The sequence below is a fragment of the Adiantum capillus-veneris genome, chromosome 28, assembly GCF_014529385.1.
Source record: "Adiantum capillus-veneris isolate H3 chromosome 28, ASM1452938v2, whole genome shotgun sequence".
Lineage (NCBI taxonomy): Eukaryota > Viridiplantae > Streptophyta > Polypodiopsida > Polypodiales > Pteridaceae > Adiantum > Adiantum capillus-veneris.
The window spans coordinates 78,988,755-79,132,933 of NC_140958.1; the positions used below are offsets into that span (position 1 = coordinate 78,988,755).

General features: G+C 43.5%; 1 protein-coding gene across 3 annotated transcripts; it reads left to right on the forward strand.

Moving 5' to 3' along the window:
• Positions 1-20,767: 20,767 nt before the first annotated feature.
• On the forward strand, positions 20,768-98,898 carry LOC147420741 (protein EI24 homolog). Of its 3 annotated transcripts, none has more exons than XM_086504156.1 (12): positions 20,768-20,836; positions 81,060-81,125; positions 81,225-81,344; positions 86,282-86,334; positions 86,401-86,529; positions 86,637-86,653; positions 86,771-86,922; positions 87,117-87,202; positions 87,288-87,370; positions 98,059-98,135; positions 98,237-98,346; positions 98,432-98,898. In XM_086504156.1, the coding sequence occupies exons 5-12, from the start codon at positions 86,480-86,482 to the stop codon at positions 98,517-98,519; spliced, it is 663 nt and encodes a 220-aa protein (XP_086360282.1). In that variant the 5' UTR covers positions 20,768-20,836; positions 81,060-81,125; positions 81,225-81,344; positions 86,282-86,334; positions 86,401-86,479; the 3' UTR covers positions 98,520-98,898. The 3 variants fall into 3 exon arrangements, with proteins under 3 accessions (XP_086360282.1, XP_086360281.1, XP_086360283.1); XM_086504155.1 differs by having other exon boundaries at positions 86,453-86,529; XM_086504157.1 differs by lacking the exons at positions 20,768-20,836; positions 81,060-81,125; positions 81,225-81,344; positions 86,771-86,922 and adding an exon at positions 85,513-85,614 and having other exon boundaries at positions 86,637-86,700.
• The last annotated feature ends 45,281 nt before the right edge of the window (positions 98,899-144,179 follow it).

Consider the following 144,179-nt stretch of genomic DNA (forward strand, 5'->3'; position numbering starts at 1 on the left):
AATGATCTTGAAGCATGTGAAAAGGCTAGAACTCACCCCACGCAAGCAAGGGCGGTGATGGGGGGTATACACCACACACACACACACACACACACACACACACACACACACACACACTCATTCATTTTGTGGATTCATTATCACTTGGTGAAAGTTGAAGAACTCCACCTCTTCTCCAAGCTTGTGAGAAGTAAGAGCCTACCCCAATAGTCTTGGCTATGGAATGCAAATCCAACCAAGAGCCATGCTTCAATGCTTAAGCTTGCCATCTTCTCCATATTCATTACTATGCTATTATGTATGCTAGCAAGAAGAGTGATGATAAGTGAGGAACTATTTCTTTCTCCTATGGAATGTTTCTTCTTTCTCTTCCTTATCCTCATTCCCCACTAGCTCTCTCCACCTTCGAAGGTGTTTGAGGCCTTGGGACTGAGGCTTGGGATAGTTAAATCTTTCTACAAAGTTTATGTTATGATTTTGATGCATGAAGCTTTCCATCTTCATTGCATCACCTAGGTCACAAGGAACACAAAGATTGTAATGTACCAAGTCTCTCTTGATGGGAGAAACTATAATACAAATGCCTATTGGAGGGGGGACCGGCTCCGTATGAATCCGGTCCTCAACTATTGTCATGTTCTCTAAACTCTCTCTCTTGCAAAAGTATTGTTCATGCCAAGTTAACTAAGTACCATGTTTATGTTGCTACCATCAATTAAGTTCACCCACTATGCTCACAAAGTAATCTCACAAAAGTGCTTTATCTAATTTCCTAATTCTGCTACTCTCAAAGTTTGGCCATTTCCATTACAAGTACTGTGGTAGCTCGTTGGTTACTGCTTTTGGAAGCTTCATACGTCTGTCAATCCGATTAGAGGTAGTTCCCGCCTTCTACATTCCTCCTCTCCTTTCTTGAAATTTTGTATATACCAAATTTTCAAATGATGATTCCCAAAGTGTTTCCTAACTGCATCAATAACAGTTTCAATAACAATTCCCAGTTGCTTGTTATTCCTCTTGTATTTGGGTAGCCAGCTCTCCTATGTTAGCATAGGACTCCAAAGGTGCCTGTTGCTGTGCCGCCATTGGATTGACTTTGTCTTGCAAAAGGCCAGTGGTCGAACACCAATTAACTCAGCTAGTGTCTATCTAGTGAACCCTATTCCTATCAGGTGCCTTTTTTCTCTTGGATGGTGCCTGGGATGCCTCAAAGGTAGTGGTCCAGTATTCCTCTTCTAAATCACGTTAACAGTGCTTCTTGCTCCACTTGGTCCTTCCTCTCAGTTGTCATTTCAATTTCATAAGGTGTCATAGCATCAGAGTTCTTGGTGTTAGCATTGTACAAAGTGCGTTTGCTTCTTGTCAGGTGATTTCTAGCCAATTTGTGACAATAGGAAGCAAAATACATCCATCCCTGAGGCAATGGCTGGTTGCACTTGATGCGATCTTCAAACAAAATCTCAACCATTTCTCTGAATTGAGGTTTAGAGCTTGCCTTACTAGCCAGTTCCTTCTCTGGAATTTTGCATGCCTCAATTGTCAGTTGCAACAATTGGTTAGTGATTTGAATAAGCCTTTTCATTTGAATTTTCCATTGACCCATTAACAATTGAAATCTGCAAAGTTCATGCAGTAATTCACTGGCCATAATCTTCTGCAGTGCATCTTGCAATATTTTATTCCATGCTAGCCATTCCATAGTCACTTCTTCATACCAAGTCCTGAGCCCATTTTCTATCTCAAGATACATTTGTTGGTCCGTTGGCTCAGTGTGAGGTGGAAAGAGAGCTTGAAAGAAGTGAGGTAACTCGACTTCTTTGGCTAGAATGGCATACGGTAATGCTAGAGAATCAGGGATAAACTCTAGAAAATTCAGCACCGTCTAATTTTCTTGATGCATCATTATTCGTGTAAGCCTGACCAGGTGAAACAGACTCTTCAGATGTGTTTCTTGTTCTCTTAGAGTCATTTGGGTTTAGGTTCCTCTGCTATTGTCTTCATTGTGCTCTAACAAGTCCTTGACCTTGATATCCAAAACACCTCTCGCACTTTGCATTTGTACGAGCATCTCCTTTAGTTGCTACCTGATTTCAGGCATGCACGCATAGGTTTGTTACCCAGTAGCATTTCCACTTGAAGCCCAAGTGACTTGAGGTTTGTTGTGGTCAAGTCTGTAGCACTTGGATACACTATCCTTTCATTGATGGTAAGGTCCTATTTTGGAATTCTTTCTACGACTTGGATGCATGCAAGATGTGCAGGCAACTGACAAACTGTCTGGTCATGGTAGCTGGCCGACTTCCAATCTACAACCATTCGTCTTGCTCCCACATAGAGAATAAAAAATCTTTCCACTAAATCGTTGTCCCCAAAAATTTCTCAATCTGAAGATTTTTGGCTCTCCATAGACTCTCATTCCGTGCTAGCAACTCAATCGAGTGATTGTGGTCAGATTCAGAGTCGGTGATTAGCAAAATTGCTTTTCCTTTATTCTGACTTGACCTACCTGGTCTTCCTGTCCTTCAGTCTGCTGAGGTGGAATTTGATTATTTCCAGCTGGTGATTCATGGTGTTTAGTTGGCTGACCTGAAGTCGGATCTGGAAGTGTATTCTCAGTTGTTGAACCCCCAGCAGTGGTGTTGTTGATCCCGATCCTAATCTTTATCCTCCTCCTCATCTTCCCATAATCCTCATCGTTATACTGCTAAGTGTCAATATACTCAATGATGGCTTCATTAACCAGCGTTGTGTTGTTAAGTCCTTCTTTTTCTCTGAGCTCTACTTGGATTGTCTCAATGAAGGTCTCAAGATCAGACACATTAAGGTTTAGGTCCCCATTCTTATCCACAATCTGTACTAAGTTGTGGTAGATGTATTTCTGGGATATAGCGTCTTTTTTCGCTGAATAAATCCCTGTAATCTAAACTCTTAGCCTCCAAAAGCATCCGATAATGATCATCATCTCTCATAGCATCTTCTCTTGACTCTTGCATTATCCAATTTTCCTGGAGAAGTTTTTGAATCTTCTTTTCTAGTCCTTTCTTCTCTGGCTTGTGTTACTGGTCATGTATCTGCATGGCTAGATTTTGGCTGACCAGCTGGTCTTTTCCTCCCGTAGCTTTTTCAGTTCCTCTTGGGCCTGCAGAAGTTCTTCTTGAATTTATGTAGCACTGGAGGTAGTGGTTTGAGCCTCCATCATTTCACCAATGGAGTTCACTATTGTGTTCCAACCAAACTAAATAGTTGTTGCATACCCTTGAGTAATGACATTTGGATTTGTTTGATTTGTTTCATAGGTTGTCACTGGAAATGGATATGTTCAAACAGCTCTATCTGGTTTCTTTATCACCAGCCGTCCCTTAAGAGGTGTTATCTGCAACCTCTGTAGTCGGTCCAACTTCACCATTGCTAGATTATTGGTTTCTGGTACAGAGCCATTACCGAATTCCTGGTTGGTTGCTTCATTTTGGGATGGTATGCAATGGTTTGTCTATCATATGGAATGGTTGGTCTGCATGTTTTTTCTTTCCTTGCATGCCCTGCTGAGTATGGGTATCAATGATAGTTGATTTCTAAGTTCTGGCTTTGAACCCTTGATCGGTTTCCAGAGTTCTGGGCTTCTTAGTAGCAGAGCTTGTAGCTCTGTCACTAGGAGGGCGTTTTTCCCCAACTAGCTCCTTGCCCTTGCCTTTCTCATCACAGGGCTTTGCTAGACTTTCCTTTTGCTATGAATCAGCGCTCTGTGAGTCAACCTTACCTGAACCAATTTGATCCTCTATTTCCTCATTAGATGAATCCACATTGATTTTGTTTGCTCTAGAAACAGAAACCCTCCCCCAAATTGTGTGAATAGTAATATGTACAGCATGTAAGCTTGCCCAGTAGACAAACTGTAGACATACCAAGCCTTAAATATACTCTTGGATTTGGCCTTGGCAGTCTACTGAATGACATTGCTATACAAAAATTGTGTGATATTTATATTGGATTCTGAATTTAGAATCTTGGCTAACATCGCAAATAGCTTTTCTGACAAATACGCGGGGTTATTTTTCAAGTTGATGGTCTCATCGATGAACCTATACACTACAAGCTGCTACTGGGATACCCTAAGCACTATCTTTTTGCTTCTTTTGGGTGTGATCATATTCTTTCAAATACTGGCTGACGTCCTTAGTCATTGCTGGTGTAACCTTCTGAACATTGGGGAGTTTGAAAATATGTGCCAGCTCTCTAGCAGTCAACTCAAGCTTGCGACCATGAATGACTACATTAATCTTTTTTGTTTTGTATGTAGCGAGTACCTGTTGTGTGATTTGCCCATCAAAGAGAAGTGTTGCAGCTTCCACTATGACTTCTAAGATCCATAGTTTGAGCAGAGCCAACCAGTCGTTGAAGGAGTAGTGAGTTGTATTGGGGATGGTGATAGTTGAAGGTGTTTGGCTATGCAGTGAAAAAGCAAGTATCTGTGGATGTTGAAGCGTTCTCTATAGGTTGAGAAGCAATTGGCACTAAGGGTTGCAAGTAAACTGTAGATGGGAAAACCCATCACATAGTTATATGTATCCTTGACATAAATGCTCCACTAGCTGCCCGCCCTTGATCTTTGTGCTCTGCTTGTGGCGTGTCAAACATGCATTGGCTTGTCCAATTAATCATTACTAGGGAGATTTGTTTGGGACTTGGTTCATTTCCCACTTGCGACTGGTCGGCCTATAAATAGTTCAGTTGTCTCTAACTAAGTTGATCGGATGACTAAACTTTGCATTGATACTAAAACTACTGAATCCGGTTGTACTATCAAAATTGGTATTGGTGCTGACTCACCTATTGGTTGCATAACTGAGTTGACGTAGGAAAAGTCCAGTAGTTCCCCTTCTGGTTCTAGTTCTGGTTCTAGTTCTGGCCCTGGTTCAGCTGGAACCTCTTCTATTCTGGAATAATGTAGCTTAATCTTGGCCCCATTGTATACTCCAGGTACCAATAGACTCGACAAATATTTGAGTCTCACTGTTCCATTTGAGAATATCCAATCAACCTCATAGGGTCCCGACCACTCTATTTTTAGGTTCATTTTCTTTGGTCCCAGTTCAGATTGGTAGAGCAAAACTAAGTCACCTCTCTAGAACTCTCTAACCTTGATTCTATTGTCATGCCAATTCTTCCTTCTCTGTTGCACCACTTCTTGTTCCAATATAGCCCTTTGTTGTATCTCATCTAGATGTAGTAGATCCTCTAATTGTTGCTTTAGGTTCTGATTAAAATCCATCTCGTATTCAACTACCAGTCGTAATCTTGGAATTACAAATTCCATGGGTACTGCTACTTTTGTTCCATAAACCAGTTTAAATGGATTCATTCCCGTAGTGACTCTGTAAGCATTTTGGTAGGCCCATAATGTTGTCTGAAGTTTGGCGTCCCACTGGTGTGGCTCCTTTTGAACAATCTTCATAAGAATGGTTTTGATGGTTTTATTACTACTTTCAGCTTGGCCATTACATCTAGGATAATATGGCGTTGACTTCATGTGTTTGACTGAAAACATCTCCATGAGAATTTCCATCGTATCATTGATGAAATGGGTGCCTTGGTCTGACACTATTTCAATAGGACAGCCATATCTACACATGATATTCTCATAGATAAATGAAGCAGTAGACCTAGCAGTATTATATGGAAGAGCTTTAGCCTCCACCCATTTGCTGACATAGCATGTAGCCATGATGATGTACTTGTTCTTTTTGGGAGTTACCTTCTTGAATGGTCCCATGAAGTCAAGTCCCCATTTCATAAAAACTCCCAGTGGTAGAATTGGAGTCAGTGGTGTCATGTCATATGTTGTAGGTCTACCCATCCTTTGGCATATATCACATGTTTTACAAAAAGTTCTGACATCTGCCATCATGGATTGCCACCATAATCTAGCTTGAAGGATTTTCTTATATGTGATGTCAGTTGATAAATGACCGCCTACATCACCATTATGTGCCTCAGTGATAACCTGCATAACATGCATTCGTCCTTTTAATGGTGAAGTGCACGAGCGAGAGCGTGTGTGTGCGTGTGCAGCGATGGAAAAGAGAGGAGAAGAGGAGACCTTGTGTTTGCAGGGGCTGAAACTCACTCTCTGCATGTGAGCCCCCTTATTCTATTATGTACATAATGAATAAGTATAGTGGGCGGGCACCTGGCCTAACTGGCCACATGGGGCTTTACCCCAACAACCTCCCACATAAAGGCCAATGTGGTCGTGAGAGAGAAAAGAAAACCGTACAAAACCTGTACAAGGCCATCACAAGTATGACCTCAGTCAAACGCCCACTGGCTCACTGAATCTGTGTGCATCCAGCTCTAATTGTAGAGGAAGTATAGAGCGATCGACACCATACTCCTCACCAAAGCCGCACACATCCTGCAGGTATCTCACCATACGCTGCAAAGTACCCCTATGCTCAAGGCCAACGTCAGTTGTTGTACGACTAACTGCTCCCACTGCAAATGCACCTACTGCAAATGCAATCTCGGGTCTCGAGATGAGTATCTCGTACATGAGACTCCCGAATGCTGATGCAATCCTAGCAATATCTGCCAATCTGACCATCTCAGTCAAATCTGGCTCAGAACTCCACTCATGGAAATCACCCTGACACCCGAACTCCGATCCTTGGAATCCATCCTCGTGTCCATCTCATGTCACATGCGCACCAAGAGCATTTGTCTGTCCTGAACCCTGTGTGGTAAGAGCAATGTCTAGCTCTAACTCACATACATCAGCCTCTGGCCTAAGCATATCCATGAATGACTGAATCACGGCTGAATCCTCAGCACTCAATCCATCCATATCCAACATCGTATCCACGAATGACATGCCCTGTTGCACAACTATCCGCACAACTGGCTCAACATGCTCACAAACTGGAGCATCATGCAACCTATCCGCAAAGGAGACATGCCTCATCTCTCTGCATGGCTGCGTACTCACGAAAACTGTGTCGTCTCGCACATGACGTACTCGCATCGCATGAATCATGCCAACACTAGCACCTCTAGCTATGACTAGCTGTCCACGATGCAATCGGAAACTGTGCTCATCCAGCACTACCTGGCATCCACTGTCTCGTAAGTGACTTACAGAGATCAAGCTTTGTGTCAAACCTGGCACATGGTGTACATCTCGCAACACATATGATGCACCACTCGGCAATGATAGTCTGACATCTCCTGCACCAACTATGTCATGCACTGAACCATCAGCTAGACACACACGTCCAAGCATACCACTAGCATATGTGCTAAACCACTCACGACTTGGCGTGACGTGAAACCTAGCACATCTAGTATCCAATGCGAAGGTAATGTGTCGTCAACAACCGACATAAGAAAGTCAAGAGTAAACATGGAAGCAAAGTCGACATCTCCGTCATGCGTAGCCACATACACTACATCTACTCCCACATCATCCAAAGTGATAGCATCCCTCTTGTGTTGTCTCCTGTGTTGTCTCATCCGTCGAAAACAACGCCTACATACATGCCCTGTACGACCACAATGCCAACACACAACATCTCTATGTCTGCAAGATCGTCCTTTGATTGTAGGCGTCTCTCTAGACTCATTTGTGCCAAAAGCATTGCACAATCTTTGCCATAACTCTCTAGTTGTACATGCATCCAACCCAATGTGATAGACAGACTCACCAAGGTGTAACATGATCATCGAATGTGCAAGCTCATCCAAGTCCTCCAACTCATCGTCAGTCATAGACTCTGGCCTAGCATCCATGCCCTGTAGTGGCAACACTTGGCCCAACTGAGTCAATGCATCATGCATACCTGCTTTCCAATGCTCAAAGTTTGAACCATCAAACTTTGTATGGAAAAGCACAAACCCTGACAATGATGTACACGCCAAATCCATGGCGATAACATGTGACAAGACCAAGCACAAATCGATCAACTGACAATAGCCAAAGCCTGGCTAACTCATACACCAAGTATTGTCAAAATACAACATAAGCTGTCTAAGAGAAGTATCAGCAAATATGGCGATCAATGTAACGAAACAAAGTGACCAAAACCGCTCAAATGATGCCAAAACACCCGCTCTAATCCAAGAGCACTATGTGGTAATCGATGAAACTATCATCAACAATCTCCCTCCTGAAGAGATTACCACATGTATGTCAAATGACATAATCCGGTGAGCAAACACTCTCACAATGCGATGCCAAAACACTATGGCAAGGTAACCACTGAGTGCCAAATGCAATCAAAACACGACTGCTAACCATGCGCATAAACAAATAAACTCGCAAGAAAATTCCGGCAGAGTTTCGGCAGTATTTGGCTATCTAACCATAATAACCATACATGCCATAAACATGCTCAAAACCATGAGAAAATCATACGCAAAATCCGCACTCAAGTATACATGAGCTACCCCAAAGTCTCAGCTCCGTAAACTTGGAAAACAATCCTGTAATCCGAAACACAAAGTGCATCAACCGCACTCTTCAAGCGAAGCATACACTAACATAAACTTGGATGCAAACCAACCAAAATATGACAAAAATTGATGCTCAAAATAGCTGAAAATTAGCCCACATATGCCATTGTAAGGCGAAGAATACCATCCGCCGACAAGTGCACATCATGTGCATCCACATGGCAATATAAGCGAGCATCAAGCATGTACCAAATGTGTATCAAAGAGCATCCAAATGAGCTGAAAATTCAGCTCACAATCATGCTAAAAATGCTTGCAAAACTCTCTGCAAATCTATGCACCACACTTTTCGTAATCTCTCAATCGCATAAGTCAATGCATATAACCTGTGATGAAACCACTTTCGAACTGAGAGTCCACAAGAATGCATACATCCACGAACTGTTCTCAATGTGTGCGCATAAATGTGTTGAAAATATCAACGCACACTCTCTTCACTAAGAGCAAAACATCAATGCGCAAAACAAGAGAATGACCAAGCTCAATCAGAGCTCTCCGAATGTAGCAAATCACCACAATATGCATACATAATCTTCAACTTTTCGAATACCCTACAGCCTGTCAGCTCATATCTTCCAAACCGCTCATAATTTGCAGAAACTTCCTTCTGCAAAGTTGTAGACCACGTGAAAATGGTTGGGCCATGAGGGAACGGACCTGAAATGTGTTGTTTATACAAGTCAAAACAGATCTGTAAAAATCTGCACCTGTGTACCCCAGACGTGCAGGTAGTCTGAGTGACATATATCAAAATTGGTGAAGATTTTGAGAAAACTTTCTTCTGCAAAGTTAAAGAGGACAAAAAAACCGGTCAGGAGTTGAGGGAATCGCCTTGAATGAAAACGTTTTGGTAGGCCAAAATAGATGTGCAAAAACGTGCTGCAGTTTTTGCTGCTTCTTTGTTTGCTTCCCCGCTGAGCTCCAATGGTGCTCCCAATCCCTGAGCTCTGATACCAGTTGAAGTGGGCGAGGGAGAGCGTGTGTGTGCATGTGCAGCGATGGAGAAGAGAAGAGAAGAGAAGAGGAGACCTTGTGTTTGCAGGGGCTGAAACTCACTCTCTACATGTGAGCCCCCTTATTCTATTATGTACATAATGAATAAGTATAGTGGGCGGGCACTTGGCCTAACCGGCCACATGGGGATTTACCCCAACAAATGGCACACATCATTGAAGTAGATCATCAGTTCCAAATCTATAAAGGTCTCCAGCAATAATGATGAACTTCAGACTTTGAATAATAAGTGCATTTTTCTTATTTTGAGACCAATCTTCTGGGAATTTGCCTACCTGAGGGAAATCATACACTTCTTGCCATTCGAAATCTGGCTCTTTCTCAACTGCGCTCTGTAATAATTCAACATCTATTGGTTCATCTCATAAAGGATAATTTCGAATAGCCTTCAATGCTTCTAGAAAGAAAAACAGCGTCGCAATGTGATTTCCCCGCTTGTGGAAGATCTGGAATTCAAATTCCATTAGGAACATCATCCACTTGATTAGCCTTCCTTGTATGATCACTTTATTAATAAAAAAGGCATAATGATCAACATAAAAGTGAAATAACTTCCCCATTAGATAATTTTTGAATTTGGTTGCACTGAACACCTTTCCTAGTGCCTCCCTCTCTGTTGTTGAATATCCTTGTTCTGTTGAACTAAATATGTGACTGGCTAAGTAAAATGGGTATTCTATCTTCCCATCAGGCTAAGCCAGTATAGCCCCCATTGCCATTCCTGAAGCGTCAACATGTACATGAAATAATATATCCCAGTTGGGTTGGCAAAGGACTAACTTCTTGCTGATCGCATCTTTCAAGCATTTGAAACTGTGTTCACATTCTTCAGTCCAGATGTATTTATTCCCTTTCTTTGTGAGCTCCTATAGGGGTAATGCTTTGGTTGCAAGCATATGAACAAATCTTTGATAAAAATTAATGTACTCTAAGAATGAATTCAATTCAAGCTGGGTTGGTGCCCCGGCTTGGTGAATACTCTTAATATTATCCCCATCCATCTCAATACCATTTCTTGAGACAATCTGTCCCAGTAACTAACCCTTTCGGACCTTAAAAATAGACTTGAATGGATTTAAACATATCCTCTTCTCCTCGCACCTCTCGAAGACCATTTCCAAAAACATTATGTGCATTTCTTCAGTGGAAAAGACAGTAAAGTCATCCACAAAGATGGCCAAAACTTTATGCAGAAACTCATTGAAGATACCCACCATACACCACTGAAAGGTTTTGGGAGCATTACAAAGTCCAAATGGAATTACCAAATACATAAATTTTGCTCCCCATCCTGTGACAAATTGTTAGGGGATTGACTGAACGGGCGCCCACCTAGCCGGACACTTAGCCAGACACCACATTTGTACTCTATTAGTTTTTTGAACTAGTGTAGTAATACTCTGTGTAAATCTTGATTCTAAAGTAGCAAGTGTATTCCCTAAGTTGCAATGCTATTATCATATCGTAAAGGTCCATGTGAACCGTCCACTTGCCATTTAGAATGCCCTAGGTATAAAGGTCAATAACTTCAATGTGAAAGGAGGTTTATCTTTAGAAGAAGAAAGAGCTTTGAAAATGTACGCTCGAGCTACTAAGCTGCTCCAATTTGTAATCAACTTTCCTAACGATTGGGTAATCAATTTTCAATTTAGAAACTTTCATTATGTTCCTCTTTCTTTGCTCTTTATTTAAGTGTAAGCATTGTCAGTTTTGTCGCGACTACGCTTCTAAGAGCCTTAATTCCAAATTTGAGTGCTTAAATCACTATTTCTAGTTGCTTTGACCATAGGAGAGTGTTCTTAGACCATAGGGCGACCTTTCTGGCATGTTTTGTTGCAATTTTTTGGACCTTTTTCATGATGGATCGTGATTTTGGTACCTTGTCGGATTGCGACCAGACTTGGTAGGATAGTACCCCTAGGTATCCTAGACCTCTTCCCAAAGTTTTGTTGCATTTCAAGTCCGTTCGAGTGCCGAAATGGTGTGATGACCTAAGGACATAGGCATATTTCCCTGATCATTGAGTGTTAGTTTGCTTGTTGAGTTGGTGTGTTTGCTTGTTAAGGTTCACTTCTTGAGATTGACAACCTCAAAGAGTCTCCGTGCCCCATCCAAGTCACTTCTGTGAGTATTGACATTATGTTAGTGCCCGATAGCTATGCTACGGATTTCCGTCACGACGACCTACTAACATTGGTGTCGTTGATGGGGCTTAGATGGTGAGCGACCTAGTGCATATTAAAAACGTTCTTTTTGAGAGTTTTGTCTTCCATGTTATTTACACTTTAGCAGTGAAGCAACTAGACACGGGGTTTAGTGCTTGGTAGAGTCTAGAAGTCAAGGACTTGCTAGATCTATTCTCAAACGGTAAAGAGGGTTGTGAGGGGGATAGCCAAAAGCATTTCATTCTTTGTTTTTTTCTATGCTTTCAGAGTGTTGTTCCTTTTTTTGTTTTGACTTTATTTTGTATCGTTTTTTTTTTTTGTTGGAATTAGGGTTGCAGGGAAACACACACAACTTGGAAAAGACAAAAGAAGCTCAAGGCACACAACAAAGAGTGTACTACTTAGTGTGCAATGGAAAGATAGATAGCCCTAGAATGATGGGCGTATATACAATGCATAGGGAAAAAAACCTCCTAGTGAGGGAAAAAATGCCGCGGTGGTCTTAAATGTGTTCACACACATCACTACCACATGTATATGGTAACAAATCCCCCCTGGAGTGATGCGGTGAACAAGAGCTGGCACATGCGAAAAGGAAAGTGCCATGCCCTGAGGACATGATCAATCCACAAAGGGGAGTAGGCCCAAAGCTTTGCAAAAATCTTTGAACTTCTCGCGAGACAATGCCTTTGTGAAAAGATTTGCAAGGTTGTCCTGTGTTGGCACATAAGCCACGATGATCTCTCCTGCTAAGAGCCTCTCCCTGATATAGTGGTAATGCACCTCAATGTGCTTTGTCCGAGCATGGAAAATTGGTTTCCTTGCCACTACTAATGCACTCTGACAGTCAGTGTAGATAGTGTTGGCAGTGCCTTGTCCAACACCCAAATCATCCATAAGGTGTCTGAGCCATACACACTCAACCGTAGCTGTGAAGATTTCCCTGTACTATGCCTCACAAGTAGAAGTGGCCACATTAGGTTTCTTCTTGCTCAACCATGATATACATGAACTTCCAAGCATGAAACAAAAACCACTTGTGGACACTTGCTTGTCAAAACACTTACTTGTGGACACTTGCTTGTCAAAACAACCTGCCCAATTTGAGTCTGAAAATGCACGTAAGTCTGGTGACAATGATCCCCCCTTGGGATAAAACAAGCCAATATGCAAAGTGCCACTCAAGTAGTGAAAAATCCTCTTGATTGCCTGCCAATGCTTAGACCCTTGGCTATGCATAAGTTTGCTGACCTATGAGACTGCAAACTGAATATCCGGCCTCGTGTTGCATACATAAATGAGGCAGCCAACAATAGTTTGATAAAGAGTGACATCATTAGGATCGGTAGCATCATGTAGACTCAATTTCAAACATGTTTCCATGGGAGTGGCAATAGGTTTGCAATCCTCAAGTCCAAACTTACATAGTAACGTCTCTATGTAGCTTTTTTGACACAAGGCAATACCACCATCACACTGCTTAAAATGTATGCCCAAGTAATGATGTGACAGCCCCAAATCTTTTCACCTTGAATGTAGCATTTAAATCAAACTTAAAATCAGTAATATGTGCCTCATTGGGACCAGTGAATCAACAAATCATCCATGTAAAGAACAACAATGAGAAGTACATCGCCCTCACGCTTGACATACAATGTGCTTTTTGTTGGATTGCTATGAAAGCCTCGTTTGACCAAATGAGTGTCAGCTTTCTCATACCAAGCACGAGGATATTGCTTCAACCCATACAAAGCCTTCTTACATCTCACACTTTGTCCTCTTGTCGTTTCTTGACAAAACCACAAGGTTGCATTACATAGACTTCCTAAAAAATGTCACCATTCAAGAAAGTAGTAACAATGTCTGACTGATGTACATCCCAACCAAAATGAGCTGCCAATAGACATAGAAAATGAACAGTAGTCATACAACAAGTGGGAGAAAAGGTTTCTTCATAATCTATGCCTTTCTGTTGCACGTAGTCTTTTGCAACAAGTGAAGCCTTATGGCGATCAACCTCACCATCCGGCTTGCATTTCAACTTGTAAACCCACTTTGTATTAATGGCCTTTTTGCCAAGAGGCAAATCACATTAAGTCCATGCATTTTCTATAAGTGCGTCATATTCTTATTGCATGGCAGCCATCCCATTTTTTAAATTTTGTGCTTCATCAAAAGATAGAGGTTCCTCAACATCATGTAAGCTCGACACATCCAAAGCATAACAATCTGGTGCATAAGATGCATGGCGAGAGCCTGAGTGCGACTAGAAAAAGGTGCATCCAATTTACTGTCATGCAATGTATGCACCAGCCATTTTGGCATACCTCTAGCCTGCTCATTTTTAGCCCTTTCCTCATCAAGTACATCATGTACATCTGCATCAGTGATAGGTGATTTGTAACATTTTCAAAAAACCCCATAGGCTGTACATTTGCCTCGTTGGAATTTACATTCAAACTTCCACCACTGAAAAGAGGCAACAAAGTGTCATAAATGTCCTGTTAGCTTACATTACTGTCTCTAGTACATGACAGCAAGGATTGAACTAAATTTTCCACAAACACAACATCTTGTGAAACCAGAATACGTTTTGTTTGTGGATGATACAACTTGTAACCTTTGCTTTCAACACTATAACCAACAAAAATACATTTGACAGCCTTATCATCCAGTTTTTTGCGCTATGTTTGTGGCACCAAAGCATATGCCAAACAACCAAAAACATGCGTGTGCTCAATAGAAGGCTTTCTATCATGACATGCTTCATATGGAGTAATAGACTGCAAAGCTTTCGTAGGACACTCTTTTAGTACATAAGTGGAACACATGATGGCCTCAAGCCAAAAAGAATGCGACAAAGCTTGACTTTTGACCATACATCGTGCCATTTTTGTAAGTGACCTGTTTTTCCTCTCAGCAACACCATTTTGATGAGGCATATAAGGCACTACATTGGTGTTTTATCCCATGACTATTCAAAAATGCATGAAATTCATGAGACATATACTCCCCCCCTCTATCAAAACGGAGAGTGCCCATAGTACATTTCGAGACATTTTCAGCCATAGCTAGAATTTGTTTAAAACACATGAAAACTTCGGACTTAGCTTTAAGTGAAAATACCCATACATGCTTGGAGTTATCATCAATGAAAGTCACGAAGTAAAGGTAAGTGCCCAAGGATGGAGTTTGCATGGGCCCACAAACATCACTATGCACAAGTTGCAACGTGCATGTGGCCCTAACTGAACCATCCTTTGGAAACTTAGAATGCTACATCTTACCCAAAATACTACCTTCACAAACGTGTTTGACGGGTGCTTCAAGAGGCGGCAAAGAAGCATTATATTATATTTCTGCAAATGCAGCAAACTGGCAAAGTTTAGATGCAACAATTTCATTACCAATTTTATCACCAAATTTTTTTGCAACTGTACATCTCTCATCCACAAATTTAACTATGAGACCAAGTCTAGCAAATGCAGATACAGACAAAAGGTTATTTTTTATTCCAAGTGCATACAATGCATCAACAAGTGTGAAAGAACTACCATTTGCAGTAGTAAGCACAATCTTTTTAACTCCCTGAACCGGATAGGAGGCATTGTTGGCGTAAGTAATTGAAATCCCATGAGGAACAGACTCAAGAGAGGTGAACAAATCACGATGTGAGGTAATGTGCTTTGTAGCACCACTATCAAAATACCACTCATGTTAATTTGCAACAACTGACATACATGCATCATGGACAATAGGATCATAAGTGCCCTCTACACTAAATGCCCATTCTGCATCAACATCAGCATCACAATCTCTTTTGACAGAAGACTCTACAATTCCTGCACTTGTATTGGATCCTGTAGTGGACCCAACCTCTTTCTTCTTAGCCTCTTTTTCCTTCAATTTCGGACACTTCTTGATCAACTGATCATTAGCTTTACAATAATGACAACGCATATTCTTTTTTCCCTTATCAACATAATTGCCAGACGAAATGCTGCCAGCAAAAGTATTAGGAACAGAAGTTTTGCCACTCGTAGCAAAACCGTAAGAAGTGATTACATTGTTGTTCCCACCTTTTTTTTTAGCAGCAATTAAAGCCTGTTCAACTGCACACTGTCTAGTCCTTTTTTTTTTTGGAAAGTGACTCTTGCAACATCAATGTGCACAATGCATCAAACTTGACAGCTTCAGGATTTCCTTGGGCCATGAGTCTCCAAGTACTAGCAAAAGTCTGGTATGAGTCTGGCAAGGCATCAAGAACAATCTGTACAAGGGAAATGTCTGAAATGACTTCACCTAAAAAAATAAGTTGCTCATTGATATCCTTGACACCAATAAGGAAAGTGTCCATATCATCTTCCTCATGCATAATCTTCGATTCCAGTTCTTTAGCAGCAAAGCAATTTTAGCCTCATTGCGGCTTGCATAAAGACCAGCCAGAGTATCCCAAGCCTGTTTTGCAAATTTCAATGAACAAATGTGAGGAGTAATGGTGTGCTTCATAGACAATGCAATCAACACATGAGCGTGCACATCCTTTACATCCCAACAAGCTTGTTCTGTCGTAGGCAAAACAACTCTAACAACAGGAATCCTTGCAGCAAGACCAGCAACATCCTTGACATCACCTACATCCTCAGGACGTACATCAATGCCCTACACAATATTCTAGCCGCCATTTGACACAAGAACATGTTGCATCATGTAAACCCACATAAGGTAATTGTCCCCATCCAATCTATCCTCAGCAACAAACATCTTGAACAGATCTGTGTTGTTGTCAGCCATGGTAAATGTTGCATTTGATGTGAAAACTGCCCAAAAAGAGGAGAAACAAAGCGGGAACAACACGTTCTATATACACAAACCACAAAAGACTGTAAACGACCTGCTATGCAAAAAACGGCACTGACAAAAAATTTGCACAAAATGACGAAATAGCCTGTGCAGTACTGCTTGTAGTGGAAACGAAGGCCGAAATGAGCCCAAATCAAAAATCTAAGCAAACTGAGCTCAATGAGCCCTCTCAAAATTATTATCGACCTGCGAATGCTCGCCAAAGCTCACAAAAATTGTAGAAAGTGAGCAAGCGTGTGTTGGAGCTACTGATGACTAAGCCTGGGACGACGTGACCTGCTCTGATACCAATTGTTGGAATTAGGGCTGCAATGAAACACGCACAGCTTGGGGAAGACGAAGGAAGCTCAAGGCACACAACAGAGAGTGTATTACTTAGTGTGCAATGGAAAGATAGATAGCCCTAGAATGATGGGTGTTTATACAATGCACGGGGGGGAATAACCTCCTAGTTAGGGAAAAAATGCCCCGGCGGTCCTATGTCTGTTCACACACATCACTACCACATGTATATGGTAGCATTTGTTTCATGTTTCATTTTGGTATTTAGGAGTAGGTTAAATAACAACTACCACCATCAAATTTGGGCTAAAAGATTGAGGGAAAAAAGGGTCAAAATCATATTTTGGCCGAAATGATCGTAACTCTGAAATTCTAAAAATTTGATGGTAGAGACCTCAAAAGTGATCCAAATTTAAACATTTGTGGATCAAGGGCATTGGCATACTCTCTAGAAGCAATCTGGAAAGTTTGGTCTGATTCTGTGGAGGAAAATGGATCATGATCCATGTACCTCAGAGACCAATTTTGCAAAAAATTGAGCAGTGACATTGTGCATCAATGGGATATTGCTTTGATCAAATATTCATGGAGGCTAGAATCCTCTCAATCTTCTTCGTATCATACTTTTTACACGTCTCTTCTAGTCTTAGTGCTTTCGTCCATGTCCTGGTGTTATCTGTCTTTATCTGAATCTTCTACTAGAGCCTTGAATCATGAATGTTTGGTTTGCATAGTCATGTACAACCCCAACAGAAAGCTGGTTTTGAACTTTTCCTTCCTCGCCATTATTTGCATGGCTTGGACAACTGTATGATCTACCATCCTTATTTCGAATGGAGCTTGCTTCATTTCAGTTATTCCTAGCTTTTGTCGAAAATGCTCACCAAGAATGTTCATCCCCGCTCCTCTATTTAGAATGACACCAGATAATGGTTCCCATTGTTGTCTGAGCTTATACTCTATCTAGATCACTAGAACTTCATCATCTCTGATGATTGCCAAATCCACTGTTCTGGCCTTTGCTTCAACTTTTCTCTTTTGTCTGATAAATTTAGCCGCCTCAGGTAATGTGCGTCGGATGTCATCTAATTCCACTGTTAATTTTTTATTCTTTTACAAACCTTGACATATTTCATCTTGCTCATTGTCCAAGCTCCCACTGTCTGAACCATAAGAATTCTCCTCTTGAGAATCTTCACAGTTCCATTTCACTGGTTTGCTTGTAGTTGTTGGTTGGCTCTGTGATGAATCCACCTGATTCTTCCCTAGGCCAGTGTTTCTAGCCTCAACCAAGTTTGCTCTAACTTGCCTTGTTTCTTCTACCAGCCTCTGTACTACAACAATCACAGACTCATGAAGTCTATCTGTTGCTTTCTCTCTTGTCTTGGTTCTGAAGATGAGGTGGTATTTTGTGAATGGTTCAAGCAGCTTCTGAACTTCCTAGTCATTTTGGCAACTTTCTTGACAAGTTCTCAGTGATTTTCGGTGCAAGCTCCCTTTGTTCATGCCATTCATCTACAATCTTTTATTTACCCTTAGCCTTCCACACCTCCTCTGTTGTTCCCACTTCTTGGCCTCAACAGTTTGAATGTCGTCTTCAGTAGGGATCTCTTCAATCACTACTCCCTTGCTTCTGGTGACCACTCTTACTGGTACTGGCTCTAACGGTTTCTGGTCGGCTACCCCTGGCTTCGGTGTATCTGGACACTGAGCTACAAAGTGGCCATACTTGCCACAACCAGAGCAGTTCACGTTCCTCTTAGAGAAGTCTCCTCTGTCTCTACCCCTGTCAGTTTCATTCTGGTAGCATCCCCTGCCGCTCTAGTGCTTGTACTGGTCATTTTCTCTAGACTCTTTTGGCCCCATCAGCCTTGGGTGCTTCTGGATTGGTAAGTGCAATCATTTACGGGTCCTTTCCCTATTTAAAATGATGAATCCTAATCCCGCAATTGTTCCAGACGTGACCAAAGGCCTTGCAATATGTGCATTGGGAACACTCATTCGACATGTGGTCCTTTGATCTGCATGTAGAGCACCAGATTTTTTTTCTTGGACATTTCTTCAAAATTTTTTGGGTCCAAGACCCTTTATTAGCTTTGCTTTTGTCATCAGGCTCGCTTTCAAAAGATCTGGATGTGAAAGTGGATTCAGAACTCCCTTCAATAGAGGATTCATCATCATTGGACTGTCTTCTCATGTACCCCTTCTCCTTCCGCATGCTGCTTGAATTTCAGCGCTCTTTGTACTACGTCAATGAATTTTTTTATCGGCGCTGGCACCTCTTGCTCCCTCAACTTCTTACTCTTAAAGCCATTCAACAATCAAGCTCTCATCCTTTTCTCTAAGGGCGGTTCTTGCAGTTGTCTATTCAATTCTTTTATTTTCTCCACATAACTTCTGACCGACAATTTTCCCTGGTTGATCTTATCAACCTCACAGAGAATATCTTCATCCCTCGTATTGTCTGAGTATTCCAACTTAAAGGCTTTAATTAGTTTGTGATATCATCAAAGTCGGCACTCTAGGTAATGGTAGTACCATTTTCTAGCTGTATCCTTCTGTGGTTGAGGAAAATAATCCCCCCATTCATCTTCATCAATATCTTTTAGTTATGCATACTGCTCAAAGGCTTGTATGTGTACATCGGGGTCATCCTTTTTTCCTGCTTTGAATATTGGAAAGGAAATTTTCAGGTCAGTGGAATGTTCCTTGCTTTTGAGGGTGGTTCTGTGTACTGGCTTCCTGTCACGTGACTTTCTCTTGTCATAGTGATCAATATCAGCCTCACAGTTCTCTCTCTCTGTCTCTGTGACCGTATCTTCTATTGTCTTCTTGGTTTCCTTGTGTAATGAGCGATGAGTTTTTTGACTCCTGTCACTCTCATCAGTTTGCTTTTGACTTTGTGATCTATGCGACCTATTTCTCCTTGCAACCCTTTCAGCCCTCTGACTCCTGGAATGACTGGAATGTTGTGAATCCCTTAATTTGTCAGCAGTGCCCCCTCTTGGAGCCACCTCACTTTCATTCCTAGGGTGTGGATCAGTTTCAGAACCTACTTCAGTCTCCTCTGGAATTGGGCTAACCCTCTCTTGGTTTTCCATAAAGCGAGTTGCTGATCGTCGACCTCTTGTGCTCGTTCTAGGTGGCATTGTGGACATACAATAGCTCTAATACCGATTGGGAGGTAGTTTGCATGTCCTAGAGCAACTTAGCTCAAACCATCGTGATCGCCAAAATGGATGAGCTGGATATGTTCAGACAACTATTCTAGGTTGGTACTTAGAACTAAAGATGTCAGACTCAAATAGTACTTCAGACTAAGACTTCAGAATGTTGGACTGAAAAGACAGAATATTGGAATAGAAAACACGAGATACTGTAATTGAGACTGGAACTGAGATTGCATTCAAAATATCATATACAACTGATAAGTCTCTGTTGGCTTTGGAATTACAGAAAGAGAGAGATCGAGAGCGCAACAAATGATTACAAGGTGATTCAAAGAGTACAAGTGGCTAAGAATCTAAGCGTCTTAAGGATTCTAGAAAGTTAGAAGTTGTACAAAATGAGTAACGGGTCCTATTTAGAGGCCATTGAACTGGTGTCTAACTGACTGTACACTGTCAGTTATTACTGTGGTAACTCGCTAGTTATTGCTTTTGGAAGCTTCATACATCCGTTAATCCTGCTAGAGGCCTTCTACACTCAGTACCATCAGCTAGTACAATGACTTGTAGACAATAGAAAAATGAAAAAAATGCTCATGAGTAGCATCTTTGTTATTAATGAAAATGTAACACATGGTTATATTCTTTTTTTTCCTCTAAAGAGCGACTCTCTCTCTCTCTCTCTCTCTCTCGCGCGCGCGGTATTCATATCCTCTCTCTCTCTCTCTCTCTCTCTCTCTCTCTCATCGACATATTGTCCACGAGTGTTGAAGCGGCCATCAGGCGTTGGAGTACTTTGTCGAGGAAGCTATCCGACGTCACATTTTTCAGGGTGAAACAGTAAGTCACTTTATGTTTGATAACGGTCAATCTCAGAAAGTTTGATTTTAGGAAAAATTACCAAGAAATATCCCTTTAATTTGTGAAAATTCTCAAAATACCCTTCAAATTTCGAAAATTCCCAAAATACCCTTGTATTTATTTTGGTTGGAATGTTGGAAGATTTTTTAATCTTTATTCCTTTTTGATAATTGAGATCCGCTTTTGAATTCCTAGCATTTAATTTGCCACAAATTATCTAGCAAAAATAGGCAATTATTCTAAAAATAATGAAGCAATTCATCTCCAAAGCCTACTTGAATTCTAGTTTGAGCATCTTGCATGATAGACAATCAGTCTTCTAATGAAAAACTATGAATTTTTTTATTTTGAAGGGTCATTTTGGGAATTTTTGAAATCCACTCTAGGAAAGTCTTTAAAGCTTGAGGGATCTTTGCTCTTTATCCTAGTTGGTGTAAGTTTGCACTTTGTCTATAGTGTTTAGGTCGGGTTCCTCTATGGAGTTAGGGAATATAAAACCATACATTAATGGGAAATAAATACAAGAAAAACTTTGTCTTGGTTTTCTGACCGAACTGACAGCTATTGCTTTCTAGGAGCTATTGCATTGCTTTTGTTGATATGTATGTCAACTGTGATGCGCTTACAAAATTTCTTGGTGGTTAGTAGATGGCGCGTGCAACTGTGGCCTTTGGCAAGCATAAGCACGTGGTCCTTTTAAGCAAGGGAAGGGAAGCTGGCAAAGGAACAGTGATGCAGTCTCTACCCCACAAAAATCTTCATGTAAGAGACTTGCCTAGAGGCACATTAGGGATCGTCGTCAAATTAGCTTCAACCCCGGGTCTGGCATTGCCACATGTATCACCGATCGATGATGAGGTGTGCACGTTAGGTGCAGCGGTGGGCATTGTTGTGGTCCGACCGATAAAAGATTTGGTAAGTCTTAGTTCTACTGGAGACTTTTCTATACGATCTCATTAACAGACACTGTTCTGTGTTCAGGCAAAAGAACAAGGGGGAAAACCGTCAGGAGCAAAAGGTTCAGCATTATCGCTCTACGAGCCATCGGCGAAGTCTCACGAGGCTCTAAAAAACTAGACATTTCAGGACCTCCTACAAAGGGCATTGGAGCAGAGGTAAGCATAGTTGCTTAATAACAAATAATGATAACAATTGTTGCGATTGTTTACAAATACAACGGTTCCAGAAAAAAAGTGCAGAACAAAAAGCGAAGTTGTTGAAAGCAAACGAGTAACCCGAGCAACAAAAGATGATGACTGTAAGGTGCAGCGGAAGTGAATGTTGAACTTTGCTCAAGATGAGTGCTCCAAAATGTCCTCAAGGGTTCCTTTTACTTACGGAAGGGAGAGCCTTCCGTTCTTTTAGTGAGAGAGTGCAAATGATTACAACAAAAGTGAATGACATTGTGAATGAAGGTGCTGAGACTCAGAGAGAGAGAGAGAAGAATACGACACCAGAATGTTGTCAAACCCTCCTCCAAGGGCCCCCCTCTCTATGGCGAGAGAGGTCTACGCTATTGATTGCACAAATCTGGTACAATGGTCTAGATGCAATGGACTTGTCTACGATGTCTACGACAATGATGACGACGACGAGACGGGCTAAAATGTGAAAAGGCTAGGGACTGAAATCTGAAAATCTGCTATTTGTTGAATTTTGACACTATGTCGGCGAGGACGGCGATGTCGACGACGCAATGACGATGCGCTAAAAACATAGATGCTGAAATATGTGAATAGCGAGCTGAAACTGTAAACACTGGCCGATCTGACTGTGCGGCGAGGATTTGCTGCGGGTAGGTGAGATATGCGAGGTTTGGGGCTGTACTTGCGGAGTGTAAATGCTAAAAATAGAAAACGCTGATGCTAGGGCTGATTCTGTCGCCGGGAATCTGCAAAATGCTGATGTTGGTCTGCAAGTTGCAAAAACGCCAGGCTGATCTGTGAATTTGCAAAACGCTAGGTACTCTGTTGCAAAAACGCCAAGGCTGATCTGCTGCAGAAAACGCTCGGTGGTCTTGGTGGCTGAAAAACGCTAGGTAATCCTGCCGGTCTTGCTGAGAAGGTGCACTGCCAGATACTTGTTCTCTGCTGCCTCTTCTGCCAGAAAGTGCTAGCGCTAGCTTTCTTATATAGTAACTTATAAAAAATGACCTACCCAGTTTCCCAACAAAGTCACTTATTAATAATAAGTGAAAAATGGCTAAAATAGGGAAAATGGGTTCTGTGCACTGTAAAATGCTTATGATGGCTACTGACTGTAATGGTGATGATCATGCTGTGTGCAACCAGAGGATATGCAACTACTCTTAAGTGTCTGGACATGCACGGCCTGCGCATAAGCTCACAAAGGTCATAGTAACAAGGGACGCCCTTTTACGGGCTTTTCGTCTCCACTTTTCTGTCCCCGCTTGCCGTCCTGTCCTCTTTTTTACACTAAAAATTCATTTGAGCCCCGTCCCCCGTCCCCCGTTTCCCGTCCCGGAATGCGTCCCTTGTGACTATGACAAATGTGCCAAGACACTTTCTAAGCTGATCTGAACCCTAGAACTGAAGGAGCTTGTCCACATGCACATAGGGTTAGATGTGCACCCCTCCTTTTTAAAGTGAGGTATTGGTACCGAACTGTATGGTGTCGAGGGAGATCGCTAACAATGTTTGGAACCCTGGGAAGGACTCTTCACCGGCCCACTCTGATGCATGGGTCGTGCGATACTTGAACTTCATGAAGGTCCGCAATGCTTGCTTCTTTGGGCCACGCCGAAAGCGACATAAAGAGATCTGTGGCTGCTTCAATGCTCCAACTTTGGCTATGGACGTAGGTCCACCCTCATCAAGAATCTCCGAGGAGGAAAGTTCCTGAAACCATTTCCAACATAAAATCATAATCATACCCATTCCATGTAGAGTGACTGGAAAAATACTAGTCTTCCTAAAAGATTGTGCATGCAATGCAGATGAACAAAGTGACGGAGTGCCAAGCCGTTCACCAAACACACGCAAAAAATGGGGTCAAAACTTGATTTTCTGCTCTAAATCTGTCAACTGTGGCAAATCACAATGAAAATGCCGCTGCTTGATGGACAATCTTTCTTGTGCTCTTTCTGAGACTGTGTCATACCAAGGAAGAGACATGGAATGTGAATTCCTTGAATGCAAACATTTTGTATTTTCTAGAGTCATCCTCATACATCCGTGCTCATCCATGAGTGAATCATGTGCATTGTACAATACGACATGCCTATGAAAAGGGAACACGTAAAGAGTGTGACGAAAATACAAGAAACCGTCGAGAATGAAACACTCGAACAATGCGTGCTGACTAATCATGTGAACACATGAGTGGGTTCTTTGGACCTCGACTCGAGAGCAAAGATCGTGAGGTTAGCTTTACGAGAAAAACCATTATCTAAACCATCATCCTTGTGAACAATCACATCTTTATCATTCAAAACATGTGTGTCTGCTTTGAAGAAGAAAAGACTGAGAGAGTCTCCTTCTCCTTTTTCTTTTCAAGCTTCGCCTGCACATTAGAAATGAGAGGTGAAGAATGAAGAACTTCCTCCCGACGAACGACAATGGGAGAGTTATTTGGCATTGAAAGTGAGAGTATTGTCTGCCCAATCAATGAGAGGGATATGTCACGAAACCATCGAATGCCTAGAATCATATCACATCCTGAAAGAGGAGACGCTACAAATTTTCTATGGAAGGACGCTTACTGAACAATGAATAACACATCAAGGCACTCTCGTGTAATGAGAGAGTCCATACCGGGAGCGAAGCCCGACACCTCAAGAGGAGATGTCTTGTTAACCTCCAAGCGGGCTCTTCCGACAAGAAAGTCACCAATCACATCATGCATACTACCAGAATCAAACAAGACCACCATGTGTTGACCATTCACATGGCCATAACACTTCATGAGAGACTCATCATTGAGAGGATCATGAGAAACTTGGGACACACTAGTGTTCTTATTTATGGCATTAACAGAGGATGTGGGCTCTTTAGATTCGTTAGATTCATTCTTAGGACATGTCTTCTTAATGTGACCCTTGATGTGACATTGATAACATCGACCTTCCTTAGAATAAATGACTTGTTCTTTTGCCGTGATGTATCCTCCTATGATTCCTTGTGCAACTTTTTCATCTGGTGCGAGCTTAGGTTTAGCAAGTGTGTTAGCTTTACCCTTAGATTCATTGTGAGTGTGCTTTTTCGAAGGATTAGAGGAAGATTGGCTAGAAGAGTTACCGTTCTTACCGTTCTTACCATTCTTACCGTTCTGAGGAGTCTGAGAGGTACTTTGAGAAGACTCGTTCTTCTTAGGCTTTCCCTTATTGTGCTTCATCTCCTGTGTGAGAGCAATCGCTACTGCCTTGTTGAGATCGACGGGGTCGAAGACTTCTACATCAAACTTGATATAATCGTCCAACCCAAAAAGAAATGCCTCTTTGCGCTCATCATCCGATTTGCGTAATTGTGTGCCGAGCTGCAAAACACAATTAGAGAAAGACATAACTGGCATACCATTTTGCTTGAGACTGCGCCGATTGTCTTTCAACCGCGCTAGGTACTGAGGTGGTATAAACCGCGCCTTGAGCTTGTCTTGGAAGTCGGCCCAATTGAAGGAAAAGGCACGCCTTCCTCGGCTTCCTCTAGGTGCGTGGTCAACTGTGCCTCTTGCCATGCGTGGTACCAATTAATGGCATCACCGGCAAGGTACATGGCTGCCGTCAAAACTTTGCTATTCCCTGTCTTCTTAGTTGTCGCAAAATAAGCTTTAAATTGATGCAACCAAGAATGAATAACACTAGCATCCATCTTACCGTCATACTTACTGAACGTCAACTTCTCAGTGACGGGGTTGTTGGAGTCCAAATCTTTACTTGTGCTACTTGATGAACTATCAACATCTTTGGCCGGCTCGGGCTTCGAGGTGAGTACCTGTAGGACGAACTCTTGCGTGCGTTGGTCTCTATGCGCCTCACGCTCTAACTCCAAGGCCGCTCGTCTTTCTTCGTCCGCCAAGCGTGCTTGCTCACGCTCACGCTCCCAGGCTACCCTTCTGTCTTCGGCCGCCAAGCGCGCTTGCTCGTGCTCACTCTTCAAGGATAACCGTCTTTCTTCGCGCTCGCGATCCAATTCTGCCTTTCTTTCCTCGGCCGCCAAGCGCGCTTGATCACGCTCGCGATCCAAGGTCGCCTTTCTTTCCTCGGCCGCCAAGCGTGCTTGCTCACGCTCGCAATCCAAGATTGCCTTTTTTTCCTCGGCCGCCAAGCGCGCTTGCTCACGCTCGGGAGCCCAAGGTTGCCTTTCTGTCTTCGCGCTCGCGCTCCAAGGTGGCGCGCTGCGCTTCTTGTTGTAACATCATGTCCATCATCGTCTTGACCAAAGCTTCCATAGGATTTGGTGCAACTTACCCTTGTCATAGATAGGGAGGGGGGAGGGTCGGAAAAACCTCCCGGTGGGGAAAATTCTTCTTCACCACCTCCATGCTCATCACTTTTACGCAAAGTATCCATTCCGCTTTGGCTGATGACCATACACAGAGTTCTTGCTACTTAAGTCCACGAGGAACTTGGGTTCTTGAGGTTCTTGGTTCTTGAGTTTTCGAGTTCTTGAGGTTCTCGAGGTCTTTCTTTAGCTTGCAATCTGTGCTAGAGAAGGCTTTTCTCTTACCCAAGCTCTACTCTTTCCTGCGGGCTCACCCCTTGGTGGCCTTACGCTCACACCAAGGTTTCTTTTTTCCACCTCACGTCAATTGGCCGGCCGCTAAGTGCACGGTCCGCTCTCAATGAGTGAAAAGAGGAAAAAGGGGAGATTGGACAAGCCCTCCTTTCTTGGGTTACTTGTCACTCTTCAAAAACACGATTAGGAATCGACACGCCCAAGTGGACTTGGGTTACGTGCGACCGCAACAAGCAAAAAATTTTGTGGTTCTTTTCTTGAGTTATATAGAACACTGCCAAATCTTTGATACCAATGTAAGGTGCAGCGGAAGTGAATGTTGAACTTTGCTCAAGATGAGTGCTCCGAACTGTGTTCAAGGGTTCCTTTTACTTACGGAAGGGAGAGCATTCCGTTTCTTTTGTGAGAGAGTGCTAATGATCACAACAAAGTGAATGAAGGTGCTGAGACTGAGAGAGAGAGAGAAGAGAATACGACACCAGAATGTTGTCAAACCCTCCTCCAAGGGCCCCCCTCTCTATCGTGAGAGAGGTCTATGCTATTGATTGCGCAAATCTGGTACAACGGTCTAGATGCAATGGACTTGCCGACGATGTCGATGACAATGATGACGGCGACGAGACGGGAAAACGCTAGGGGCTGAAATTGCTATCTACACACTATGTCGGCGAGGATGGCGACGCAATGACGATGCGCTGAAAACGCAAATGCTGTAATCTGTGAATAGCGGGCTGAAATTGAAAACGTTGGCTGATCTGACCGTGCGGTGAGGATCTGTTGTGGGTAGGTGAGATCTGCAAGATTTGGGGCTGTACTTGCGGAGTCTAAATGCTGAAAATAGAAAACACTGACGCTAGGGCTGATTTTGTCACCGGGAATTTGCAAAACGCTTATGTTGGTCTGCAAGTTGCAAAAACGCCAGGCTGATCTTGTATCTGCAAAAACGCTAGGCTGATCTGTGAATGTGCAAAACGCTAGGTACTTGCTGCAAAAACGCCAAGGCTGATCTGCTGCAGAAAACGCTGGGTGGTCTTGGTGGCTGAAATCTGAAAACGTTCAAGGGTTCTTTTTACTTACGGAAGGGAGAGCCTTCCGTTCCTTTAGTGAGAGATTGCAAATAATCACAATAAAGTGAAAGACACTGTGAATGAAGGTGCTGATAGAGAGAGAGAGAGAGAGAGAGAGAGAGAGAGAGAGAGAGAGAGAGAGAGAAGAATACAACACCAGAATGTTGTCAAACCTTTCTCCAAGGGCCCCCCTCTCTATGGCAAGAGAGGTCTATGCTATTGATTGCACAAATTTGGTACAATGGTCTAGATGCAATGGACTTGCCGACGATGTCGACGACAATGATGACAGCGACGAGTCGGGCTGAAATCTGAAAACGCTAGGGGCTGAAATCTGAAAATCTGCTGAATTCTGACACTATGTCGGCGAGGACGTGATGGCGACGACGCGATGACGATGCGCTGAAAACGTAGATGCTGAAATCTGCGAATAGCGGATTGAAACTGAAAACGCTGGCTGATCTGACCGTGCGGCGAGGATCTGCTGCTGCTGCAGGTGGGTGAGATCTGTGAGGTTTGGGGTTGTACAAAATGCTGATGCTAGTGCTGATTCTATCGCCGGGAATTTCCAAAACGCTGATGTTGGTCTGCAAGTTGCAAAAACGCCAGGTTGATCTTGTATCTGCAAAAACTCTAGGCTGATCTGTGAATTTGCAAAACGCTAGGTACTCTGCTGCAAAAACGCCAAGGCTGATCTGCTGCAGAAAATGTTGGGTGGTCTTGGTGGCTGAAAAACGCTAGGTAATCCTGCCGGTCTTGCTGAGAAGGTGCACTGCTGGATACTTGGTCTCTGCTGCCTCTTCTGCCAGAAAGTGCTAGCACTAGCTTTCTTATATAGTAACTTATAAAAAATGCCCTACCCAGTTTCTCAACAAAGTCACTTATTAATAATAAGTGAAAAATGGCTAAAATAGGGAAAATGGGTTTTGTGCACTGTAAAATGCTTATGATGGCTACTGACTGTAATGCTGATGATCATGCTATGTGCAACCAGAGGATATGCAACTACTCTAAGTGCTTGGACATGCACGGCCTGCGCACAGGCTCGCAAAGGTGCTAGAACACTTCCTAAGCGCACAGGCTCGCAAAGGTGCTAGAACACTTCCTAAGCTGACCTCAACCCTAGACCTGAAGTAGCTTGTCCACATGCACATAGGGTTATATTTGCATTTGACAACGACCCTAGCTGGGAGCCACCAAAGAAAAAGGGCAAAACTGTTACGAAGAAGGTTGCAACTAGCACAAAACAAGAAGTCCACCCTACGAAAGAAAAAGTAGAGAAGCCGGTGAAGGCTATTGGCAAGGAAAAATCCCATTCTAAGCTACCGGCAACATCGAAGAGGGAAGTCCCTGATCCAACTACTCGAGTGAAGATGATGGGGAAGGAGAGGACACAGGGGATGAAGATGGTGGACTCTTCAATATTACAGAGAAGCCCAGTTGAAATGGTATTTACTTGATGACACATTGCATTGCCTAGAGGTTGTTATTTTTGTAGAAGTAGAATGCTCATCTGACACTCACAAAACAATCTACATTAAGATCTTCTTTTCTGTCATTGCTATGTAGATCACTCGCAAGGTAGCGTTGCCACCGGTGCCATTATGCTGTTTGTTACCTCATCCAGCTGTACGACTAGTGATTGATCGAGTCAACAATCTAGCGTTAGAATTCTCTTTAAATTGGGTATGTTCCACATCGTGCTAGGTTCATGCTTTCCCTAAATACCCCATACTTAGACCCAGTGGAAGTAAGTGACGATATTAAGAGAATGTGGGTGGAGCTAAACGAGGAATTCGAAAAACAATTACAAAAGTTAGGGTGGAGAGACGTGCAAGGCAAGATGTTGTACACATGGGATAAAAGTCACCTTCTCAAGGCATGGAACGCGAAAATCGATACAGGTGCACCATATTGTTTCGCTCAATGTTACGTGGAGAAGAAAAATTGTTCGTTGATATTAGTGGATCTTTGTGGCAGCGCATAGAGACAACCCTAAGTACCATTGGTGTCTGGAGACGTGCATGGTCAAGGTCACTAAGGAGAATGAAGGAGAAGTTCCCACTGTCGTGGCACGTTTGAATCGATAAGCGCAACTATATTAGAGAAATTTCGAGCAACAAAATAACCACTTTGGAGATTTCTTTTGGTGAATGTTTTTTTCGGCACAGGAACGAAAAAGGTTATGTAAAGACATCCTTCATAAACATGTTGTGTATGGTGAGAGCAAGGGGCATGGCTAGTATGGACACATTACTTAAGGGTTTGGAAGACGAGGTGCCCGGGTGGTTGCAGCGAGAACTAGATGCCGAAATCAGTAGGTGTGGAGGGCCACGTAGGCGTTGGTACAAGGTTCCTCTAATCGTGCTATCTCAACTTCTATATGCGGTGAGTTGCATTGGTTACCTCTACCTTTAGTATCAACATGAAGTAGATCTAATAACTAATAAACCAATTTCATGATGTAGACGAAGTACAAAAAGGCGTTGCAATCTGTGCTAAACAAGCGCAACGAGCTTACAATGGAGGAGTTCAACACCCAATACGGCACCACATTCTATACGGCTGGTGGTGGGCCTTTTTCGACCCTAACTTCGGAGACCCGATCGTTGCGGCGCAGGGGACTCTAATGTTTAACTTTGCACAGACAGGCCATCATGGCTGTCACATCACATTGGAGTTTCAATGTGAGGTGCCCCTTGATTAGGAGCTAGATGTACATTGGCAGCCTGTTAGAGTGGTGGGCTCTTTAGAGAGGCGCTCCTATGTTGACCTTATTTTCACTACAGAGAGGAGGTACGGCTTTGAAGATTGTGAATATGGCAGGGAAAGCCTCTAGTTGATCTGGACTGGGATCCTAGAGAGTGATAGTGGCACTTTTTGGAGGCTGATGGGACCCTCTTCCGTTTTTCAAGTGATCTGTCTCTCTTGGAAGGAGGCTTATGTAACAAACTTGGACCCCCCAAGTCAAGATTCTACCGCGACACAGCAGAGATTCACTTCAAAACAGTTCACAAAAGACGACACAGCGCGGCATAGTTCCGTGCCAAGAGTTATTGGCCCCAAAGACTGGCACCCCTTTTGGTATTTCTTTTTATATTAATCTGTGTGCTAAGTACAAGAGCGGGGTGCTCACTCTTAGTCTTTGCATCCAGATGCCCAAAGAAGTGAGCACCTGAGGCTTATTTATTTTTACAAGGGATGCCCAAAAGTAGAGCCCCAAAAGCATTAAGCTTAAAAGCTTCTCACTCAAAAGCAAAGAGCCCAAAAGTAGCCAGCGCGATCTGCCGAAATCTGTACAACAGTGCCATGTCAGCACTGTCAGTGCAAATCACGAAAATCGGTACGCTTGGCCACGTCAGCAGAGCCGGTGTGAATTACGTCGTCGTACAACTGGGCAGTGCACTCTTTTAGTTTGCTTTATGTTCCCAGGTGAAACCGGCCCGTAGGGCGGTAGGCGTTGGCTTTCACCCGAAATTCTTTACTTTATACACACACACAGAGCACTTTGCAAAGAGAACCTGTAATGGGAATTAACACTTAATCACACACACAGCTCGGAAGCTAGAATGCTCCGAGCAGACGCCGACAACCTGTAGGCCCCAAAATTGGCGCCCCTTTCGGTATTTCTTTATTCTTTAGGAGGGTAAATTACAAGGTAAGGTCCTGGGAATCCTTCACGTGTATCCACCTAGATACCATTTGATTTGGCCAAATTTCGGCAGCATAACAGCCCCAAAACTTGCGCGAAACCCATTCCCCTGCTGGAACTCGCTTGCACTGATGTATACCCTCTGATTCCTGTCCAAAAACAGTAAATTCAGCACGCTGTATTTACTGGTTTTTGCCCTGTTTTCAGCCCCAAACAGTCCCCTAACTGTCCTTTGCCAGTGGGGCACGATTCCCAATGATCCTGGCGTCCGTATGGCTGAAAAACAGTCAAATTACAGCGCATACACAGCGCTGATTTTGCACCTGTACGGTGAGGTTATGACCCTCACCAGTGCCTGCTTTGGAGCAGCAATTAGCTACCCCTGTTCCTGCTCAAGGAGGCTCTTGCCTCAGCACAAAAGCATGAACCCACACAACTGTACATCAGTCAAATGAGTAGCCCTCTTGTGGGGCATCACATAACTGCACGTAGGGGAGAAAGAGAGCAGTATGTAGTGTGCGGGGCATCACTCCCGTCACCATACTGTGCATAGAGGGCAAGGTAAGCATTCCATAGCTTCTGTACCTGTTGCAATCCGCCTGTGGCTGAAAATGGCGCCCCCTTTGATGATATGCAACTCGTTTTTGCCTCCCAGAGTGGCAGAATCGCTCACAAGCTGACACGTCGCCCAGTTTCCGAGTTTGGGCTTTCCCTGCTAAAAATATCTCAACTGGTGCGTCAGTTGACTTCGCGGCAGAGTTGTAAAGTGTTCCCCTAGTCATACCGAAGGTAATGACGCGAACACATTTCGTGGCCCAAAATAGCAGTTCCCTAAATTTTAGGAGATGCTTCCGTTGGGCTCCCACTGGTCTTCTGACCATCTATCCTCATTGGGACCGCATCCAAAAGTGCAATGTGGCCCAACTGTTGGATACTTTTTGTTGGTAGTCCCACCTTGACTTTATGCCTTAATTGAGTTCACTTCCTAGTATCCACCAACTTGCTAAGTGCGACGGGGGGACCTATATGATCTTGCTCTGAGCCTAGACATCCTCTTACCATACGAATTCCAGTGCCGACCACTTCCCGTCTGCGGGTGAATCTACCGTTCACATTGGCCATACAATGTCCGATCGTTTGCTACTTCAAAAAGAGGGTCTTAAACAAATAAAATAAACCCCATTGGAAAGAAACCAACAACCAAGGTTAGCAGTTGCCACATCTCTGTGACATGGTTAATAACTGCCACGTCCTCGTGACATACCCCCCTCTTGAAACCCCCCTCTTGAAATCGCAAACGTCCTCGATTGCATACCATAAATACACGCCACTGATGATCTTGTGCTATTAACACTCTTTTATAATCGCATGTATCCGCAAGAAAGGTCGTAACATACATAGATACAAATGACTTAATGAGGCCTTCATACTTTTGCCATTTCCATCTATGGCACTGAATTCATATGTACATTTGATGTACTAGCTCTATCATTACCCCTCCTTTGCACACGTTGGGTTGGGGCATAAGTAGGCTATAACCCAAAGGCTTCAAGGTAAAGCTGCAATACATTTGGTGACTCTGACAGTTCATGCTCTTCCATCCACTTTGCATCCATAGGCGGATAGTTCTTGAACTTCACCAAATAGCGTCTTGCAACTTGTCCTTTAACTTTTCTGTCCTTATGTGCCAAAACTTGCTCAGGTACCAGGATCTCATCAAGTTCCTCAACTTCTGGCTGATCCTCAACTGGCATATCTTCTGGCACATCACCCACGAAGGGTCTTAGAAGACTCACGTGAAACGCATTATGAATCTTCCACGCATTAGGCAATTTCAGCCTGTAAGCCACATCGTTGATCTTGTCAAGCACTTGAAAAGGCCCATAGTAACGCATGCTGAGCTTAGGAAACAGCCGTTCCTTGCCCTTCATCTTCTTTAACCTTGCCTTTTCGAACCTTAAGAGAACCCAATCACCAGGTGATAGTAACAATTCACGACGGTGACGATCAGCAGCCTTTTTCTGTTTTGCCTGAGTCTTGTCCAAGGCAACTTTAATCTTCTTATACATCTCATCCATGTTCTCAACATATCGATCTGCCTCAAAGATCTTGTCCTTTGTATGCAAAATGGGAGGAACCTTTTTGCCGCCTTCAACAATTTCAAAAGGTGCTTTGCCAGTAGACGAATGCACCGTATTATTGTACGCATACTCAAGCATAGGCAAATACTGTTCCCACTTGCCCTTATTATCTGACACATAGCATTTCAGCAGATCTAAGACAGTAGAATTGGCCTCTTCTGACTGTCCATCAGTTTGTGGATGAAACGAAGACGAGAACTTGAGCGTAGTACCCATGTTCTCAAACAATCCTCTCCAGAACAAACTGGTCATGCGAGGATCACGATCACTGATAATCGATTGTGGCATACCATGGTACTTAAACACATTGTACATGAACAAGCGTGCCATCTGATCAGATTTTATCTTCTTCCTGACAGGGATAAAATGGGCCTGCTTGCTGAACCTGCAGATAATGGTCCATATACCATCATTCCCTGTTGGCATTCTTGGAAGATCAAAGATAAAGTCCATAGCAATGCTTTCCCATGGCTTATCCGGAATCGGCAGTGGTTGTAACAACCCTGGTGCCTTTTGCCTGTCAAACTTGACCTTTTGGCAAACTATGCATGCTCGCACAAAGGTATCCACATCTCTCCTCAAGGTAGGCCAATAGAAGAACGTCTCTACCGCTTTAACTGTTGCATCAATGCCACGATGCCCTGCATACGGTGGGACATGACTCTCTTCCATGACCTTATGTCGCAATGGCCTAGTGACACAAAGTTTGCCATGCATCATCATAAAACCATCTCTGAGGAGGTAGTGCTCATGATGTTGCCCCTCTTGTAACTGTTCAAAGATCCTTGCAAAATCTTCATCAGCAGTATACTGTTCCTTCATGTCATCTAACTCATGATGATAAGGAATTGACACAGCTGAAATTTGTGGCTTTCTTGATAACGCATCAGCCACAACATTCTTCTTGCCTTCCACATGCATAATCTGGAAGTGGAACATGGAAAGAATGTTTGCCCATCGCATATGCTTTTCGGATAACTTTGACTGTGTCAAGAAGTATCGCAAGGTCTGATGATCTGTTTGGACAACAAAATCAACACCTAAGAGGTAGTGCTTCCAGCTAGAAAGCGCATGAATCACGGCCAAGAGCTCTTTCTCATAGACTTGCATAGTCCTCTCTGGCCCTTGCAAAATTCGGCTTTCATAGGCTACTACCCGTCCATCTTGCATTAGCACTGCTCCGATGCTACTGCCACACGCGTCACACTGGACCACAAATGACTTCCTGAGATCTGGCAGAACAATAACTGGATCTGAAGTCAACTTTTCCTTTAAGAGACTAAAAGCTGAAATCTCTTTTTGGGTCCATCTGAAAGTGACCTCTTTCTTTTGCAATGCGTGAAGAGGCGATGCTATCTCTGCAAAATTTCTGATAAACCTTCTATAGTAGGAACACAATCCCAAGAAGCTTCTGACATCGTGCACAGTCTTCAAGTCTGGCCATGTCTTGATAGCTTCGACCTTTGCGGGATCCATTCTAACACCATCCTTTGAGACTATGTGGCCCAGAAAGTGGATCTCTTCAAGGAAGAATTCACTTTTCTTAGGATTGACAAGTAACCTGTGACTGCGCAGCTCTTCGAACACAATGGTCAAGTGACGCCTATGCTCCTCTTCATTCTTCGAATACACAATCATGTCATCGAAGAATGTTCCAACAAACTGTTGATGCGAGCGGAAAATCCGGTCCATCATTCTGTTGAACGTGGCAGGAGCATTTGTTAGCCCAAACGGCATCACTAGAAACTCATAAAGACCAAATGCCGTTCTAAACGCAGTCTTGTGCACATCCTCTGGGCTTATACGAATCTGATGGTACCCACTCTTCAGGTCTATCCTGCTGAAAATTGCAGCACCCTCTAAACGATCGAGAATATCATCAATGCGAGGAATAGGGAACCTATTCTTGATGGTAATCTTATTCAACGCACGGTAATCAATACACATGCGCCATGAGCCGTCCTTCTTCTGCACTAGGAGCACTGGGGAGCAAAAGGGTGAAGAACTAGGCTGAATCAGCCCCTTCTCTAATAACTCCTCAACCTGGCCCATAATCTCTTTCTGCTGCGCCGCACTAACCCTGTAGGGAGGTCTATTTGGTGGGCTACACCCTGGCACCAAATCTATCCGATGGTCCTCAGGTCTCTCTGGCGGCAATTGAGACGGTAATGAATCAGAAAAACAGTCACTAAACTTTTGCAAAAATGCTGACCTTTCTTTATCTAACACAGATAAATTTGACTGATCCCTATCTGAGACATCACGTGCAAAAATCAAGTACACAGAAAGATGATTCTTTATTACAGAAGTGATAGCAGAAGCAGATACAATAGGGACTGACTCTCCTTTAAGCTTTACATCCAAGATGTGAGTTTTGCCCCTATGCTGTACAGTGATCTTTTTGTTGTAGGCATCCAAGACTCCATGCACTCGGAACATCCACGGGATCCCCAACAAGGCGTCACAACCTTCCAGCGGCATGATGTAAAACTCTTCAGTGTCCACATACGACTGAATATGCAGACGCAGTTTTCCAATGATGGGAGTAACACACTCTGAGTGGCCAGGACATGCCAACCCTGCCTCTGCTGTGTACCCCATCTCTTCAGCTTTGATGCCGAGCTTCATAGCTAACTCTGGTGAGATAAAGTTGGCTTTGGCACCTGGATCAAAGAAGATGAGTGCCGTCTGATCTCTAACTTTACCCCATGCCCTGCATAACTCACTGGCATCTGTGCTGGGTCTGTCACCCACCATGTCTGGCACTAAACCTGCCGTGGGTTTAGGCTTCTTGCCTTTCTGGTCTTCTTTATCCTCTGAGTCAGCTGGCCTTTTCCTTTGTGGACAATTGATAGAAATATGACCAGGCTGCTCGCATATAAATCATTTGTTCTCAGCCATTAGGACCTTCTTTTCCTCGAGCGACTTGCGCACAAAAGGCTTCCTTTTCTGTTTCTTTGCCTGCGCTCCAGAAGTCCCAGCTGAATCCTTGTCTTTGGTGGCCTGTTCTGACCCCTGTGACGCATCAGGAGCCGTTTTCACAAAGGGCTTCTTCGCTGAATTTTTCTTTTGCTGCCCTCCTTTATCACTGCTCGGAAATCCACTGTCCTCTCCTTTCAACAGGGCAAGACCAGTGTTCGCAACTTCCATAAGCTGAGTAAGGGTAGCCACTCTATTCTTTGTACAGTAATCGCGAAGCCCTTTAGGCAACCCACAACAATACTTCTCTATCTGCTCTGTCAGTGGCACAAATCTGTAGGAGGTCACTGAGAGTAATGCTTTACAAAACCTCCTATTGTACTCCAGCAAGCTCTTGCACGAAGCTGCCGTAAGCTGGTGCCAATCTGTCAGGACATCGGCTTCAAATTCATTTGATAGCCAAGCAGATGCAAACATTTGCTTGAAGTAAACCCAAGTGGCGGGTGCCTGTCCTTGCATTAACAATGTCGTCCACCATGTAAGCGCATTGTCCTTTAAGAAAGTGGCAGCTTTCCTGACCTTCGAGGCCTCTGTAAAATTCCCTCCCGCATAAGCTGTATCAAACTGCTGGAGGAAAGTGAGTGCCTTTGTCTTGTCCTCGAAACCACTGAAGGTACTGAACTTTACTGCTGCACCACCTTCTTTGTAAGCCTTTGGCTTCTCTAGTGCCCCCAAGTTGTCATATGGGATGGTCTGCAACATGGGCACTGTACTAGGCATGATCGGCACGTGTTGGCCATTCACATTTTGCGTCAGAGGTGCGATATCTGGCTGCTGTCCAGAAAAACCAGCCATGCCAAAATGACCCTGTGGCACCCCAAACTGGCCCTGGTTGCCGTGGAAACCTTGCTGCATGCCGATAGTACCATACATGGGGTTTGGCATGATGCCTTGCATACCCCCGAACACTGTTCCTGGCATGTACGGCTGACTTCCAGACGCATAACCAGCCATACTTTGGAACACTGATCCACCCCCGAAATACCCAGGATGTACCGTGGGTGGTGGAAAAACTGAGTGCATAGCCTGGTATCCAGCTCCCTGTCCATTCAAGACAGCATGCTGGCTCTGAAAGGTGGCGGGCTGAACTGGCATAACCTGTGGAATAGGCGTTCTAGCCACCTGTTCAAGCACGGGAGGAACCTGCTTTGGAGCCCCCGACTCCGCAACATGCGAGTGTTCCCTTTCCTCCTGCGCCTCATGAAGTACCTGGGCTTGAGCTTCAACAAGCTCCGTACGCGGCGTAGGTTGCCTATTTTGCTGTTGCACTGGTGGCGCTTGCAAGAATTCCATAAACCTCGGATTCTGCACCAGCTGCGATAAGACATTCACCGCGGCAACTAACTGAGTCTTAAACGCATCATCCTCAAGTTGCCCTGTCATAAAGCCCTGTACTACTGGAGGGACATTCACGTTGACAGGAGGTACAGACTGACGTGGCCGTGAGCTCTCGCCAATCTCAAAAACCATAGGAATCTCCTGCCTGTCCTTTGGAGAGGAACCCTCTTCCATAATTCCCTTCCCCTTGTCGGCCATAGTGTAATCCCCGCGTTCTTGCAATGTGTGTCTTTACCCTGAACAATCCAGGCTCACTCTTTGAGGAAAAAGTGATTGATATCCCGGCAATGGAACCATGAAACCGGCCCGTAGGGCGGTAGGCGTTGGCTTTCACCCGAAATTCTTTACTTTATACACACACACAGAGCACTTTGCAAAGAGAACCTGTAATGGGAATTAACACTTAATCACACACACAGCTCGGAAGCTAGAATGCTCCGAGCAGACGCCGACAACCTGTAGGCCCCAAAATTGGCGCCCCTTTCGGTATTTCTTTATTCTTTAGGAGGGTAAATTACAAGGTAAGGTCCTGGGAATCCTTCACGTGTATCCACCTAGATACCATTTGATTTGGCCAAATTTCGGCAGCATAACAGCCCCAAAACTTGCGCGAAACCCATTCCCCTGCTGGAACTCGCTTGCACTGATGTATACCCTCTGATTCCTGTCCAAAAACAGTAAATTCAGCACGCTGTATTTACTGGTTTTTGCCCTGTTTTCAGCCCCAAACAGTCCCCTAACTGTCCTTTGCCAGTGGGGCACGATTCCCAATGATCCTGGCGTCCGTATGGCTGAAAAACAGTCAAATTACAGCGCATACACAGCGCTGATTTTGCACCTGTACGGTGAGGTTATGACCCTCACCAGTGCCTGCTTTGGAGCAGCAATTAGCTACCCCTGTTCCTGCTCAAGGAGGCTCTTGCCTCAGCACAAAAGCATGAACCCACACAACTGTACATCAGTCAAATGAGTAGCCCTCTTGTGGGGCATCACATAACTGCACGTAGGGGAGAAAGAGAGCAGTATGTAGCGTGCGGGGCATCACTCCCGTCACCATACTGTGCATAGAGGGCAAGGTAAGCATTCCATAGCTTCTGTACCTGTTGCAATCCGCCTGTGGCTGAAAATGGCGCCCCCTTTGATGATATGCAACTCGTTTTTGCCTCCCAGAGTGGCAGAATCGCTCACAAGCTGACACGTCGCCCAGTTTCCGAGTTTGGGCTTTCCCTGCTAAAAATATCTCAACTGGTGCGTCAGTTGACTTCGCGGCAGAGTTGTAAAGTGTTCCCCTAGTCATACCGAAGGTAATGACGCGAACACATTTCGTGGCCCAAAATAGCAGTTCCCTAAATTTTAGGAGATGCTTCCGTTGGGCTCCCACTGGTCTTCTGACCATCTATCCTCATTGGGACCGCATCCAAAAGTGCAATGTGGCCCAACTGTTGGATACTTTTTGTTGGTAGTCCCACCTTGACTTTATGCCTTAATTGAGTTCACTTCCTAGTATCCACCAACTTGCTAAGTGCGACGGGGGGACCTATATGATCTTGCTCTGAGCCTAGACATCCTCTTACCATACGAATTCCAGTGCCGACCACTTCCCGTCTGCGGGTGAATCTACCGTTCACATTGGCCATACAATGTCCGACCTTTTGCTACTTCAAAAAGAGGGTCTTAAACAAATAAAATAAACCCCATTGGAAAGAAACCAACAACCAAGGTTAGCAGTTGCCACATCTCTGTGACATGGTTAATAACTGCCACGTCCTCGTGACACCAGGCCCCCGCCTCGGCCAATGTTTATGAGACCGAAGTGCTGCAGTCATTTCATCCTTCAATTCCTGCACTCAAACAAGTCAAGTACAAATCAATCATTTTCATTTTCGAAAATTCCAGTTATAAAGGCATACAGTAGAATACTACTTAGCCCTTTAGTATCCCTGAAACCCAAAGGGGACATCAGTGACTCTATTCAAAATCGGGGTAATTCGTTGACAAATGAGCGGAGTGACTCCCCTCTTGTGCAAACCTGCTGCACTAGATTCACCCTTGCTGAAGTCGGGGTTCTATCGAAGTAAACTATGCTAAACCGAATGCTTCAAGGTAAAGTTCCAAAATCTGAGGAGTATCTGCTAGGTCCTCCTCCTCCATCCACTTCGCATCCAATGCAGGGTAGTTTTTGAACTTAACCAAGAACCGCCTAATCACTTTACCTTTTATATTTCTGTCCTTGTGTGGCAAAATCTGTTCTGGAACGAGTATCTCCTCGCTTTCCTCCACTTTGGGTTGCTCATCAGGCTCCCCATCATCGAACACATCGCCTTTAAAAGGCTTTAATAGAATCACATGAAAAGCATTGTGAATCTTCCAAGTATCGGGCAGCTTCAGTCTAAAGGAGACATCATTTATCTTTTCTTTTATTTGGAAAGGGCCATAATACCTCATGCTAAGCTTTGAAAAAAGCCGCTCCTTTTCCTTTTTTCTTTCTTAGGCGTGCCTTCTTAAAACGTAAGAGCACCCAATCGTCTTCCTTTAATTTCAAATTGCAACGGTGTCGATCTGCTGCCTTCTTGTGTCGTTCCTGAGATTTCGCTAAAGCCTCCCGAACCTTGGCAAATGCAGTGTCCAAGTCCCTCGTGTACTGGTTGGCTTCAAAAATGTATCTTTTGTGCTAAGGTAGGGTGGAACCTTCGGAGCACCTTCGGTAGCAATACTTTCCCAGGGGCAGGTGCAATGGGTAAAGGCTGCAACAATCCCTGTGCCTTATGCCTATCAAACTTGACCTTTTGGCATACTAAGCAACTGCGTACAAAGTCGTCCACATCCTTCTTGAGTCTCGGCCAAAAGAAGTAACGCTCCAACCCTTTCAAGGTGGTGTCGATGCCGCAGTGACCCGTAAAAGGTGGACGGACAATGACACTCAGTCAGAACCTTTTCCCTCAACGGCTGTGTGACGCACAACATTGTTTTCTTCATCAAGTAGCCATCCGTATGGAATATCCCGCTACTACCTCCCCATTCTGTATTCGAGTGAATACATTAGAAAAATCCGGATCTGTGGCGTACTGATCAACCATGTCCTCGAAGCTTCTATGATAAATCATGGAAATAGCCAAGACTAGCGTCTTCCGAGACAAAGCATCTGCCACCAAGCTCTTCTGTCCTTGAACATGGACAATCCGAAAGTGAAACTGTTAAAAGCAATTTACATGAAAAGCCTTCAAACTCAAAATCTCTTGGTCCAAAAGCAATGCCAAAAAGTTGTCAGTGTAATTTACGGAAATCCGTATAGCTACCACATCAGCAGTCAGCGCAAAATGCAGAATTCCGTACAGCCTGCCACGTCAACATGTCAGCACAATTTGCGGAAATCTGCCATGTCATTAGGTGCGGGTCCTGCTTTATTCTAAATATTTATGTCACTTGGGGCCCCATCGGACGGGGTCCCCATAAGTTGGTAGGGCTGTCGGCATCTGCAAGTTGGCTCCATTCTTCAGGGCTTTGACACGTCAGCAGTTTGTGATATCTCTCCTTCTTGAAAGAGAGTAATCGTCCGCGATTACAACATGTTTGCAAAACAACTCAAGTTAGCTAAAAAAAAATTCCGAGGGACATTCAATTTGCTCTTTTTGTTAAGGAGTTAGCTTCTCCTTTCGACTCTTTTGATCAAGGAGTTAGCTTCTCCTTTCGTCCAAATCGGAACTCTTGATATTCCGGCGTAGTGAAATTAGCCATCACACCCAGACTGCACCGATCTTCCACGGGTGTTTTGATGCACTAAAATTACATACCGAGGCAATCTCATCCAATTAGGAATATTCAGTGGTTGGCACATCACAATGCAACACAAATGCTCACATATGCATGTTACAAGACATAGAAACATAAAGCTGCCGATGAACACTACTCCCGCAAAACCTAACAAGGTCCGGGCTGGGAGATAATCAATGACTCCCTCATCACTCCTACCAACCTAAAAAGGTCCGGGCCGGAAGATATAGAGGCGTTTTACGACCAAACGCCCCCCAGACCGTAGCCTGTGTTGTTTGGAGGGCTGAGAGTAACCACTGCTCAGACTTCTTAATACTCCTCCCGCATAACCATACAGGTTCGGGCCGGGAGTCACAACAACAATTATTTTACAAACATACAACGAAACGCTCCTCAGGCATTGGCCTGCGTCGTTCGGAGGTTTTCTAGCATACAACGAAACGCTCCCCATGCATCGGCCTGCGTCGTTCCGAGGTTCAAACAATACTAAAACAATATTTCTCACTTTTCCTCCCGGGAGGAAAATCACCAATCAATGAAACCAATATTAAAACCAGAGTCGAAACATTTTAAATCGGCACCAAAACAGGTTCATAACAGATACCATTCATTTCAAACAAGATCACCAAACAAGTTCTCAAACAAAATTCAAACTTAAAAAGCAATCTCGACATTAGCCGAGCTTGAAAAGTCGACCTACTTTCCATCCTGGAACAATTAGGGTTAGGTTCATTCCATAAGGTCGTAGCCGAGCACAGCATAGTCCATCAACTCTTGGACGGATAGTGTTTCTTTGGCGGCGATGGTAGTCCCAAGATAGCAATCGCACTAGACCTCCAAGGTCATCTGCACGTGAAGAGACATCTACTGAGAGATGTCGAGAAATGTCAAGTTATAATCTGCTTGGGTTTTGATGGCAAGCATTTCAGGATTCCCCACTCTGCCAGAAGTTGCACTCTGAAGGAAGATGTCAGAAACCATATAACTTTGGGTAAATTTTTTTTGAAAGCTTGCCAAGTCCTTGGAAGTGTGCGTGTCACGAGGACGTGGCAATTGCTAACTTGAGTTGTTGGTTTCTTTCCGATGATTTTTTTTGAAAGCTTGCCAAGTCCTTGGAATTGTGCGTGTCACGAGGACGTGGCAATTGCTAACTTGAGTTGTTGGTTTCTTTTCGATGATTTTTGTTTAATTTTTGGGACCCTCTTTTAGAAGTTGCAAATGATCGGACATTGTGTGGCCAGTGTGAAACGGCCGACGGCCGACAGTTTCACCTGCAGTCAGGAAGGGCAGGTCACCACGAGTTGGTCGGGCTAGTCGGCACTGGAATCCGAGCAGTAAAAGGGTGTCTATGCTCAGCTCAAAGTCATTTAGGCCCCTCGCGACACTTATAAGTTGTGGGTACTAGGGAATTAACTCAAAAGAGGCAAACTAGGGAATTAACTCAAAAGCGGCAAATTGGAGAGATTTCCCGCAAGGAATCTCGTCTAATTCAAGGGGCAAGTGACCCTACAGGTGCGAGAGCTCGAGGGCTACCTAGAAAAGTGATCTGCACGCGGATAGGAGCGCAAAACAAAGAATTCAGCGATTTGCAATTTCTCACCAGGTTTTGCAAATAGCTCTAAAGTGCGTGGAAAGTCTATGTTTGCTTAGGTTTTTGTCCGTGGAGACTTCTACTGTGGTTATGTTGCCAAAATCGGGTTGGAGTAGAGGAATTTCAGCCCGATAAAAGTGGGACATCTTGTGGAAGTTTACAGGTTTTTCTCAAGTATAATAAGAATAAAGAAATATCGAAAGGGGCGCCAGTCTTTGGGGCCAACAGGGTGTCGTTATCTGCTTGGTAGCGTTCTAGCTGCCAGGCCATGGTTTGTCTTGAAGTGTTGAATTCCAGTCACAGGCTTATTTGTGAAGTTTCTTTGTGTCGTAAAGTTAAAGTAAAGAATTTTGGGTGAAAGCCAAAGCCTACCGTCCCACGCGGGCCGGTTTCAAGGTTCCATTGCCGAGATATCAATCACTTTTTCCTCAAGAAGTGAGCCTCGGTTGTTTTGGGTGAAGACACAGAGTACAGGAACTTGGAATTACACTATGACTGGCAGGATGACTGACACCAAGGAAGAGGGTTTCTCTTCATAGGATAGGCAGAAAATTCGGCATGTTCGCCTTGCCAAAGAGTGATCAAATTAGGGATGATTTTCTGCTGCGTTTATAGGGTTTGAAAGTATGAACCAAGATGAGATAGGGAGAGGTCTCACGGTGGTAGATTGGCCACTAGATCTCCTGCGGGAGTGACGTGGTTCTGCCAGGTGGCACGCTGCTCACCTATTCTCTGAGGCGATTGCTTGGATTCTATGACGCATTGGTAAATCATCTTGAAATTTGAGCTTACTTGGTCGTGGGTGGTACATCACAGTATTATGGAATTATGCTCGTTTGCAGAGGCAAGAGCCTTTTGCACATGTAAAAGTTAAGGGACAGGTTGCAAGATGCTACTTGGTGAACTTCAAGAACTATCTACCTATGGATGCAAAGTGGATGGAAGAGCATGAACTGTCAGAGTCACCAAATGTATTGCAGCTTTACCTTGAGGCCTTTGGGTTACAGCCTATGTATGCCCCAACCCAACGTCTGCAAAGGAGAGTAATGATAGAGCTAGCACATCAAATGTACTCATGGATTCAGTGCAATCGCAGTGTACATTGTTTGACAAAAGTATGAAGGTCTCATAAGTCATTTGTATACATGTTTTGACAGTCTTTCTTGCGGATACATGTGATGATAAAAGGGTGCTTACCACACTAAATCATGTATGGCATGTTTATATGGTACGCAATCGAGGACGTTTGCGATTTTAAGAGGGCGGTATGTCACGAGGACATGGCAATTGCTAACTTGAGTTGTTGGTTTCTTTCCGATGATTTTTGTTTAATTTTTGGGACCCTCTTTTAGAAGTTGCAAATGACCGGACATTGCATGGCCAGTGTGAAACGGCCGACGGCCGAGAGTTTCACCCGCAGTCGGGAAGGGCAGGTCACCACGAGTTCGTCGGGCTAGTCGGCACTAGAATCCGAGGAGTAAAAGGGTGTCTAGGTTCAACTCAAAGTCATTTAGGCCCCTCACGACACTTATAAGTTGTGGGTACTAGGGAATTAACTCAAAAGAGGCAAACTGGACACTTGGCGGCTCTTGATGCAATTGCCAGAAGCATCAGCAAGAGGGGGTGCCCATTTCAAGAGAGGGGGACTGATTTCAGCCCATTAAGTGCTACAGTGTGTGTGAGTTGTGGGTGCAGGTGCTCACAGCTTTAATGGAAAGCTTGCCTTCTCCCTTGCTTTATGTAGCGCGATGATTTGCTCTTGCACATCTCTCTCTCCCCTTTGCACATATGGTAATGCCCCACTAGTTGGGCTACTCAGATGACCATGTACAGTTCTGGGTGTTTTATGCGCGTTTGCCAAGGCAAGAGCCTTTTGCACAAGAACCGGATTAGCTAATTGCTAATCCCCATTCAGGTACGCACAGTTTCATCGCGAAGGAATGCGAAAACGGAGAGTTTTCTCGCGTGAAAACTCGTCCGATTTACAGGGGAACTGTCCCATTGTGTGCGGGAGCACTTGAGACACGCATAGGCGTGCTTGCTCCGCTCGAAACGGTCCAAAAAAGAGAATTACAGCCTGCTGTGTTTTTCTGGAGGTTTAGGGTTTCGCACCTAAACTGCAGGGAATCGCCAGGGGAGCCTCGAAAAGGCCTTGGGATGCGTGTACAGGGCAGTAGCCACCTAAAAGTGGCAAAACAGAAAATTACAGCATGCTGAAATTGACCTGCAGCTCATTGGAAAGCTTCCATACCGCAAGGGAAAGCGTCCTTGACGTGTACTTTTGACCTACAGGGATATTTGCGCCATTATGCTGGCGAAATTAGGTTAAAAACCTGCAGCCATGGACAGGTTTGGGCAGCTTGATGAGGGCTAGGTGCAAGGGTTCGGATCGTTTATTTGCTAGAGGAGCCTCGGGAAAGCATTGGGTGCTTGTACAAGACAATTTAGAGAGATTTCCCGCAAGGAAGAATCTCGTCTAATTCAAGGGGCAAGTGACCCTACAGGTGCGAGAGCTCGAGGGCTACCTAGAAAAGTGATCTGCACGCGGATCGGAGCGCAAAACAGAGAATTCAGCGATCTGCAATTTCTCGCCAGGTTTTGCAAATAGCTCTAAAGTGCGTGGAAAGTCTATATTTGCTTAGGATTTTGTCCGTGGAGACTTCTACTGTGGTTATGTTGCCAAAATTGGGTTGGAGTAGAGGAATTTCAGCCCGATAAAAGTGGGACATCTTGTGGAAGAAATATCGAAAGGGGCGCCAGTCTTTGGGGCCAACAGGGTGTCGTTGTCTGCTTGGTAGCGTTCTAGCTGCCAAGCTGTGGTTTGTCTTGAAGTGTTGAATTCCAGTCACAGGCTTATTCGTGAAGTTCCTTTGTGTCGTAAAGTTAAAGTAAAGAATTTCGGGTGAAAGCCAAAGCCTAACGCCCCACGCGGGCCATATCCAAATCTCGCTTATATTCATCTGCTTCAAAGATTTTATCTTTCGTGCTTAGGAAGGGTGGAACCTTCACAGCACCTTCAACAATCTCAAATGGCGCCTTCCCCGTCGAAGAGTGTAGCGTGTTATTGTAGGCAAATTCCACTAAGGGTAAGTACTTTTCCCATTGAGTCTTCTGATAAGAGATATAAAACTTCAATAAATCTAGAACCACTGAATTTGCAATCTTAGATTGCCCATCAGTCTGCGGGTGGAACGTTGACGAGAACTGTAACCGCGTGCCAATCAGAGTTACCCAGAACGCGGAACGAGAACGGCGACGGCGACGGGTCTCCCTGCGGAACGGGGGAACGGGAATGGGCCCGGAACGGGAACGGCAGGCTAAAAAAACACCCAAATATTATTTTTTTTAGCGTTATGTGTTTGAATACAAGTAGTATTAGAGTCCTTTGACTCTAATACCCACAAAAAACACGATTCGAAGACCATTTAACCTTATTATGACTTGATTGGGATGTGAGGCGCCCAGAGTACATAGCCAGATGAACAACAATGAGCAAACACAATGCCCATAGTACATACACAATGCTCTCAAATAATTGCAAGAGTAGTAGTCAGAGATAACACTTTGGAATTAATTATGGCTAACATAGTAACAAGCCTCAAGGGCCGCCAGCGGCCAAGGTGCTACAATAAAACAAAAGGGGGGCAAAGTTCAAACCAGACTTCAGTGACCACAATGCCAAAAGACTGAAGGTGACAAATACCATAAAGATGCTAGTAGCTACAAATGGCAAAGAGGGCAAGGCTCAAGCAGCCATACAAAAAGGTAAGGATAAATGGCAAAGACTCAAGACTCAAGAGCCACTAGCCTGAGAGGCCTCCCAATCTGTAGTAGCCGGCTGTAAATCATGCACATCCTCCTATTCCTCATCATCGAGGTCTAGGTCCGGCTCGATCTCAGCCACAGATGAAGTACCTGGTGTTGGTGGATGTGCATCTCCACCCTCCTGAGAAGCCTCTTGCTCCATCTCCCACTGTGTAAAAGGATCTGTCTGTTTGTCTGTACTCTTGCAAAGCATTTTCAAATTTGCGCTGACGAAGACAAGATCATTAGCCTTCTCCACTCCAAGCCGATTCCTCTTCTTGGAAGCAATGTGGCTAAAGGTACTCCACAATTGCTCCAAGCATGAGGTACTAACTGACTGGCTGAGAATACGGATCGCCTATCTTTGAAGCTCAGGGCCATCATAGCCATAGTCCTCCCACCAAAGCACTGAACCTATTTTCCTGCGATCAATCTGAGCATCTGGACTGCCAAATGACCCCCACATCTCTTTGTACTGTCTTAGCTGATCTCTGACAATGCGTCGCCCATCTCTGTCTAGAACCATCTTGTTTAAGATCTCTGTAAATTGGTTCATGACTTCCCTATCTGTCTCTTGCCCTGCACCTTGGAACTCTGGATCCACCATGTACGCTGCCCCGTGTAAAGGAGAGGCATATGAATTCCACCTCGAGCTGCAAAGCGCATGGATCTCCTCATATCGCTCTGCGTTCGGCTCAAGCTGTGCAAGCTGCTCAATCATGCGGTCCATTGCCTCATAAATCTTGCCAATGCAAGGATCCATGCCATCCAGAACTCGAAGCAAATGAACCACTGGTTTTACTTGTGCATCTAGACTCTTGAGCTCCTTCCAGAACTCAAGATCCTCTGCCTTATCCTTGCACAAAATCCCTGCAACTGTCTTTGCATAGGGGGAGGTGGTGAACTCATCACTGATGAAGACCTGTCGGACCGCATTTTGACATTCAGACAGCCTGCGCACAAGAAGAAAGTTGAATGCGAAGCGGGTATCTGAATACTTTAGAAGCACTTTGCCGCCCGACCTCTTGAGGCACTCACTCCGAACCAAGTTGTGATTGTTGATGAAAGTAACCATCTTCACTGCATCAGCAATGACTGGAGCAATCCAGTCTAGCTTGCCGATGTCTTTTAGAAGGTTGTTCAAGCAGTGTGCCATGCAAAAGCACACTGTCACATGCGGATAGTGGCCCTCTATGATAGCTGCTGCTGCCCTGTTTGATGCCTCCCCATCTGTGACAAAGGCCACCACGTGTTGCTCACCGATGGTTTCTATGGCCGCTGTCCACTCTACAGAGAGGACATCGGCGGACTTGCCACTCTCAGTGGCATCATGAGAGTGCACAAAGTACATCTCTCCACTGGAGTATGCAACGAGACCATGGATAGATCTCTTCCTTGTATCGCTCCACCCGTCGGCAATGAGGGAAACGCCATGTTTTGCCCAAAGACGCTGAATGTTGAGGGTTGCTTGCTCCACGATAGCCTTCTCTCGATCGAGCAAGGTGGTTCGGAGAGCCTCTGAAGATGGCGGCACATAGCCGGTGCCATACTCTCCTATCCGTTGCACCATGACTTTCCAATACTCCGACCTATTTCGATCAAACATAGAAGAGGTTAGTATCAAAAAAGTGGAAACGACGATAACGGAAGAAATGAGAGAGAAGATTGATAAATCATAAAACAATGAACATACCTCGCTGCGACAAATGGAATATGGTCGTGATAGAGGAATCGGGCCACGGCCGCATCCACCTCTTTCTTCTTCTTTGGGTCCCAAGAGGTGGCAAGGGTCTTTTGGCGACGAATTGGACCTTGTGAAGATGCACCAACACCTACACCGGGTAGAGAGGAAGAAGGGAAAATGAGGGTCTTTGGATCAATACCTTTGCGTGCCGTCTTGGTTTTATGGTTGAATTGCCGATCCTTTTCCTCGAGCTCCTTCCTCTTCTCGATGGTTACGTTGGCACAAAATTTCACCTCATGTCCCGGCACTCGAAGAAAGTGTGCCCTCACTTTGTCATGCCCCCCTTTCCGCTTGTAAGAGCATAGCTTGCATCCCCATGCACGAGAACCTCCCGCCGCCGACAAGGTGCCCTCCGAGGTCACTTCATCCCACCACGACCATTCCTTCGCCTTTTGAGTGTTGCCCGCATGAACGGAGGGGGTTGAACGAGAAGAAGAGGCCATGGATGATGGATTATCCGTGAAAGAGAGAGCTTGATCTTGAACTTTGAGAGAGAGAGGGCTTGAGAGAGAGAGGCTTGCCGCTTGATTCCGTGAGAGCTTGAGCCTTGAGCCTTGAGCCTTGAGGGTTAGAACTTAGAAGTTAGCCCAAGAGAGAGAGAGGTTGAGAGCTTGAGCCTTGAGGCATGTCGCGGCGCCACACTATGGCTTGAGAGTTGAGAGCAAGCTAGGGAGAATGAGCTTGGCTTGAGAGTTGAGAGCAAGGCTCAAGCAAGGGAGAATGGGCCTTGAGGCTTGATGAGTGTGTGAAGAATGGGGGAGGAGGGGGGCATTATATACTTTTTTCACTGCTGAAAATGGCCGTTGGCTGCCCAACAGTCATTTTTTTAAATTTCAAAAACTGCCGTTGGGGCCGTTCCGTCCCGTTCCGGTGACAGTTGCCGGCCGGAACGCCGTTCCGTTCCGACGCGTTCCAGAAAACTCCAGCCGGCCGGAATGCCGTTCCGGTGTTCCAAGGCCCTAAAAGTCCGTTCCCCGGTAACTCTGGTGCCAATGTTCTCCCAAATAGCCTTCTAAAACAAACTCGTGAATCTGGGGTCCCTGTGGGAGACAATCGTCTCAGGCATGCCATGTAATCTGAAGACCTGGGCCACAAACAGTCTTGCTAAGTGAGCCGGCTTGACTGTTTTCTTCACTGGAATGAAATGAGCCTGCTTGCTAAATCTATCAATAACAGTCAAGATACCATCGTGACCACTCTGTGTGCTCGGGAGATCAAAAATGAAATCCATTGCAATCCTTTCCCAGGGGCAGGTGGGTATGGGCAAAGGCTGTAACTCTTCGCTCGCAATAATCCCCCCCCGGCCGTTGTCTTCGCTCTCCGCCTCTTTCCCGAAGATTCCCTGCAATTGGCTCTGGCAGTGCTGTTCTTTGGACAGTGCTCGGCGCATTTTATTGCAAAGTATTTTCTCCTTCCGCTTCTCCGCCATAGCAGTAGACACAGATGGAGGCTCCAGCTCTGCGCCACAGAGGGACTTGTCCGAAGCCCCCTTGCCCGACCCCGCTGAGCCCACCATTCGACTTGCTCTTTCACCGACAGAGCAAGCGAGCCTAGCCGCAGAGGTAGAGCGATTGCAGGCGACTTCTGTCCTTTGCAAGATTCTCGGCACCCGACCCAGTAGAGGAGAGCTGCGTGACCTTCTCCAGGCCCGCCTTCTCGCAGAGGTGGGGCAAGATCTTGGACGTACAGATACTCGGACGAGGTTACTATCAGATTGAGTTTGAGACCTCTGAGATGGTGTCCAAGGTCATCGCCATGAGTCCATTGACCATCCGAGCAGCTCGAGTCCACTTTCGACAGTGGAGACATGGTTTCGACCCTACTTCGGATGTTCTGGTAGAGGAGGCAGACATCCCCATCTCCATCTGCTTTCTGGGTTTGCGGAGGGAGTACTTACCACTTTTGTCCAGGATAGGCTCAGCCATTGGGACTGTCCTGGAGACACCTCGCATGGGAGCCTCAGTAGCTGCCAAGGCGGCTGGCATTCCCTCAGTTCGCGTTCTGGTTAGGGACACTCACACGCTCCCGAAGGTCATTCTTTTGCCTCGGGTGAGTGGGGGTTGGTTTAGACAGAGCGTGGAGTATTCGGGCCTCCCGAACCAGTGCTTCATTTGTCGATAGATGGGCCATCTTACGAAGGCGTGTCCACGGAGGAGGCCTCGACCTACACCACAGACTCAGCCCCAGCTTGCAAGGGCTGGCCAGCAGCCACAGACAAAGACACAACGCACACATGCAGAGCCACCCTTTGAGCCTGGGGCTCCAGCGGAGGAGGGATGGCAGCAGGTCCGTGGTCGACGACGGCAGGGGCCACAATGACAGCCTGGCACTCAGAGTGGTCCTCAGGCGCCTACTTAGTAGCAGTGGGTTCCTACGGGGAACCGGTTCGGTCCTCTTGAGCAGGATGAGGTCCTTGCTCCAGCCCCCACCCTAGCTTCACCCTCGACAGCCCCTCCCCCCCCAGAGTTCCCCCCCTCCTCATCATCCTCCCCCCCGCCTCTTCCCCCCGCCCCTCTACCTTTGCCGCTCCCCCCCGCCCCTCTTCTCCACCTCTTCCCCGTGCTCCTACTCCCCCCCCTCCCGCTCCAGTTCCACAGTCGACCCAGGGGGCAGGGCCTTCTCCTGTTGCTAGGAGATCTCTTGGCAGCGCCTTTGCCACGAGTCGCTTGGCGAGAGAGGGACGGCCTTTCTTGCGACCCCCTCTACAGGCACAAACATCTCCCCTTGCAGCTATCCCTCGTGGTCTGACGAGCATCGACATCTGGCGTCAATGGGACTTCTTCGACTACGACTTTACTCGTTTTCTGGGCGACCCCTCAGCAGACCATGAGGCAGTCTGCTTCAGGGTCCATGTTCTGTTTCTTGCAGCTAGGGGGACAGAGGCCTTGGACTCAGTGGTTGGCTTCTCCTTTCCCCTTTGCGGCAGGGACCAGACTGAGTGGAGTCTCGACTCAGTGTTGGGATGGTTGCACACACAGGTCCTAGAGTTCTCTCACCACATGGGAGAACTAGGAGTTACAGACATGCTTCAGACTTTGTGGCCATTGGCCAAGTTTGCGGTGACACCTCCAGATACAGCAGGATGTAGACACATTGTGGTTTACTTCTTTGCCGATACACAGTGCTTGCCATGCTATGTACACATTCATGAGGACTCCTGGACAGAGGAGGTTGCTTTACGTACGGCTCGCTCTGCTTGGGCTTGGGCCAGGCACTCGTTGCAGTCATGCCTATCTAGAGGACGCTCGGATGCGGATTACTCCCCATCTAAGCCAGCCTCGAAGATAGCCCGTTTAGCTGCTGCGGCAGCATCAGTTCTCTCTCGCTGCCCATGAGGATAGTCTCATGGAATGTGCAGGGACTTGGTGGGCCCCAATTTCAGTGTCAGCGGAGCCGATTGCGTCAGGAGCTTCAGCGCTGCCTCGTGGGAGGAGAGATTGATCTCCTTATGCTTCAGGAGCACCATTTGTGTGAGAGCCGCATTAGACGTTGTGGTCAGCTCTTGCGTGGACGATATGATACTTTTTGGTCAGCTGCTTTTGGACTTGGAGGCATCCAGGGTGGGGTATGTATGACTATTGCGGATTCTTTGCAGCAGGCCATTGTGGGCAGAGGGATTATTGTGCCAGGCAGGGCCTAGTGGATTACTATGCAGGTTCAGGGTTGCCTTGTGGGCTTCCTGAACATCTATGCGCCCAATGTGGCGAGTGAAGTGAAACATGGACAAAAAGTTGGCCCATCTCGTTTGCTTCTCAGATAATTTCCGTTGCATAAGAAAATACCGCAAACTCTGGTCACTGGTGATCGGTTTTGATCACAAAATCTGCTCCTAGAAGATAATGCTTCCAGGTAGACAAGGCGTGGATCACAACCATAAGTTCCTTCTCGTAGATCGAGGCATGCAATTCTGCATCCTTAAGTCGTCTACTCTCATAAGCCACTGCATGGGCTTCTTGGTTAAGCACTGCACCGATGCAATCACCTGAAGCATCGCAGTGAACCTTGAATGGTTTCCTTAAGTCTGGCACTATCAAAATAGGTCCATGGCTTAATAGGTACTTTAGCCTACCAAAGGCACCTTGTTGTCTCGATCCCCACCTGAAAGGGATCTTTTTCCTTGTTAGGTCATGAAGTGGTCCTGCTACTTGAGCAAAGCCTCGGATAAACCTCCGATAGTAAGAACACAATCCCAGAAAAATTCGTACATCATGTACCGTAGTGGGACTTGGCCAATCTTGCACGACTTCATAGTTTAAAATTGCATTTTCTACCCCCGTCTAGTACTGCGAGCGAATTCCCTGTGTGCACAACATTGTCGGCTGCGGCTTTTATTGGGTAAACGCCGAAATAGCTGATGCACGGCAGGGGTAGCACCCCTGCTCGTGCGAACCTGCTCTTATGCTAATGAGGTAAAAAGCGTCCAGCCACGTGTCGTTTTTTCGACGAGAACTTGCTATTTTTGGTGACCTTGGGCTGCACGTATGAGCTCGAGTATAAAATCTCTCATCTCGAGAGTCGACATCACTTTTTCATTCACGCTGATCATGGAGAGCACTCTAGACCTCTCAGGGCTCTGCTGGTGCCCTCATGGCTGCTTCCGTTATCAGCAGCTGCCCCTACAAAACGTGTGCGTCGATGCTTCCCTCTACGACCTCTGCGCAGAGGTTACAATCCACCAAACCTACATCAACACCCTTGATGCTGCCGCCTTTGAATGCATCTACATCTTCCCTCTTGATGAAGACAGCGCCATCTTTTCCTTCACCGCAGAGCTCGATGGTGTCACTGTCAAGGGCAGCATCCGCGAGAAATTGCAAGCGCGTAAGGAATACCAGGCTGCTCTGTCTTCCAATCGCTCTGCCATGCTGCTGGAGCAGGACTCTGACAACATGTTTCAATGTAAGGTTGGTAATTTGAAGTATGGCAACGTTTGCACCATCACACTCACATATTTGACTCTGCTGGAGCAAGAGGGATGCCACGATCGCCTCACTCTCCCCATGATCATCGCACCAAAGTACACCCCTTTGAATCCAGGGCCGACCCTGCCGTCATACGTAGAGAAAGTCCCCCCAAAACACTGTTCACAAGGGCTACCATTGTCATCATTGCCTCTGCTCGCCCATCATTGGCACTTGCCATCACTGCGACGAATGTGCTTTTGATCTTTGTCCTGGATGCTATGTGCAGCACAACAGTGGACATCATTTGCACACATATAATATAGGGGAAACTCCATCAGTAAGCAAACCGCCTACCGTTGTTCAGAACAATGTCGAGATCTCATCATCAAGCTGAATATCACCATGCCTTCCCCCATCCTCTCCATCCAATTGTTGATTTTAGTAGAGGATGAAGGTAGGAATGCTACTATATGTAAAGCAAAGGTAAGAAATGCCCTTGGCTATTTGCTCAGAATCAGCAGACAACATTATAAGGCTCTCACATATTGCATATTGTTGAAATTGATCTAGCAGATTTGAAAATTTGTAATTAATTTAGCTCCACTAAAGCATGAGGGGTTGAATTCTATTCTCTACAGCCTTTTTAGAGGAGTTGCCAAAGCCTACTTGCTTTGACCTTGCCTTTTTTAAGGTTATCTATGTCAGCCCTCTCCACTCATGTGCTGCATTGATTACTGCTTGCTTTTATTTACCTTTGTTGGCTCTCCAACCTAGCATTACTCATTAATCTTTTATTGTGTAGTTGAGCTTTTAGGTGCCACAAAGATTGAGGTGAGGGTTGAAACCAACACCTTGCGGCTTGCACACACTATTGCTCGTCTTCAAAGGTCGCAAAGAGTCACCTTGGCTTTTCTAGCTACATAAAGGCATCTCCCTTCAAGTGTATGTCAATGTTATGTGATTAGTAACGACGGGAAGAATCAAACAAATACAATGGCAACTAAGACCAGTTTGTTTGTGTTTCGAGTTTTGGAGGTCATCTCTTGGGTTTCTTGGCTGGATTTAGTGAGTGAGGGCTTCTTTGTGACTGTGCGTGGTCTTGTGAGGCTCTTCTAGAGTCTAGGTGAATGGGGTGAACCAGGTTTTGTAGAGTATAGCCAGCTAGAGTTCACCTCAATGTTGGGGGGGGGGGGGGGGGGCATATCTGGTAGAGTTTGTTCACACAACCTTGTACCTCCTGTCACAAAGTACGTGGCATGGCCTAACGGACAGAGGTGGGATAGAAGAGGGCCTAACACTAGCAAAAGAGGCAGAAGAAGTTTTGCCAACTTACAGAACCCATCCGAGTGGCCTAGGAGGGGTTAGGGTTAAAAACCCAACCTAAAAGTTGATCCAACTTATGGATTCTGGCCTAGGGACCTAAACCCTTCAAAATAAAGCAAGAACCCAAAATTTCGTAGCAAGGCTGATGACGTGGCAGGTTGTACGGACGCCTGTGTTTTGCGGTGCGAATCGCGCTGACAGGTGCTAATGTGGCTACAGACAGCCCATGGGGTGCTAGCTTTTGGGGCACCATATGCTTTTAGACTTATGCTTTTCGTGTAATTGCTTTTGGGTACGGCGAGGGGCCTTTAAAAGTGTGCCAAGGCCTCGTTTAGGGTAGATTAGCTTGGGAGCTTTCCAGAGAGAGGACCCTTGGACATTGTACTTGTTGAAGCTTAATAATAAAGAAATACCGAGAAGGGGTGCGAGTCTTTGGGGCCAGCGCTTTGGGCACGGAACTTCGCCGTGCTGTGTCGTCTCTCTCTCTCTCTCTCTCTCAGTTCAATTTAATTGTTTTCAGTTTCTCTCATAGGTGCTGCTTTAGATCTTCGGCTTGGGGTGTCCAAGTCTATTACAGTGGTATCAGAGCTCAAACGATTCTTCTTCTACAAAAGATCCGATGATTGACCCCTTTACTTGCAGCGCACATGGATTGAGTTGATGAATCTTGTTAAGAGGATTGTCGCACCCAATCACTTGGGTGACGAAGAACCCAACGGGAACCAACCTCTTTTTGAGGAATGGGGAGAGGAGTATGGTCCGCTTCCACCCTTAGCCTTAAAAAGAATGGAGATATAGCATCAACAACAGGTCGACAAGTGTGCTCGACAGATGATATTGTGTCACAAGACGGGCACCACGTGCCAATAGAAAAGAACAGACTGAATAGACTTTTAGCACTTCAATAACAACTAAACTGAAAGAGAGAGAGAACACACGCGAACGGAGTGGCAGAATTCCACCCCAGAGAGTATTGGCCCCAAACCTTGGCACCTCTTTCGGTATTTCTTTATATTGCATCAACACAGTACAAGCCGGTACTCCACACTCTGCACCTTCTCCCAGAAGAGTGCCAGAGAATGTTACCTAGCCTCATATTTAAAGGCCCTTCGCCATTAAAAGCAGTTTACATGAAAAGCTTTAAACTCAAAAGCAACTGGTCCAAAAAGCTACAAAAAATGCCAGCGTGATTCATGAAAATCCGTACAATTGCCATATCAGTAGTTAGCGCAAAACGCGAAACTCCGTACAGTTCTACCACATCAGCAGACCAACGTAAAATCTCGAATTCTGTACAGGATGCCACGTCATCCGTCAACGTAAAATCCAGAATTTCGTACAGAAGGTGTCACGTCGTCAGCTTTCCACTTCTTCTTCTTCTAGTGCTTCTGCTTCTTAGGGTTAGGCCCCTTGGCCGGGATATGAAGGCTGACTCCATTCTTTAGTGACTTGACATGTCAGCAGTTTGTGACATCCCCCCTTGAAAGAAAGTAATCGTCCGCGATTACAACAAATCTGCAAAACAACTCAAGTTAGCAAAAAAAAAATTCCGAGGGACAATCAGTTTGCTCTTTTTTGTTAAGGAGTTGGCTTCTCCTTTCAACTCTTTTGATCAAGGAGTTGGCTTCTCTTTTCGTCTAGATCAGAACTCTTGATATTCCGACGTAGTAATATTAGTCATCACACCCAGACTGCACTGATCTTCCACGGGTATTTTGATGCACTAAAATTACATACGCAGGCAATCTCATCCAATTAGGAATATTCAGTGGTTGGCACATCACAATGCAACACAAATGCTCACATATGCATGTTACAAGACATAGAAACATAAAAGTCGCCGATGAACACTCCTCCTGCATTACCTAACAAGGTCCGGGCTGGGAGATATTAAACGACTCCCTCATCACTCCTCCCACATAACCTAAAAAGGTTCGGGCCGAGAGATATAGATGCCTTTCACAACCAAACGCCCCCCAGACCGCAGCATGTGTCGTTTGGAGGTGCTGAGAGTAACCACTGCTCAGACTTCTTAATACTCCTCCCGCATAACCATCCAGGTCCGGGCCGAGAGTAACAACAACAATATTTTTCAAGCATACAACCAACGCCCTCCAGACATCCCGTTTGCGTTGTTCGGAAGTTTTCTAGCATACAACGAAACGCTCCCTAGACATCCCGTCTGCGGCGTTCCGAGGTTCAAACAATACTAAGACAACATTTCTCTTTACTCCACCCGGGTGTAAAATCCATAGTCACAAGGGACGCGTCAGGGGGACGGGGAACAGGGGACGGGGCTCAAATGGATTTTTAGTATAAAAAAGAGGACGGGACGGCAAGTGGAGACGGGAAGCTCAAAAATGGGTGTCCCCTGTGACTATGGTAAAATCACCAAACATTGCAACCAATATTAAAATTAGAGTCAAACATTTCAAATCGGCACCAAGACAGCTTCATACTTGGAAGCACTCCACCGAACCGGCCACCTTACTGTGTGAGCCGAGCCCAGAACGAAGAAATTATGAACCAAGTGAAAGACCTCTTGGAAAAGGTCTTGTCCAGCCTAGTACTTCACCATACTGCTCTCTAGTGTTGGTTTTGAAGAAAGACAGATCTTGGAGAATGTGCATCGGTTATAGAGCTCTCAACAAAATCACCATCAAGAACAGATATCCAATTCCTAGGATCGATGATATTCTTGACCGACTACAGGGATCCTCATGTTTTAGCAGGATCGATTTGAAGAGCGGATATCGTCAGATCCGAATCGTGCCGTGAGATGTCTACAAGACAGCTTTTCGGAAGACTTATTTGAGTTTCTGGTGATGCTTTTTGGCCTAACCAATGCTCCTGGGCGCCAGTCTTTGGAGCCAATACCTCTTGGCACGGAACTCCGTCGGGCCGTGTTGAATCAACTGTGAACTGTTTTGAAGTGAATTTGAGTTGTGTCGCGGTAGAATCTTGACTTGGAGTGTCCAAGTTTGTTACAAATGGTATCAGATGCGGTGGGCGAACATCTTGTCACAGTTTCACTTCCAAATTGTCCATGTGCAGGGATAGAAGAATTTGGTGGCAGATGCTTTGTCCCGGAAGATGTTGGTTCTGGCTATTTCCACGATACATCATAGGAGCTTTGAGGATATGGTCGATCAATATGCCACAGATATGGATTTTGCAGATATTTTCACTCGGATACGGAATGGGGAGATAGTAATGGGATATTCCATTCGGGATGGCTACTTGATGAAGAAAACGATGTTGTGCATTACACAGCCGTTGAGGGAAAAGGTTCTAACCGAATGCCACTGTCCACCTTTTAGGGTCACCGCGGCATAGCTACCACCTTGAAGGTGTGGAGAGATACTTCTTTTGGCCGAGACTCAAGAAGGACGTGGACGATTTTGTACGCAGTTGCTTGGTATGTCAGAAGGTCAAGTTTGACAGACATAAAGCTTAGGGGTTGTTACAACCTTTACCCATACCCACCGCCCCTAGGAAAGTATTGCAATGGATTTCAATTTTGATCTCCGAGAACACAGAGTGGTCACGATGGTATCTGGACTGTTATTGATAGATTTAGCAAGCAAGCTCATTTCATTCCACTGAAGAAAACAATCAAGCCGGATCACTTAGCGAGACTGTTTGTGGCCCAGATCTTCAGATTACATGGCATGCCTGAGATGATTGTCTCTGACAGGGACCCCGGATTCACGAGTTTGTTTTGGAAGGCTAGTTGGGAGAACATTGGCACGCGGTTGCAGTTCTCGTCATCGTTCCACCCGCAGACTGACGGGCAATCAGAGATTGCTAATTTAGTGGTACTAGATGTTGCTAATTGGACTATTTTCTTATTTTTAATGGTTAAATCTCTTTTTTAGGATATTTTATTATGTTCACTAAGAACTGTTAAAAAGATTGTAGCTACAGGAACTGCCATCAGGAACGGACAACTCTGATGTGTCATTTGATGGGTGACGGTGTCAGGAGTTTTTTTGAGCAAGGGATTGCGCATATGTACATACACATGCATGGTGCATCGAATAAAGGATTACCTAATTTCCATAGCCAGGTGGTGACGTGGGGCCCACATGTGTACAGGTAGGACAGGGTGTACATAGTGCAACGATTTTCACTATTACCAGTACCAGTGTGTTTTTTCTACAATAAGGAGGAGTTGGTAGCGCGTAAAACTTCTCGAGGAAGCTATCCGCGGGCCGACGACATGAGGTAAGCAGGTGCGTCAGATGGCATCTAGTGGCGTCAGGACGACGAATGGGTTCAGTACTTGTGCGCGAAGAAGTACGGACACAACGTGGGTGTTTTCTTGTGAGAGTTATGTAGAAAGGTCATCATTAGGACCACTTTTTGGGGCCACTTCACGTGGTTGCGAGACGCATTATTGAAAAGAAATGAGTGCCAGGTGTGCGGATGATGCAATAAGGTGATAACTATGCATTGCGAGGTCAGTTTTTGGCCTGTTCGGGGTCCGTTTGAGGTCATCTAAAAGGCCACGGGTGCCCAACTAATAAAGCTAAGTGTGGGAACTGAAAAAACTGAGAGAAGACCAGAAAAAACGTGGAGAAGAGGGGAGGAACAGCCGCAGGTGTGTTTTTGGGGTTTTTGGAGCCTGTTTTGGCCGTAAACTGCTCATCTGAGGTCGGATTTGAGCACTTTGACATTGTAGACTGGGGTTTTGGGCCGTTCCGGACGCGATGGCGCTGTCCATTTTGCCAAATTCCTCACTCTTTTTCTGTTGTTTTGGCTGTGTAAGTTTCTTCTATGATCGAAGCTTCTTCTCCAGTTTGTGATTGTATCTGGCTTATTTTACCCATATTATGTGAGCTTTTTGCCCCATTCGTGTTGGCCCAAGCTCTGTTGCATCTAAACATAAAAAATTCTCCTCTTTTGAGCTGAGTTTTTTGGGGGTGTGTGTGTGTGTCTCTGTTTGGAGTGGGCAAACGGATAGTCTCTCTCCTCTCACTCCATAGGTGTGTTCCCTGTTTCGGCCAGGTGTGTTGTGTAAGCGAGTGGTGCCCCATAGTGTGTGTGTGTATCTTTCCAAGAGTGTGTGTCGGGTCGTTATAGAGGCGTTCTGTGTGTTTCCATCCCGCTCACATTCTTTTGGTGCCCCCACTGAGGATCTTCTTCGAGTACCTTCTGCTTCGAGCTTCAAGCTTCGAGCTTCGGGATTACAGGTTGTAGGTTGCAGATTACAGGTTACAGGGACAGGTACAGGTACAAGTACAGGTGATTCACACAAGTACAGGTAGCTGGAGTACAGTGATATACTAGCATTGGTGTCACTTGCAGTTGTTGTGGGTATGCATCACTTGGCGCCTGTTTGAGCGCATTTTCTGTTGGATTGTACGTTACTTGTGGAAACTGCCATGGTACGTCTTTGTGGAGCCATATATGGTTTTATTTGGCAGTCCCAGCCATTTCTGAGACTTGGTCTGGAAGATAGTCATTTTTGAGACTTGACTATATGCGATTTGCATTAGCCTTCGTGTGAGGGTCGATAGCATGAGGTTTTTATTGAGCTGGGGGATCCTCAAATGTGAAGATTCTTTCGGTGATACAGGTAGCTGGAGCACCCTTTTCGTGACCTCGCCATAGGCTATGTACTAGTGAGTCCTATTTGATGCTTGGGTTCTATTGTTGACAATTTATGCATATATATACAGTGTATATTTTGGGTTCCTACTGCTCTACTTCTAGGGAAACTCTGTCAAAATTTTTCTAAGTTATGATGGCTGGTTTCTTGGTCTTTTGAGCCATTTATGCTGTTATGCTGTTGAAATTTTGGCAAAAATCAGAGGTTAAGTTAGGTGTGCCTTCTCGGGAGCTTTATGGTTGGCTTTAATGGATGATCAAAATGGCCCTCAATTCACTCTTTTTCATTTAACGCAAAGAATCCAGATAAATGTTCATGTGTCCAGGAAGATTTTTTTCCAGCAACGCATAGTCTTTATGTTCGGGCCAAGAAGATTACGAGAGATCCTGGAATATCCTTGGCCTGTTGTCATTCCGATGATTAACTATGAAAACTCATTTGATGTGCATGTGTTTGTCCTTATCTAAAGTTGAGCTCCATTGAAGTTTCTGGGGATTGGGTAGTTAAAAGTTTTGGGTTCTTGCACGTGTGTTCAAAGGGGTTCTCAAAGCATTGTAACTTGGGTAGCCATGGCTTTCTCTTATCCGGAGTTTCATGGAAGAAGTAATAAAGATGTGGAAGATTTTTTGGAAAAGATGGAGGTTGCCTGCATTAGCAACCAGATTCATGACCCTGCGCAGATGTTACGTCTTCTCCAAATTTGTTTGAAGAGTGATGCACGAGTCTGGTCCAAAGCATTTGAAGATGAGTTGCGTGCAGCGGATCCACCCGTAAGATTGAGTTGGGACAATCTAAGGCATGGATTGGAAGTGGAGTTTGTAAAGATAGAAGATCCTGACAAAGTGTGGCAAGAAGTACAGGGTCTAGTGCAAAAGGAAGGTGAGCCAGTAGATGCGTACATACGTAAGTTCTCATTGGCATGGGAGAGGATGTGCAAGGCCTTAGCACCACAGGTACCCCCGCCTGACATGATGAAGAAGGACAGGTTCTTGGCTGGTCTTTGGGAGAATATACGTTGGAGAGTGGAGCTAAAGAAGCCTAGGACGTATGAAAATGCACTAGAGTGGAAGCTGAGGAAAATGAGCCAGTTAGGGGTGGAGTCTTTGCCCATGAGGTCTGAATTTCAGTCTATGGATTCTTTGCAAGGTCGCATGCCAGGGGTTCATCATGAACCAGTGGTTTCTGGTACTCCTCAAGTTATGCCAGCAGTGGTCACTACAGCAGTGCAAGATGATGGGCTCAGGTAAGACATGTGGCAAGTGGTAGATTTGATGAAGAATCTCAGCCTAAACATGCTAGGTCAAGTGGGAAATAATCGAGGTCGAAGGAGGTTTGCAAATCAGCCAGGAGGTGAAGAAAGGCCTAGGAATGGTGTTGGACAAAGCAATGGTAGGTTTTGGAGGCAGACGCCCACATGTTACAACTGTGGAGAGTTGGGTCACATCAGCCCGCAATGTGATAAGCCACCAAGAATGGGGGGAGACATGTATCCATTGCCAAGACAGGTTTTAACTAGGTCAAATGATTATGGCATCGAAATTAAGGGAGATGAAGGAACCAATGGATTAACCCAAGAGGAAAAGGGAAAGACAAAAGTGCTAAGTGTAGTCACCTTGGAGAAGGCATCAAAGCTAGAGGATACATTAGTGATGCCTATTGGGAAGAGGACCACAGAGGATAAGAAAGGAAGAAGTGCCCCAGGTCCTAGTAAGAAGAAAGAAAAGAGCCATAAAGGCGAGGATGTCAAGGCCAAGAGGAAAAGGAGAGCTCGTCGAAAGTTTCATGTTTCAGATTTTCCACTAGGGGATGGGCAATTAAGCTATGACTTGAAGGAGGATCTGACGAGCAGGAAGGCAGATGTTACTTTTGGGCAGCTTATAGAGATGGTGCTTAAGCTAAAGCGACAGTGGAAGAGGATGGTTAACTCAATGGAGAAAGAGCCAGAGAGAGGTTCAGTAAAGGTGTTGGCAATGGATGAGCTACCAGACATTTGTCCAATAGTAGATGTGTGGCATAAAAGGAAAAATTTGGGACAAGGTTATGTGGATGGCGGAGCCCAAATATGCGTCATAACACACTCATGCGTTGAGAAGATGGGTCTCACAGTGGCTGGGGTGTCAGGTTTCCGGATTAGATTCGCAAACCATCAAAAAGTAAAATGCTTGGGTGTTGTAAAGAGCTTAGAAGTGGAGGCATATGATGCAAAGGCAGTGGTTGATTTTTATGTGATGCCAGCAGGGTTGGGAGCATATCCTATTATACTGGGCAGACCATGGTTACGTGCAGTGGGAGCTGTTCAAGATTGGCGACATGGTACGATTAGCCTCTATGGAAAGACAGGTACCAAGAAGCTTTATAATATGGACACAAGGAAACGATTAGAGGAGCTTTATGAAGATGAGGATGAGTCTAGTGATGAAGACTCTTCCACGGTGACAGATGAGGACAGTGATAGCACTACCAGCAGTGATGAGGATGCTGATGTTGCATTTCTTTTGATGGACAAAGAAATCCAAGAGTTTGGTTTAGTTGCATTTGCGAATGAGGTTGAAGATGAAAGTGAAGGGCCTTATGAAGTGATTGAAGGGCTGATGCAAAGCAAGGTTGAGTTGTCAAAGAAGCAGGAATTGATGACACAAATGATCAGTGGAGACCTCTCAGCTATGGAGAAGGATATATATTTGCACATGCTGGCTAGTTTTCCTGATTTGTTCATTACTTCATATGAAGAGATCAGAGGGTTCAAGGGCGAAGAGATGCATATAGAGCTGAAAGAAGGTGCTAAGCTAGTGCGGCAAAGGCTAAGAAGGATGGGTCAAGAGCAAATGGAAGCCTTGCGAGAAGAGGTGGACAAGTTATTGAAGGTAGGGTTCATAGTCCCTGTGGAGACCACAGAATGGGTGAGTCCAGTTGTAGTCATTCCAAAGAAGGATGGGAAGTGGAGAATTTGTGTAGATTTTAAACCCTTAAACGCAGCCACTAAGAAGAACCCATATCCTCTTCCATTCATCGATCAGATCTTGGATTCAGTGGCAGGTTATGAGAGGTACAATGTGTGTGATGGTTTTTCAGGCTGTTTTCAATTGAAGATTGCACTTAAAGACCGCACAAAGACCACTTTTATTACGCCATGGGGCTGCTATTGCTACATAGTATTGCCATTTGGGTTGTCAAATGGACCTTCCTTCTATCAAGAGAGAGAAAATTGGGTGTTGGAACCATTTATTGGTAGTTGTGTTAAAGCTTTTATGGATGACTTCTGTGTTTATAGCAGTAGGGCTGAACACCATGAGAAGCTGCAGATGGTATTGGCTCGATATGATGAATGTGGAGGACAACTAAATCCAAAGAAATGTCATCTAGCACAGCCAAGGGTGGAGTTATTGGGCCACATGGTGTCAGAAAATGGCATTGAGGCTGATCCAGACAAGGTTAAGTCTATTATTCTTCTTCCATCACCTACGAGTACGAAGCAATTGGCAACCTTTATACACAAAGTGAAGTACATGGCAAGGTTTATTCCATTGTCTTCTCAGATTCTTTATCCATTACAACAAGTGGCAAAGCACGATCCATTGCAATGGGATGACAAGTGTGAAGAAGTGTTTCAAGAGGTGAAAGAGGTGTTAGGGGGGTTGTCAGCCATGCAGGCTCCTGATTGGGAGAAAGTTTTTTATGTAAATCCTCAGTAGGGAATGATGCCATTGGAGCCATGCTATTGCAAAAGGGGAAGGGCAGCCATTATATGAGGCCAGTGTATTGTGCAAGCCGAGTGAAGTTGGTAGCGGAGAGAAAGTTCTCGGAAGTAGAGCTAGTGATGGCTAGTGTAATATTTGCTTGTCGACGATTTCGTCATTACTTGCTACCACGACCTTTTGTTTTCTTGACGAGTTATGCCTTTTTGCCACAGTTAATTAATGGCACTAATATGTCAAATGTGGTGAAAAAATGGGTAATTGAGCTGCAAGAGTTTAAGTTCTCTTTTCTAGTGGAAGATAGTACAAGGGCTACCCTAGCTGATTTGTTGACCTACAAGGAGAATCCCCTTATTGTTAAGGAAGAGGTGGTGAGAAAGGTAGTTGAAGAAGTGCCGCAGATCAGCAATGCACATGTGTTGTTCTTTGATGGTTCATACAGAAAGAGCCATGATGCGGCTTCAGGGGGTATAGCACTTTATGATCCAGAGGGGAAGCTAGTATGCAAGAGAGGGTTCAAATTGGATGCTCATAGTAACAATGAGGCTGAATATGCTACTCTGGAAGCCGGATTATACATTTGTTTGAAGCATGGGGTTCGAAGGTTGAGCATAAAAGGTGATGCCTTGTTAGTGGTGAAGCAAGTGCTGGGTGTGTGGAAGAGCAAGAACACCTCATTGAAGGAAATGTGCTTCAGAATTAAAGGCCTGTTAAAAAAGTTCGAAGCATGGAGCATTAGACACATTGAACGTGCTCTAAATGGAGAGGCACATGAAGCAGCTCAAGGCATGATTGGGGAGCTATTTGTGTTGAGGACCACTTTACCTCTTTATCATGGCCGGGAAAGTTTGGCTCAAGAAGAGGAGTTTTTGCTAACAGGAATTATTCCAAAGGAGATTCAGAAGTCTAAGAAGTATGGTTTTGTGCGTAGAGCATACAGTTACAAATTGATTGGTGATGTCTTATACATGAAAGGGGTTGATCTCGTGTTGAGACGTGTACCTTGGCGAGAGGAGCTTTATAGAGTGTTGGAAGAGAATCATGAAGGCGCATGTGGTGGCCATTTTGCTCTAAAGATCACCTTGCATAAGATTTTGCAAGAGGGGTATGTATGGCCTAGTTTGCACAAGGATGTTCACCATTGGTGTAGGTCTTGCAATAGGTGTCAAGCATTTGGGAAGAGAGTGTTGAAGCCAGAGCTACGAAAAACCATTATGGCGTTTGATGTGTTTGAAAAGTGGGGGATTGATGCAATAGGCCCGTTACCTATCACAAGCAGGGGCAAAAGCTATATTTTGACGGCAGTGGACTATCTCTCTAGATGGGCAGAGGCTATAGCAGTAAAACAGATCACTGCAAAGGATGTGGCAAAATTTGTGTATGATGAAATATGTTGCAAGTTTGGGGTGCCATTAGAGCTACTTTCAGATAAGGGGCCAGGATTTAGAGCTAAACTGTTAGACTTCTTATGCGCAAAGATGAAGATTAGGCACCAGCATACCACTCTTTATTACCCACAGTGTAATGGCTTAAATGAAAGATTCAATGGTGAGTTGGTACAGATTCTTTCGAAAGTGACAGAGCACCAAGGAAAGAATTGGGATTTGGAATTGCCTAGTGCATTATGGGCTTACCGTACTTCGGTGAAGACAGGTACAGGGTTTACTCCATTTCATTTGGTATATGGAAAGGAAGCACTATTGCCTGTGGAAGTAGAGTTGCCTGCAGTAAAGATGCTAGAGAAGCTACTTGGGCCGTCTAGTAATGCATTCAAAGAGAGGCTCTTACAGTTACAGGAGGTTCAGTTGGATAGGATGAGCGCATTGGAGCATTATGGGCAGATGCAGGATAAGGCTTTGACAAAGATAAATGAAAAGGTCAAAAGTAAGGGTATCAAGAAGCATGACTTAGTTTTGCGTTTAGTTTTGCGTTACAACAGTAAGCTGGACAACACCTTCCAAAAGAAGTTTCAGATTAAGTGGGAAGGCCCTTTCAAGGTAGTGGAGTGTTTTCCAAATGGTACATATCAGTTGGCTAACCTGGATGGGATTCTACATAAGTCAAGGGTAAATGGATTGCGTCTTAAATTATATCATGCCAGGTTAATGATGGTGGAGCAAGATGAGCTGTCTGTGGAGACAGCAATGTTGGTGAAGGATGAGGAGACCTGTGATGCGGCGAGTCTCATATCTCTCTTTGATGCTACTGATCATGAATGATCTAGCAGACTAGGGGATGGGCAAATTATGTCAGGAGTTTTTTTGAGCAAGGGATTGCGTATATGTACATACACATGCATGGTGCATCGAATAAAGGATTACCCAATTTCCATAGCCAGGGGGTGACGTGGGGCCCACATGTGTACAGGTAGGACAGGGTGTACATAGTGCAACGATTTTCACTATTACCAGTACCAGTGTGTTTTTTCTACAATAAGGAGGAGTTGGTAGCGCGTAAAACTTCTCGAGGAAGCTATCCGCGGGCAGACGACATGAGGTAAGCAGGTGCGTCAGATGGCATCTAGTGGCGTCAGGACGACGAATGGGTTCAATACTTGCGCGCGGAGAAGTACGGATACAACGTGGGTGTTTTCTTGTGAGAGTTATGCAGAAAGGTCATCATTAGGACCACTTTTTGGGGCCACTTCACGTGGTTGCGAGACGCATTATTGAAAAGAAATGAGTGCCAGGTGTGCGGATGATGCAATAAGGTGACAACTATGCACTGCGAGGTCAGTTTTTGGCCTGTTCGGGGTCCGTTTGAGGTTATCTAAAAGGCCACGGGTGCCCAACTAATAAAGCTAAGTGTGGGAACTGAAAAAACTGAGAGAAGACCAAAAAAAACGTGGAGAAGAGAGGAGGAACAGCCGCAGGTGTGTTTTTGGGGTTTTTGGAGCCTGTTTTGGCCGTAAACTGCTCATATGAGGTCGGATTTGAGCACTTTGACATTGTAGACTGGGGTTTTGGGCCGTTCCGGACGCGATGGCGTTGTCCATTTTGCCAAATTCCTCACTCTTTTTCTGCTGTTTTGGCTGTGTAAGTTTCTCCTATGATCGAAGCTTCTTCTCCAGTTTGTGATTGTATCTGGCTTATTTTACCCATATTATGTGAGCTTTTTGCTCCATTCAAGCTCTGTTGTATCTAAACATAAAAAATTCTCCTCTTTTGAGCTGAGTTTTTTGGGTGTGTGTGTGTGTGTGTCTCTGTGTGGAGTGGGCAAACGGATAGTCTCTCTCCTCTCACTCCATAGGTGTGTTCCCTGTCTCGGCCAGGTGTGTTGTGTAAGCCGAGTGGTGTCCCATAGTGTGTGTGTATCTTTCCAAGAGTGTGTGTCGGGTCGTTAAAGCGGCGTTTTGTGTGTTTCCATCCCGCTCTGAACGGTAAACATCGCGAAGGAGTTTCCGTAAGTTCGGTGGAAAGGGCCGGGTTACGAGTGCCTCTGATGCGTCACATGATGGGTGACGGGTGCATCAGTAAGGGGGCATCGCGTAGGCTAAGGAGGAAATCCGAACTGAGTAAGAAAATACGCGTAAGAACGCAAGCACAAGAATAAAGATGGGTTCAATGAAGCTTTTTACGAAAAGCAGAAACATTCGCGGGAGGGCAGATGTTTTCCCGCGAGGAGTCAGTGTGTGCATTGCATCTGTGTCGTGTTCTGCACCCGGGGACGCCTGGAATGTGTTCGTGTAGCATGGTTTTGACTAACTGAGTGAGTTTTTAAAGTTTGAACAGGTTTACACTTTACTTTATTAAGTGGCCGGTCACTTTTAAGTGACCAGCCCTTTTATTAATAAAATAAAGCAAGGCTCTAAAAATCCAGCGCTAAAAACCTACGCATGGGCTGAAATCTGCGATCTCTCTCTCTCTCTCTCTCTCTCTCTCTCTCTCCTCTCTCTAGAAAGCGCCAGAATCATCGATTCTTCTCTCCTCTCTCTAGGGCGCCAGGGCTCTGCTTTTTTGGCTGCTATTCCCGCCGGGTGCCAAGGCCTATAAAAGGGCAGCAAGCGTTCAATTTTTGGAGAGGCCGGGAGCAGCACTTTCTGGGATTCTGGAGCAGAGGTTGGCGATGGAAACGGCAAGTGTTCGTGTGACGACTGAGTACGGAGGTCGCTTTTCCAAGCAAGGAGCGACAGGTATAAGGTGTTGATACGCATTGAGAATTATTGCTTTGTGTGGTTTGTTTTGCAGGAACCTCTCGTCTCACGGGAAGGCCCTTCACGGGAAGTACGGCTTCACGCCTAAGTCCCTTACGGGAAAGTACGGCTTCGCGCCTAAGTCCCTCATGGGAAGGAACGGCCTTGAGCCCAAGCCGTTTACGGGAAAAGCACGACCTTCGGGTCTAAGACTATAGAACGGAGGGGTTTCCTCGGGTTCTCGTGCTTGTATAAGAATTCTCCCTGAATAAAAGAATACTCTTAACGGGGGGGGGACCAGCCCATCTTCTGGTCCCCAATACTGTGTCGATCTTCTCCCTTCTCTCATGTTTTCAAAGAATTATAATTTTCAGATTTTCTAAGTGCTCGTGTACGCTCCCGTTTTGTGACAGTGGTATCAGAGCTCGGACTCCTCTTTTTCTCTGCAAAGAAGGACGATTCCGGGAAGAACGTGAAGAACCATGTCGAGCCAAGGGAGAAGCGTTGAAGAGGAGCTTCAACAAGTGCAAGCTCAGCGTGCGGAGTTGCAACAAATCTTACTCTTGCCAGACGTCCAAAAGCTTTTGTGCGGAATGAAGAAAACGAATCGAACTGATGCAGCCAAGCATCCAGACAACACTGTTGGCGTGAGACCACAGGAGGCAAGAGAAGAAGAACGTGCCGAGGTGCACAAAGGATCTACGGATCGGAATGAACGGCCTTCTCCAAGGAAAGGCCAGGAAAAAGCGCTCTCTTTGCTAGACGAGAGCAAGGACATCTCTATCTCATCTCCATCCTATTCTCCTGATTATACTTCTACTTCTCGATCATCTCGTCAGAAGAAGGAAGCCGCTACTACGACTACCCTACATCAATCTAAAGACAAGCCTCGATTCAAGAAGCATGGTCGCAAGTCTCAACATCGCATGAGAGTCTTCAAATCGGGCGACAAGGATATCAAGTTCGAAACCTACAACGGACGGAGAGACATCTCCAAAGCACTGTCCTTCATCAGGCAGTTTGAAGTCGCCTTTACCAATGGGCACTTCACAGAAAGATCCAAATTACGCCATGTAGGGATGCACCTCAAGGAAACGGCAAGTAATTGGTGGTTAGCCAAGATTCTGGAAGGTTCTCAGGCCAGAACTTGGGAGAGCTTCAAATCTGAATTTTATGAGCAATTTCTTCCGCCTGACTTCGAACTGGACATACGGAAGGAATGGGACTGGCTTGCCCAGAAGGAACATGAAAGAGTAACGACTTATGTGGACAAGTATTGGTCGGTTCTTCTGAAGGTCACTCCCTTCATGAAGATTGCCGACGAGGAAAAGAAATGAAAGTTCGAAGCGGGTCTCCAACCGCAGTTTCGAAAGAGTATGAAAGTGTATCCGCATGATACTCTTCAGAGGATGATGGAGTCAGCAATCATTGCTGAGGATTTGCACTCAACTGGGACGCCCAGAAAAATGGAACATAGCACTTACCGTGCAAGACAAAGAGGGGTCTACGATGATCATGGGGGCCAAGGAAGAAAACGTCCTCCATCTAGGGACGATGATCATTCTAAGAAGCCAGAGGACACTGGCAAGCGAACTAAGTATCTTTCTCCTACTCAACTTCAAACTTTCAGAGAGGAAGGAAGATGCTTCTACTGTGGCGAGAAAGGACATATGAAACCAGATTGCCCGCTAAAGCAGCAACGGCAAGAACAAGCCTCTACAAGGCAAGAGAAAGCAAGGAAGGAACCAGCACCACCAAGCTCGAACTCAATTCCAGATGTTCAAGGAAACACAGAAACGGAGAAAGGGAAGCGTCAACTTCTGAAGGGCTGGGGGTCTTTGAACAACCAGCGAGTACTGATTCTTTACGATCCAGGATCCACGGATAACTTCATCTCCCTGGATATTGCGGAACGATTGTGCCTCACACCGGCTCAGCTTGGCACACCGGTTACATCCAGATCGGCATTCGAGGGGTTGACAACCAATGCATGATGTCGCTTTCCGATTAGAGCTACCGCCTAGTTGGAAGATCCATAATGCTTTCCATGTTAGTTTACTCCGGCCGTATGTAGGACCGCCTCCGAGCTAGCCTAGCGTTGAGGAACCTCCTAAGGTTGAGGAAACAGAAGAAATACTCCAACCGGAGCAGATAGTAAGTCATCAGGAGCGGTCTCTCAAATCCGGAAAGATAACACGGAAGTATTTGGTTAAGTTAAAGAACTATTCGAATCTAGATGCTCAGTGGATGACGCAGGAGGAATTAGCAGCTTATCCCGAGATACTGGAGGTATATGTCCAAGCACTACAGTTGAGGTCAACTGTTTAGAACCCAGAGGGATGTTGCTAATTGGACTATTTTCTTATTTTTAATGATTAAATCTCTTTTTTAGGATATTTTATTATGTGCACTAAGAACTGTTAAAAAGATTGTAGCTACAGGAACTGCCATCAGGAACGGACAACTCTGATGTGTCATTTGATGGGTGACGGTAAACATCGCGAAGGAGTTTCCGTAAGTTCGGTGGAAAGGGCCGGGTTACGAGTGCCTCTTATGGGTCACATGATGGGTGACGGGTGCATCAGTAAGGGGGCATCCCGTAGGCTAAGGAGGAAATCCGAACTGAGTAAGAAAATACGCGTAAGAACGCAAGCACAAGAATAAAGATGGGTTCAATGAAGCTTTTTACGAAAAGCAGGAACATTCGCGGGAGGGCAGATGTTTTCCCGCGAGGAGTCAGTGTTTGCATTGCATCTATGCCGTGTTCTGCACCCGGGGACGCCTGGAATGTGTTCGTGTAGCATGGTTTTTACTAACTGAGTGAGTTTTTAAAGTTTGAACAGGTTCACACTTTACTTTATTAAGTGGCCGGTCACTTTTAAGTGACCAGCCCTTTTATTAATAAAATAAAGCAAGGCTCTAAAAATCCAGCGCTAAAAACCTACGCATGGGCTGAAATCTGCGATCTCTCTCTCTCCTCTCTCTAGAAAGCGCTAGAATCAGCGATTCTTCTCTCCTCTCTCTCTAGGGTGCCAGGGCTCTGCTTTTTCGGCTGCTATTCCCGCCGTGTGCCAAGGCCTATAAAAGGGCAGCAAGCGTTCAGTTTTTGGAGAGGCCGGGAGCAGCAGAAAGTGCTAGCGCTGGGATTCTGGAGCAGAGGTTGGCGACGGAAACGGCAAGTGTTCGTGTGACGACTGAGTACGGAGGTCGCTTTTCCGAGCAAGGAGCGACAGGTATAAGGTGTTGATACACATTGAGAATTATTGCTTTGTGTGGTTTGTTTTGCAGGAACCTCCCGTCTCACGGGAAGGCCCTTCACAGGAAGTACGGCTTCACGCCTAAGTCCCTTACGGGAAAGTACGGCTTCGCGCCTAAGTCCCTCACGGGAAGGAACGGCCTTGTGCCCAAGCCCTTTACGGGAAAGCACGACCTTCGGGTCTAAGACTACAGAACGGAGGGGTTTCCTCGGGTTCTCGCGCTTGTATAAGAATTCTCCCTGAATAAAAGAATACTCTTAACGGGGGGGGACCATCCCATCTTCTGGTCCCCAATACTGTGTCGATCTTCTCCCTTCTCTCATGTTTTCAAAGAATTATAATTTTCAGATTTTCTAAGTGCTCGTGTACGCTCCCGTTTTGTGACACTAGATTTTTTGAAGTCTTAACATCTCGGATTAGAAGACTCAATGGGAAAACTATTTACCTTTGGTGGAATTTGCCGACAATAACACGATACACTCTTTGACGGGGAAGGCGCCATTTGAGATTATTGAAGGTGCTATGAAGGTTCCACCCTTCCTAAGCACGAAAGATAAGATTTTTGAAGCCGACGAGTACACGCGTGACTTGGACATGGCTTTTGCCAACGTCCGCGAGGCTTTACAGAAATCACAAGAAAGACAAAAAAAGGTAGTAGATCACCATCGTCGCGATTTGAAATTGAAGGAGAACGATTGGGTGCTCTTATGTTTTGAGAAGACACGCCTAAGAAAGAAAAAGGGAATAGAGAGGCTTTTTCGAAAGCTTAGTATACGATACTACGGACCTTTCCAGATTTCAGAAAAGATAAATGATGTCTTGTTTAGATTGAAGTTGTCCGATACTTAGAGAAGTCACAATGCCTTTCATGTGAGTCTCTTGAAGCCTTTTGAAGGCGATGTGATAAATGATGTCTTGTTTAGATTGAAGCTGCCCGATACTTGGAGAATTCACAATGCCTTTCATGTGAGTCTCTTGAAGCCTTTTAAAGGCGATGTGCTCGAAGATAGGGAGCCTGATGAGCAACCCGAAGTGGAAGAAAACGAGGAAATCCTTGTTCCAGAGCAGATATTGGCACATAAAGACAGAAAGATAAAAGGGTAAAGTGATAAGAAGGTTCTTGGTTAAATTCAAGAACTATCCCGCATTGGATGCGAAGTGGATGGAGGAAGAGGACCTAGCAGATACTCCTCAGATTGTGAATCTTTACCTTGAAGCATTTGGATTAGCTTAGTCTATTCTAAATGGAACCCCGAACTCAGCTTGGGCGGAATTTGGTGCAGCGGGTGTCACGTGACACATCCAACCCTATGTGTCCGTGGACAAGCTACAGCATGATCAGGGTTCAGTCAGTCCAGTCAAGTCTAGATTAGCAGTGATCTGGCATTTTTGTGAGTCTATTCGTAGACCGTGCATGCCTAGTCACTGAGTGTAGATGCATATCCTCTGGTTGCACATAGCATGATCATCAGTATCCCCTTCAGAATCCATCAGATTCAGTCAGGGGAATTTTCCAGTGCATTTAGCCTATTTTCCCTATTTTTGGTATTTTCACTTATTATTTTTAAGTGAATTTCCAACAAAAGTAGGTAGGGCAATTTTGCCAAGTTAATATATAAGTAAACCCAAGTTAGCACAATAGGGCAGATGAGCAAGGAGCACAGCAGGCTTTCCCAAGCAACAGGTACTCCCTCCCTCTCTCAACAAGACCTCCCCAAGCAATCCCTTGGTGAGCCATCCCCATCCAAGCATAAGCGCCATACCTCTCCCCCCCCCTTGGCGTTTCCACAAGCAGTCGTCGCCAACAATCTTGGCGTTTTTCCCCACGACCAACAACCCCTTTTCAGCGTTTTACTAACGCTAGGAACACCTGCAGACAGATAGCGTTTTTCAGCCATGAAAACGCAGCCCAGACCTACTACAGATTAGCGTTTTCAGCATTCGAAGACAGCCACAAAAAAACGCAGATTCTCAGCATTCAAAAACGCAGATTCAGCAGCAGATGAAACGTAGTAGACTCAGCCCATTGGTTGCAGAAGAACCCCCATTTTCAGCCATAGAAAACGCAGCCAATACAATCATTTTCAGCCACCGAAACAGTCCCGAAATTCAGCAAATAGAAGACCACAGATTTCAGCCCTAAAGTCAACTTCGTCATCACCGTCGTCATCGTCGACATAGCCTAGACCCGCATCAGTCTCATGCATTCCATTTGTACTAGTTTGTGCAATCATAAGTAGACCACTCTCGCCGACGAGAGTGGGGCCTTCGGAGGAGGGTTTTACAACGTCTCTGGTGTCGTATCTCTCTTCTCTCTCTATCTCTCAGTCTCAGACACTTGCACGCACATTGTCCATTCACTTTGTTCGTGATCATAGCGCTTTCCATTAAGAACGGAAGGCTCTACCTTCCATAAGAACAAAAGAAACCTTGAGCACAGTTCGGAGCACTCATTTTGAGCAAAGCGCAAACAATCATTCCGCTGCACCTAACAGCGGGTATGCACAAGAGGGGAGTCACTCCGCTCCTTTGTCAACAGATTGCCTCGATTATGATACTAAAGTCACTGATGTCTCTTTGAGTTTCAGGGATACTGTGAGCTGACAGTATTTTGCTGTAATGACTTTATGAACTGAAATTCCCGACACTGACTTGTTCTCGACTTGTTTAAGTGCAGGAACTAAGAACTGATAGACGAAATAACTGCAGCATTTCGGTCTGAACGATCTCGATAGACATGGTTGCAATAAGGATTAGTCAATTGGGCATCTATAAGGTCCCGATTCCCGAGTGGATCTAGATGCGATTGCTAATACGTTGCCGATAAATATGGTGTGAGGTTCGAATGAATTTTGAATGTGATTTGTCATGTGTCCAGTGATGCCAAGTGATGTCCTTTGATGTCGTATGATGTGAGTGTCGATTGGTACATGTGCTAGATGTGTGTTCCTAGTGCGTCGGTACTAACAATTAGTGTTTGCTAAGACAGTTTATGGTCTTTGTCTGTTTTGTAGGCGTAATCGAGGGCGATTACAATAATTTCAAGAGGGGGGTATGTCACAAACCGATGACGTGGCGTGGCTAGTGGCCAGTGGACAACACACATACACATAGCCTGGCTGGTGGCAGAACCCGGAAAACGCGGAGGACTGCTGACGTGGCATGCCGTACGGCCTCCCGAAAAATGAGGCGCGTTTTGGACACTATGTGACAAACCGGTGACGTGGCGTGGCTAGTGGCCAGTGGACAAGTAACAAACTGCTAACGTGTCGACCTATTGAAGAACGGAGCTACCGACCGAGGGGCCTAAACCCTAAGAAGAACAAGCAACAGAAGAAGTGTCACAAAGTGATGACGTGGTTGTCCGAGAGCAGAAAACCCTAACCCTAATTTCTGCCAGAAGCCCTAATTGCTGAAACCCTAACTGCTGAAACCCTAATTCTGAAAACCCTAACCCTAAAACTTGCAAACCCTAATTCTTGAAACCCTAACCCTAAAACTGCAACAGCGTGGCTGATTTCCGAAAATTGCGCTAGCATGATGACGTGGCAAGCTGTACGGATTTCCATGATTTACGTTGGCAGCTTTTGGCATTGCTTTTTGGACCAGAAGCTTTTGAGTTTGAAAGCTTTTTATGTAAACTGCTTTTTGGACCAGAAGCTTTTGAGTTTGAAAGCTTTTCATGTAAACTGCTTTTTGGACCAAAAGCTTTTGATTTTGAAAGCTTTTCATGTAAACTGCTTTTTAGGCCAAGGGCCTTTAAATATGAGGCTAGGGCTCATTCTCTGGCATGCTTCATGGAGAAGGTGCAGAGTCTAGAGTACCGGCTTGTACTTTGATGATGCAATATAAAGAAATACCGAAAGGGGCGCCAAGGTTTGGGGCCCATACTCTCTGGGGTGGAATTCCGCCACTTCGTGTCACGTGTCGTCTCTCTCTTTCAGTTCAGTTGTTATTGAAGTGCTAAAAGTCTGTTCAATTTGTTCTTTTCTATTGGCACGTGGTGCCCGCCTTGTGACAGTGGTATCAGAGCATCAGGCGTGTGCTTTTCTGAAAGCGTACCGGTCCTACAAAAGAGCAGACAAAGCTATTGGAATCTGATTGGAGGTATCTTCGCCCTCCAACAAAAGAGCAGATAGAGCTATTGGAATTTGATTGGAGGTATCTTGGCCCTCCTACCCGGACTTACTAGCCACTCCCACCCTTACTTCATCGCGCATCGGGCGCGCTCCCGTCTTCACCGCAGTGTCTTACAGGGCATAAGCCAATTAAGATCACTTGCAAGAGAAGGATCCAGATTTGTTTTAAGTCACTGTTTTTCTCAGAAGCAGTGCCATGCAGATATTGATGTCTACAGCTACCAAGCAGCATACTCCAAGTACTTGGCAAGCTTTCAAGAAAAAAAATTAAAAATTAATCCGAAGTTATATGGTTTCTGACATCTTACTTCAGAGTGCAACTTCTGGCAGAGTGGGGTATCCTGAAATGCTTGCCATGGAAACCCTAGCAGATTATAACTCGAAGTTTCTTGACATCTCCCAGTAGATGTCTCTTCACGAGCAGATGACCTTGGAGGTCCAGTGCGATTGCTATTTTGGGACTACCATCGCCATCAAAGAAACACTGTTTGTCCAAGAGCTGATGGACCATGCTGTGCTCGGCAACGACCTTATGGAACGAACCTAACCCTAATTTTTGGTGCAGGTTTGAGGATGGAAAGTCAGTCGACTTTTCGAGCTCGACTGATGTCGAAATTTCTTTTTAAGTTTGAGTTCTGTTTGATCTTGTTTGGTGATCCTGTTTGGAATCTGTCTGAAATGGATGGTATCTGTTTTGAACCTGTTTTGGTGCCGATTTGAAATGTTTGACTCTGGTTTCAATACTGGTTTCATTGATTGGTGATTTTTACTCCCGGGTGGAGAAGTAAGAAATACTGTTTTGGTATTGTTTGAACCTCGGAACGACGTAGGCCGATGCCTGGGGAGCGTTTCGTTGTATGCTAGAAAACCTCTGAACGACGCAGGCCGATGCCTGGGGAGCGTTTGGTTGTATGCTTGAACATCCAAGCGATGCAGACTGCGGTCTGGGGAGCGTTTGGTTGTATGGTTGAACCTCCAAGTGACGCAGACTGCGGTCTGGGGAGCGTTTGGTTGTACAGTCCTCTGAGCTCATGGCCCGGACCTTTTTAGGTTATTTGCGGGAGGAGTGACGAGGTAGTCGTTGAGTAGCTTCATACCGCAGACCGTTTGTCTCGGGGGAGTGCTCAACGGCGCTATTTGTTGTGTCTTGTAACATGCATATGTGAGCATTTGTGTTGCATTGTGATGTGTCAATTACTGAATATTCCTAATTGGGTGAGATTGCCTGGGTATGTAATTTTAGTGCATCAAGACACCCGTGGAAGATCAGTACAGTCTGGGTGTGATGGCTAATTTTACTACGCCGGAATATCAAGAGTTCCGATTTGGACGAAAGGAGAAGCTAACTCCTTGATCAAAAAAGCAGAAAGGAGAAGCTAACTCCTTGATCAAAAGAGCAGAAAGGAGAAGCTAACTCCTTGATCAAAAGAGTAGAAAGGAGAAGCTAACTCCTTAATAAAAAGAGCAAACTGATTGTCCCTCGGAATGTCCCTCAGAATGACCCTCGGAAATTTTTGAACTAACTTGAGTTGTTTTGCAGATATGTTGTAATCACGGACAATTACTCTCTTTCAAGAAGGGGAGATGTAACAAACTACTGACGTGTCGACCTATTGAAGAACAGAGCTACCGGCCGAGGGGCCTAAACCCTAAGAAGAACAAGCAACAGAAGAAGTGTCACAAAGTGATGACGTGGTTGTCCGAGAGCAGAAAACCCTAACCCTAATTTCTGCCAGAAACCCTAATTGCTGAAACCCTAATTCTGAAAACCCTAACCCTAAAACCTGCAAACCCTAATTCTGGAAACCCTAACCCTAAAACTGCAAGAACGTGGCTGATTTTCGAAAATTGCGTTGGCATGATGACGTGGCAGGCTGTACGGATTTCTGTGATTTACACTGGTAGCTTTTGGCATTGCTTTTTGGACCAGAAGCTTTTGAGTTTGAAAGCTTTTCATGTAAACTGCTTTTTGGACCAGAAGCTTTTGAGTTTGAAAGCTTTTCATGTAAACTGCTTTTTGGACCAGAAGCTTTTGAGTTTGAAAGCTTTTCATGTAAACTGCTTTTTGGACCAAAAGCTTTTGATTTTGAAAGCTTTTCATGTAAACTGCTTTTTAGGCCAAGGGCCTTTAAATATGAGGCTAGGGCTCATTCTTTGGCATGCTTCATGGAGAAGGTGCAGAGTCTGAAGTACCGGCTTGTACTTTGATGATGCAATATAAAGAAATACCGAAAGGGGCGCCCAGGTTTGGGGCCAATACTCTCTAGGGTGGAATTCCGCCACTCCGTGTCACGTGTCGTCTCTCTCTTTCAGTTCAGTTGTTATTGAAGTGCTAAAAGTCTGTTCAATCTGTTCTTTTCTACTGGCACATGGTGCCCGCCTTGTGACAGACAGCACACACACACACAGGCTGGCAGCAGAACCCGGAAAATGCGGAGGACTGCTGACGTGGCATGCCGTACAGCCTCTTAGAAAATGCGGCGCATTTTACGGAAAAAGCAAGCTGACGTGGCAGTGCGTACGGCAACTGTACGGAATTGTAGCTTTTTGCGCAAGAGAGAAACCTATGCAAGTTTTTGGGAGAAGCTTTTAGAAGCTATGCTTTATTTTTAAGAAGCTTTTGGGACTCTGCTTTTGGCATCCCTTGTAAAACCTATAAATTGTGGTTTGGGCTTCCATTTCTCAGAGCATCTGGACGCAGAGTCTGAGAGTGAAACCCAACCACTCCCATGTACTTTGTGCAACAGATTTAATACAAAAAGAAATACTGAAAGGGGCGCTAGTCTTTGGGGCCAATACCTCTTGGCACGAAACTCTGCCGGGCCGGTGTCGAATCAAATTGTGAACTGTTTTGAAGTGAATTCCTGTCGTATCGCGGTAGATTCTTGACTTGGAGTGTCCAATTCTGTTATAGGCCTTCATGCGACTGGAGGGCCTCATTGCAGTTCGTGCTTGCTCGGAGTCCGCACCCCCCATTTTCTTTGAGATCCAAGGCGAGGGTCGACTACATAGAGTCTCAATAGAGGCTCCACATGTTGCAGAGTGTTGTTTTCAGAGGATACGAGTAGTGGGCATCTATGGGAGGACCTCTGTCATAGATCCTGATCCAACATCTCGAGATAGGCCACTGGAGGCTTCGGGCTTGGGAGAGCTACCCTCCGACACGAGTGCAGTGGGACCTTGGAGAGTGGTTTTGGAGAGACCCCTTCTCTTCAGCCGACCACCCTGGGATCCCTTTCTTTCAATACACCTGTTCGATTGGGGCGTCACATACTGGCAGCATGGAGAGAGGCTCCTCCTGCTGCAGCACTTCATTGGTAGGAGCAGGGTCTCATAGTTGAGTTCTTGTCAGGCTTTTGGGAGCGTTTGTGGGACTCCAGACAGCCAAGGCGAGTCACTTTGTTCCAATGGTTAGTTGCACACAGAGCTACAGCAATGGGAAGCTGGCTGGTACATAGTGGCCTTTCGGCAGCTTGTGCAACTTGTGACCATCCTTTGGCGAGTCAGCGTTACTGTCTGTGGGACTGCCCCATGGCACAACTGGTTTGGCTTCGGGTTCTTCGGCTGATGCCAGCTCTTTCCACATCGCGACAGTACACTTGGGGTGCAGCTACTTGGTCCACCCTCACGAGCCTTGCGCTTCAGTTTGAGCTATCTTCCACCAGTAGGATGATAGTGATCTAGGGGGGTCGACCTACACTCCAGCCTGCTACAGAGCTTACCCCCAAGGAGTGGTGCAGTAAGAGAGAGGTGTGTTGGGAGCTTGTCTGTGGCCTGACACTCTGGTTTATTTGGTGGCCCCGTTGCTTCCGTATCTTCGGGACTCGCCCTATCCCACTGGCGGAGACTGTTCGTGACTTTTGGCTGGAGTTGATCCATACTCTCAGGGGTCAGTTCGAGCGACTTCAGGTCAGCTCCGACCGCACGCGGGAGCGCAGAGAGGCGTTCTTGCGACTATGGCGCCCTGGGCCCTTCTTCACCATGGTCTAGGGTGAGCCTAGATGGCACTACAGCCCACCTGTGTGGCTTTTTCCTCCTCCCATCTCTTGATTTAGCTCCCACTGTACATATGTTGTTTTTCATTGGGAGAGTCTCCCTCATGGTTGATGTAGCCCTCTCTAGTAGAGGTGGTTGTAGCTCTATGAGCAGTTTTATTAACTAATGGAAGGATCATTTTCTCTGGGAAAAAATAAAATAAAACCCTCATCCTAAAATTAATAAAATGGCTAAAACACGTCTGAGACAGGTAAAGTGCTGGTCTGGCAGTTGTACATGTGCATGGGGTGTAAGCAGGGCCTTGAAAAGACATTTGGAAGGTGAACACAATGTTCTAAGAGGTAATATGGCCGATGAGTCCACAATCAAAGAATCTTCCTTGGGCACGATATTCAGTCATTTGATCAGGAGACAAAGCGGATTCAGAAGAGGAGTCTTGGGACCTGGTTGTAGTGGGATATGGTGGAGGTGCTCTTGAAGAGTTGTTTCGTCGAGATGTAGGAGGATTCTCAAAGGCCAAATCACGCTTTCTAGTATGATATCCAATGCAAGCATGAGACAAATTGACGCATAGTGCGAACCTTCTTTCGGATACAGTAGTCCCTTAATAGAAAAGGTAGACCACATGTAACAGTTGATTTGGTCGGCCAAAGTGTAGTCACAAAAAGTAGAGATAGGTAGAGAGACATCCCAAAAACCGTGGAGGTATGTGTCAAGAGTTTTGGTTCGGTGCAATAAAAAGTTAGCCCGTGTAGATTCAAGATCCATCTCAAAAATCCCATCCTCAAGAAGTCGTCACAAAAAGTAGTTTTGAATTTGGTTCATGTCTTGGGACGATCAGGTCTGTAGAATGTGCGGCCTACCATTGCATAGCACTATCTTTGAGAAAAGAAACGATCTGGTACAGTTTAGACTCTTTGCTAAAGTTGCCGTTTCAGAAAATAACATCAAATTGCTGTAGAACTTGAGAGCGTTCTTGGAGTCGTGAGAGCCATCAGAAGTAAAGAATTTTACAGTAGAATCACCATTTTTTAAGGCGTTCGGAGCCAAACATACAAAAGGAGGTGATGGTGTTATCACTTTCTCAACTACAGTCATGTGTTTGATGTTTACTCACCACCTCGGAGTAGCTTGCTAGTTATACTATCTAAATTTATTCTTACTTTCTAAATTATAAAAAATTGTACCCTAGCGGCATGATTGGCCAATTGTCATGAAGAAGGGTGTGAAGTTTTAAGGGCAATGCATGATTGTTTACTTTGATATTGGATGCTATTTCTATTGTATTGTTCTCGATTGTGATATTTTTATGGGCTTTGAAGATCAAAAGCCATAAGATTTTTTGTATCTTGTTGATGGCAGGTCACAAAAGGTGTTTTTAAGAACGATACAATGTTTTTTGCTGAATGGATTTATCTTCCTGGGGATGTAAGGTTTTGATTTTAATTATTTTTTATCTAGAGAACAAATGTGTCTTATATATTATTAGTTTATAACACAAGTTGTCCGCTCTTTGTTCTTGGGCAGTTATTTTTTTATTGAGAGATTAGTGCTCCGATCGTGCACCAGATTCTTACATTTCCTATTGCAGAGAAGCAACATCAAGGATCTCTCGTCATTGAAACTTACCTCTTGTATCTTTGCCAAGTAAGGGTTTACTTTGCTTTTGCATGTCTACATGAGAGCATGTGAGAGAGAGAGAGAGAGAGAGAGAGAGAGAGAGAGAGAGAGAGAGAGAGAGAGAGAGAGATGAAATTAATGTCTTCAAACGGCCAAAATGACCTATAAGACTAAGAGTTTACGTCGATGTCTGACTCTAGTACAACGTCAGGGGAACATAAAGATAAAAATAAATGAGGGTACCTAGAGTGGGTAGGTATGTAAGCCTAACCTACATCCTCATCATCATAAACATCATTATCTCTTAATACATCAGCTCAAAACATATGGGGAGGGGTACAATCATATGAGGGCTAATGAGGTGCACAATGGGTAAAGTAGACAGTGGTGATTATCCCATGAACTCTTTTATGGGTCTTTGCAGTATGGCCTCATTGTCCTCCATGGTCAGCTCTCGGGGAGGATGTGCTCAATGTCGCTCAATGATGCTCTATAGCCTCCGATGTAGACCTATCTACGGGGTGAAGATACTTGCATCCTCGGGCATTATGAGCAGCCAAGCTAGATAGCTTGATCAAGAAGAATGCCCCAATAACGGTGTGACCGGGTAACCTATGGTGAGCTGTCCTCAGTAGTCCCCCTATAAAAAGTAGTGATCTGCCTGTGTATGGGTCCTCTATGTGTAGGTCCTCTGCTCCTAAGGGTAGTCTCTCTGAGTCTATGGATCTCCAGCAAGAAGAGACCTAGGCACCTCTGATCATAGTAATCTATGATGCGAGATAAGGGGCCAAATCCCTCTCTTGAATAAGCAATGAAAATGCCCGCGGGTCTCATAGTCTGTTGTGCATTGGCAGATATAGTGCCCCTCTGGCTCTCTCCGGCAAACCTGGCATAATCTCTCTTTTGGGAATATACCTCCGTATCGACCAGTCTCGTTCTCCAACTGGTGAGATGAGGTGCGTAGCTGACCATTTACACATCCAATGCCATGAGATAGGTGGGTGTACCTCTGTATCGGCCAGCCTCTTTCTCCAACTGGTGAGATGAGATGCGTAGCTGACCAATAACCATAGTCACAGGGGACACCCATTTTTGGGCTTTCCGTCCCCACTTGCCGTCCCGCCCTCTTTTTTACACTAAAAAACCATTTGAGCCCCATCCCTTGTCCCCTGTCCCCACTCCTCGAGACGCGACCCTTGTGACTATGTCAAAAACACTTCCAATGCCATGAGATAGGTGGGTGTCTGTTAGTCCCTCGCCGGGATCCATCTTGTACACATGACATGACACAAGCCAAACTCACGTATAGACACACATAGTGAGCGGACATCAGGCTGACCTCCCAGCCATAGAGCCAATACGGCGGGCTCACTCCTGAGCCTGGGAGCGTGTAGGCAAGCAGGCTAGCCTCTGCCACAAGGGCCGGTGTCCACACCAATGCGGGTGTACGGGCAGAGTTGCCAAGGGCCTAGAGTCCAAGTGTTGTGATCACACAAGATGTCTCACAAATGAGACTCAAGTCATATTTATAGGACTTCATAACCTATGGGCGAGGTTCACGCTGGCTGGACATACTGCAAGCGCCCATCCTAATGTCTCGGGACGTAACACTCCCGCCCTTATTTTTTATTGTTGTCCTCAGCAATATCCTCGGTTAGAAAACTGGGAAAGCGATTCCTTAATGGTCTAACTGATTCCCAAGTGGCTTGGGATACAGGACAATGCTTTCACTTAATCAAATATTTGGGGTACAAAGACTTGTGAGACTTGTGGACCCTTTGATCGAGAACCGATTCGGTTTCAAGTGGAACGTAACGGGTGGTGTCTTCTAAGTTCGGGATTTGCTCACGAGAAATTACTAAGTCATCCTGCCCTAGCGGTCCCTTCAGACGGCTCACGTGGAACACGGGATGTACGGCAATGCCTTAGGTAGATCCAACTTATAATAAACCCCACTTATCTTCTTTATGATCTGAAACAAACCACAATAATGAGAAGATAACTTCGAGCATGGACCAATTCGGATCGTTTCGGAATCCTTCGGTACCCTAAAGTACACCCACATGCCTTCTTGGAGTTTGCGAGGTTGCCGATGCTGATTAGCGTAAAAAGTGGCACGATCTTGTACCATCTTTATCCTCTCTTTTGCAATTTGGAGCATTTTTTGCATATCATGTAAGAAATCAGCTACCGGTCGCATCTTGATCCCTTTGAGTTCGTTGGAGATTGGTGGTTGGTTTCGGCTCGGAACCGTACATAAGCATAAACTGGCTATAGCTAGTAGCTGAGTGTTTTGTACTGTTATAATCAAACTCAATCTGTGGGAGATAACGTTCCCAATCAGATTGACGTCGAGAGACATACGCTCGTAGCATGTCATCCGTTGTTTGATTTGCGCGTTCGGTCTGTCCATGAGTTTCAGGATGATCTGAGGACGACATGCACAGACCTCCAATTTTTGGAAGACCGTTTGCCAAAAGTTCCTATGAATTTTGGATCACGATCACTGACAATTTTGTCGGGCAAACCATATAATTTCTATAAAAGTTCCACAAAGAGTTGAGCTAACTCATGGCTCTCCACAGTGGAACGCGTAGGGATAAATTGTGCCATCTTCGTGAGTCGATCATTGACGAACCAAATGGCATTGTGACCACGATTGGTCCGGGGTAATCCAACTACAAAATCCATAGTAATGCTCGTTTATTTGCTATCGGGAATTTGCAAGGGATGTAATTACCTAGCTCGTTTCCGTCGTTCAGCTTTGTTGAGCTAACATTGCGTGCATTCCTGCACATACTTTTCGACAAAAGCTTTCATGTGCGGCCAATAGAGATACCAGCCAACTAAGGCCAAAGTACGGTGTATGCCAAGGTGCCGTGCGCTTGGTGCATCATGACACTCGAACAAAATCTGCTTGCGGATATCCTCATCAACAGGGGCACACACTTTGCCTTGCTTGAAAAGTAATCCATTACAAATGGAATACTTCTCCGCTACCTTTCTCTATGTAGCCAGCTCAGGGGCGTTCGGACCACTATAGCTTTCCGGGCTATGTATTCCCTCTTGGCCTCGTTGCCAGATTGCACCAAAGTGACGATCGTTTTGGCAACGCCCTTTGAGAGATAAAAGTCAGTCGAAATTGCAGCAAATGAAAGAGTATTGATCTCCAAAATTCTACTAAGTGCATCGGCTCCCATATTGGTAGCACCCTTACGGTAGCGTATCTCGAAGCTCCTACATGAGTTCGGCCCACCTTTCAACCACGTAGTTTGGGTTGATCACAAAAGATATTTCAAAGAGTGGTGGTCCGTCAATACTACGAAGAGGGCACCAAAGAGGTAACGATGTCATTCCTTCAAGGCATGAATAACAGTCAACAATTCCTTCTCCTGTGTGGAATAACGTGTCTGCACATCTGTGAGCTTACGACTCTAAAAAGCTACAGGCCGTCTATTGTGATACAGGACCGCCAATTGCATAATCGCTGGCATCCATTTCCACCACAAAGGGTTTGTTCGGATTCACTATCTACAATATGGGTGCAGTAGTAACAAGCCGCTTCAATGTTTGGAAACATTGGTCGAGCTCATCATTCCATCGAATCGACGGACTAACACTACAGTTTTTGCTTTGGAGGCGCTTTAGGAGACGAGTTAAGGGTTCGGTAATACAAGCGTAGTCCTTGATAGACTTCCGAAAGAAGCCAATAAAATCCAAGAAGGATTTCACTTGCCTAATCGTGCGAAGAATGGGCCAATCTAACACAGCATGTATCTTCTCGAGGTCAATGCTAATGCCATTGGCCAAGATGACATGACTCAGATACAGCAATTCCGTGCGAAAAAATTCACACTTAGTTAACTTCGCATACAGCTTTTCCCGCCTCAAAACACGCAAGACGAGACGAAGCTGTTGCAGATGCTCCTCGAGTGTTTTGCTGTAAATCAAGATATCGTCAAGAAACACAACAACCCACTAACCCAAATATGGACGAAAAAGATCATTCATCATCTGTTGGAAAGTGGCAGGACCGTTGTTCAACCGAAAAGATAAAACCAAAAATTGATAATGTCCATACCTTGTATGAAACATGGTTTTCGGGACATTACGCGGATGTATCCATATCTAATGGTACCCGGGTCGTAGATCGATCTTAGTGAAATAACGAGCACCTGAGAGTCGATCCATAAGGTCATCCATGCGGAAAATGCTGTGCGTTTCTCGAGCTCTGCCATACAGCTTTGGAGACTGGGCATTGCCTGATTCCTATTTGGCTGTTCTTTGCTCCAATCAGGTAGGCGTAGCATGTCATCACTTTGTGAAAATTGTTTTGTTTTAGGTTTTGTATAGTGCTGCCCCTTGTTTAGGCTTCTCTTCATCCTCTCTTTGTCTCTCCTCTTTTGCTCTCTATCTGTGTCATTGACTTCTTTTCATTCCGGAAAAATAGCATGAATTTCATGACTTGTACATACTTTATTGCGAGCAAGTAGGTATTTCTTTGACTATCCAATTTTTGTCCATGTAGAAAGAGGTCTAGAGTGTTTCCCGCTATTTGTATTGCATGAAATAGTGTAAAAGGGGTGTTCTAAATGAAGATTCACGGGTTAAAGCTTGAAATCCTGGAGCTGTGCTCTTGTCCCACGCAAGCTATTCATCCTCACACATGAAATATGCAACCCCACTCAGACACTGTTCAAGCACCGTAAACATTGAGGCAAATATGCAGCTCTAGAGGCAGAGCACAGTGAGCCCTAAGGTTGCATTTCAGATAGAAGATGAAATAGGGCCATAGGCATGTTCTAACCAACACTGGGAGCTCAATTAGAAGAAATTTTGCTGTCATTAAATTTACTAAATGACTCATTGGTTAAAAGGTTTGTTTTATGTATTCCAACATTCATCACAGTACTTCTATATCTGTCAGGTTCATGACCAATGCTAACCATTTCATTTTTATGTAGGTCCTTTTGGTTTTACCTTTATATGGACTAAGCTATGTAGCGAGCTGCCTATGGTATATTTTTTTCACTGTAATCCCTACTAAGGTCAATTTCTGCTGTTTTATACCTTTGCCCTTCAGGTACAATGAGATTGCACAACAAGCCTTTACTGTGCTAGAATGTAATACTCAGGATGATAATAAAGCAAAGCCACAACAGATGCAAACAAGCCAACGCAAAGGAAATCAAAGCGCTAGAGGAATTGATGGGTAATGGAGCGCACCTTCAACTTGCAAAAGAGCTAGTGAAAGATTAATTTGGTCGGCTGAACAAAAGTAAAATTTCTAATGCATGTTACTATTGGTGGTTGCTGTAGAATGCTCTTCAGTGCTGGTGAACAAACTTACTCTGTTCTCATGCTGCTCATCTTTTATTTTGAGGTTTGTATTCCAGTTCAATCATTGACTGTTTTATATTGCTGCAAAACCTCCTCCATGCATCCAAACACAGCTAGCGCTGCTGTCCTGAGGACTGTGAACTTTCCAAGGGGAATATACCATTTTTTAAGAACTGTATTGCAGTACTGCTTGGCTGCCAAAAGAATCCTCTTCTTAGTTAAGAGTGTTGTGGTTGCTTGGACTTCCTATCAGCAGCCTGTGTTGGTAATTTCCGCAAGTTCCTGGAGCTACTGCACGGCCATTTTGTAGCTTGCTCCATAATAAGGGCCACTTTAAGCAATGCCCAGGATACTTCTGCATTGAAATTTGGATTGAAGAAGGTTGCGAGAAACAATTTTTCTAAATGGTTGCAAAATGCTTTAAGATAGTTTTGACTTCCTCAGCGTATCATGATGCAGGTACGTGCTGCAACTGCAGTCCCATATATCGGGAAGTTTTTAATGTTCCCTCTTCGTTCGTGGCTATATGCATATTACTTCTTTGAGTGAGTCATTTTATTCTCTATTGAATGGTTGATTTTTGGTGGACTTATGTCACTAAGCGGGGCACTATTTGTGATGTGGAAACAGTTATGCATGGGGCTATGCAAAATGGAGTCTCGAAGAACGCCTGATGTTCTTTGAGACAAATTGGGCATTTTTTGCAGGATTTGGTAAGTCAAAATTGAAATAATTGTATTTTTGGGTTTGTGCAAAAGTATACATGTCCAAGCAATGAGCCAAAAGCATCATTGCATTACTTCACTAGTTGCTTTTTCAACATTTTCCATAAGGCCCCTGTTGATTGTGAAGCAGACACTAACCACCATTGTATTTGTCTTGAGATCCTTCAAAAGAATTTTGTTGAGTATGTGATACACATTTCAGAAAATGTACTTTTCAAAGGAAGCTTGAGAGATGCAGGTGAGCAAATTTTAAAGTAACTGTTCACAGATATTATCATATCTCTCTCTTTTCTGTCGGCGTGTAAACAAACGCACCGCTTTTGCTCGCTTTGCATGCAACGCCCTTTTAAATTTCTGTCCTAGCAGCCTAGAAGATGAAGGCGCCGACACCCTGCGGCTCTCTCTCTCTCTCTCTCTCTCTCTCTCTCTCTGCGGTAGAGGTTGCTAATCGTAGGTCTTGCCTCCGGAGTACGGAAGCATGGATGCATGTGTGCTTGTGCAAAGCAGGCCCTTGGCAGTTGGAGTCTTCAGAGGGATATCAGCAGACAACAGGATATGCTGCTTATGCCAGCTAGAGCCAGAGATAGAGCTACATTACATATGTCATTGCACAGTGTACTATGAGATTCGGGGCCGTTTCCACTGCTTATTCAGAGAGGGTTTCGGTCCTTTCTCTAGGGTCATGAGTTATGAGGATTAGAGATGTCTTGGGCTATATCTACTTGAGTGAGCATCATGAAACTCCTCAGCATGCAAATGCTGCTTCTGTTGTTGTGACAGAGGGGACTTGCAGAAATGGGATTCCAAATCAATTGTTGGAGAGCACCACCAACACTCCAGAGTGGTGGTTTAATAACACAGTCTCATTTTCCTGCTCACTATTCACAATGTGACCATCCTGCACATAAAGAGAGGCCCGAAGCCGATCCACAAGTGTTGCAGCTTGTTGAGCTAGCTCCTTTGCCAAAAAAATGTATCTGCAAATAGTCCTACTTCAATAGCTTTCATGCCCACTTTGGTCTTGTTTCGGAAGCCCTTGACTCCATCTTTAATCCTTCGGTATTGTAGTCAATGATTGGAATGAAAAGAGTTTCACATTCATGCTAGACGTGAACTCCACGTTTAGCCCAGTTTAAAACGGCCTATAAAGGAAAGTGACCAAGGATCCCAGCAAAGAGCGCACTTTTGACAACTTTATCATGCATGTTGCTGACTTTTGCACATTCACAACGCCGGGCAAGAGGTATGGGAATCTATCGTGGAGCTCAGGACCAGCTGGAAAGCTGTTGTTACAGGCTTGGACACTCCAAGCAAGAAAGCAATAGCAACACACGAACAAAAACTTAAAATTACTGAACTTTACTATCTATCTATATATATATATATATATATATATAGAGAGAGAGAGAGAGAGAGAGAGAGAGAGAGAGAGAGAGAGAGAGCATGTAGGCGCATTTTACAAAAATCCTCCTTAGAGTATAAGCTTTGGGATTTTTAGGGTTAGGCCCCTCGGCCGGTGCTCAGAAGTTCTTCTAGGTCCAGTTCTTCAGTTTCTCTTGTCCACTCGGCCATTTCTCTTCCAGTTGGGCATACCACGTCATCACTTTGTGGCATTCCGTCCCCTTGAAAGAATTGTGATCACCCTTGATTACACTTGCAAAGGACAGAAACTTTCTTCAGTAGACACTGACTCTATATACTCATGTACCAAACTCTACCAATCCAGCACTTCTACAAAGACATTAGTCACTGATCAATCACACTTTCTTCAGTAGACACGGACTCTATATACTCATGTACCAAACTCTACCAATCCAGCACTTCTACAAAGACATTAGTCACTGATCAATCACACTTTCTTCAGTAGACACGGACTCTATATACTCATGTACCAAACTCTACCAATCCAGCACTTCTACAAAGACATTAGTCACTGATCAATCACATTTCTATCGAAGGTCGTAGATACCGCGTTGATCTTTTCACGGATGTCTTGATCTACTAAATCTTGTTACTATTACATTCATATCCTTTTATTTCACGTTTCAACCAAGAAAACCATGCCCATGACCATCCTCACAAGAGAATACATCCACATAGCATGCAGTTCACCAAATCAGACACTTAGTTTACATTGAACCCCGTGTTTCAATGATTCAATCTAGCCATCTCATTCCGTCTAGAACTTTTGATGCACCTAGATCATTGTACAACCATCTTATCCTTCTGGAACTCTTGATGCACTCACACCAGTATCCAGTCATCTCATCCAGATAGACATCTTGATGCACTAGATCTCATTCAATTCTCATTCACTTAGCCATCACATCCAGATCTCACGGATCTCTAATAGATGTCTAGATGCGTTCAAATCATTTATTATACAAAATGCTGCAGACATTTTAGCTTTCTCTACATGTCTCTAACAATACACACATGAAAGAGCACATGTTTTCAGTTCAATCAAGGAAATTTCCAATTCAGTGCACATAGTTCATAAAGTCATTCTGCAAAATACTGTCAGCCCGTCAATACCCTAAAATCTCAAATAGAAATTAGTGACTTTACTCAATCTAAGCAATCTGTGTCAAAGGAGTGGAGTGCCTCACCGCACCAAATTCAACTTGTTGATTCATCGATAACTTTTGGCATAGACACTGCTAATGGCCCAAAAGCTTTAAGGTACAGCTCTCTCTGAAGAGAATTTGCGTGGTTCTCTTCCTCCATCCACTTTGCATCCAAGGCCAAAAGTACCTTTGACCAAATTATCCGGTGGACCTAGCTTACCTTTCTGTTCTTTTCTTGTGCCCTGGGACATATTGGTAGCCCTACTAGCCTCCCTGTCAGTGGCACCTCAATCTGGATCTGTGGAATTCTCTGATCTACCAGCTGATTCGCTTTCCTTTATTTCCTTGTGCCCTGGGACATGTGAGTAGCCTCACTAGCCTCCACTGTCCTCTGCACGTCAGTCTCAATCGTCAGAATCGTGAGACGCACTATCATCTGATCCTGCTCTTCTCCGGAATCCTTTGATGAACTTGCATCGGAACCCTCAGATGTGCTACCATCCGATTCCCTTACTGCTCCGAAATCCGGTGATGAGTTGTCATATGGTTCCCCTGATTCATTCACTTCACTTGAAGACTCTTGTCCTGTTGAGGTGGATACTATCCTGTCTGTAGGATTAGTCAATGAGCCGGCATGCATTTAGCATGTCCCATAAGTCTTTGAATAGAGTCAGACTTATGTTCTAGACAATACTCTCGAATCTCTTTTCGCAATCGAGAGCAAAACCACTCAATCTTGTCCCTCAAAGTAATCTTCCGAAACGAAGACATTAACAAATAAGTATCCCAAAACCTCTGGTACTAGTCATCCAATGTATCTTTCTTAGTCATTCTCAAATGATGCCAAGCTGTGATGACATCTCTTTCATATTCGTATGATATCTAAGTTCTCGTGAAAATTTTCTTGAATTTTACCCACGTCGCAGGTGCTTGTGTGTGTGCAGGTACTTTCAAGTAAGATGCCGCCCTTCGCACCTTGGAGTGTTCCGTGTACCAGCCTCCAGAGAAGGCGATGTCAAAGTGTTGTATAAACTCAAGGGCTCGATGGGTGTCTTGGTAGCGTGAAATCGTCTCAAACGTGACGGCTTGACTCCCTTCCTTGAACTCCTTGGTCTTCTTGCTCATCTGGTCGCTGTCAGAAAAGGACGAGCTCTCCTCCTCTAAACTGCTAGATGGCCTCCCATGCCTTCTATACTTTTTCATCTTTCCTTGCTTTTTCTCCGATTCTTCCACCTTTTCTCAACCTCATTAGAACTAGAGGACAACGAACTGTCGAACTCTTTGAAGATGAAGAGAAATCTGAGTCATCCTCGAAACGAGCACACTTCTTGGATTTGCTTGTCACCTCGAAACTTGACATCCGGTCCAAATAACCGGGGAAATCTGCCAATTTCCTCTTCTTCCGAGAGTGCTTCAAGCCTTTCATTATCAAGCTCATCTTCTTGTCAAGAGCTTTGCCCAGCTCTTTCTGGAAGTACAGTTTCTGCTGTTCTGCACTTGTCTATCCTTTCAGCTTTCTTCCTGACGTGAGAGGAGAATCAATGGCCTCTCACCATCTCGCGTGAATCTCATCCATCGGGTAAGTCTTCAGATATGTCACATATTTCGGGTTCTAGGAATACTTTGTTAATCTTTTCACACACGTGTCAACCTACAATTGATGTTTGTACTCCGCTCCGGCAAACTTTCTCGCCGAAAATTTGCCCAATTCTTTGTTCTTTTCTTTAGTTTTTGCATTGGGTTTCAATTTTTCTTCGCCTTCCCATTGAGAGGTGTTACTCTGTCAGATTCTTTGTGAGAACCCATGTGTGAGTACTCATGGGTTCTTTATGGATTATGCCTCTTAAGACAGAGCGATGAAGAAGGGAGTGCGCCCGATGCATGATGGACTAAGGGTGGGAGTGACACGAAGACAAACAAAATCTTGAGAGCTGTGTGAGATTCTCCTCGAGAGCCTGTGTGCACTGCAGAAGGGATAGGATCCTCCGTAGAAGAAGAATCTTTCTGAGCTGTGATACCACTATCACAGGCTTGGATACGCCAAGCGAGAAATCAATAGCAACACACAAACAGAAACTTCAAAATCACTAAACTTTACTAGAGAGTGTAACGAACTTGGACACCCCAAATCAAGATTCTACCGCGACACAACAGAGATTCACTTCAAACAGTTCACAAAGATGACACGGCCCGGCGTAGTTCCGTGCCCAGAGGTATTGGCCCCAAAGACTGGCGCCCCTTTCGGTATTTCTTTTTATATTAATCTGTGTTCAAAGTACAAGAGAGTAGGCAGTCGCTCACTCTCAGAATCTACGTGCAGATGCTTTGAGAAGTGAGGTCTAGCCCACTTTTTTATAAGTACAAGGATACCCAAACTTTAAACTCAAAATCAATTGTCCCAAAGGCTGCCATAAAAATCAGCCAGCATAATTTCCGGGATTCCGTACAGCGTACAGACTGCCGCACCATCAACGTAATTTGCGACGCAAATTCCGGGCTTCCACGTCAGTACTCTGTGAGCACAATCCCCTGGCGTCCGTACTGGCTGCCACGTCAGCATGTGTGGGCACTGCCACATCATCAGTTTGTGACATAACCCCCCTCTTGAAAGAATTGTAATTGTCCTCGATTATACCTCCAAAAACAGATAGAGGCCATTAACTATCTTAGTAGACACTGACTGTTAGTACTGACGCTCTAGGCACAACACATAGCACATGTACCAATCGACAATCACATCACTTGACCTCACATGACAAATCACATTCAAATTCATTTCAACTCTCAGACCATGATTAATCGTCAACGTATTTAGTAATCTCATCTAGATCCAGTCTGGACCTCATAGATGCCCGATTAACTAATCCATATTGCAATTATGTCTATAGAGATTTATGAGATCGAAATGCTGCAGTCATTTCGTCTTTCAGGTCCTGCACTCAAACAAGTCAAGTACAATCAACGAGTATCATTTTCATTTTTGGGAATTCCAATTCATAAAGTCATACAGCAGAATACTGTCAGCCCAGCAGTATCCCTTAAACCCAAAGGGACATCAGTGAATCTATATAAAAAATTGGGGTAATTTGTTGACAAAGGAGCGTAGTGACTCCCCTCTTGTGCAAGCCCGTTGCACTAGATTCACCCATGCTGAAACCGGGGTTCTATCGGAGTAGACTATGCTAAGCCGAATGCTTCAAGGTGAAGTTCCAAAATCTGAGGAGTATCTGCTAGGTCCTCCTCCATCCACTTCGCATCCAATGCTGGATAGTTCTTGAATTTAACCAAGAACCGCCTAATCACTTTACCTTTAGTCTTTCTATCTTTATGTGCCAATATCTGTTCTGGAACGAGGATCTCCTTGCTTTCCTCCACTTTGGGTTTCTCATCTGGCTCCCCATCATCGGGTACATGGCCTTTAATAGACTTCAAGAGACTCACATGAAAGGCATTGTGAATTCTCCAAGTATTGGGCAGCTTCAGTCTAAAGGAGAGATCATTTATCTTTTCTTTTATCAGGAAAGGTCCATAGTATTTTATGCTAAGCTTTAGAATAAGCTGCTCCTTTCCCTTTTTCTTTCCTAGGTGTGCCTTCTCAAAACGTAAGAGCACCCAATCGTCTTCCTTTAATTTCAAATCGCGACGGTGTCAATCTGTTGCCTTCTTGTGTCTTGCCTGAGATTTCGCTAAAGCCTCCCGGACCTTGGCAAAAGCAGTGTCCAAGTCTCTCTTGTACTGGTCGGCTTCAAAAATCTTATCTTTCGTGCTAAGGAAGGGTGGAACCTTCATAGCACCTTCAATAATCTCTTCCCCGTCGAAGAGTGGATCGTGTTATTTAGGCAAATTCCACCAAAGGCAAATTTTTTTCCCATTGAGTCTTCTGATCAGAAATGTAAGACTTCAATAAATTTAGTACGACTGAATTTGCAATCTCAAATTGCCCATCTGTTTGCGAGTGGAAAGATGACGAGAACTGCAACCGTATGCCAATGTTCTCCGGGGACTATTGTCTCAGGCATGCAATGTAAGCTGAATATCTGGGCAATGAACAATCTCGCTAAATGATCCGGCTTGACTGTTTTCTTCACTGGAATGAAATGAGCTTGCTTGCTAAATCTGTCAATAACAGTCCAGATACAATCGTGCCCACTCTGTGTCTTCGGGAGATCAAAAATGAAATCCATAGCAATACTTTCCTAGGGGCAGGTGGGAATGGGTAAAGATGTAACAATCCCTGTGCTTTAAAGAGTTCCAGAATCTCTCGCAATAAGCGTCCAGAGAATCTCCCTTGGTCATCCGACGATGATTCCAAGCGGTTCGTATATCTCGTTCGTACTCCGGAGTCCGCCAAGAAGAAATAAAGAGCCTTTTGAATTTCAACCATTTAACTGGAGCTTCTTGCCTCAGAAGAAGAGTGGACCACCATGTTCGAGCATTTCCCTTGAAGAAAGATGGAGCCCTCCTAATCTTGGAGTGCTCTAAGTAATGCCCTCCAGAGAAAGCTATGTCAAATTGCTGAATGAATGCCAAAGCCCTCGGAGCATCTCCGAATCCAGAAAAAGAGTCAAACTTAATCGATTGTCCACCTTCTTTGAATTCTTTTACGTTCTTGCTTTTATCTTCGAGGAAGTCATATTGGTTGGCTCTGTAAAAATGCTTCTTCTTTGCATAAAACATGTGATCGCCGGAGCCCGAACTGTCTGAGGATGACTCCTCTGTAGAATTGTTAGAAACTGGGCGAAATCTAGGCTTCTTTGCCTTTTTCTTGCCCTTTCCGAAGCTTTTCTTTTTGCTTCGCTTTTTGCCTTTTTTGTCTTCTTCGCTCGAGTCAGAAGAGCTAGAAGAACTGTTAGAAGAAGAAGAACTGGGTAGTCCTTCGAATCGTATACGCTTCTTTTGCTTTCTTGCTGATGCAAAAGAAGATTGACGACCCAAATAACCCGGGAAATCAGTCCCTTTCTTTTGCTTTTTCTCGTGCTTTTTGGAATTGTTGTTTGCGTCCAAAAGCCGGCTGATCTGTGTCTGAACCACCTCTTGTAATTCTTGCTCTGTAAACATCCTCGGAGAAGGAGGTTTCTTGATTGCCGGTTTAATGGATGGTTCTGTGGCTTTCTGCCACTGGGTGTGCACTTCTTCGATGGATTGCTGAGACAAACATTTTGCAAATTTCGGATCCTTCGCAATTTTAACCATTTGCTTTGTTGCCTCGTCAACTAGTTATCGATGTTCAATCTCTTCAATCTCGAATTGAGTAGGCGGAGGTAGGCCGTACTCCTTTGTTTGACCATGAGAATCTTCTTCGTGATCTCCTCCCGCATTCGCAAATGTAGAAGAAGTGGATTGTTTCTTGTTGGAATCCATAAGTGCCACAAGAAAAGGATCGGATTTCCCGGTAGAAGAGAAATCGGCCGCGCTCTAATACCACTGTAAGAAAGTTGGACACCCCAAGTCAAGATTCTACCGCAACACAACATAGATTCACCTCAAAACACAAAGATGACACGGCCCGGCGTAGTTCCATGCCCATAGGTATTGGCCCCAAAGACCGGCGCCCCTTTCGGTTTTTCTTTTTATATTAATGTGTGTTCAAAGTACAAGAGAGTAGGCAGGCGCTCACTCTCAGACTCTGCGTCCAGATGCTCTAAGAAGTGAGGCCTAGCCCACTTATTTATAAGGGATGCCCAAAAGCAGAGCCCCAAAAATCTTTAAACTCAAAAGCAATTGTCCCAAAAGCTGCCATAAAAATCCAGCGTACAGACTGCCACGTCATCAGCATAATTTGCAATGCAAATTACGGGCTGCCACATCAGCACTCTGTCAGTGCAATTCTCGGGCATCCATACTGGCTGCCACGTCAGCATGTGTGGGCACCTCCACGTCATCAGTTTGTGACAGAGATAGAGAGTCGACATGGCACGGCGGCAGAGTTCCGCGCCTAGAAGCATTGTCCCCAAAGATTGGCGCCTTTTTTGGTATTTCTTTATTATTGCTCACAGCAAAGAACAACTCCCGAGGGTCCTCTGCTCTCAAACTCTGCGTCCAGATGCTCTGCAGAGTGAAAGGCCCAAGGGCTCTTGTAAACTTACAAGGGATGCCCAAGAGTAGAACCCCAAAAGCAATCGGTTCAAAAGCACTTCTTCCCAAAAGCATCTGCTCTCAGAGGCTAGCGCTAGGATCTCCCAAAAGCAGCTAGCATAATTTGTGAAACCTGTACAGCCTCCCATGTGGCACCGGTAGTGCAAAACGCGGAAAATCCGTATTGCATAGGAGGGGTTGACAGCAATGGTGGCAGGTGACTTGGGTGACCAGATGGAGAGACCACGTTTGTGCAGGAGCCAACCCATGTTGAAGAGTAGGAGCTAGCGTTGCTGAAGATGTCGAAGCCCGTGGAAGTAGTAGCAGTCATTATCCTCATGTCCACCTTTCTCACAAACGTGGTAATAAGCTATAAGGGGGAAATCCCTAGGGAGAATGTCCTGGGAAACGACATGAGCTGCACCAAACTAGGGCCATAAACTCTTACAGTGCTTTGAGCTCTTCGAGCTCCTTTTTGTGCTGCTCCAATGCTTCTTGTTGTAAAGACATATCTTGTTAAACAGAGGTACATCTTTCCTCTTGACGAGCTCGTTGCAACTTGAGTGCCTCCAATTCCATGCGTAAAGAAACCTAATGGTCACATGCACTCTCCAAAAGAACCGAAGCCAACCCGACTCCAGGAGGGTGTCTGAACAGCCTCCTTGCTCCTTCAATTCTAGTGGTTGCAGTAACAAAATCATTCAGTGTAGCATCAGGTTTGAGAGACTCTCTTAGCTTCTATTGAGAATCTTTGGGAAGAACCTTGTCCACCCATGCTTCTATCTAGTTGGAGCACAAGGTTCCCTCACTCATCTAGGACCTTCTCTTGGAAGTCACCTGGTCAAAAAGCCTCACAGAACTGCGTCTTAGCACAGCCCAATCTGTTAAGTGGTTGTCGGTGAACTGACTATATCACTTGTCTGCAAAGCAGTTCAAGGCTAAAGCATATATAAGCAACTTCACAGTTGAGGCCACAACCCCGACACAAAGAAACCAACCTCCGAACATGATCATGTGCATCCTCTATAGAGAGACCTCTGAAGGTAGGAAACACAATAATGACTTTGGCTAGAACGCTGGTTAGGTCTCTATTATTTTTGCGGGCTTTGTGTGCTCTAGAGTTGGCTTTGGAGAGAATACGAGGTGTGTGGCAATTTGCATAAAGGGTGATATGGCTGAGGTGGATGCCTCGGGAGGTAGTGGAAGCAGGGATGGAGGGCTTCTACTGGGTAAGAAGGGTGGCCGGTTTCCGTGGTAGGAGGGGACTGGAACGGTCTTTAGAGTGTGTCATGAGTGCTTTTATTGTTGTAATCGACCTCTGGACCTGCTAGAGCACTTGACCTGCTAGACTGCTAGACCAATCGACTTGCCAGACCACTTGACCTGCTTGACCAGTCCACCTACTAGGCCTCCTAGGGCCTGCTAGACCAGTCGACCTGCTGGACCACTGGAACTGCTAGACTAGACCGGGCAACCTACTGGCTAGCTGGTCTGCTGGACTAGTCGACTTGGGACTAGCAAGCTAGTCTACTAGATGACTCTTGCAGCTGGCTAGCTATTCCACTAGCTTGAGTGAGCACTGTAGAGTGAAACTTCAGTGGAGGTTCCACTGGCCGTGGCATGTGCCAAAAATGAGAGCACTTGTAGCAAGAAAACTATTTTAATGTGGGTGCTCCTCCGTGCAATATGCACAGAAATCTCACTCCATGGTACATAGCAAGACAACTAAAAGGCACATTGGCATAAATGAAATGATATACAGCAATCGATTTATGTTGGAGAGAGAGAGAGAGAGAGCGAGAGAAGAAGAAGAAGAAGAAGAGAGTTTTAACATCGTAGTTTCCCCAAGAGACCTTAAAGATCTAGCCAATGAGGAGTTGAACCCTAGACCTGTTATGAGAGAGAGAGAGAGAGAGAGAGAGAGAGAGAGAGAAGAGTCTGGTACGCTGCTTGGCGGGTATTTTGTCTTGATTTTGGTAGGACTTTTTTTGTGGTCTTGCATTTTGCGAGAGATTTTAAGATTTCTCTTTGCAGGGAGTCCTTGTGTCATTGCGACTCTCCCTCTCACCGGTCTTGTCCAGGATGGAGTTTTGGCTTTTCTTTTTCCTTTGGTGAGTTATGTAGTGTACGTGAATCGTAATGCGAGTTTGTCTAGGCTTAGTCTTTGGTTGTGGGCAGGCATGTGATCTAACTGTAGTTCTTTGACATGCAGTTTGTGTTTGTAGCATTCGGCTCCCATCCAGAAAAAGTAGTTGCTGCCTACAGCAGTCTACAAACACAAATGCCAAGAATACCTGTATTTTATGTAACCAGCATTCTTATGTAGAATTCTTCCTCAAGAGTCTCTGCAGTTCAATACCAATCTTTGCTCTGCTAGTAATGGGGTATGTTTATTGTTCATTTTCAGGAACAAGCTCTTTTTGATATCGAAGATGGCGTATGAAGGGTTTTGGAGAGTAACCCATTATATACAAGAGTTGTATAGGTCTGTATAATGGTTGTAAAAAGCTATGTAGTCAAGTTTAACAGTCAACATTCATGTACAAAGCCACCAATTTGCTAAAGGAGCAAATTGTGACTTTTGCTTTTGATGGTCTACATGAGCAAATGTGATCCATGATGTGAGGATTCACTCAATTTGTGGTAAGTTCAGCTGAGAATGCAAAGCTGAAAAATTTGCCAGGACTTGCGGGTAAGAGTGGGGAATTTCAACTTGCTGTCGACCAATCAGGGTGTAAGCAAGTATAGCATTGTTTACATAGACAGGATCTTGTGCAATAAAACTGAACTGTAGATGACTTCTTCAATAGTATCCCATTGTGAATCGAGATCCAAACAATTTTAATCAACATTTTAAATATAAAGAAGTATTGTCTTGCTTGTGCTGGGTTTTTTTTTGCTTGCCTAGCTGAGGCCTATGCAACGGATCTCAAAGGCAGTTCACCTCTCTTCCTCCTTTCCCTAAAGGTCTCTTACTATCTTCCTTTTGAGCCCAAAACTAATCTCTCTCTCTCTCTCTCTCTCATTGCAGAGCTCGGCCCACACTCATTCGACCACTACCTCTCTCTCTCTCTCTCTCTCTCTCTCTCTCTCTCTCTCGTTATGCTCTTATTGACTGTGACACTTTTAAGGTTTAACAGCATGAAAGATGCCTCATGCATGTATGGTGCGAGGCCAACATGTGCTACCCATATCATAGGGACAAGATCCTTCTGGGTTTCATTTCTCTGAGTTCAACTCTCGTTGGATAGACCTTTGAGGTCTCTTGGGATAGTTTGTTACGATGTTAAATTTCTCTTCTTCTTCTTCTTCTTCTGACATCCTTGGTCTCTCTTGGATGTTAGTATGCTGTCAAGGTAGTAGTTGTTATGGAAACACTGTATTTATGCATAGCTTTGATTGGCAACTAAAGTCAATGTAGTTCAAAGCAATGTGCAAGAGGAGGGTCTTGAGTTGATTGCTCAAGGGTTTAATGATGAGGCTTCTTTTTTTCGACACACCATAGGGCCCACAGGGGGAGGTGCTTATCCCTTCCAAATATTAGCCATGTTACATGGTCGGGCAAGGGCCGAGTACCATTGGGCAAGAGCCACGCGTAGGCATCGTGAACACCAGGTGAGCACAAGGTGTCCCTCTAGAGTGTGACCCAACAGGGGCTTTGAACACACAACCCATAGGTTGAGAGGCCAAAGCCTCACCGTTAGACCAACTCTTTGGGGACAATGATGAGGCTTCTTGTGTCCATTGTTTTCTAAAGAGCAAATCTTGTGATCGACTTTCTCTTGCCTTGATGGATAGCCTTGGTTTCTAGTCGGTTATTGGCTTTTACTTTGGCTTCCATGCCAATTTGTGTTGCTGTTGATGTGGTTTTGAACTTCGTCTCTTTCTAATGTTGGGAGGAGCTTGGACTTCGATCGGCTCCACTAGTTGCTGTTGCTTCACACCATCTTGGTCTTCTCCTCAGATGTATTTTGTTTAAGGTTGTTGTGGTTTAGGTTTATCCAAATGTGTTTTTGTATATCTTTAAGCATCCTTCTTTGGTGCCCAAATTTCTTGGTTCCTTACATCATGCATGTGCCTATTGGTCGTTGTACTTGCTTGCTTTGTCAATGGCTTTCTAGAAAATGTTGCTTGTAAGGGTAATCACTAGGAGCAAAGATAATGTCCATGATCCCTTTTGAGTTTTTGAGTTTATGCTTGCCAATTGCTTCTCATGTAAATGATAAATGGATGTTTGTTTGTCTTACCCATGTTAAAGATGGGGTTGTCTTGGTTTAAAGTGTTTATAGATGTACAAATTTGACAATATGCAGGCATCATTAAATATTTGATGCAATTTTCTAATCTCAACATGCTTTAGTTTTATGGTCTTAAAAGTCCATGTCAAAAAGTATTTTTGTGTGATCTTTAATAAGAGGCGAGGATTTCAAATTGCATTCATGTCCCAGGGATGATCAAACCCCAATGAAATCAGGATGTGGTGATTGTTTGACTACGTTGGGCTCGGCTTGCTAGTCATACTCACGTGCTTGATATTTAAGGTTTATATAAGCTTTGTTTCATGTCTATGCTTTTGATAACCTTTTGGATGAGGTATATTTATACATAGCCTTAGGTTAGTTATGGAATATAATGGGCTTTGTTAGGCTTTAGATCGTAGTAGGCTTTCGTTTATTGGCTTAGGTATGGTATGACTATCTTATGAGGAGGTATACTTCGTATCGATACTCAAGTATTCAATTTGGTGACAACATTGTATAGTTGGTCTTTATATCGGCTCTACCTATACACAACAATTATAAAAATCTTTGATTTCATATTTTAATAAGAAATTTCCACAATGGTATGACTCCCTTATAGAGGAGGTATACTTCATATCAATACTCAAGTATTCAATTTGGTGACAACATTGTATTTCTGGTCTTTATATCGACTCTACCTAAAGTCATTAATACCTTTTATTTCATATTTTAATAAGAAGTTTCCACAATGGTTTGTCTACTTTGATTAATAAAGTTATTATAATTGTTAGATTTAAGGTTCATATGTGTATGGTTACTAATGGTTGACAATGGATACAAGTTGCTTGGGAATAGATGTACAATCCCCTTTGGCATGTCCTTGAAGAAGGCTTTCTTTGCATTTATTCTTGGGATTTGCAAGTTGTAAGAGCAATAGAAGAAAGAAAGACTATAACACTCACATGCAAAAAAGGGTAACAACAAAAGAATAAAAATCAACAAAATGAAGTTTTGGTTATGGACATCACCTCCATGCCTTTAACCTTGTATGAATGCCTTTGTTGTTGCTTGACCACAATTCTCCCTTTGGTCCTAGAACATGCCCTGAAGAAGCCTTGTGCAAGCTCAACTACAGGTAGAAATGATAAAAAAAGCAAAAGTCAAGTCCTAATCACTCATCAAGCAAATAAAGAGGAAGTGGCAAGTTTGCAAGAATTGACCTTTGTTGTTTCTATGCTTGGTAGATGTACCAAGTTGCTTCAATCAGCATACTACTATCAACAAGAAGATTCTAAGGTGGTATACACACCAAAAAGCCACCTTGCCCATCCCATCTTGGGGTAGATGGGGATTCTTTGCACATCAAAGAGTCTCTTCTTAAATTCAAAAGTAGCACCATTGGCATGATAATAGAATCACAATAGCTTTTGCGTATGAGACCATCCTTTGTGTGCAATTGGATTTGATATTGCAAACCTTGTTGCCGACCAAATCACTTGATCTCTAGTTGATTAGTGTTTTATTAGACCTAATAATATCCTAAATGAAGATAATAGCAATTATGGCATAGAGATGCTCTTGATAAGGAAATACAAAATCTTATAGGGCTCTGATATCACTTGTTATGGTTTATGGATGTAAATTAGGGATGCATTCATAGTGTTAATAACATGACTTATTCTTCACCTCATGGATGTTTTTTGAGTGTGATTGCTAATTTGTTATTAGCAAATCAGTTATGGAGTCCTTGATTCTTTGCATTCTTCATGCTTACATTAACTTTATGCTTTGTACCCAATAAGTTTTGGACAGATTCTCACAATAATTCTCACATTGTGACTCACCTCAACATCATCACAAGAACTGGACAGATTCTCACAATAATTCTCACATTGTGACTTACCTCAACATCATGAACTTTTGCGAGGGAGGCACCGCATACCTAGCTAGGTACGATTGGGGACAAGGGACCGCCGGCCCGGTGGGGGGGGCGGCGGTCCCCTACCCCTAATCGTACCTAGCTAGGTATGCGGTGCCTCTCGAGCAGAAGCTCATGATATTATGCATTATATGAAAGACTCCATTTTCCTACATGAGAAAATTTCTAAATCTTCTTGTGATATATTGTAGGCCTTCCATAACATAAGGTTCAACTTTTCCAGGTATTGTCACAAGAACATGCATTTTCAAAGCATTAGAAGCGGAGGCTTGATTTTTTTCTTTAGTCGTTTCTTTGAGCTACCAGGCACGGGGCAATGCTGACAGCATTCAGGATGTAAGCCAATGCATCTCTTAGGATGCCCTTCCCCTTTGAAGCTTGCGGCTTTTGTGTATTCTTTTGTATTTTGAATGAAATGCTGTCAGTTTTTTGCCATGGGTGATGGGTTAAATTGAAGTTGATCTCATTGTCAATTATGGACATCTTTGGAGGTTTCAAGGCTGATTTTTGGGTTGCATGTATAAGTGTCAACGTGTCTCTTTACCTTGTTAGGCTTTTAGAGACTCACAATGTTCAGAAAAAATCACTTGTTGAGCCATACACAATTCCTTTCTGTGCTTTTTCTCAAGGATATCAAAGAGTAAATTTTGGAAAATTGAGCTTTTTTTTGGAATATTTACACTATTTTTTTGTCCAACCTTCAGCTGGAATATTTCCTTTTCCTCTTGCTTCTTTGGCATTGTTAGATTTCCCAGTGGCACTGAGATGCATACTTTTCCTGAATGCTTGTAAAGAGATTTTGAACACTAGTCTCTGGGGTTTGCGTTTATGAGAAGGAAGTTTCGTTCCCATTATCATACGAGACATCATGATGGGTCTAAGTACCATTATTGTTTGTTCTCTAGGTTGATTATGGGCATTGGCTGATCTTGAACCAGATTTGTTGAAGACAATAGCATTGTAACTGATAGCTAAGTCAGTGTTTCATATCTTGAAATAAGCAAGCGATTCGGAACTTGAGTTGGGTTAAGCTTACTTGCTTTGAAGTTTTTGACATGAGGTGTCTGATGAGTGTCTGACACTCATGTTTCGATGAGTGTCTGAGAAAGTCCTTTTCCCCTAATGGTTGGACTTCCTTCTTGTAAAGCTTTAAACTGAAGTACTAGTAGAATTTTGCAAATTTGCAAGAATTTCCTTGTATTTTTTACTTGGTTTCAAATTTGCTAATATGAATTTCCAGCCTGCTCATGGCTAAGCTGAGGCAAACCTTTCCCAAACATTGGTTACATACGTTACCTTTTTTATAGTAAACTATTAAAAATGCCTATGCATGGCTCATGATTAACTGGACGCGGCGATTGGGAAAAAGCTAATTTTTCCACCTCATGGAGGATAATGTCAAATGGAGAATGTTTTGTTTTTCTTTGATTGAAATCATTTTAAAAACAATTGAGCCTGAAATTGTCATAATTAGTAGGCTTAAAAATTGTGAGAAAAGTTGATGTTTGGTTCTTGAAATTTGGTACGTTTATGTTATAGTTTGTTCCTTGCAACTTCCCCTTGTAGGCTCTCTCAAAGAGTATATTGCTCAAAGCACTCTACTAACATGGATTTTGGTTGGATAAATTCCTTCCTACTATGATTCTCAAAATCCTAGTCTCTCATTTTGTTCTGTGTGTAAATTGTATGCGCCTATTGTCGAGACTGTCCCTCAAATTTTGCTTTTTTTTCATCAAAATTGGAAAACCTACACATGGAAAATTTCAAGGTTTGTACACTTAAAGATTTAAGAGATGCACGTTTTTTAAAAACACTTTGACTTCATGCTACTTGTAGGGTAGTTTGCTCTTTGGAGGAAAGATTCAAATCGATTTGAAGTATTTTGGAAGCTTGCCCTAATTGCAATGTTGTTGTATTTTTTCTTTTTTGCAACCTTGCACAAAAATTTAAAAATATGAGCCAATGTTTACTATTTTTACACTATTTTTCTCGACACCAAGGTGGGATTTTCCTTTTCCTCTTCCTCTCAATCATAATTTTTTTAATTTCAAAGCAGCTTGAATTGAAACTGAGCCACTTTTCCCAAACACAGCCTATGGTTTTTGTGAAGTTTTGTATAAGTTGCGGAGCCAACTACTCTTGACTATCAACTAACCTAGTCACTTGGCTTCCCTTATATGATTTCTGCATCAAAACTCTTTACCTTGATTTCTTTAGAAAAAAATTAGTGCGGAAATGTTGTGATTGAGGGTTCCACTTGTCTCTACTAGTTGTCGAAGCATTTCAAGTATGGGAGCAAGGGTTAAACGAGGAGAGAATGTAAAGGCAAAGGTGAGAAAAGGTGGTGACCTTTTGAAAAAGCTTACTTGCACTCTTCAATTAGTATCTTCGTGGGTAGATTGCTTTAAATGTTAAGTTTATGGATATGAGATGTTGAGACATGCAAATCACTAGAACCACCCCCTGAACATCAAAGAAGGTTTGCAAATGAGGTTTTTTAATTTTTGGAACCATGACTTTGTGCTCGCTATAAAAGGTCTATTCTTCAGGAAAGCATCAATAAATGCCCAAAAACATAGTCTCCTAGTCTTCTGTTATATCTCCTAAAGGGACTACCTCTTTCCTTGCCTTTGAGGCCTTGTACTTTCTCCTTCCTCCCTTTTCAATACAATTTCCAATATTTTCAAAAAAATAAAATAAAATAGTGATACATCTAACCAAAAAATAAATGTGCGCCCAAATTTGGATATTATGGAGCATTCCAACCCACAAGCAATCCATGCATACAAAGAAAGAGCAATGCATGTGGAATGCCATGTAACAAAACTACATATGTGCGTTCTATAACAACACCTAGCCAAAAATACTATCTTGTGTCGAAGCTTTACCAAAGTGAAAGCATATCACAAAATAAATGCAATATCTAACTGGACAATTATCCTAGCTGAATGGTACAATCATGTATCAAACATGAACAAGTTGACAAACATATGCGCTTGTACTTACAACAATGACAAAACTTAACCAAAGGTAGAGGATGTGCCAAAAAGCAACTAATATCAACATCAAAAGTCAATGCTACAACTTAGATGGCAAAACACCTAGCCAATTGACACCTAGCCGGCTCATATTTTCAAATATGTAGTGAAGTTTCACCAGCGTGATAAGACTTCACAAACAAAGCACACAATGACCTCAATCCATGACACACTTGTTGGGATGAGAACTCTTTTGTTCCTTCACATATCTATCCTCTTGATTACCCATGTATGTGTCATGTGTGTACCCCATGGGGTGTGTACCTTTTGCCACTTGGATTCACCTATCGTATGCTTCTTGTAAGGGTTAGCTTTTGCCACTTGGATTCACCTATCATATTCCACTTGTAGAGGCTGAGTATTCCACCTTCATTTCAGTCCCATGATTCTATCCATTTGTAGGTAAAGTATGCCTCAATTTGTGGAGACGCTAGCTGCACCAATTTTCCTGTGAAAGCTCATATCTCTATAGACATTGTATAAAGCAATTAATTGATCAAACCATGTTTATTGTTAGATCTTTGCCAATTCTCATTAATGGTATAGTATTTAAGTAAGTGTATTTGGTACCACCTCAGGTGATCTATGCACAATGTGCACCACAATCTATTCAAGAGACGCTCAAAGACGTTCCATCAGGTGATCTATGATCAATGTGCACCACAATCCATTCAAGAGATGCTCAAAGATGTACCATTTACCTTACCCCTTTAGAGGCCTTGGCTCTGTCTTTAACTCCAATGCACTTGAGGTCCTTGTTGATGACAGGAAGACCTGATATGCTTTGAAAGAAGTGGTCGACTTCCTCCAAAAGCTTATCAGCTCTGGCAATGAAGATCTTCATTGACATGACGGCGCTGGTCAGGAATTCTTGGGGCTGTGCCTAAGGTACACACAAAAAAGCAAAGGTGGGTCGCATGTCTACCAAGAGAACATAAATATGCAGGTGAGAATCGATAACCAAATAGTGTCCTACAGGATTCTTTGACACCGTGATTGGCTCAATATGGCGCAAAAAGACTTGTTCAGGTTCTCACTGTGCATCTTATGCACCAGATTGTTATGCTTTGGCTGTGTCCAGCTAATGTGATGTTGAGGACTCTGTCTTTTGATGAAGCACAAAATTCAAAAAATTGGATGGTTGCTATGCAATCAGTATATGATGCACTTATAGAAAATTGTGAGTGTGTGAATGCGGTGCTGTGTGTGTGGAGAGTGAGAAGGGGGGGGAGAGAGAGAGAATACACAGGATGTGTTAGAGCTCCCAAATCTCACTGTAAGAGCACAATGTGAGAATGAGTGAGAGCTCCTTATTCTTTGTATGTATAAAGAATAAGGAGATAAATGTGGGCGCTCGGACACTGGCGGGAGGACACGAGCAAAGCACAGTGAGGCACACCGCTTTTACCTAACATTCTCCCACTAAAAGCTGTGTGCCAATAAGTGGCAAGAAGACTAGCCTTACAACTATTATATACAAGAGGTGAGAGAAGAGGACTCTCAACCTATGCCTATTGGCTCACTCTGTAACTGCTCTAATGTAGATGTAACATGCATACCACTAGGGCTAGAGCTACGATGACACTCCTGATGCAAGTATCGACTCATGACCTGCATGGTTATACAATGCACAATGCTAGTGTACCGTGGTGCGTATGCAGAGAGAGAGAGAGAGAGAGAGAGAGAGAGAGAGAGAGAGAGAGAGAGAGAGAGAGAGAGAGAGAGAGAGAGTACACATGATGTGGGTAAGTTCTCAAATCTCACTGTATGAGCACAACATGAGAATGAGTGAGAGATCCTTATTCTTTGTATGTATAAAGAATAAGAAGATAAAGGTGGGAGGCCAAACACTGGCTCGAGGACACATGCAAAGCACGGTGAGGCACAACGACTTTACCTAACATTCTCCCACTGAAGGCTGTGTGCGGATAAGTGGCGAGAAGACTAGCCTACAGCTAATATATACAAGAGGTGAGAGAAGACGGCTCTCAACCTATGCCCACTGGCTCACTCTGTAACCGCTCGTGTAGATGCAACATGCATACCACTAGGGCTAGAGCTACAATGACACTCCTGATGCAGGTATCGAGTGATGACCTATATGTCTCCACAATGCACAATGCCAGTGTCAGTCATTGCACGACTGACAACTCCCACTGCAAATGCACCAACCGCGTAAGCAAGATCAGGTCTTGAGACCAAAAGGTCAGACATAAGAGATTTGAAAGCCGATGAACATCACTATGTGTGCCAACCTATCCTTATTAGCAACCTCAGTGCCATATGCATCCTCATCAAGAACCACCTGACTATGCATCACCATATCAGCATTGTCTAGCAAAGGCATATCTGCTGAGAATGACTACAAAACCAAAAAATTAGCTCCACTGCAATCACACACAGATGTCTGAAGGACATTGTCGCCCTTAAACGTATCAAACGCATCACAGAAGAATGCATTGGTCTCTGGCTTAACTGATGTCACCTCAACTGATGATTGACAAAGTTGTGCATCCCCAGAGATACCACTATCTGGGTGAACGTCACCACAAGACAAATGCACAACCTTCTCTCCATGCAACACATCCGCAAAAGAGACGCGCCTCATCTCTCGCTCAAAGCATGGCTACACATACACAGAGACTACACTGCCTGGTGTGTCAAAAATATGCAAAGGGTGTACCAAACCACTCCTAACACCTCTGGCTATCACTAGTGATCCTCAATGCATCTTAAATGATCGCTCTCCAAGTAGTACACAATGTCCACTACTCTACAATTGACGCATTGAAATGAGACTCTGGTTGAGTCTTAGTACATAACGTACATCTCATAGTGTAAGCAATGTACCGCTAGGTAAAGACATGCATACATCCCCCGCACCCTCTATGTCATATGTTGAACCATCAACAAAATGCACACAACCAAGTCTCGCACTAGAGAAAGAGAAAAACAAATCACGACATGGCGTCACATGAAAAACTACATGCTCGTCTAGTAGAAAACTTGTAGACAATGTGCTATGCCAAGACACAAAGTAGTCAAAAGTGACATGCCCGTCACATGCATCCTCTCTAGCATTTGTCCTCATAGTATCACCATGCATCTACCTCTTCCGTTGCCTCATACGCCTGAAGCAACGATGCCTAATATGCCCATCGTGGCCGCAGTGCCAACATGTAAGGTGGCAATCGTGAGCGAGAACCGCCTCTAACGTGAAGTGTCTCCATATTCGTGCCAAAATTATGGCAAACAATGCTCAAGATCACAAGACTCTCCCACCCAAGAGAAAACCACTGTCTCAAGCAAAGAAGGTGAGCAAACGATCAAGTTCACTAGCCTTTGCAATAGGCATACATATCTGGCAAAATATCGGGAGAGTCTCCCTTGTAACTGGAGCAAAAAACTCAACAGTAAATCGCAATGGAGACAACAACAAATTGCCAAATGGCCAATCCGGGAATGTATTCGTTCGGAATCATCCCACAAAGTCATACATAGAGCCAAACCGCTCTAGCCAGAGTATCACTCAACGGTGCCACAAATGACATACATATGTGAGTGAAAAACTGCTGCCAAAATGTGTCAATGAATGAACAATGTGCCAGAAAACCGTAGCATACACCACCTGTGTAAAAGTGGGAGTCAAAACTCACCACTATCAAGAGTAACAAGAACTGTATTTGTAGAGGAAAACAAGTTCTTGTATAGCTAAAAATACGGCTGCAAACCTGCCACAAATTAGCTTACAATTGAGCCATACATAGGCACCTGCAAAGAGGGACGATGACTCAAAAATTCAGCTCACAAATGATCCTCAAACCTGTCAATGTGAGAGCTAAGCTCGATCACAAACTATGGTGCGTAAACTCCAGCCACTATCCCACAAAAGCATACACAAAGCAAAAGCTCAAGAACCTGCTGTGTCAAAATCAGTATGCAAGCCGCCAAAACACTGCAGAAGATGTCCTCAACTACAAATGGCAACACCTGTGGGAGTACCAGACTCAACCTGTAGGTGAGAGTCAAAACTAGAAGCTCCAAATGGTGGACCAATCATAGCTCAAGACAAAAAATGCAGAGCAAAACACGCTCGCGATGCACCACCCAAAAGGGAAAACACTGCACGCAAATTATGAGTGCTACAAGCAATCACAATCTCGATCGCACCAACAATGCACATAAGGCTGATGTGAAAATATCGCCAAAGTTTTGTCAGCAAAATGACTAGAAAACCAGTAACCAAAGTGACTGCACGCTCAAAACCATGAGCAACCAAAGTAGATCAAACCGCACTCCAAATGCATGCACCAATCTCCACACTTTGCATGCATCATTGCCAAATCTAGTACACAAATACGTGCTCTACCTATGACCGTCAAAAAACATGCTCGAGGCATACATTGCCGAGCTCAAACTGCAATCACATGAGTCTCCATGAGCATCAAACTACATAAGGCATACATCGTATCCTCAACTTTCCGAACACCTTGCAACCGGTTAGCTCATATCTCCCAAACCGTTTAGAATTTGCAGAAACTTCCTTCTGCAAAGCTGTAAACCACACAAAAACGGTTGTGAGTGGAGAAAATGGACCTAAAATGTGATGTTTTTAAAGGTCAAAATAGATTTATAAAAATCTGCAGCTGTGTACGCTAGACATGCAGGCAGTCTGAGTGACGTATCTCGAAATTGGTAAAGATTTTGAGAAAAAAATCTTTTACAAAGTTGAAGAGGACAAAAAACCGGTTAGTTCTAGAGAGAATCATCTTGAATAAGGACGTTTTGATAGTCCAAAATAGATATGCAAAAATATGTTGCAGCTTTTGCTGCTTCTCTAACTGCTTCCCCGCTGAGCTCCAATGGCGCTCCCAATCCCTGAGCTCTGATACCAATTATGAGTACGCGAATGTGGTGCGTGTGAGGAGAGTGCGAAGGGGGGAGAGAGAGAGAGAGAGAGAGTACACAGGATGTGGGTGGAACTCTTAAATCTCACTGTAAGAGCACAATGTGAGAATGAGTGAGATATCCTTAGTCTTTGTATGCATAAAGAATAAGGAGATAAATGTGGGTGTCCAGACATTGGCCGACAGACACGGGCAAAGCACGGTGAGGCACACCGTCTTGACCTAACAAAAATGACACATGGAATTTATGTGATTTGACTCCTGGCAAAAAGTCCATTGGTGCAAAGTGGGTTTACAAGTTGAAACGTAAGCCAAATGATGAGATTGATCGCTATAAGGTTCGACTTGTTGCAAAGGGTTATGCACAACAAAAAGGCATAGATTATGAAGAGGTTTTTTCTCCCACTTGCCGTATGACTATTGTGGGTTTTCTGTGCATTGGCAGCTCATTTTGGTTGGGATTGTCAGGCATTATTACTGCTTTCTTGAATGGTGACATATTTGAGGAAGTTTATGTAACTCAACCTTGCAGTTTTTTCATTAAAGGGTAGGAAGATAAAGTATGCAAATGTAAGAAAGCTTTGTATGGGTTTGCAATCTCCTCGTTCTTGGTATGAGAAGGCTGACACTCATTTGGTCAAACAAGGCTTTTGTAACAATCCAACAAAAAACACATTTTATGTAAAGTGTGAGGGTGATGTACTTCTCATTGTGGTTCTCTATGTGGATGATTTGTTGATCACTGGACTAAATGAGAGACATATTGCTGAATTTAAGGCTGACTTGAATGCTACTTTCAAGACAAACTATTTGGGGATGTTGCATCATTAATTGGGTATACAGTTTAAGCAGTGTGATGGGGGTATTGCCTTGTGTCAAACAAGTTACATAGAGACATTGCTATGTAAGTTTGGTATTGAGGATTTCAAACCTATTGCCACTCCTATGGAAACAGGTTTTAAATTGAGTCTTTATGATGCTGGTGATCCTGCTGATGCCACTCTTTACGAAACTATTGTTGGTTGCCTTATTTATGTATGCAACACGAAGCCACATATTTAATTTGCAGTCTCACAGGTCAATAGATTGATGCGTAGCCTAGGGTCTAAGCATTGACAGGTTTTCAAGAGGATTTTTTTCTACTTGAGTGGCACTCTACATCTTGGCTTGTTTTATCCCAAGGGGAGATCATTGCCGCCAGATTTTTATGCCTTTTTGGACTCAAATTGGGTTGGTTACTTTGACACGCGAGTTTCCATGAGTGGTTTTTGTTTCATGCTTAGCAATTCATGTATATCATGGTTGAGAAAGAAGAAACCTAGTGTGTCCACTTCCAGTTCAGAGATTGTTATTACTTGTTGGTGCATCATAGTGAAGGAGTACGAGCGGAAGTGCGACGCGAGAGAGAGTGCGAGAAGAAGAGCACGACGATATGGTGAACTCACTCTACTGTAATGTGTAGAGCATAGTGAGTTCTTATTAGGTTTTTACAAAAGAATATGTGAACTCGCTCTACTGTAATGTGTAGAGCATAGTGAGTTCTTATTAGGTTTTTACAAAAGAATATGTGTACATACCTGGCGCCCCGCCCACTTACTTGGGCGACCACATTGGGCTTTATACCCCAACAACCTCCCACTTAAAGTCCAATGTGGTACTTTAAGTGTGAGAGAAGCTACTATACAAGCTAATATACAAGAGATGTAGAGAAGTGATGTACTACCCTACACCTAACTGCTTGCAAAAATGCGCAAAGCTCTCTGAGGGAAGTCCTTTTGTAAGTAGATCAGCAGGATTTTCTGTGGTGTGAACTTTGACAAGATGAAGTTGCTTATCCTTGAGCATTTCCCTGATGAAATGATACTTCACATCCACATGCTTTGTCTTTGAGTGATAAACTGGATTGCGAGCCAATTGTATAGCACTTTGACTATCACAATATAACACAGGCATCTCTTCTTTGATTCCCAAATCTGTTACTAGTCGATTAAGCCAAATTGATTCTTTGCATGCCTCTGATGCTGCAACATATTCAGCCTCTGTAGTAGACTAAGTAACACAATCTTGTAATCTAGAACGCCATGATACTGCTCCACCAGCCAATGTAAAGACATACCCTGACATAGATCTTCAGTTGTCTAAGTCACCTGCATAATCTGAGTCTGTAAAACCCTTTACACTTAGCTCCTGACTCCCATAGCATATACGCATACTCTTTGTAGCTTTCAGGTATCTCAATATGCCTTTCATTGCCTCCCAATGTTTCTTACCTGAGTTTGACATGTATCGACTTACTACTCCCACTGCAAATGCAATGTCTGGGCGAGTAGCAATCATTGCATACATCAAAATACCCACTGTAGACGCATATGGAATCTTATCCATTTCAGCCTGTTCTTCCTCAGACACAGGACAATCTTGTTTGCTAAGTTTCACATATGGTGGCAATGGAACACTCAATGCCTTTCCCTTCTCCATATTGAAACGTTGCAAAACCTTGTCAATATACTCTGTTTGAGATAACCAAATCAACTTCTTTGATCTGTCTCTCTCAATGCGCATACCAAGTATATGACTTGCCTCACCCATGTCTTTCATGTCAAACGATTTTGCCATCTTTGACTTCAAAGCTGAAATTCCTTCCAAGTGCTTGCCAGCAATCAACATGTCATCCACATACAAAATAAGGATCAGCCAACTGCCATCCTTAGCCTTCTTTGTATATAGACAGTGATCGAACTCACTACGTTTGTAGCCTTGAGAAAGCATAAACTTGTGGAATTTATGGTACCATGCCCTCGGTGATTGTTTTAAGCCATAAAGACTCTTTAACAACTGGCATGCCCAATCTTCCTTGCCTTTCTCAACAAACCCTTCTGGCTGCTGCATGTAAATTTCCACATCTAAATCACCATGCAAGAATGTTGTCTTGACATCCATTTGGTGCAACACCAAATCTAATATGGCAACCAACGCAAGAAAGCATCTCAATGTAGTCATCTTGACCACCGGAGAGAAGACTTCCTCAAAGTCAATGCCTTGTTCTTGCTTAAAGCCCTTGGCAACAAGCCTTGCTTTGTACTTTGGATGACTATCATGAGCGGTGATCTTATACCTGTAAACCCATTTACAGGGTAGAGCCTTTTTGCCCCGTGGTAATTTAACTAGCTTCCATGTCTGGTTTTTATGCAGAGCTGTCATCTCTGACTGCATGGCCAATTGCCAATTCCCGGAGTCCTTCATTTGCACTGCTTCCTTGTAACATGAAGGCTCATTGCAATTAATCAACATGACATAGTTCATAGATGGAACAAACCTATCAGGAGGTTGCGTGACACGTCCAGATCTACGCACAATAGGTGGCTCAGGCTCAGCCACAACCTGTGGTTCCACTCTATCATGTCCTTGCTCCTCTTGAGCCCTGACATTTTGTCTTGCACGTGCAGGTCCATATTCTTGGAAGACAACTCTTCTAATCTCCTCAACCCTCTCTGGTTTAGAATGATATTTGGATTCATTAAAGTGAACATCATTGCTGCGGACAACCTTTCTGGATTTGGGATCCCAAAGTCTGTACCCCATCTCACTAGAATTACCCTAGCCTAGAAAGATGCACTTTCTACTCTTTGGCTCAAGTTTGTTCCTAAATTCCTTTGGAACGTGAGTATATGCCTCACAGCCAAAGACTTTGAGATGCTTGTATGAGGGCATTTTGCCTGACCATACCATCTCTGGCACTGAATCCTTCTGCAAAACCTTGCTAGGAGATCTATTTACAAGATGAACAGCTGTTGATACAGCTTCAGCCCAAAACCCATTTGGAAGCTGTGCATTCGACAACATACTTCTGACCTTCTCTTGTATGGTCCTATTCATCCTCTCAGCAACACCATTTTGAGGATGATTGTAAGGAGCAGTAAGTTCACGTTTTATACCTTTTGACTCACAAAAAAGGCCTTTGAAACATACTCTCCACCATTGTCAGTGCGTAAGCATTTAAGCTTCTTGCCACTTTGATTCTCCACAAGTGTCACAAACGTTTTGAAAACACTAAATGCTTCATCCTTGTGCTTGAGAAAGTAAACCCATACTTTCCTCGAGTAAGAAGCTCCCCCTAGAGATAGGTTAGGCATAGGTCCACACAAATCACTATGAACAAGTGCCAACTGTGTATCTCTTCTACTGCTTCTATGCTTATGTGGCTTCTGTGTTTGCTTACCATACAGACAATGTTCACAGAATTCAAAATTATTAAATGAAAATCCAGGCAAATAACCAGAACGAGACAAGATTTCCATTCCCTTCTTGGACATATGTCCTAACCGGCTATGCCACAAAGAAACGTTCGGCTGCTCGGTTACATTGATTACATTTTTAGAGACATTTGATACATAAATCATGTAAAGTCCTGCAGACTTTACTCCATGTGCTACTGTCATAGAACCCTTGGATATCTTCCACATGTTCTATCCAAAAGTGGTGACGTAGCCAGCATCATCAAGTAAACCTGTGATGATCAAGCTCTTTGTAATTGCGGAAACATGTCTCACATTCGTCAGCGTGAAAGAAGAGCCATTCTGAAACTTCAATTGAACATCTCCAACACCTAAGATCTCACATGTCTGCCCATTGCCTAGCCGAACATGATCTTTAGTGGTCGCATAAGAGGTAAACCACTCCTTGTTTGGAGACACATGAAGTGATGCCCCTGAGTCTATAATCCAGTCACTCAGTGCATTTCCATCAGATGCTGTAAGAAGAGCTGAGTCCATTGTATTCTTCAAGAAGTAGATGTCTCCTGACACTAGACTGTCATCCTCTGCAACAGTGTTTGTCACATTTATTTCTTGAATCTTCACTGAGGACTTGTTCTTCTCACCATGGTCTTCAGCTTTCTCTTTGCCTTTTTCTGCTTTCCATTCTCTGCAGTTTCTTTTCATGTGACCCTTCTTGCCACAATGGTAGCATTCTATGTCACTCTTGCCTTTAGCACTGCGGGACTTGCTACGAGACTGATTCCTCTTTCCACCTTTGTACTTTTCTTTGGTCCTTCCCCTGACAACTAAGGCTGTTCCTTTGCCTTTGTCTATTGTCTTTCTATTGGTTTCTTCAGTAAGCAGACTTCCTTCTACACCTGCTATGTTCAAACCATCTGGAGGTGCAAAATTACTCAAAGCTGTGCGAAAAGTGTCCCAACTTTCCGGCAATGTGATCAACAGGAACATAGCTCTAACAGGTTCATCAAACTTGACACCTTGAGCTGACAACTGACTATAGATTGTGTTGAATTCATTCAGATGATTGGACATAGGTGTCCCTTCTTTCATCTTCAAGTCAACAAGCTTCTTAAGCCAGTATACCTTTGAAGCTGCACTCTGCTTCTCATAAAGATCACTCAGCTTTAACCATGCTTGAAAAACCGACATCTCGTCTGCTACATTGAAGTAAACGCTTTCTGCCAAAGTCAGCATAATGGTAGAAAGTGCCAATTCATCCATTTCGCTCCATTCATCTTTATCCCCTTGAGCTTTATAGGTTTTATCTGCTTCTTTTGTACCAACATGTGCCAAATCTGCTGCTTCCACAATGGGAAATTGGTTCCATCCAGCTTCTTGATATTGTAAAGAGCAGTGTCCTGTGATCCAGCCATAGCTACGCTTCACAGTAGTTTACTTTTCTGGGAAAAATTCGGCAGAGTTTCCCCTGTAAACTGACCTCTGAACCAATATCAACTTGTCAAATGAACCAAGAAAGCTTCAGATTCTGCAGAAATTTTGGCAGAGTCTCCTTTGTAAAATGTCTCTGGTGTACTAAAAACAGACCAAAAAATAGCTTAAAAAACACTGTCTCTCTGACACTGTAAGCTGTGGGTAAATCTGTCCTGCACATGTACTGTCTCTGACTGTCCTATCGCTGTCCTGTAAGCATAAACTACGACAATGCCTCAACGGCAGTAAAGCAAAGATGCAATCCCAACTGTCTAACTCACAGTCAATACATCCTAGCTGCCTATCTAAGGGTGCTCGAGGGATCGCTCCAAGACCTGTATCACCGAAAGGATCTCAACATTCGAGAATCCCCCAGCTCAATAAAACCTCACTCGACCCTCAACAAAGGCTGCAGTAAATCTGACAATACATAGACTTCCCACAAAGTCATACATCCACAAATTTCCCACTGTATGCTGTAACCGCTGCGGCGGTTGTTTGCTGCGTGACTCACAGCCAGCAAACCCTCAACAAACATACATCATCTCTGACAATACATCCCATGTGGAAGTACCTGCAATGTCAGGATGGAATCTGGAATATCAAGCAACAAACACAAGCTACCTGATGAACTAGTGGATGTCGCCTACAGTCTATGTGTAGATGCGCCCCTGTCGTATGTGACATGCCTCCAAGAACTGTGAGCCATCCTTCGATGTGTAGACAGCCACAAATCAACACTCTGGGAGTGTCGATATCCTCAGCACCTGCAGTCGTAGGCCGAAAACCCCAAATTTGCAAAGTCGGATTTGCACCTGCTGAGACCACGTAGTCGGATCTGCACCTGCTGAGACCACGTAGTCGAAAATGGCTTGCGCAGAACTTTGTCGAAGCCGAACGGTAACCAAGATGACCTCAGAATGAATTTTTGAGCACACCTAGCCCTGCGGGCTTTCCCACAAGATTTGGGGCCATGTCTTTGCCTGTCAAATTTCACTCCAATCTGAGCTGGTGACTCTAGCCTCCTGCAGTGCTGCCCCGAGCCTCGATCTGAGCTCTGATACCAGTTGAAGGAGTATGAGCGGAAGTGCGACGCGAGAAGAAGAGCACGACGATATGGTGAACTCGCTCTACTGTAATGTGTAGAGCATAGTGAGTTCTTATTAGGTTTTTACAAAAGAATATGTGTACATACCTGGCGGCCCGTCCACTTACTTGGGCGACCACATTGGGCTTTATACCCCAACACATAGATGATGCCTATTGTAGGGTGTCACAGTTGTACGCGAAAAAACAACCCCACACAGGTTTACAAGAGCTTGTCACAGCCTCAAAAGGTCAATAATTTTTGTGCTATTAGAATTTATATTAGCTTTGATTCTCTACGACGTGGTGAAAAGCAAGCAAAAAGCATGGAGATGTTGGCATGATGTTGATGCAAGGTTAAAAGCATGGCAGTATTGTCTGCAACATCTTGAATGTTGGTTCCTCCTGTTTTGGTCTCTTCATTCATTCATCATCATCACCAATATTGCCAGGATATTCATCGTATTTATCCGTGCTATCATGATGCTCTCCGTGAGTCCTTTGATCACCATCCCAATGACTACAAACCCTTCTATATTCATCGTCTTTGTAATAGTCTCTTCATCTTTCATACATTGTCTCTTCCGTCTTTCATACACGGTCTCTTCCGACCTTCTCTCATGTCAATCATGCCTATTGTGATCTCCATTATCGTGTTGATCGTGTCTATTACATTTGAAGCTTTCAACCCTTAATCAGCTTGTTTCTCGTTGTTTGTTGCCTTTATGATGGATAGGGAATGCTGGAGATTTAAAAAGTCTGCAGTACCTGAAGGATTTTGAATTTAGTAGATTCAAAAACAGCAAAAATGCGTTTCAAAAGTGTAGGTCAAAAGTTGGCATAGATGGAGGTCGTAGTCTGCCAGTTTGCATAGAGATTGCCAAGAGTTGGAGGCAGCTAGCCGATTGAAGAGGGTAGGTAGGATACCGTAGAACACAGGTTGTGGTGTTCATTGGTGCTAGAATAAAATTGGGGTCCAACGTATTTTAGCTGGCTAAAATCGTAAAATCCTCGTTAAATTTTGAGCTTGCCTTAAAGAAAACAGGGAAATTTACACAATGTTTAGTGTGATTAGTACAGTGGACATCTAAAGGAACCAACGGTGCGAGCCATTATCAGCAATTATACTGGATGTTGGTGTTGGTATAAATATCCTATGGCTGATCACAAAATGGTTCAAGCTACTAAACTAGTGGAAAACATTAGCATATCAATGACAATACTAGAAGTTGGAAGAAGGCATGGAGGCATGGGGAATTATGCAAGAAATTTGGAACGAAGAAAATACTAAAGATGCTTATCTCAATGAATATTTTCCCACTCACAAAAATAGACCTTAATGTTGTGCTCATGGATAAGGATCAAGCCAAGAGATAGAAAAGACAATACCCATACTAGTTCAATGAGATGAACTATGGGGAGACGACAACTCATTTGGGTGGACGACCACCAGAATAGCCAACACAAGATAGAGGGGAAATCGGTTCAAATTCACATCAGACGGGAAAACCAGTTCAATTTTTTATTTATCAAGGGAACCCAACAACTAAAGAGCCAAATGTTCAAAATGGCCTTCTGGAATTAAGCAATCCATTCCATGATTATGTTGATGGTATCAAAACGGAGAAAGAAGCTGAATCCATGGCTAAATGGAAGGGAGGAGTCTGAACTGGTTACTGCTAGAAAGTTGAAGAGTCTAATATCAGCTCAAAAGGAAATCCCAAAATGATAATAATCAACAAGCATCTGAAGCCAAAGATTAAGTAGAAAGCCAAGGCATTGCTTAGTACAAAGATGTATTTGCTTGGGAATATAAGGATCTAAAAGTAGTCGATCCAGAGGTGTGCCAACATAGGATACCACTGAATCTAGACACCAGACTAGTCAGATTCCAAAGATACAAGATGAAACCCAATTATGCTAAGAAAGTGAAAGAGGATATTCCTAATCTTCTCAAAGCTGGGTCATCACAGAAGTTGCAAGTAGTGATTGGCTTTTTTCCATAATGGTAGTTCCTAAACTAAGGGTATGTGTGGATTATACAAAGTTGAATGCACAAACAATTAAAGATCCTTTTACACTACTCTTTATAGATATGATGTTGAATGAGATTGCAGGCCACAAAATGTATAGTTTCATGGACGGATATAGTGGCTACAATAAACTCAAAATTGCACCTGAAGAAAGGGCCAAGAGTACATTCATCATTGAATGAGGAGATTTTATGTATCTGGTAGTTCCATTTGGACTGTGTAATGCTCCAACAACCTTTGAACGATGCATGATCGAGATTTTCAGAGAGTTTTTGTGTAAGTTTTGACCCAAATTTGTTGATGACTTTACCATATTCTCCTCTAAAGAAACATATTTATTATTTTTGTAGATGGTCTTTGAGAGGTACATAAAAAAGAGAATCTGTTTGAATCCCTTCAAGTCAGAGTTTATGGCTTGGAAGGGACACTTTCTGAGACACATGGTGTCCAAAAATGGAATTGAAATGGCTAATGATAAAATCAAATGTGTTCAGCAAGCCAGAGCACCAACAATAGTATCAAAATTAAGTTCCTTTCTAGGATATGTCAATTTTTACAGGAGGTTTTTTCACATGTTTGTAGCTAAGGCGTTGCCTCTATATGAATTGACCAAGAAAGAAAACAAGTTTATCTAGATTGAAGAATGTTAGTAGAGTTTATAGTGCTTAAAGGATACGATCAGCATGAAGTCAATCCTTTGCCAACCGAACTAGGATGTGATCTTCCATGTACATGTAGATGCTTTTGACATGGCAATGGATACAATCCCGGCTTGATGGGAAATAGACTACCTGATCTACTTTGCTGGTCATAGGTTCTGTACAACTGAACAGGGATACTCAACCACTAAAAGAGAAGCACTCGGAATGGTATTCAATGCTACCAAGTTTAGGCATGTTGTTTTTACAGGGAAGAGTGATTAGATGGATGATGTTTCTCATGGAGTTTGAATTTAAGATATTCCATAAGCCAAGGAAAACACATTGTGGGGAAGACTTTTTTTCCAAAATCACAGAGGGTTGTTCAAAAATATTGTTAAGAGATGAGCCAGTAGATGCTAAGTTATTTCAGAAAACAGTTGAGGAGGAGCCAGTCCAAGAGTGGTAGGATTTTTATGATTTTCTTCAGCTTGGCAGTATTCTAGATGACTGGTCCTAGAATAAGAAGAATGCATTGATCATAAGAAGTCTAAAATTTACCATCATTGCTGGAGCACTCTATAGACTAGGCATTGATGGTCTACTTCGTAGATGTGTGCCAATGAAAGGTTGTACAAATGCAAGTGATTGTTGAAGCTCATAATGGAGATGCAGGAGGACACTTCTCAACTAATATCACATAAAAGAAGATTCTCAAGGCAGAATTGTGGTGGCAAACAATGATGGATGATGTCAAAGCTTTCTATAAACTTGTGACATTTTCCAGCGAATGGGAAGGCTAACAATTGCTGATATAACACCATTGACTCCAATACATTCATTGGGAATATTCATGAAATGGGATCTGGATTTTATGGGGCCATTTAATAAAATTACTCACAGGAAGAATAAGCATATTATTATGGCCACATGTTATGTCAGCAACAAGTGGGTTGAAGGCAAGGTCCTACTAGATAACACTGCTAAATCAACAGTTATATTTTTGTATGTGAACATCATATGAAGATATGGATGCCTAAGAGAGATTATCTTAAATCAGGGATGCACTTTTTAAATGAAACCATCTAGATATTGACTCAAATATTTTAAGTTAAGCATTAGAAATCCATGACTAATTATCCTAGGTACAATGGCCAAGTAGAGAGCAGTAATAAAACTATCAAGACCATTCTCACACAGATAGTTCAAAAGGAACCACACTAGTGGGACACCAAGCTTTAGACGACGCTACTACTGGAATGATACCTTTTAGAATGGTGTATGGAATAGAGGTGGTAGTTCCCATAGAGTTTGCCATCCCTAGTCTGAGACTGAATGTGGAACATGGAATGGACTTTAACAATCATATGAAGAGCATGTTAGACAAGTTATTTAAAATGGATGAGATCAGATAGAGGGAAATACTGTAACATAATTTGTTCAGCAAAGGAGAAAAAACTGGCACGACACTAAGATCAAGATCAGGGAGTTTAAGAAGGGTGACTTGGTACTATTATATTAGTTGAAACTAGGACCGAAAGAACCAAACTTGAAGATATCTTGGTGTAGACCCTATCAAGTGGATTGGGCATTCTCCAATGGCACACTAAAGGACTTGTCGGGACTACTATTGCCAAGAGTTTACAACGGGGCCAAGATAAAATTATAATATGAAAAATCAGATGGAATGCAAGAGGAAGCAAAGCCAGACACATACCCAGATTCAGAAGATAAACCTCTAGACCTATTTTACATCAGATCGGTTCATCATACCAGCCAAACATTCACTTGGCCTGAGGAAAATTTTAGTATAACTCTGACTCATTCACAATCAACACCAGCAAAGTTTGACAACTCTAATGGTTATAAGCAATCATTAATTTAGCACAGAATCTTCCAGGTACTAAGTAGGCGGCTCAACAAATGCATGTGTTACATGTGGCCAACGACGGTGCTAAAACCGAGAGAGAAACATTATGGAGAATTCATGACGCAAATAAAGATCACTATGTGAAAGGTATGTGACGTGCATTGTTGTCTCAATTTGTCACGTGCCTTGCTTCTCCCACAGACAATACGTTTTCCTCATCTACAACACACACAACAAGATCCACACCCTCACACTCTTCACCATCTATTGGCACACCCTTCCACCATAAACTGGATACCCCCAAAGCTCTTAGGCTTTTCCTTTTCAACCACCACAACAGCTTCTTCATCTTTGTAGGACTACATAGAAGGCAATGCCATGGCCAAGACAAAGAAAGTATTTGAACAATTGTAGGAGAGTATGGAGGCAGCCAAACTATTCATTGCAGAACATGAGGAACAGACACAGTCAAAAGAATTGATGCCTCATACAAAGACTGGCAAATATGTCTTTCAAGAGACTGAAAGATCCCTTCTCAAGGTCTAGGATCTGGAGGTAGTCCTTGAAACCTCCAGAATGGACTTTGATGCCAACATAGCCAAGCAAGTCATATAAACATATTTGACTCATAAAAAATCTTTGCAAAGATTAATGGCACAAAAATCCAAATTATAGCAACTATGCTAGGGAATATTCTCAGAATGCCCTATCATGAGAATGCCAAGATATGCACTTTAGAAGAGGTCAACAAGTTCTTGATTGAAAATGCTAAAGCCCTTAAGAAACAGAAGACGGGAGCTCAAGCAGTCCCTATATCGGCTCTGATATACAGGTTAGTATACAAATTTATCATTGAAGTCATCAATCTTGAAAATAACCACACCTATTAGCTAAAAAACTATTCACCATGTTGCTCAAAATTTTGAAAGACCCCAAAGCCAAAATTAATCTAGCAAGTTTCCTTCAAGGTAGTCTTGTTTATCAGACAGTCAAGGTAAAGACACAAAACCAGAATGTGTTCAAGGGATGGTAAGCATGGCAGTTAATGTACTGGGCAACCTGCATTCCACCGAACCCTAATGTTGACAAGGTCTAGAACAAGGCAGCTGGAACTGGAGCAAATACCAATAAGGGGGCTGGACATGACTCCACCACTTAGCAGCAGGAGCAGTAAACATTGGCTGATACCACTGAACTAACAATTGTCCCTACGGGCAAGAGACAAGCTACACAAGGTGGTTTGGAAACATTAGAATCTAGAACCAATGACACCAACCATTCCCCTAAGAAGATGCAGACAAAAACTCTGCTAAGTAAGTTTAAGTTCAAACGGAAAGCATCACATAAACTAGCAGAGAAAACCAATAGTCGAGGGGCATTGGTAGATCAATCTATTGATCTAGTGTAGAACTTTCCAGATAAAACACAATAGAAAATTTTTGAGACCCAAAAAGCCCCACCAGTAGATGCACAAAGGACAACAACCACCCTAGATGCAGTTGGCTAGCCAGCACCACCAACTCAATTCAGACACCAGACCGCCCACAACAACTTCAACAAAAGCCATTACATGGTAGAGTTGTGGTGTAGCAACCAAATAAGGCACTGGTGCCTTATCCAACACCTTTCATGGCCTATGAAACATCACACACAAATCTGGAGGCCATAGCAAACGGGTATGTCACAACCATGATGTCTGATTGGAACACAATTTGCAATGCCATGGGACATTTGGTTGATGCCCATCAAAAAGCTCGAGGATTGGTAGTTGTAGCCCTCCAAATCGAGATGCAAGAAACTAAAATTGAATTAGAAAAGGCTAAGAATGAATTGATAGTGATCAGATAGAAAATGTTGGAGGCTGCTATTCAACAGAATCAGGATATCAGGGCCACAACTGTCCAACACCACGACATTGAGAAACTCTTGAAGGACAATCAAAGACTGATAGAAGAAAAGAGATTTGCTAAAGAAGCATTGCTAAAGTGCAGAGGAGGCTAGACAAGAAAAAGCCAGTTATGAAATCCCTCATGACCAATCACCATACTTTGAGGCAGGCTCTAACTAAGAAAGTATATATATTAGTCTTTAGTTGACATAGCTGATCTAGAAGGAAACCTTACACTGAACATGGAAGACCTGCCAAACCTTTTGGAATCAATGAAATCTGACTTAGAAGAAAATTTTGAGTAGTACACTAGTGTGCTCATGGATGAGGTCCTATTGGTGTACATTAAGAACCAAATTGATGAGGAAGAAGAAGAAGACCAAGAAGATCAAGACTGGGACCAGTAGGATACAGGTGATGGTCATCAAGATGATGACAATGATAATGGCAATGATGACCAACCAAATCCAAAGTCAGTCACTAAAGGAGGTCAACCCACACAAGGTGCTTATTCAAGCAATCAGGCTAACCAACCTTAGGACCATATGAGATCAGGGTCAATCTGACCAGCAGCATACCCAATACCAAAATCAGACCAAGGCCATACCAGATCCCTGTCAATAGCTACGTAGCAAGCCATAGTGCCATATACATGAGGAAACTAGAATAAAGGCAAAGGAAAGCTAGTGGAGTCCAACATAGACTCAGAATCAGACCAAGGTCATTCATTTGAGTTGTTAGACCTGAATAAGACACTGAGATGACAAAAAGCATTAAATATATTCCTTCATGATGACACAGCATACTCGGATCTAGAGTGATTTTAGATGTTGTATGAGGGAGCTGTAAGAATGGTGAATTCCTTGAAATCAATCAACTTGCACAATCAGCAGCTTTGTTAGCTACCTCCACATCCGAATTGCATTCAAGTTCTAGATAGAATACCTAAATGGTGCCTTACCAACAAAGGTTGTCTGGTCAACCCTCACCTGAAAAACTTAACCACAGCTAACCTCAACAATTTGGCTTTGGAACTTGAAATGCTTTTTGGCAATAAGACTTCATACAAGTGTGTGAAAGACATTAGAGCATAGATCAAAGAGGTATTGATACAACTTTAGAGTGCTAGGAAGAGAATTGGACCATAAAGTTTAGATGCTAGTGGAAAAAAATGCTACTTCTAGCAAGGGGCCACGACCACAATGATTTTGGGAGTGCAGGAAAAGATTCTCAAAAGTCTTTTCCACCTAGTCAAAATTATGCAGTAGGAAAACCAGGTGGTAATGAACTTCTTAGAGTTTGTTCCAGACTCACCCACACTACAGTATGCTCTCCCAACTAAGGAGTCTGAACTCTGTACATTTTTTCCAGCACTTTATCCAACATACATTGAACGTCTTTATCAATAGAGTTACATGAAGACTGCCAACGAACTCAAAGTATGGTATGAAGGGCCAACCATTGAATGGGCTACCTGGAAGCTGGAAGATGCGCTCAAGAAAGATATAGTTCCAGATATGTTGCAAGCCCTTGAGAATTTTTAACTACGGGTCAATGGAAGATTCAAATCAAAGAATCAATTAAAATCACTAATTGACTACTATAGCTCACAGTGGAAGCATCAAAGATTCCAGAAAAGGAGTTGGCCAACAAGGCATCCTCTAAACCTCAATTCAGAGAGATGACCAAAATTCTCTTTGAAGTTAGGGTCAAGTGTAATCAACCCTTACCTCAAGGGTGGATTCACACTACCTCCTATTGTCATAAGTTGGCCAATGCTCACTTGACCATAGGAAAACATACCTTCTATGACTCTGATACAAAGACATCAAATGCATTAATGCCATATGAAGCTGAAATGGCAACAGTCAGAAGGGACCACAACTGGAGCAAGATGCTTTGTATCACCTAATCCTGAAAGAGAATGTTGGACCCCACTTGCAAGAATATTCAAAGTATTGTACAAACCTCCAAAGAAGAGGCCACCATATAAAAAGAAGTGGGTCCAATGGACTGACATAGGCTGACTAACTCTAGTAAATTTTGGTACATACCAAAATTCAGGAAAGAGAAGAAGGAAATAAATGTGTGGAAATTTGGAAAACAATGAGATGAGAAAAAGAACTCATGATGATATTGTTAGCCAGGGACTATCTAGTATGTCGTTTCTTTGAACACATTGATTGGGAGATATTCCAATAAGGACAAGACCAAGAAGCATTAGGTTGTTTTCATCAGATGTGAAGTAAGGGCATTTCTCCAGATGTGATCACCTATGCTTGCATATTGAAGGTATGCGTCTATATGGAAGATAGTGAGATGGGCAAAACTTGGAAGACATTGAGATGGGCATAAGAACTCACAATGATCTTGTTAGTTAGGGATTGTTAAAAAAAATGTTATGCTTTGCCAAATGTGGTAGGCCAGGAAGCCATGGGCTATTTCAACAAATGTGAAGCAAGGGAATATCTCAAGATGCAATGACCTATGCTTTTGTATTGAAGGCATGTAGCATTTTGCAATACACTGATATGGGCAACAAAATTCATGATGGTATCATTAGTCAAGGGCTGCTGAAAAAAGAACTTATGTTTGGCATTGCCTTGGTCACCATGTATGCCAAATATGGTGTACTTTAGAAAGCACAAAAATTGCTTGAGGAGCTCTTGTAGAGAATTTTGACTCTTGAAACGTAGTGATTATAGGATATGTGGAGCAGGGCATGACCAAGAAGCTCTAGGATATTTTCAATAGATGCAAAGTGAGAGCGTCTCTTTGAATGAAATCATCTATGCTTTGGTCTTGGAGGCTATGCTTACATCTTGAATTACACAAGGCATGTGTGCTTGTGTTGACAGGTCAACACTTTCAACAACGCTTCCACAAAGATTCCATGAAGATTCCTCAAAGATTCTATAAAGATTCCAAATAAAGATGCTGATGAAGTGATGAAGACGAAGATGGGTGTTGTAATGTGAAGATACAAGCTCATGGACATCATCAAATATCCCGATATTATTATTTGAGCCATTACGACCACTTTTGTAATGTTTACGGGAACTTCATATTTTAAGTCGGCAATTGTATTTTGACCACAGATGCTTGTTGGATGAGCAAAGATAGCTCACGGTGTTGTAATTAAGCTCTATAGAAGCCTAGAGACAAATAAGGTCATTTTGGTCGGACATTAGGTTTTCTAAGGCTTAGTATATAAGCCAAAACCTAAAGCTTTGTAAGGGGACTTCTAATAATCTGATCTTCTGTGTCGTTGGGAGACTGCGAGAGAGTGAGAGAGAGAGTGTGTGTATGCTACAGGAGCTACGGTGGTCAAAATCGCAAACGGAGAGCAGCAGTGTGTTGCCCACGAGGAGAGCTACTCATTGATGCTTACATGACGCGCGTTCGTCTGTGTTTTGGCAGATTCACCCGCGAGCTACTTTTGGAGTTTCAGTGAGTAAATGTTGTCCGTTTTTTCATTTCAGCATATCCACGCGATCAGAGCGAGTAGAGCTACACATTAGGCACTTTAGTTTTTGGAAACGACGACCTGCAAATTTCGACCAGACATCCTACGCAATTTTGCACCAGGTGTTTAGGGTTGGTATTTTGGTTCATGGACCTTAGGGAGAGCGACCTATTGGTGTTAGTAGGGTCTCCTTCAAGTTTTGTGGCGTTTCGAGAACGTCTAATGGGCTTTTGGCTTGCGGTAGCATCATAGGAGACTCTCACATTCACAGAACCGATGGCATGTAGATTTGATATCTCTGTAGGAAGTAGTCATTAGTCGGTTGAGTAGAGGTTGACACCCTTTGTTTGCTTCCGCGCGCTTGCGGGTCGAGCTCCGTCCTCAGTTGAGATTATATGTTAGGTGAGTTCTTGCTATGCTGACGTCCATCGCGGCGTATCCGTCCAACATTGGCGCCGCTGCCGAGGACGAGGGCCCTAAGTAGGTGACCGAGACTAGTCCTTGAGGATAGAGGTCCCTTTGGCTTGCCAAAATACTATTTTACATTTAGATAGGATCAGAGGGTGGTGGACTCTCTAGGTCTTAGGAGGAGTCTAGGGAGTGTGTGTCTAGCCTAGATCTTCCGTCTTAGGTAGTAGTAGGTTATGGTGTAGAGAGTAGGAGTTGGAGTGGTAGATGTGGTGGTAGGTTGACTTGAGAGTCCGTGTGAGGCTAGGAAGCAACCAAGACATCAAAATCACCATCTCACATTGATGAGCAGGAGTAGGGTAAGTAGGATATCTTGATTGCTGATCTAGAGTACTTTATGCATGTCTTATTTGCTGTTAGGGTCATCAGAGAAGTAGAAAAGGCTAAGTAGGAAAGACGGTAAATTGTGTTTGGAAGCTGATTTGAAGTCCAAAAGTTTCTGTGATTATTGCTGAGAGCTCTACAGAGCATAGGGAATACTACTGCCAGAAAAAAATTGCATTTTTAAACAGCGGACATCCTACGCGTAGGATGTCTCCAGGGTACTTTTGGCAGGGAATTTGGGGAAACTGAGGTTACTAGCGGGTTCAGAGGGTAGGTTTTACCCTAGTAACATATTGACTTGAGTGTTTTTCCCTATTTTTGTTGACCAAAAGCCAAAAAACGGAGTCAGAAAACGTAAAATTTTAGAAAAGGCTTAAATTGAGTGATTTTTGCATGTTTTTGCAATTGTGAAGCATACTTGCACTTGCTGAGAGCATAAGGAAGCATCAGGGACACTTCAATCTGAAAAAATAAGCAGTAGACATCCTACGCGTAGGATGTCTACAGGGTGATCTGGGCACTTTTTTGAAAATATGAGGTTACCAGTGTGTTTAGAAGGTAGGTTCTACCCTATTTTCACCTGGAAAGTGAAAATTTGACCAAATTTTGACAAATTAAAGCCAAAAGGCGAGAATTGCCAGACATCCTACCCAAATTGTGTCCAAGGCCTAATTTTGAGACCAAACCATAGGATGACTTCATAGGCATGTTCTAAATGTTGTATTGAGTGCATGTGATAAATTTTATCTCATTTAGGTCAGTGAAAGTGAAGATTGAATAGACTTTAGCGTTTTTGGATGGAAAGAAGGCAAGAATAGCTAGTTTTGGGGTCTTTTAACATCCAAACTCAAATCTAAGCATACCAGTGGGTTGCTGAAGACTAGGGGAATCTTTGGTCCAAGTTTGGGTTCATTTTGAGCAAAAAGACATCCTACGCATAGGATGTCTACTGCATAATTCTGAAACCAAAATTCTATTGTGACCATACCATGCCGTCATATAGCCTTAGATAAGCCTCCTAGGCAAATTTGGTCCAATTTGGAGTTGAGGTGTCAGAATCAAAGAGTAAAAATAGATGTGAGTTTAGCACATCAAGGGAAAGCTACAATGCAAGTTTGAGCTCAATAGAGCAGAAAGACATCCTACGCGTAGGATATCTCCAGGGTCATAAAGTGGTCAAAATTCTACTGTAGCCATATAGGGAGGTTGTAAGTGTCTCAAGGATTCCAGAACTATTTTCAAAAGTGAATTTGGACCTTGTTTGGCCTATTTACCAAGCAAAGACAAGAATTGTCAGACATCCTATTCTTGGAGTGCACTAGAAGCTTATGCAGCCCAAATCTTGACCTATTGGCATCCAAATTCAATTTTAAGCATACCAGTGGGTTGCTGAAGACTAGGGGAATCTTTGGTCCAAGTTTGGATTCATTTTGAGCAAAAAGACATCCTATGCGTAGGATGTCTACTGCATAATTCTGAAACAAAAATTCTACTGTGACCATACCATGCTGTCATATAGCCTTAGATAAGCCTCCTAGGAAAATTTGGTCCAATTTGGAGTTGATTTGACTTGGGAATTCATCAGAACAGACATCAGGCTTTTGGAACAGATTCTTGATCATTTGACCAACCTATAGGTGTCAGAATCAAAAAGTAAAAATAGCTGTGAGTTTAACACATCAAGGGGAAGCTACAATGCAAGTTTGAGTTGAAATAGAGCAGAAAGACATCATACGCGTAGGATGTCTCCAGGGTCATAAAGTGGTCAAAATTCTACTGTAGCCATATAGGGAGGTTCTAAGTGTCTCAAGGATTCCAGAACTTTTTTCAAAAGTGAATTTGGACCTTGTTTGGGCTATTTACCAAGCAAAGACAAAAATTGTCAGACATCCTATTCTTGGAGTGCACTAGAAGCTTATGCAGCCCAAATCTTGACCTATTGGCATCCAAATTCAATTTTGAGCATACCATTGGGTTGTTGAAGACTATGAGAATCTTGGGATCAAGTTTGGACAAAATCTGAGCAGTTAGACATACTACGCGTAGTATGTCTCTAAATTGATTTAGGACTCCAAACCAACCTATGAGCACACCACTGTGATTAGCACATCAAGGAGAAGCTAGGGTGAAAATTTCAAGTTATTCTGAGTAAAAAGACATCCTACGCGTAGGATGTCTCAAGGACATTTTTAGGTCCAAATAAAATTCTGAGCATACCATTGTGTTGCTAAACTTTAGGGGAGTCTCTGGACCAAATTTTGTTAAATTATGAGCATATAGACATCCTACGCGTAGGATGTCTCTAGGCCAGTTTTAGGGTCCAACTGTAATTTTGACCATACAAGAGTGTTCACAGTGTCACAAAGATCCCAAATCTTCTTTTAAAATTGAATTTGGACTCATTTTGACCATTCTAAACTGCATTTCACTATTTTGGCCATAACTTTCACAAACGGTATCGGATCGGAAAAGTTTTTATATCAAAACGTAGCCTGAGAGCGACTCTACAGATCTTAGAGAAAAAGAAAAATGCATCCGGAAGTCGGGTGTGTCTAAAACCGACAGTTCGAAAGAATTGTGAGAAAACGGTCACGGTTTTGAAGACTGCTAACTTAGCAGATTGAAATTATCTTTTGGGAAAACCATTGGTCACCCGCGGGAAGGTGTAAAAGTTAACTACGGCCTAGTGTAAAATTTCAGCGTCCATACAAAAATCTGGTAGCAGTAAGACCATACATAAGGACTCTTGATTTTGCAACAACAGTCGCAAGTTTTGGAGAACTTTAACAAAAGATTTTTGCTAGCAAATCACTGCGACTTGTGCATAATTCTCTTGTGCTAGCTTAAGTTTAGTTCAGCTAAAAGCAAACTTGAAAGTCACTTCCAAGCCCACGGAACAAGTGTGGCCGTCAAAGGCACATCAAGAATTTTTGCATTCATTGTGAAAAAGTTTGCCAGCTAAATAGAATTTTGCAGATTGTGTGCTAAAGTGAACATAGGTTAGCTCGACGCAAGAATCGCTACAAAGGGAGCAATCGTTGCAGTATAGTGGTAAGTTGCATAACTTATCACAGTGCTTCCACTAGATCGAGGCCTGCTAAAAAGCTCTAGGAAAAGCAAGCAGCCAGACAAGACAGTATCAACCCTAGCAAGCAAGGGAGCTAAGAAGTTCAAGCAAAGCCCAGTTCAGAAAACTCAGAGATTAAGGCATCCACAAAAGCTGAAGGACCTCAAGCGAAAAAGACCGACACAAGGGTGCTAATAATTTTTATTAGCATTGAGGCAAGCAATTAGAGCTATCACTGAACAGGTACAACAAGGGAGTCAAGACGAAAGCAATGGCGTCTTAAAGGAATCATACCAGCCGAGTCGAAGCTTCAAGTACATCCACAAAAATTACAAGAGAGCAAATTTGGATCTATCTGATTGGCTAGTACAAAGGACTTCCATGCTATGAGGATGTCAATCGGAATTTGTACATCAAGACAAAGAAAGATACAGAGGAAACTCGGACATCTCAATATGTGGAAGTTGAACCAGGGAAGAATGTACTACACCCACATCCAGATTTCATGGAAGACTGTCTGGGATCAATTTACATGAGGCACGGAAAATACATCGACAATGAGATAGAAATGTTGTACAAAGATCAACTTATAGATATCTACACATATCCTCCAAGTAGTTTTCTGTACAAAGCACAAGATGGAAAACAGAAAATTGGTACCCTCTATGGAGACGAAGACGGTCGATACTACAAGGCTGTCACAAGTCATGAAGCTCCTGTAGAAAACAATCATTATTTTGCAGCAGAAGCGTTTGGCTCAAGAGGAGAAGACTACATGTCTAAAGGTGGTAATGTATACCATCTCTTCATGGGTTTACCTCTAACTATGCACCTGGAAGAATTGACACCTACAACTGTCACTACACAAATGAGTGACACACCACATGACACACAACAAGGCACAACACAAGGAACAACATGGAAAGACACGGTACAAGTCTCATGCACCGCACCAACACAAGATAAATCACAAACACACCAAATTGCACAAACAGGGAATACGCCGGAAGTACCAGCTATGAAGATAGCACAACTTCAAAAAGAACTAGCTCGGTCTCTAGAGCTACTTAACAAAGCACAAGAAGTCATATCATTAGGCATTAAACATATGCCAACATCAGATATGAAACCCTCTCGGATGGGGGGAGTTCAAACTCAAAAAGAGACCCTATCTCTTCAAGAGTGGGATTAAGAAGTCCAATTTTACAAGAAGTAGTGCCCTTTTCAAGAGTCCAAGTGGAATTTCAAGAAGCATTGGAAGATTCCGAGCCGGAGGAGAGACCATTGGAAATTCACAATGCCCAATGTAAAAGGTCAGGTCAAGATGTCATTGTGGTCGACAGATACGATAGGCACTATGAAATAGCCGATGTGAAAAATATGGATGAGTTTAGCAATCGTGGGCAACCTGTAAGTCACATACTTGGACCCCGTCCAAAAGCACCATCAAGGGAAATGGAAAACAAAGATTCGGTTCAATCTTCACCCTCGGTGCAGAAATCGCCAAAATCAACTCGGAAACGTAGCCCTAAGGCTATGCAGAAGCCCCACGTCAAAGACCATATACTGATGGAAGAATTAGCATTACAACAACTAGAAAGCATGGATAGTGATTTGATTTTGTATGCAAGCAATAATGGAAGCTATTTTCAGCTTCTCAAGGACAAGATGATGAAGGATAAAGAGACAAAGCCAATGGATACACCTAAGTCAGTTGTAATCTACAAGTTCATGCATGCAAAGAAGAGGTCATATCTGTATCTAGATACCATAGGAAACCATTATCATCAGTATTATGGAGAGCTGCCTCTTCCAAAGGGTGCACATGTTGAGATAACAACATATTGCGACCAATGTGCCATTGGTCATTTAGTGAAGGACTGCCCAACAAAGCTCTACATGGAAAAGAAGAAGCAACAAGCCAAAAGCAAAGTTCAGACAGTGACAACAAGGGAACGGAAGAAAGAATCTCCAACAAGATCTCCGGAAAAGAAGAAGATCTTGTCGCAGAGCACAAAAGATAGGCTCAAGACACAGTTACTTGAAGTCAAGGGTGTCAACGACATTATCTTAGAGAATGAGGCTTTCAAAAAAGATCAATTGAATCAACTAATTCAAGATCGTTTAAAGAACCTCAGTGAGGACAAGTCAAATCATCCATAAGGTGATGAAGATCAAGCTCGTAGTTCAAGGTTCGAGAGCAAAAGAAGCCAAGATTCTAAGGATAGTGAGCCAACACAAGAAGAGGTGGCAGAGGTAACAAAAAATCTTAGTGCCATGTCACAAGTGGAAGACATGCAAATAGAATCAATGGATGAAGCTGAAAGTCTACTAAATAAATTCTCTACTGTGGACTCTTCATTGGTGATTGAACAAATCAAAGAGTATGAGAAGCTAAAAGAAGATGTTACTGAAGACATAGAATGCATAGAAGAATAGGAAATGAATGAGTCCAAGATTGACTACCAAGGACAATCAATACATGATATGAATGAATATTTTCGAGAGGAAACTCTACAAAAACCCATGGAACAATGGAAACCAAAGGCCACGACGACCATTGCATCAGAAGAAGAGAGTCAACCTCAACATCCTGCTACACAAGCTTCAAAACATTTCCAAGAAGAAAAATCACCATTAAATGACCTTTAAGTGCTAGAAGAAGTAAATAGTGACAGAGAGCTTCTGAAATCAAGAATCAAGGCATCACAGTAAAAAACTAGCAATGAACACCAACAAGCAGCTACAGAAGAAGATAGTAAGCACTTGGAACATGCTACAACCAGTCAAATGACAAAGAAGTTCAACATACAAGAGGATGACAAAGCCTTCAAGGCACAAAAGTCCAAGAAAAGTACCGAAAGCAACGAGGACATCAGCTACTTGGCAGTCAACAAGAAGATTAAATTCTCGTTGGATGTGTATGAGAAACTGAAATTCAACTTTACAGTAGAGATAGATTGCACTGCCACGACTAATGTCATGTCTTATGGGTTGTGGTTACTTGTAGGTAAGCCAGAACTGTATGAAATTCAGGTACAGGTTCCTATATCACATGGAATAGCTGTCACAAGTTTAGGGATTGCAGAAGCTACCCTTAAACTATGGTCAAAGGTAATCAAAGACAAATTCCTAGTGGTGGATTCCTCCAAAATGAGTACACATTTGATTTTGTACGAGCTATGGGCAAAAACACTTGAAGAAGAATTTGAATCTTCAATGATGGTCATCACGACTAGCTCTCAAGAAAGCCAGCCTACTACCGCTCCAAGATTATCGACTGTCGACAAAGGCAAAGCCAAAATGAGCCCACAAATGTCCTACCAAGAGAAGCAGCCCCTTAAATCATAGTCTTCAATCCAACCAAAAAAGTTCAAGATAGAGCTTCTATGTCAACTAACCACATGCTTCCACATGAAAGGCAGACTCCAAAGAAAATCTTTCAACCGAAATACCCTACACTGCGAGATCAACGCCGCCAAAGGTTTTCAACGGTCTACATTAAAACTGAAGAAATAAAGGTCAAGGACCCAATATGGGTAAATGAGCCTAGCCAATTGACGAAAGGTAAACACATGGGATGGATAGCCTCCCACTACAACTTAGCAGAGCAAGGCTATTATGAGGGTCAAAAGAAACTTTGGTTACCAAAACCACAGACCTCGGCTTATGTGGTGGATAAAGATTTCAAAAAGCGTCCCCAAAAGCAACAAAGCTCATATTTATATCGCCAAAGGAGACCAACCAACAAGGCTCGCCAAAGGGATGCAAGAAATTTCAAATCCAACTGGCCTTCATACCAACATAGGACTTCATCGATAAATAATCCCAAAAATGGCACTCTTGTACATCTCATTAGACATCAAAAACATCATGGGAAGTGCCATCTACAATTCTTCAAGCGCAAGGTTACAATCAAGAAAATCGGAGAATCTGGCTACCAAAGATGCTAGGTAAACATTCTACAAGAAAATGACTTCAGCTTGAAAATAATCTCAATTTCACGAAAAGAAAAATCAAGGACAATGTCACAGTCAAGGCAAAGGATATCTGCAAAGACACGCTAATCACACGATGCAGATACAAATGGGTGCCAAAAGAACAACACATAACGAAGAAGATTGAAGTCATCTCTAGCTCTCAAGAAATGTCAAGACATGATAGACAAAGTGTTACGGGGAATGGAGCGAGCCAATCTTCTCAACCAAGGGACCAACAACAACAAAAAGAAATTTTGATAACCAAGGTCACCCGAGTATGGCAAAAGAAACCAATATTGCCAGTATGGTCCTTTACAAATCCTCTCTTCGAGGATGGGAGTTTTGAATTTCAAAACCTAGTCTTGGTCGAAAGCTCCCGAAAGTAAGTCAAGTCGCCATAAAAATCATGGCATAAGAGTCAAGAGTAGGGCAGCTGAGCCACTAAATGAGCAAGCATAAGACCCAAGCTTCATGTCTTAATATTTTTTGTGGTCTATGAGTCTAGATATTTAGATTATAGCTCAAGATGGAAGAGTTCAGCATATTGTAAAATGGGGTAGCTCATGCTGGATAAGTGAGCATAAGAGTCGAAGTCTACTATTTTAAATGGTGGAGTGGCAGAGTAGTCCAGAAAACACTCACGCACATGAACACAGTGAGGAGAGTGGAAAAAACCTCGTCGACAAAAACCCTTCTTGTGAGTAACGGCAGCTCTTGAAGTCAAATATATTTTTGCTTCTCTAGCTACGTTCACTCCTGGAAGCACCCATTCAAACTCCTCTCGCACCGCATATTGTCTCCCATGCATCTATCTGTGCAAGCATATATAATGTCCCATCATTGGACGTTTGCATTTGACACGATTTGTGTTCCACCCCTGCACTTACACAACAAAATGACGATGACGAAGCGGTAGCAGGTTTCATAAGCATTTGCTTAACAACAACGACTCTGACTTCAAGCTACTAACACTTATCCAATGTATATCAAGTCAATAAGAGTAGCCATACAACCATAACTACTTTAACTCAACAAAACTCGGTTACATCAAACATAAGTACATAAGTACATATAGCCTAACATTTAATGGTGACTAAAGGCATTTTTTTCCCACTGGGTTTTTCCCTTTAGTCCTATCCAGGTATCCAAGACCTTCATTTTGTAATATACGCCACATTTTATTTTTACTATTTTATTTCTTATAAAAACACAGAAAAGCAGACCAACGACATCCCCAAACAACTACATGCTCATCAACTAAAAGATCAAAGGGGAGAGGCCCAGAAAATGACTTGCTGCAACAACAAAACTCACTCAACCTATTTACGCTACAACAACCAATCGGAGGGGGAGAGCTATGGCTTCAACTACACTACATGTACAAGAAAAAGGTACCTCTACAACATACAAAGCATCTGGTAGAAGCAACTGCAACAAAAAAAGATTCAACCAACACCAAAACATGAAGCACTCGTCAAGGCCATTGCAGACATAGGGTCTTGTCGGGGACGACAAGACTTCGGAGGGGGAGAGTGTTGAGAGGTCAACACTTTCAACAACGCTTCCACAAAGATTCCATGAAGATTCCTCAAAGATTCTCTAAAGATTCCAAATAAAGATGCTGATGAAGTGATGAAGACAAAGATGGATGTTGTAATGTGAAGATACAAGCTCATGGACATCATCGAATATCCCGTTATTATTATTTTGAGCCATTACGGCCACTTTTGTAATGTTTACGGGAACTTCATATTTTAAGTCGGCAATTGTATTTTGGCCACAGATGCTTGTTGGATGAGCAAAGCCAGCTCACTGTGTTGTAATTAAGCTCTATAGAAGCCTAGGGACAAATAAGGTCATTTTGGTCGGACATTAGGTTTTCTAAGGCTTAGTATATAAGACAAAACCTAAAGCTTTGTAAGGGGACTTCTAATAATCTGATCTTCTGTGTCGTTCGGAGATTGCGAGAGAGTGAGAGAGTGTGTGTGTGTGCTACAGGAGCTACGGTGGTCGGAATCGCAAACGGAGAGCAGCAGTGTGTTGCCCACAAGGAGAGCTACGCGTTGATGCTTACATGACGCGCATTCGTCTGTGTTTTGGCAGATTCACCTGCGAGCTACTTTTGGAGTTTCGGTGAGTAAATGTTGTCCGTTTTTGTATTTCAGCATATCCACGCGATCAGAGCGAGTAGAGCTAAGCATTAGGCACTTTTGTTTTTGGAAACAACAACTGTTGACTGCTGGGTCAACAACACGACATAACTCAAGTTTCGTACCAAAGTCTTATCTTTTGCGAGTTATGAAATGCTGCGGATTATAGCTATAAACGTCATTTGTAATGAGTAGTTATTCTAGTTTCAGAAGCTGGGGTGCAATGGCACTTCCAGATTGTAAATACAAAGCCATTTGACCCTTTCAACCCCATTTTTGGTTAAACCTAAGGTAGCCTTAGTATATAAGGTACCTAGGTCATTTTGTAAAGAAGACTTTTATCATAATCAAAGCTTAGCGCTGCCGTCTACTTTGTGTGAGAGAGAAAGAGAGTGAGCGTGAGCTTTATCCTCTCGCTACGCCCTGCTCACTCAACACATTGGAGATCCGACTGCACCATTGTTGTAGGCTCGAGGAGAGCTACGCGACAACGCCAAGCATTCCACGCGAGAAGAAGCGCACACGTTGACGCATCTACGAGCTATTTGTGGTCGTAAGTGTATCAAACGATGTCTGTTTTCTGTGTGCTAGTAGTCTATAGAATCGTGGCAACATAAGCTACGCATAGTTACTCATAAATTTCAGTTTCGGGCACTTTCATAATTCTGCTCTGTCATCCTACGCGTTTTTCGTAGATGGGTTTAGAGTGAGGGTTTTGAGTATAGAAACTTAGGGATAGGTGTATCCTAGTGAGGGGATGGTGTTCCTCAAGTTTCGTACGAATCTGGCATGATTAGGTGAGTTACCTTTCGTATGTGTGTATGTGGCTAGGTGGTGTAGTTGAGAGCAGTGAGGTTCTTGATTGTGGTTTAGTTGGCCTTCCAGAGTGTTGTATGGGTAGGACGGTCTCAGCGTGACAAGCTAAAGAGATTTCCTCCGTGTGCCTATCGTGTCATCTGTGTCCTCGATTGACATTATGTTGATCTAGGTAGTGTTTGCATGCACTTCATGGGTGTGTGAGTCGCTCTCCGTCCAACATTGGCGCTGTTGCCGGGGACACAAGGACCTAAGTAGGTTTCCTACTAACACTCATGTGATGGTTGCTTGATTTAGTTTCGGCTAAAGAAAGCGTTTTTCTTAAGTGGATCCGGAAGAGGATATTCCGCGATCAAGTGGATAGCCAGGAAGCGTGTGTCTTGCCGAGGGTCTATGACTACATAGGTTTAGTTAGGATCTGTAGATTAGAGTAGTTGTTGGTGGTCGAGTGATTTGTGAGGTGATAAAAGCGTTTACTAGTCCGTGTGTGGTAGTGAAGGGTTTTTCTACTCATAGATGCAAAACCCCATATGATTTGTAGGAGTAGCTTTAGGTAAGTGACCCGATTCTGATCTAGAGCTATTCAGCATTGAATTATATGCTAAAGTGCTTGATTGCATTTGAAATCACGAAAAAGTGTGCTTTTGAGGATAAAAATGCATTAAACAAGCTTTTGCGGATATTTTTGTATGACTAACTGATGTTGGGCATATAAAAGAGCATTTGCAAGGGTTCTGTGAAGAAAACCTGCAATTCTGTAAACATAGACATCCTACGCGTAGGATGTATCAAGGGGGTTCTGGAGACCAAATTTGAAAATTCTGACTGCACCAGTGGGTTCAGAGGGTAGGTTTTACCCTAGTAACATATTGACTTGGGTGTTTTTCTCTATTTTTGTTGACCAAAAGCCAAAAGGCGGAGTCAGAAAACGTAAAATTTCAGAAAAGGCTTAAATTGAGTGATTTTTGCATGTTTTTGCAATTGTGAAGCATACTTGCACTTGCTGAGAGCATAAGGAAGCATCAGGGACACTTCAGTCTCAAAAAATCAGCAGTAGACATCCTACGTGTAGGATGTCTACAGGGTGATCTGGTGGAAATTTTGAAATTCTGAGTTGACCAGTGTGTTCAGAAGGTAGGTTTTACCCTATTTTCACCTGAAAAGTGGAAATTTGACCAAATTTTGACAGATCAAGACCAAAAGACGAGAATTGCCAGACATCCTACCCAAATTGTGTCCAAGGCATAATTTTTGAGACCAAACCATAGGATGACTTCATGTGCATGTTATACATGATGTTTTGAGTGCATGTGATGAATTTCATCTCATTTGGGTCAGTAAAAGGAAGATTGAACAGAATTTAGCATTTTTTACTGAAAAAGGCAAGAATAGCTAGTTTTAGGGTCTTTTGACATCCAAACTCAAATCTAAGCATAGCATTGGGTTGCTGACATGAAGGGGAAGTTGTGGCTCAAGTTTGGGGCAATTCTAAGCACTTAGACATCCTACGCGTAGGATGTCTTCACCATGATTTAGCACTCCAAATCAACCTCTGAGCATACCACAGTGATCAGCACCTTAAGGAGAGTCCGTGGTTCAAATTTGGGGCAATTCTGAGCAGTTAGACATCCTACGCGTAGGATGTCTAAGGCACGATTTAGAGGCCAAATTCAAACTGTGACCATACCATGCTATCATATAGCCTTAGATAAGCCCCCTAGACAAATTTGGTCCAATTTGGAGTTGATTTGACTTAGGAATTCATCAGAACAGACATCAGGCTTTTGGAACAGATTCTTGATCATTTGACCAATCTATAGGTGTCAGAATCAAAAAGTAAAAATAGTTGTGAGTTTAGCACATCAAGGAGAAGCTGTTGTCCAAGTCTCCTGCATAATCTGCATCCCTTAAACAATTACACATGCTTCCTTTCTTCCAAAGCAAATGCACATGTCTTTTGTAGCATTCAAATATCACATAACCCCTTTCACTGCCTCCCAATGTTTCTTGCCTGGATTTGACATATATCTGCTAACAACTCCCACTACAAAAGAAATATCAGGATGTGTAGCAATCATAGCATACATCAAACTCCAAACTGCAAATAAATAAGGCACTTGTGCCATTTCAACCTTTTCCTCTTTAGGCTTAGGTCAATCATTTTTAGAAAGTTTCACATATGGAGGCAATTGAGTACTCAATGCCTTCCCCTTCTCCATATTGAAACGCTTGAGCACTTTAGCAATGTATTCAGATTGAGACAAATAGACCAATTTCTTGCATTTGTCTCGCTTAATGCGCATGCCAAGGATATGGCTTGCTTCACCCATGTCTTTCATTTCAAAGTTTTAATGTAACTCTGACTTCAAGTCTGAAATCTCATCCCTGCATTTCCCAGCAATTAACATATCATCCACATAAAGGACCAAAATCAATAAACTACCATCATTAGCTCGCTTAGTGTAGAGGCAATGGTCCATATTGCTACATTTGTAGCCTTGAGAGAGCATGAATGAGTAGACTTTACGATACCACTCCCTTGATGACTGTTTTAGACCATAAAGAGTCTTTTCTAACTGACACACCAAGTCTTCATTGCCCTGCTCAACAAAACCTTTTGGCTGCTACATATAAACTTCTTCTTGAAGATCACCATGGAAGAACGCCGTCTTGACATCCATCTGGTCAAGTTCCATGTCGTCTTTAACAACCAACGCAAGTACACACCGTAGAGTAGTCATCTTGACAACCGGAGAAAATATCTCATCAAAGTCAATAACCTGCTGTTGCTTAAATCCTTTAGCAACAAGTCGTGCCTTGTACTTGGGTTTATTATCATGAGGTGTAATTTTTTGTTTGTACACCCATTTTCATGGTAATGCCTTTTACCTTTAGACAACCGAACCAACTTCCAAGTTTGATTCTTATGCAACGAGTCCATTTCTGATTGCATAGCTTTCTCTCACTTTGCCTTGTCATCCATTGACATGGCTTCCTTATAGCAGGAAGTCTCTCTGCAATTTGTCAACATAATGTAGTCCAATGAGGAAGTAAATCTATAAGGAGGCTTTGAAACTCTTGTATACATTCTAATAACTGCTTGAGCCGGTTGTCCCTCAGCAACATCTTGTACTGCAGGAGGATTCTGTACTTGTTGTCTGACATTAGGCACTTCAGCCCTATTGTGGACAGTTCCATCTTCTTGGAAGATAAATCTCCTGGCCTCTACTGTATGCACAGGCTTCTTATGCATCTTTTCTTCATTGAAGTATACATCATTACTGCGAACTATCTTTTTAGCTTCGGGATCCCATAACCAAAATCCCATCTCGCTAGGATTGCCATAGTCAAGAAATATGCATTTCTTTGACTTAGGAGCCAACTTGCTTCAAAACTCCTTTGGAACATGGCAATACGCTTCACAGCCAAAGACTCTAAGATGCTTGTAAGAAGGTGGCTTCCCATATCAAAGCTCTTTAGGTACCTTCTCATCTAAAGCCTTGTTAGGAGATCTATTCATAAGATGGACAGTAGTTGCTAACGCTTCCGCCCAAACTTTCCATTAGGCAACTCTACATTAGACAACATGCTACATAACTTCTCTTGTATGGTACGGTTCATCCTCTCAGCAACACCATTTTGTGGAGGGTTATATGGAGTAGTCAACTCTCTTTTGATGCCTTTGGAATCACAAAATTTTTGAAAGGCTTTAGTGACATACTCACCACCATTGTCTGACCTCAAGCACTTTATTCTCTTGCCAAACTGATTCTCCACTAAAGCCACAAAATTCTGAAATTTTGAAAGAACTTCATCCTTCTTCCTGAGAGGATATCCCCACACTTTCCTTGAGAAGTCATCAATGAATGTAACAAAGTACAATGAACCTTCCATGGATACGTTAAGCATAGGTCCACAGACATCACTATGCACTAACTCTAATGGCTCACTTTTTTGAGTGCTTCCCCTTTTGTGTGGTGATTGTGTTTGTTTACCATAAAGACAATGCTCACAACCTGAAAAGTCTGAGAAATTGAATCCAGGTACATAACCAAAATGAGATAATATTTTCATTCCCTTTCGAGACATATGTCCTAATCGGCGATGCCACAAAGAAACACTTGGCTGCTCGGTTACACAAATTACATGGTTTTTAACATTGGATACATGTAGTATGTACAAAGTCCTAGACTTTGAACCATGTGCTACCACTAAAGAACCTTTGGTGATCTTCCATGAACTATCACCAAATGTGCAGTAATATCCCATGTCATCCAACTCTCCTGTACTAATCAAGCTTTTGGTAAGCTTCGGCACATGTCTCACATTCTTGAGCATGAATGAAGAACCATTCTGAAATTTCAGCTGCACATCGCCGACACCAACTATGTCGCAAGCAAAATCATTGCTAAGAAGAACACGACCTTTACGGGCTGCATCATCTGTACTGAACCACTCTCTGTGAGGAGTCACATGAAACAATGCACCTGAGTCAATAACCCAATCTTGTAAAGCATAGTCATCAATGTCAACAAAAAATGATGAATCCATGGCAGATGTGAGATAAATATCTCCATCAGAATCTTCAACAAAACCATTGTTGATCTCTTCAATCTTTATATTTCTTTCCTTAGTCTTGCCTTCTTCCGACTTCTTGTCTTTACCTTTCTCTTGTTTCCACTTTCGACGGTCTTTCTTCATATGACCCTTTTTGTGACAATGATAGAACTCAATGTCTTTTTGGCCACGTGATTTGCTACGAGATTTTCCTCTCTGATTCTGCTTGCCCTTTTCTTGTGATCGACCACGATCGACGAGAGCATTGCTAGTACCACGAGAAGTATAAAGATTCTTCCTGCTAACCTCTTCAGTAAGCAAACTGTCCTCAACATCAGCTCATGTTAAACCATCAGGAGGTGCTGAGTTACTTATGGCTGTGCGAAAAATATCCCAAATTTCTGGCAGCGTAACTAGCAAGAACATTTCTTTGATCGAATTGTCAAAATTGACTCCCTGTGCAGAAAGCTGACTGAAAATTGTGTTAAACTCATTGAGATGGTTGCACATGGGTGTGACCTCATCCATCTTCAAATCAACTAACTTTTTCAGCCAATAAACCTGTGATGCTGCACTTTGCTTCTCATACAGGTCACATAACTTCTTCCACAGCTCATAACTAGTCTTTTCCATGTTCACAATGAAGTACACATTCTTTGACAAAGTCAGCATGATGGTGGACCTGGCAAGCTCATCCAACTCCTGCCAATCATACTCATCCATATCCTCAGGCTTTATCCCTTTCATCTTTATCGATCGGATCTGCTTCTTCTGTACTAAGACATTGTAAATTTGTTCCTTCCAAAATGGGAAGTTAGTGCTATCTAGCTTCTCAATGTTGAACAAAGAGTTCTCCGATGATGAAGCCATCACTCGACAAGGACAAAAGTGATAGATCCGCTCCACTAAAGAAGATGATAGAAAACTTGAAAATTTTTGGCAGAGTCTCCCCTGCAAAACTGACTTCTGAACCCAAAACAAATGTGTACAATGATTGAAATGCTGATCAAAGTGGCTAAACTGGCATATTAAAATCTCAAAGAACTGACACTGTCAATGTCTCCAACTCTAGAAGAGTGTCTCTGACGAACTGAACACTGTCAAAGGCATACGCATAAAGATGACAGCAATGCCAACACTAGCGGGTCAGTAGATGCACACCAATACTACACTAACCGCATAAACATACATCCTATGTCGATGCCGAAACTATGGGGATGTCGGGGGCTTGCTCCAAAACCTGTATCACCAAAAGGATCTCCACATTTGAGAATCCCCCAACTCAATAAAACCTTACCACGACCCTCAACAATAGAATTTGTGTATTTCCATCACAATACATCAATCGCATAAGATCTTGCATCAACCACAGAAACCCTTTTCTGTAACCGTTGCGGCGGTTTTTCTAATATAAAAGACCCTCAAGACCTTACATCAAATATGCATGTGATAGACATTGCAGAAAGAGTCTGCAACAAAACGTGTACGTAGAAGAACTGACAAGGGTAGATCACCCTGCTGTCTGAACTGAATATCTCTCAAACTGTGCAAAATTTGGAGAAACTTTCTTCTACAAAGTTGTAGACCACGCAAAAATGGTTGAGGATCGAGGGAATGGACTTGAAATAAGCTATTTTTTCATATCAAAACAGATCTATAAAAATTTGCAGCTTCTACTTCACTACCTATAGGAAGTCTGAGTGACGTATCTCAAAATTGGTAAAGATTTTGAGAAAACTTTCGCCTGCAAAGTTGAAGAGGACAAAAAACCGACTAGGGGGCGCAAGAATCGGCTTAAATGAAGACGTTTTGGTAGGCCAAAATAGATCTGCAAAAACGTGATGCAGTTTTTGCTGCTTCTCCGCTTGCCTCCCTGCTAAGCTCCCATGGTGCTCCCAATCCTTGTGCTCTGATACCAGTTGAAGAGTGCGTGCGAGAGCGTGTGTGTGTGTGCAGTAATGGAGAAGAGAGGAGACACA

Excerpts from the sequence above, each read along its gene's own strand:
- LOC147420741 (XM_086504157.1), top strand. The coding sequence starts at position 85,519 with ATGCGGAAAATGCTGTGCGTTTCTCGAGCTCTGCCATACAGCTTTGGA. Across the intron at positions 85,615-86,281 it reads CTGTTCTTTGCTCCAATCAG|GTCCTTTTGGTTTTACCTTT; the intron begins GTAGGCGTAGCA and ends ATTTTTATGTAG. Across the intron at positions 98,136-98,236 it reads TGGCTTTTCTTTTTCCTTTG|TTTGTGTTTGTAGCATTCGG; the intron begins GTGAGTTATGTA and ends TTTGACATGCAG.